Source organism: Crocodylus siamensis, chromosome 5, assembly GCF_052110815.1.
Source record: "Crocodylus siamensis isolate JL-2025a chromosome 5, ASM5211081v1, whole genome shotgun sequence".
NCBI lineage: Eukaryota > Metazoa > Chordata > Crocodylia > Crocodylidae > Crocodylus > Crocodylus siamensis.
This window is the reverse complement of record NC_143399.1, coordinates 62,716,841-62,861,019: the sequence shown is the minus strand read 5'-3', so window position 1 is coordinate 62,861,019 and position 144,179 is coordinate 62,716,841. Positions and strand designations below refer to the sequence as shown.

General features: G+C 42.0%; 1 long non-coding RNA gene across 1 annotated transcript; it reads left to right on the top strand.

The window, feature by feature from the left end:
- The first annotated feature begins 43,150 nt into the window (after positions 1 to 43,150).
- LOC149864162 (uncharacterized) lies at positions 43,151 to 139,236 on the top strand. Its single transcript, XR_016442764.1, has 5 exons — positions 43,151 to 43,164; positions 100,514 to 100,596; positions 129,085 to 129,121; positions 138,452 to 138,549; positions 138,647 to 139,236. It is a non-coding gene; the product is annotated as an uncharacterized LOC149864162 (long non-coding RNA).
- Positions 139,237 to 144,179: the final 4,943 nt, after the last annotated feature.

Genomic DNA, 144,179 nt, shown 5'->3' with positions numbered 1-144,179 from the left:
GAGAGAGAGAGAACAGTGATGCAAGCACACAGTGTGTGTGTGCTTATCTATGGGGTTAGTTCCACAAGCCTCCCCACTATAAATAGGCACTCACACCCGCCTTGCACTGTAGATCCCAAACCCCTCACCCAACAAACCCCATACCCACCCACACCCAACACATCCACTCACAACCACACACTCCCTCACCCCACACCTATCCATCCCCACTCACCCACACCCTCCCTCACATACCCACACACCCAAAATCCCACACACCCCCATGCCCCCCCCTCGTTTACAAGAGTAAGACTTAATTTTAAGCTATTGTGTGATCACCTCTATGTACACTACACAAACATATGTAAATCAGGACAAAAATATTTTTTGAAATCAAATTAATTTTCTAGATGTTTGATTTTTAGAATATAATATGGTATTTTTCTAGTTCTGAGATGGCAAAATCCCTTGCTAAAATGAGTACTTCTGGGGGCAAGGGGAGGGGCTTCTGGTGACAGAGGTTAGGGATTTGGGGGCAGGACTTCTGGTCCTAAGATGGCAACCAGGGAGTGGGGCACCTGTCAAGTAGCAGGGCTACCCGTGCGGCCCTAGACAGCTTGCCAAAACTCGGTAAATGGCCCGCCGCCTGAAATTATTTCCTGCCTCTGATTTAGACTGAGATAAGAAGATAGTATTGGAATGGATAAAGTAATATGAAGCAAAATTTAGGCTGAATGTTAGAAGAGATTTAATGACAGGCATTTTTAGTAGACAGTAGAAGAGATGCCCAGATTTATGCATGCTAGAAGGAAGCATCAGGCTTCAATCAGACCTAGACAGGCTACAAGGGTGGGCAGATGTGAATAGGATGGGATTCAACACAGACAAGTGCGAGTTGATGCACCTTGGGAGGAACAACCGGCACCATAACTACAGGTTAGGGAACTCCCCTCTTATCAGCACGGAGGCGGAAAAGGATCTTGGAGTCATAATTGACTCCAAGATGAACATGGGCCGGCAGTGTGGGGAGGCAGTCAGGAAGGCCAACCGCATCTTGTCATGCATCCACAGATGCATCTCAAGTAGGTCCAAAGAGGTGATCCTCCCCCTCTATGCAGCACTGGTCAGGCCTCAGCTGGAGTACTGAGTCCGGTTCTGGGCGCCGCACTTCAAGAGAGATGTGGACAGCATGGAGAGGGTCCAGAGGAGGGCCACTCGCATGATCAGGGGACAGCAGGGCAGGCCCTATGAGGAGAGGCTATGGGACCTGAACCTGTTCAGCCTCCACAAGAGAAGGCTGAGCAGGGATCTAGTGGCCTGTTATAAATTAGTCAGGGGGGGATCAGCAGGCATTGGGGGAATCACTATTCCCCCGTGCACTGCCAGGAGTGACCAGGAATAACAGTCACAAGCTGGCAGAGGGCAGGTTTAGGCTAGATAACAGGAAACGCTACTTCACGGTCAGGGTGGCTAGGATCTGGAACCAACTTCCAAGAGAAGTGGTGCTGGCTCCTACCCTGGGGGTTTTTAAGAGGAGGTTGGATGAACATCTTGCTGGGGTCGTTTGACCCCAGTATTATTTCCTGCCATGGCGGGGGGGGGGTGTTACCAGATTTGCCCACTACTTTGGGGTGTGCTCATTTATTAGGGCTAGGGTCTTGGTAATTCTGTCAATGTGCTGCTTGTGTTACTTGTGTTTCTATACGGAGCTGTATCTCTCCCTTCTGCAAGCCCTCACCCCCAATGGAGCTATCTTGCAGGACTCAGTTCAGTGGGGCTGGGTTCCTCCAGTCCCCAAATCAGTCATACACACAAACACACAGAGATTAATGTGACATGCCTGACCTGGCCGGGTTGATCAGCATGAACAGGCTGACACCCTCATATGCCAAGAATCAGTTCATCAGAGCAACAATAAACTACAGTCAGACAGAAGCACACAGTTAAACAGAATACCTCTGAATCTGGCTGGGTGTCCAGATGACACCCTCATGGGCCAGCATTCAGTTCATTAGGGCACATCTGAGCCAAACTGGGTCAATCAGCCTGTACAAGCGGATCCCCTTATGCGTTTGAACTCAGCATGTCCCAATCTTTTAGTCTCTTGATGAGCAGACCCCACAGTATTTCTGGGCTTTACAGGGATCTTTAGCTTAGGTAAGAGGGGCGTTGCTACAGAGCAAGTGGGGAAAGAGAAGTAAAGAAGGCAAAATATACCCAGTTACCACCAGTTTGACTATAAAAGTTATTTATTGCCAAGTAGATGAAATATATATTGACACCAGTAGTGATAGACATGCAAAGGAAAAACAAACACAAACAGTCACAGTATACCCTGGTTTGACTAAGTATTTGGGGAAACTTAGCTCAAGCTTAACTAATACAGTTCAAGTTCAGAAATCTATGCTTAGAGGGAGAGAAGAGAAAAGAGAGAGAGCGAGCTGGGATCTCACCAGTCCAAGGCACTCGGGTTGCAAAGCTGACAGGTCAAAGTTCTCAGCACGATCCTTGAAGGGAGATGATCTTCCTCCTGCAGCCTCTCCAGAAGAAAGTGAGTGGTGTCAGCACCCCCACTGCTGCTTCTTTTACAGATTTTTATACCCCCAATTCAGCTTCTTTCAAGCATTCTCAATAGTGTAAATCAAATTGTCTTTTCTATTGACAAGGGGTTATCTGGATGGAACATCTCAGGAACTTGATTGATACTCAGGAAACACCTACTCGGAGCCAGCTTGACATTCCTATGGATAGCAGATATACTTGATGGGATATCTCCTGGTGTCTTCAGAAACAATAGATTGCAGCATCAGGGTTTTTGGATTTTTACTTGAGCTTAGCATGACTTTTCCAGATCTTACTATAGCCTTTTAACAGACTTAAGGCAATTATTGGAGTGTTCATAACCTGTTGTGGAGAGGACTTTCACCAGTCGTCTCGGGAAGAGTATGACAGCAGTTGTGGTCCGGGCTCCAACAGGCTGGACGCTGTGATAAACCCTGTACCATTGTTCAAATGTTGCCCATACCCCCTCTGACTCGGTCTATTGCCTCAGCATTCCCTAACCCGGCAACCGAGTTGTAGCTAATTAAGTTTACATAGGCCTCCCATAGTGGGATGGGGGAATGTACGGCCCGAGATGCCTAGTAAACTTACTTTTGCTTAGAGGTGTGGGGGGGGGGAAAGTTGGGGGAAGGAAAAGTCCTTTGTAAATCCAGATTAGAACTGGTCTGATAAATGCTGAGCTGGGTGTGGGGGTTGATTAGCATTTGGAGCACAGATTCCCCATCATGCAGTGCTCCCCTGGTTTGCTGATCCCAGAATTCACTGCAGTCTCTGCTTCAGGTTTTCTGTTTTCCATCTCTCATGTAAATGAATGGTCATCTGTTCCCATCTCAGATGCAAATGAGACCTAGGGCAGTTGTTTCACTTTTGTCACCCTTATCTGGAGGGTTTTAGGTGCATCTCGCACTGCATCTTAATCAGCTTCTGTTTAGGTGGGGGGAGGGCATTCTTTGTGAGTCAGACAGTCTGTGTCCTGTGTCAGGGTTCCCCAAAAACATGGAGCTGACAGGTAACAGGGGTCAGACTAGATGATCTACTCAGGTCCCTTCTGACCCTAGAAACTATGAAACTATATGCTATCCAAAGCATAACCAAATAGAAGAAAAAGTGTGGATGTCAGGCTTGGCCATTTTAAGAGAAGTCAAAGCTACAGACTTTAGTCAAGTATGACTAAACAGTAAGCCAAGGGCCTGTATCCTAAATATTTTATATTAAAATTACATCCTAAAACATTAATAACTAAAGCTGATCAAGTTATTACAGCAAAATAACTATTAATACAATGTATTTTTGTGAACATGTTCAAATGATTATAGATGCAAAGGCAGCCTTGGGGATGGAAAGAGCAAAGCCACTTTGGTCAGTAAAAAACTGACCAAGGGCCAAAAGGCAAACCATAAAGAAGATAAGAAATCTTTCCATCTGCTATCTCAAAAATATACATTTCAATTGGTTAACAAGACTTTGATTAAAGATTACCAGCTAATTAACAGATTGGGATCAGACACCTAAAAATAAAGAGCTTTAGCTAAGGTGATCCCTTGACCCATTTCCAAGACCACTGAAATCTGGCTCCCTACAGTTCAAAAGTTCCAGGGAAACAAACAAATTTAAAGAAAACCAGTCAGAAATCAATTATTAGCATATCAAATCAACCATCTATAAATATTGGGTCAACAAATTGAGCCTTTCCTGAAGCATATCATTAAAAAAAACAACTCAGCAATAATCCCCAGAAAAACAGAGATGCCTGGCCAGCTGACCGGTTCTTCCTAAAGACAAGGTTACATAAGCACTGTCTTTATTAGCACTAATAAATCTTTATTAGTACTACTGCATATCCTAATAAAGCTTTTGAGTTTCGACTGGAATGATCTCATTGATCAGCTAATCTCACTCCTAACCACAAGTCCAAACAAAAGGTAACAAGGCAAAGTAGAAATGGTGGGAAAGCCGTTCCTGCCAGTATTTAAATTTTATATTGAAGAAAGAATTAAAAATACAAGTGGATAGCTAGAACTGTTTGGGTATTTTCCAATAAAACAAGTCTGTTGAAAAACACTTTGTGAAAATATATTCTTTCAGCAAGCTTCCACTGAAACACAGGCAGGCAGATTTCCATCAGAACCCTGATTGATATTCCTCCAGTTTTCCTGATAAGCTGCTGCCATTCCCAAAGGTTTAGGATCTATGGCTCTGAGGAATCCTCACATGCAAAACCTCAGAGTTGGGAACCTCAAAGATTCCAGGATCCACGAGGTAATTTGAAACCAAGCAACTATACAAGATCTCTCTATCCTTATTCTAATCCCCAAAGCCATCTTCTTTTCTTCCTCCTTATCTTCAGTTAGACATTACAAAGGTCTAAAATCATCCATCTAGGAAAACATGCCTAGAAACATTTTGTATTTTATTCCTGGCTGTCCACAACTGCGCTGTGAAATGCCACTGAAAAATCAGGGATTGGGCCTTGTCACAAGGTAATTTTGGGTATCTTTTGGAGCTCTTACACCTGGATTGTCCATACATTAGCACCTGAAACTAGGTTTTAAGTACTTGTTATGTTGCTCAAATTTATGCCATTCCAGGGCAGGATTTTCTCTGATACATGTTATCCAGCTTGCATTACACTGGGAGTATTGCCATATGGCAACATTGCTATGGCACCATGCTTTAGTACTTCCTTTTGGAAGTATGTCGCACTAGCAGCACACTATACCTAGGGAGTGCACCACTAGCTGGTGATCAAATGTAGACCTGCGTGATTGCTATGTCACCATAGTGTGCCTTACAGTAATGTAGCCTGTCACTAGGTTGCTGTAAGGAGATGTGTAAACATGTCCACTAAGATTTATCTTAGCATGGCTACACTTTAGTATAAACACCCCACCCATCCTCCCGACCCTGATGGCCTGGACTGGGCCACTCCCCACCCTCCCAAGCACCTCAGATCCATGCTTAGTGACCCTTCACTTATGTGTGGTAGCCCATGCTGTCTATCCTGGGGAGCATGCAAAAAAGGTTAACCTGCCTGAACAGCCACTGCTGCTGCTACCCTGTGAGCTATGCTCAGCCAACAGAAGAAAAGTAGTCTGGCAGCAGAACCCAGGAAGGCAGGTTAATCATTCCTAGCTTTATCCCCAGATCAGACAGTGGAGACAGCTACATAGAAGCAGGGGGAAACTCGGAGGGGCAGGGGGTCACTGGGGAAGCTCTGGGGTGGGGGGGCAGGGGGAAGTCCATAATGGGAAGAGGGGGGGATTCTTACCTTTCAGTCCTCCAGGCCCCTGCTGGCCTGAAGTGTGACTGCTCCAAACTTGAGCTAGCACAACCACGGATCAAAATTTGTGCAATTCAGAGTGTAAGGTGTAACAAGGCCTATAGCATCACTCAACATTTTATGAAGGTGAGCTTACTCTATTGCTAGTAATTATTTCTATGCCTCTGTTTTTCTGTTACTAGTCCATAGTTTCTTAACAAAAATAGAACTGCTTCATTCTCCAAGCAAACTGAATTTCTGCAATAGGAAATAGACCAAATAAGAAGGAGAGGGAGACTTCTTATCTGGGGCTAGGGAGAGACATTACACATACACCAGTTTAAGTGGTCCTAAACTGGTTTAAACCTGTAACAGAACAGATGTTCAGTGCACATAAACCAGTTTGAAAATGGCTGAAACCAGTTTGAGATAAACCTAGTTGAATATAGGATCAGACTTACCTGATTTGACTCAACCTGGTTTATACAATATCTGTCCCAGAACTTGTGACAGAAGGCCACCTCTGTTTCTCCCCAAAAACTGTGCTCTGTGACAATTTGGTTAGTATGGGCCCTATAGAGGGTACACATCTTACCCTATCTCTTTGGGTAACCGGAGCTGGATACATTCCTGAGGGAAAAGGGAAACCTGCTCCCTCTGCTTACGTGACTGGCATCACATACCTGCCTGAGGTCCTTAGGTTCCCTGGTGGGCTAGAGACTGCAAGTCTGCCAAGCAACCAGTGATGCATTTCAAATTGGTTGGCTGACAGCCAACAGGTGGTGGCCCCCATTAGACCAGGTAAATGAGGTCATAAAGGCTATATAAGTTAAAGACTTCTCAGGAGGAGGGGCAGCTACTATGATGAAAACTCAGCAAAAGAGAAGAGTTGGACCACCTGAAACTTGCTCTCTTTCTCAAAACTCATGATCAATGAACTGCCTGCCTCCAGAGGGAATCTCCGTCTGCCCCTGGATGTAGCTTGTGAGTAAGCTACCTGTGATCTAACTAGATATATAGCTTGCAGTAACTCAGATGAATGATCAAAGGCTACTCCAGCCACCCTGTTTGCTCTGTGAGATTTCTCTGATACTACTCAACTCTGTACCTATTTCAACCCTACTCCTTGTAACCAATAAAGTTCTCCTTTATACCTAGCATGGAAGACTTATTGGGAGTGGGTCTAGATTATGCCTTGGGGTCCCCTTGGTTCAGTTAAGGGAGAACACTGCTTGTACTTCTGACTGAGGGAAGCACCCCAAGTTCTTGAAGTGAGTCAAGTACCCTTGAAGGCTACTAGACCTGTGTTTCCCAAGGGACACCGTGCCAGAATCAAGCCTGCACCTGGGTGGTGGCAGCTCTATCCCCAGGCTAGCAGGTTTGCTCCAAGAAGGGGGTCGGCCACACGTGAGGCGCCCCCAGGGAGGCACTCGGAGCCTGGAAGGTGGTTGGGCACAGTGAGGTGAGTGGCTCAGTGCTGGAGCACCCCCTACTGGCCTGCCAGAGACCTATTGCTTGTTTAAGATAAATCAGACTCCCCCAGCATCCTGGCATGCTCTCTGAAGTAAGTGGGGCTGTCTGCTCCACAGCAGAGCTGGCCCCTCCCCTCTGCTCCCTGGCTTCAGCTCCAGAGATTGTGGCCTACCCATCGCCACTCCCTGCTAAGAAGGAATTCCCCCACTCCCCTCTGCCTTGCTGAGGAGGTGTCTATGTATTAGCTAGCAGGCCACATGCTGGCTACCATCCCTGCTGAATCAAGAGGTAGAATCAACAGGTAGCTGGTAATGTCCCTCTGTTATTTTCTTAATGGGGGCGGTAAACAATGAGTTTGGAGTGATAAACACTGCTATCAATTCCCTGATGAGCTAATCAGAGTGTTCTGCCAGGATCTGATCACCCTCATCTCAGTGCTGTGGAAGGAAGGTAGAGCTGCTCTAGCACCCCCCCAACTTCTAGCCTGAGCCATTGCAGGCATGTACACACATTTCTGGGATGTCTGACTACAAAATTGGTTTAGCCTAGCCAGGTTAGACTAACCTGCAAAGATTGAATCAATTCAGGCTCAGGCTTTTTGAATGTCTGTCCCTTGCCTTGGTGCTGTGGTTCCATGAATAGTCCTTTATTTTCCAGTTACACAAGTAGCCATTCACCATTTCTCAGAAGCACCTATGATATTTATAGGAGCCCACATCTTTTCTCTTTAGTGGGCTGTGCCTCAACATGCAAGGTCAGAATTAATGAAGTGGCAACCTGATTCAGTCTCAATACCTGATTTCATTCTTCCATTACAGTCCTTTCCTACTCAGGTCAATTGACTTTTTCTTAAGCTTTCATGTCAGCCTTTATGCAGGCTGGGTTTCTATGACCAAGGCTAGTTAAAAGAAAACAAAACAAAACAATGGACTCTGCACCATATCTCATCTCATCAATATAGTCCCAATCTAGGACTCATTATAAAGACCTTCATCTTCTGCTTCCTACCAAAACTGGAAACTACTTTGAACTTCTATTTTTTCAAACTAGGAATAAAAGGGAAAAGAATTTTCCACTTCTTTCCTGAACAAAAGCCAAAGGGAACTTTTACACATTCTCCAGGGTTGTTTGTGTGGTGGGGGGGGGAGGGGAAAGGGGTGGCACTTTAATTACAGCATCTCTGAGAGCTGCTCCAATTAAAATACCAAAGTATCTCAAGTATAAGCAACACTCCACCTAAAAATGGCAGCTGGGGTGCTTAAACTAAAGCTCATTTGACAAGATTGAGTTCAAGTGCCCCCGCTGCCATTTTTAAGCCTGGGGACACTGATACACAAGACATGGGAGGCTGCTGGAGATTCAGTTAATGGGGTCTGCTCTGATGCATTGCAATTCAGGTATAAGTGGCCAAAGGTACTTCTTTCTCAAGCTCACTTTCTTTCTGAGACCAGGTGGAAGTTCTTTTCCTTGACTGTCTCATCAGGTTCAGCTAATAGGACAAAACTGATATTAGCTTCTTCCCTGTCTCTTAGTCACCTCTCACTTCAGTGCTTTGAACACGCTCTGAAATGATCAAAATTTTATTTGCTCTGTTGGCTTTTAAACTTGGTACATTTTATTTTAACCCACATCAGCTAGTTATCCAGAGCAGTGGGTCTCAATGTTTTCTATATTCCACTTCTATAGACACAGTTGCATTGAAGAGTGGCCCTTACAGATGATTAGGAAGCTAAGTGTGTGAACTCTTCAAAATGTATTTACCAAATTGCATAACAGATTTCTGTTCATACCCTATTAATGTTCCATGGGTGACAGGCTGCCTTCAATTAAGGGGCATGTTGCTGTTTCAGGAGCAGAAATTCAGTTTAAGAACTCAACATTCAGAAAAAGTTCATCAGATAAAAAGCATCTCTCTCTCTTTTTAGTGCTGGTCAGACTCTTTGTGTTTTTGTTCTCAGGGGTTTCTTGTGAAATTCACAGCTTCTTTTTAGAGCCTTTCTCTCTCCATGCTCTGCATATAAATATCATAGTTTCAGAAGAAGTGTCCAACAGCAGCAAAAAGCAGTATAGAAAAAAGAAGGGAATAAAAGTAGTCTAGTGTCTCTAACAAGGATCCAAATTTCACATAAAACAAGACAGAGGTTTCTAATGGTGGCAATACATCACTGTTTCCCAACCAGTGTGCTGGGGCACAAAAGTGTGCCATCAGAAATAAACAGGTGTGCCATGAAATTTTGCTATGACAATGAGCTACAATAGGTATGAGGATGGGGAATGCCTTAACAGGTGTGCTGCGGAAAAGTTTTATTAATGTAAGCATGCCTTGAGCTGGAAAAGGTTGGGAAACACTGCAATAGATGTTGAATTCTTGGTTACAAGAATGCATAAACATAGGATACACATATAGGAAACATCTAAAATGGGTAATGTTAAGAACTATCTTAAATCAGTTAGACACTTTCATTACAGATCATATACCTTGGATACTAAAGATTACAATTAAGGTAGTATTGGAGCCGTGAATGATGTGTGCCCCTGGAGGCTGGGGCAGGGCACAGCAACTGCCTGCAGATGGTGGCTGAAGCATGGTGGTGGAGAGCAGGGAGCTCCAGCAGGCAGCTGTGGTGGTGTTGGCAGGGGGAGGAGGGCAGAGGTGGCAAGTACCAACCAGTGGTTGGCAACCAGTGGTGATCAACGACTGCCCACAGACATTGCTGGCAGTGTTGGTGGGGGGGGAAGGGGGGGAGGTGGTGAATGGTGACTACCAACAGGTGCCATCAGCAGCTTTAGCAACAATTCTTTCAGGGGGTACACTGCAAATTTCAGGGGTACATGTGCACCTGCATTCACCCCCTACACATCGCCAGTGGTTTGAGCAATGTTTTAGCCATGGTATGCAGAAAATATGCAAGAGGAAATGATTTTTGTTGGTGGTATCTTTTATTGGACCAACTGTATGGTTGGGATAGACTTAGACAAGCTTTCACATGGAAGACATTTTTCTTCAGGACCTGCATGTCTGGGTCAGGTCCTGAAGAAAAATGTAATGCATTTGATAGCTTGTCTAAGTCTAGCCCAGCCATGCAGTTGGTCTAATAAAAGATATTACCCATAAGAATCCTTGTCTCTCAAATATAAGCTATCATTTTTAGCTTCAGTGAATGGCTTTCATCCATATACCTAGGCTTAAGACTGGCCCTTTCCATATTTTAAAATAAAGTTTTACATGAAACTTAAATGGAACATACATCTTTTATGGCCACTCTGCCTAAGGAAATTAAGGAAATTAAGGAAAACCTTGATGGAGGAAGATGCTTCTCTCATACGAGTAACCTGTGTATGTCCCAAACCAACAGATTCCATGAGTACTAACCATGGGGTTGTACTCAAACATCCAGGAGGACCCTTGCAGTACACATAACTAGAACTAATTCCATGAACACATACTTGTTCCACTAACCCTATGCTCCAGACTCCTATAGTTATCAGTATCTTGTGCTGCTGAATAAAATAAGGAGCAGTTCCTTAATGGCTTCTGCCTTGTATTAAAAAAAGGTGCATCCAGATGAATGTGCACAACCACTTTGTGGTGCCTCAAAGGCTTCTGAGGCATCATAAAACTCATGCAATGCATGTCAAAAGGTTCTTCATGGTGCATATTTGCAATGTGGAAAAGAAATTAGATACGAAGAACTCTTGGCATCTAAAAAAAAATGCAACAACAAAAAAAGTGGTGTGGCACCTGGGGCTGCATCATGAACCACCCAAAACCAGCTGTTGGCCAGGCTCTGTGTGCCCGGATTACCAACACTGCAGCCCTGGGAGGCCCACAGGACCCCAGGTAAGGCTGCTGGGGTGAGCCCAGATGCTGGACCCAGCCTTCCCTACCCTACCTGGGGCAATTTGCTGTGCACCAGAGCTTGTGTGCAGGGGTGTTCCCCAGTGACAAGTAGCAGTGGCCCAAAACACATATGCATACTCACCTAGATGCTCCCAGAGAGGGAATTTCTGGTCTTTGTGAAGATTATCTTATACATGGAGGCATGTTTGCTTTTTTTATGATGATTTTTGTAACTGAGAATTAGACCCTCAGTTGGTCTCATCAAATTTAGTTGAACTATTCAAATTTACAGTAGCTAAGGGTTTGAGCAGGCTCTTTTCTTAAAGGGAATATGGAACAATTTTATTGCTGTAACTCAAAATATTACTCATCTGTACTTCTCCCCAACTAATATCAAGCAATACCATCTGGCAAGAGTCTTGATATTAAGCCATCTACTAAAAATAAATACCTGGACAGAGCAGACTGTCCAGAACTGTTCCTATCTTCTCTGAAGCCATTTAATTAAAAGTTGTAGATAAATGACAATAACAAAAAGAACCTTTCCACTTTAAAGGAGTGAGCATAACAGCAAACAATATAAATTGAGAGTGGAGTTCTGTCTGTTTGAAATGTAAGAAATGAGAGATTACAAAGTCAAATTGAAAAAAAAATCATTAATATTTTAGTTAGTGGAATTCATTTATGTATGCAAAAAGAATTTAAAAATCAAATGAGGATGCTCCATGAGTCATAATTTCCTGAATTTTCCAAGCTAGTTATGATAGATTACAGCAGATAGTATGAAAAGTAGGCAGCATTTAAAAGCCCTGCTTTGAAGGGTAAAAAACAAGAAGGGTTATTATTAATGGACATTTTAGTGTCAAAACATTATGCAAATCACACTATTTATTCTCTTTCCATCAGTGCCCATAAATGAGAGAAGCTTCAAATGAAATGTGTCATTAAACATTGAACAATTCACCATACACCAAATTACTTTGTGTAAAACAAGTGCATTTTCATGCAAAGATGGATGAAGAAATACCAGAGGTTTTCTAAGACTCTTTGTGTTTTTCTGTTTTTATATAAAATCAACCTTGTTCCAAAGCTGAAGAGTACAGTAAGCAAGGCAAAACAGCAAAGAGAAAGGGTTTGAAATTGATTGAGGCATAAAGGACACCAGGGTGCTCTTTTTGCTGAGAAAACAGTTTAAAGTTCTTGTATTAAAGAATAAATCCTGTATCAACAGTGATTGACTTAATATAAATGGATCAGATATATCTCCCTGAGGATTGGAACACAGTTCATATATATTCTCCATTATTTTTCATTTGTAATGCAGTAGCTTCTAAGGCCATAAGACCCAGGAAACCCCTCATTAGATTTGAGGCACCCCTCAGAAAATGCTAACTCTTCATTTTCACAAGTTATTTTGACTACAAAAAATAAAGTAAAAGAACAGATTTTTCTGTTGCAAAGAACTCAGAAAAACAATAACAGGTCAAAATGCAACGTTTAATACTATGAACACTATTTGACATTTATGTGTTTATCTTGTGAATCATGCTTGCACATATAACAGCGTTAACAATGCATGCCCCCCTGTGGCATACTTGAAAAGTATCTCAAGGCACCTCATGGTGCTGTGGCACACTAGTTGAGAATCACTGGTCACTATCAAATCAGGGCTTTAGTGAAAGAACAGGGCTCCACTGACTAGACACTATATAGACCATCAGTGCACAACATTTAGCCCTGTGGCTAGGGACAGACATTACACATAAACCAGTTTAAGTGATCAGAAACTAGTTTAAACCTGTAACGGAACATAAGTTCAAGTGCACATAAACCAATTTCAAGATGGCTGGAACTGGTTTAAGATAAACCTGGTTGAATGTAGTATCAGACTTAACTGATTTTGGTCAATCCAGGGTTAAACCAGAGTCCCCCAGCATCCCAGATGCTTGGCATCCCTTGGCTGGGCTCTCTGTTCCAGAGAACAGGATGGCCCTACCCCACCCTGCCCCACTCCTCCCTATGCAGAGCTCCCAGGAAGACTGCAGGCATAGCAGGGTCTGTCTGGCTTCTCCCTGCCCCACCCCCCACTCATTGCTCAAGCAGGGATTCCCCCTCCCCCCCATCTCCCTAAGCACAGACCTCGGCTACACAGACTCTAGCCAGCATGTGGTATGCTGGCTAATGCTGAGAGGTGTTTGTGCAAGTGTGTCTCCAAATTCACTGGGGCAGGACAAAGGCAGACAGGACAGTGTTTGCTTAGGGCTTTTTGGAGCTAATCAATAGGTCAGCTGGTAAGGTCCCTACTTTCCCTCCTTGGAAAAAGCTGTTTAAGAAGAACTTGAACTAGTGAGAGAGGCTTTCGTTTTCTTGATGGACTGCTAAATGCTGTGTTATCAGCCCCCTGCTGGCTCTATCACCTGTCAGGTTTGCAGACAGTATGAAGAAGCAGGGAGGGGGAGACTGAAAATATCAGTATCATCAACAGATGCATGCACTGCACACAAGTAGTCCTGCCTCACCCTCCCCTCTTTGCCTCAGAGTGCTATCTGGGAGCTGGGGTCTGGCAACATTCCCACTCCTTGAGCAGCAAGAGGGGAAAAGCCTGACACTGTATGGGTGGGGTGGGGGTTTAAACCCCTCCCTAATCAGAGGTCCTGCCAGGGCCTGGCCATGCCCCCCTCAGCTCAGCACTGGAAGGGAGGGAGGGCTGCTCTAGCACCCACCGGCTTCTAGCCTGAGCCATTGCAGGTACACGCCTACATTTCCTCATTCCATATTGAATATATGTGCATTTGCAAACTGGTTCAACCTAGGCAGTAGGGGTGTGTGAAGTGGACAGTATTCTATTTGGATTCAGATTCAGTGGACAGTGATTCAATTTGCTGATTTGGATCATTGTCCTGATTTGATTCAACTGAATCTGAATGTGAAGATTCAATTCTGATTCAGAGAATCAGCAATTCGGACATAGACACAGCTTTATGTGTTTTTTCTATGTACCTTGAGGTACTAGGTGCAGCTACTGAATGCTGAGATGGTGGGGCAGATGGAGCATCCCATAGGAGTACAGGTGGGGTCCCCCACATGCTCAGAAGCTTGGCAATCAGGTACAGAGGGACTCTGGGTGCTCCCCTCCCCAGACCCAGGAGGCACAAGTTGCTGAGCCGGGGGGTTGGGGAGTCTCCCACAGGCTCTGACAGACCCAGAAGTGGCCAGAAGTACTTCTAGTCCACTTCCAGGTCTGCCGCTGAGCCATGAGATGCTCCATCTGTTCCAGCATCTCTGTGTACCTTAACATACATAGAAAAAACATATAAACCTGTGATTCTATAGCTGAATCATTTAATCTCTCTGAAATGAATTGGAGGTTTCCAATTAGATTCAGAGAGATTAATGAATCTCCTGATTCTATTCCGATTCAGAGATTCAGCCGCTGAATCAGGCCAGAATCAGATCAGCAACTGATCTACTAGGCAGGTTAGATTTAATCAATTCAGGCTCAGGCTTTTTGAATGGCTGTCCCTAGGCTGTGGGTTCAAAGCATATCCAGTCTATGGGGCCAATATGGTATATATGGGGCCCTACATCCAGCTTTATGCATGCCAGATTAAGCCTACTGCCCCAGCTATGGCTGGGCCTGCTGCCACTGTCCCAGCCCCAACCCGAACCCCAAGCCCATGCAGGATTGAGTCCCAGGCACCTGTACACACCATATTAGCCCTGCTGCACCAGCCCCACACACACTGGGGAGTGGTGGTAGTATTCATTGCTACTGGTCCCCCATCACCAATTTTTTGGATCCTGAAGAGTCCTCCAGGCTGAATCACATGACTCCATTGGTCAAATCTGGCCCACAAGATAGGAGTTGAGAACCCCTGGTTCAAAAAGATGAGATACTCCCTTGATTAGACACTGGACTAGATGGTATACAGGCACACACAACAGATGCATGGTGCCACACCCAAATGCTAACAATCTATATGTAACAGGCTGCAGGCTGGCAGCCTGGAGCAATCAGCCTGCTGGTAACAGGCTGCCAACCTAAAGGGTTGCAGCTGGCTCAATCAGTCAGTGAATGAAGGGAAATTGACTAGCTGTCCTAGAAATAAAAAGAGACAGGAAGGGAGGTGGGCCTAGATGGGAGAATGTTTGCATGGAGAGGGAGGACTCCTCAAAAGAAGGTCAGAGGGTGAAAATGAATGTACTTTGGGAGTGTTTATTTTAGGATTGTTTTATATTTGGAACTCAGCCCTGTGGTGTAGATTAACCTTTGATACTTGTGTTGCTGGGAACATGCTACAAGTGTGTTCATTTTGATTGTTTTGCTTTTGTTTGAGCCCTGGGAAGCAGAAGAACCTAGGGCATTACAACTTGTCTTTCTGATCCCATAGGGAGACTGTTGTTGGGACCAGACTAAAGGGCTCAAGGACTGAGTTGAGCTCATTTACTTGGCATCCTGCTACAATACATATAAAAAGTCTTAGATGGATACAACAAAATAAATCATGAAGCACAAGGTAACAATAAGGTAATATTGGTCAGCATGGTAGATAGCAGTCACAGCATATCATTGGCATTTCTGTTATTCCTTCTAACTAAGGCTGGCTGGTGCTAAAATAGCCTACTGCTTACTGTTCCGTGTTGGCTGTGGCAAGGGGATAGAAATCTTCATAAGACTGCATCAGTTGTATTACAGGTATTATTCATGCTTCCCCTTCTTCCCCCCCCCCCCACACACACTGGGTACAGCCATCTTTAGGTGAAATAGAATAAAAGTGCACAAAAATGTGCACAACAAATTGGCCAAGATAAGTGGACAGTATTGAAGCTGAATGGGGGATGTAATATTTAGCACTTGCATACATCTTTATAGTTTCAATATGCATTATAATGGATGTTGACTGTTTTTTAGGCACAGAAAGCATTACCCAAATTGGGAACTTTCTGGGAGTGACATCATGTGTACAACATTGAATGTGATAGTACACTGTGGATTGTTATAGCCTGACCTGCTTCCTGCTTTAAGAATGGTATCCCACTGCTTGCTCCTTTGAAATGTATGAATTGGTTTGATTCAGTTTATGTTTTCAAGTTAAGTCCCTGCCCCTCCCCTTCTGAGCCTGAGATTGTCCTTCCTGGATTACCAAAAGTCTTCCTCCAGACTCTCAGGCCAGGTACAGATGTTACACTTGTGGTGTGAGAAGCACACAGAAACCTCTCTACAGCCATAACCAAACACAAATTCATGGTACATAGACTGTGATCTGTCATTTTTAAAGCATTTTAAGTTAATCCTGGATGGATGTGTCATCAGACTAAATTGCTTTTAGTTAGCGTACTTTACTGAACGTCTGTACCAGATCCCATTGGGAGTCAAGGTAGATTGCATTCCACCAGCATCCCAGCCTTCCCCCCACCTCCTGCCCCTGCTGGGCAGCCTGCTTGCTTCAGCTGGTGCTCATTTGCTTTGGCTGAGTATGGGCCCAGTCTCACCCCTAGGCTGTTGCACAGGAGACAGAAAAAGCTCTATCTCCTCCCTGTGTGGCCAGGGGAGGAATGAATGGGACCCCTTGTCCTGTGAGCTTTCTAATGTGGGGAAATGGCTCTCTTGCCATTTGGAATGAGCACAGACCCCTCTGCTCCCCCCAGGCCTCACCCAGAAGGCTGGGAGGAGCCCATGAAGCAGGGGTTATCTATTCTTTGCCCCCATCTCCAGTTCCCCATGCAGTAAGAAGTTGCATGCAGCTCCAACTTGCAGCCATCAGGAGGTTAGAGTGGGTGGTGGGAATGGAACTCACTTGCCACGTGACCCCCCCCACCCCAGCCTCAAGACTGCATAGGGGGAACCCCCATAGCAGAGTCTCTGGCACCATCCCCCCCCCTTTGTTTTCCCTAGGCAGCGAAAAAACAGGCAGCTCTGGGCTTCAGTTGCCAGAAGATGGGGGGGAGCACCCCTGCCATGCTTACCTGTCCCAGGCCCTCTGGGACCTGAGCCATCAAACTACAGGGCCCATATGGCAGGGGGTCTCTCTTTCCCTGCCCCCTCACCCTTCAGCCTCTGGCACTGACAGCAGCCAGCTTGGGGAGAGGGGTCATGCTGGGGTGACTGTGGGCTTAGCTGTGCTCAGCGTTCTCTGATAGCCTTCTAGGAGGCACGTGGGAGCGCCCCGCAGCCTGCTGGTCTCCGCCAGTGCAGGCAGGCTCCCACCGGCCCGCCAACACTAAACTGTGAATATGTGTTTCTGTTTGCTCACAATCTAATGTAGAGTGTTTTGCATGACAATATAGAGAGCATGATGCTTATAGCACTTCCACCTTAAGCTTTTTAAATATCTATACTTGGTAGCAATTGAAATCATCACATTCCAGCTGATGAAATTGAGAGCAGAAATTAGTTCTTTGCTTTCTGGCACATGTAAATAATTAAATATTGCTAATATAAGTGAACTCAAAAAACCTTGAGTAAGATCATTGTTGAGGGCAACAGGTTTTGAACCTCATTTCATCTAGGGACTGCATAGCTGTATCCTCTCCGTATAATGGATTGAAAGATATCTCCCCTCCTCTTTTTTTCCACAGGGCACTGAAGTTTATGGAGCCACTAACTGGAATGAATCCTCTTATCTGAACATTTAAAAAACTTTCTGAGGAAAAAGTGGAGAAGGAAGTTTAATGAGTATTTTGAAAGGAGATCTAGATTTACAATGGTGTAAATTAGTGTCCCCTCCTTTTAGTCTGTTCCTAAATTTATTTATATATTTGAACCATTCACCATTTTTAATATTTTGATTGTTTCATTTATGATAAATTATAAATATGCAATTTAAGACAAAAAGTTACTACTCTTTATTATAGACTAGCATCTAGCTTGTGATACTTTGATAGAGATCAAGTACAGTACTTTTTGAGAGACACCTGCATTACCTTTGGGTTCACCTGATGAAGGACTGTCACAGTTGCTTTCTAGATAAGAGAGGAAGAAAGGCTAATATCCATTTGCTCATCTCTGCTGATGTGATCTAAGTATTTTCATGCCTTTTTGATGTCTATTCCTCTATGGCTACCTTGAAAAGTTAGGATCACTGGAAGAAATTAATAATAAATTAAAAGAAATATTGAACCTTGTTAAAAACAAATAGCTTTACCCTACAGGGTAGTATAAGAGATTTTCATTTCTACTTTGAACATTTTGGGAGATAAAAAAAATATATCTATATATTGAATAAGACAGAATATAATAAAAGGGCTACAGAGCAGGTTCATGTGCTATCTTTCACTTATCACTTTTTCATACCTGGAATCCATCAGAGAAACTTTTCATCTGTGCAGTCAACTGCTGTTATAAATATCTGCAAGAAAGCTTAGGTCACTAGGAGGAATGTATATATTCCAGAGCTGAGCTGATTCTTTGGAAGGAAATCCTGCCTCTATCACTTTGTGCAGGTGTGGAGAACTGGGGTTATTTCACCGTAGAAATAGTTTGGGAGGGAAGTGTGGATTTAGAGAGTAACTGCAAGGTGTCTTCTCTGTTTGTGCATTTTAGGATGAAATTTACTCAAGCTGACAGAAGCTAATGCAAAACATTATTTACAACTCAACTTCAGAGGCTCCTAAGAGATTTTGTCCTCAACAGAGGGTACCCTAAGATTTCATTTGTTAGAGACAAATTGTGTAGGAATTTGCTCAGAGTTTTATATCATGTCAGCAGGGTTGCTGATCCTCTAGGTAGTGACATCATCTGGTAGTTTTTTTCCCTAGCCTGATAGTCTGTGTCCCCATGAGTGGTAATGTGTGCTTTGTGGTATCTCAAGGGCTTTTGAGACACCGGAAAACACACATGGCACTCATGAATAGGTTCTCTGTATTGCATATTTGCAGTGCAGGGGCAAAATTAGATACTGGGAACTGTCAGTATCAAAAAAGGGGTGAAAAAAAAAAAAGCAGGGCAGCATACATGACTGCAGCATGCACCACCCAAAACTGGAGCCTGGCTGACTACAGCCATGCTCTGGCAGCCAGCCAGGCTCTGTTTGTGTGAATCCCTGCTGCTGCAGCCACAGGAGGCTCCAGGACCCCAAGTAAGGCTGCTGGGGCTAGCCCATGCCTCTTCTACCCTATCCAGGCAATTTGCTGTACACCGGATCATGAACGCAGGGATATTCCTTGGAGACAGTAAGCAACAGCATAAATACATGCTGCTGCTATTTGTCCTCTGGGAAATGCATATAAATGGTCATGGGGACACATCCATAGTTAGTTTCCTTTTTTTTTCTCATCTCCCCCAGCTATCTCTTAAATGATCAGCACAGGTCATTCTCTGTCCATAGTCATTTCCAAACTGGAGACCCAAAGTAAGCATGTCTACACATGTACGTTTAATGCACATTAGCCGAATTTAAGGTGCACTGGCAGTACATGTCTATATGTGTGTGGCCTTAATGCACCTTAAAAATGGTAATTTCAGGCTATTTGACCTAAATTTGATACCTGCATAAAGGTATGCAGGTAGCATGTGCTAATGCAACTCAGCTATTCATGCCTAAATGTAATGCGCTTTAATGCTCAGTAGGGTGTCCACTTTAGACGTGTGCCTAAATTGCCTTAAGCAAGGGCTCATTAAGTTTAAGTGCATGTAAATACATATATAGACATGCCTACTGACTGTCAAGCTCTAAATGAAATAAGTAATAGGAATCACTTTCACAAGCTCACAACAATGGTATGTAAGTATTTAGGCCATGATGTTAAGCTTCCTGTATCCAGCTGAAACTGCAGGAAGTACAAGTAGGTATATTAGCACTAACAGAGGATAAACCTAGAAGGACCTGATTCCAGGGAAAAATACAAATGAGACCATGCATGGTCCTTGCACTAGGGTTGAAGTAAGACTTTTAAGTTACTTTGCATTCTAAGGAGATTTTACTGACATGGACTAGTCATGAGCTGATCTCTGTTCCATTTAGGAGCACTAACATAGACATTTCCCCTTATTTTCACTGTTTAACAGAAAAACCAGAAGATGGAATTTCTGTTGAATCAGTGGTAATCATCAAAGGTAATTTCTTTGGAGACTCAGGTTTCTACATTTAGATAAGCCCAAGAAAGAGAACAAAGGGGGTTAAGCCATTGGTTGTCTTAGAATGCGGAAGTGGGAATGCGGAAGTGAGGGGGAGGGAAAGAGGATGGCTCGGTGATGGAAGAAACTCAGAGATACCCTGGGGTGGAAGAGCTATTTGGAAAGTAGTAGGAGAGAGTTGAAACCATATGTGTCCTGATTTGTTCTTGGTCAGAGGTCTGGGCTGACATTTTATATGATGCTAGTTAGCTTAAGGATGCTTTTGCAAAAAAACCCTCCCAAGCTAACTTGGTTCTCAGGCTCATATCTCACTAAGAATCTATTATATATCTGTTCTTAAAAAGCACAAATTGTAATGATATAAAATATAAAAATAAAAGGGGTTCAAAACCAGTGAAAGCAAGAGAAAAGTAGGGCCCCATTCCTGTAACTTGCCAATTGAGTTTGCCCATATGAAGACGCCTGATAGTAGTTGCTAGGCAGTCCACTTTTATTTATATGTAGATGCATAGAAAATTTTAGGGTAATTCCAAAAAGGCTCTGCTGATAGATAAGTTAATAGATAAGGAAACATTTATCTTCTCAACGACTGCAAATCAAACAAAAAATGATGCCATTTGAAATCAAGATGTATGCAAATTAGATATGTACCAAGATTCCAGACAAGGTATTTTCTCTTAGGAGTGATCAAGGTTTCTCTCTCTCTCTCTTTCTTAAGTTGTATGATTTTAATTTTTTTTTTTCGAATATAGTATGTTGCAAGCTTTTGTAATCTCCATGTTACATTGCATTAGTTAGAATTTGCCTGTGTCAAAATATGAAATACTGTATTTGAATGTATTAAATTCTACATTGTTAAACTATACAAATGGCATGTAGTTACATATTTATCCCAATAGTGTAACTATAGCAAGCAATGAACTATATTATCTGTCATCTTCACAAAGAAACAAACAATGAACCACTATTGAAGTCATGTCCTTGTATTTATTGTACTTTCCATTGATACAATTTTCTGCATACATTTCCTCTTAACCTCTTCAGATGATGAATTGATCAGATTATAAAACTAGGTTACTTAGTCTTAAACAAGTAACTCATTAAATGGTTTTGTTTTATATTAAATTACTGTGACTGCAGCAAATTACTTCTCTTCAGTTAATGATGGAGCCAAACGCTCCACTTCTCTGTTGCTTTTTTTAATCTGTAAAGACATTTGTTTTATTGCTAAAAGCAGATTAATTTTATTGCGTTTTTTACAAAAAAAAATTATGAAGAAAGCTAATATTTTTGTTTACCACTAAATTGCTTTGACCAATAAAGTCTTTATGGGGCTAGTTTAACAAACTGTAAAAGCAAAATTGCTCAATATTTTCTATTATAGTGCTTGAGTAGAACATACAATCTGGAATGGTTTATTCTCCTCTGATATTAAAATATTTGTTGTTATTATTTTGCATGGACTCATCCATTAATTAGCTTCCACTATAATTGAAGTTTTGGAAGAGAGAATTCTAGGAAAATAGTAAGTGATACATTTCTTTATTGTGGTATTTTTGGTTAAAAACACCTGTTTCCCCAGTCTAAATTATTGAGAAGTAAAATGTTGATTTGAATCATATTACAAAACTGCTGAGATCCAAGAAACTTAAGGAACTTAAGATGTAAGAAACATATTATTTTGCAAAGTACCTGGAATTAATACCTAGAAAAAAGATGGGTATTACTCTTAGAGTTATGGGAATAATCAGCACTTATGATTGAGATTTTCAAAGGAACCTAAATAAATTAGTTCTTCAGCTCTAATTAACCTCCTTTTTAAAGGCTATTAAAGCTACACTGAAAATCTGAGCCTGTATTCATTCTTCTTTCAATATATGTAATTTGATTTTCATAGTTTGCATAGGGAGTCGTAACAATTCTACTGATCAATGCAAACAGGAGGCCAACAACCTTTAGAATAAAATATAAGAAAGTAACATCTGCAGGGAAGAGGTTTTGTCAGAGTCTACTTCAGCTCCGTTCACTTTGAACTCATCCCCTACTAAATCTCAACTACTGGAGCAAAGGATGTAGAGAGAGAGGACATATATCTAGGCTCCACAGCAACAGTGTAAAGGTAAAACATTAAGTTGAATAAAAAAAAACTGAAAACCAGTTTACTTTCTGGAATTCATTTGAAATATAGTGCAACTGTAAGTCTTTTAAATGCACAAGTAACTGAACTCTTGACTAACTCAAGTTTCCAAGTGGTAATTAAGTGGAATTATCCATTTAATGCTTCCAAGTGGAAGTTTCCAAGTGATAAAAGGAATTAAAACCACCCAGTCTGAAAGTGGGGGAAAAAAAAGATCTGTGTATTCTTCAGAAATCTTTTGACCCATCCAAGGCATCCTCAAAGTCTGCACAAAAAAACTTGATCCTATGCTGATGAAGGAGGGAACTGTTTTTAATTCCACCTTGCAGACTAAGGTAGAAATATAATCTCTCATCCAAGGTTAGTCAAGACAGTGACGGGGCAGAATTAGCTAGCTTCAGGAATTGTGGGATTGAAGAATATTTTAAAAAAATATGCATTGGTACCTGTGCTTACTGCTGCTAATCTGATAAATATCTGTACTGGTGAAGAACAAATACCTGTTATCTGAATTATTTTCATTCATCAAAGAGTGTTCTAGTTGCTAAGAAGCTAACACCCTATAACAGCAATATAATTTTACATCATAAAAAATCAGCAAACACAAAAATTATCCACCAAATTATCAATCCACCTTGGCCACATCCACACGAGTGTACATGTGCGTTTTTTGTGGCGCTGCAAAATGCTCCCCACACATGTGATTTGGTTCTCTACACTGTATATTTGAAGTTACTAGATATCAGGAAATCCCTGTGTGTCTGTGTGTCTGTGTGTCTCTATCTATATGTGCGCGTGTGTGTGTGTGTGTGTCTGTGTGTGTGTCTATATGTGCGCGTGTGTGTGTGTATCTCTGTGTGTGTGTCTGTGTAGGGGTGTGTATCTATATGTGCGCGTGTGTATATGTGTATCTATATGTGCGCGCGCGTGTGTGTGTGTGTGTGTGTGTGTGTGTGTGTGTATATGTATATATAAAAAAGACATTCGGGGGAAAAAGGGTGGTGCACATGGCAGCAGTGTGTGCTCCCTGAAGCCATGCTACAGCTGCTGGCCAGGCTCTGTGCACCTGGATCTTTGCCTCTGGAGCCCTTAGGACTCTAGTTAAGGTTGCTGGACCCAGCCTCCCTTACCCTACTTGGAGCATTTTCCCCCATGCTAACCACATGTGCAGAGGCATGAGCCAGGCAAAAAAGCAGCAGCATGAATTTGTGCTGCTCTTTTTTTCCCTCTGGCAACTGCAAGCTGCTACTTCTGGGAAAGCAGCTTTAGGTTCTATGTGAGCTGTAACATTCACTCTGAAATTAGGGACTATTGTGGCAATATGAGGGGAAAAAATAACAGTAAAAATGATAAGAATGAAAAAAGTTGACACTGGAACTTTTTTTTCCTGGTTTGTTTCCCATTAGTCCCAAAGAGTAATTTGGCATTTACTTATGATGGATTATGACATTGATTCACTTCCTTAATGTGATTGTTTAGCCCACTTGAAATTTCTCTTGTGTTAATGCTATGCAACTTTATTTTGTTTATTGCTTTTCACACAAACAGCATCTCAAAATGATTTAGAGAGTTAAATGCTCTTGCTGAATTAACTAGCAGAGGCAAGAGCCATTTAGAGGTACAGATAACAGAGAAAAATATGGTTTGGATGAGAACTGAATAAGAGTTACTATGATATAGAAATATGGGAAAATTTTCAGGAATCAGGACCTGAAAATCTTAAAGCTCTCACACCTAGAAGATGCTGTGAGTGAAGTAGGAAAGAAAGCTAAGGAAAAGGTTTAGAAGGGGGAAAGCTTTAGAACAAGTCTATGGGCAATATTATAAATAAGTAGAGTAGTGTTAATTATCAAAATATTGCTCAGGGGGATGTAATATAGGTAAAGATACTGCAGTCCTATAGTCTACCATATTCCTATAGTAAATCACAGGAATATCACCAACACAAAGACAGTAATTATAGCATAATAATTCAGTAATTGGTAGACTAAAATGACAACTCCAATGGTATCCTGAGAAAAGATGTGTGGATAATGGGAGGAAAAATGAAAGTCATTTGGCTGACTGAATCAGACCTTGGAACTTGTCTTCCTTGCAAAGAAGTGAGCCAACTGATACAGCTGAAAGGATGGAGTAAGTCAATGGCTTAAAAAGGGTATATAGTTGGTGAAAGTAAAAACCTAAAATATATTACTCTCAAATGAGAAGTCAAAAAAAAGCCTAGAGTTTTTGCATGCCTTAGCTCTTCTCAAGCCTCCAGAGAGGCAGGGGGATGGCAGGGTTCTTTTCCCCTTGCTATTCTCCCTGGAGAAGGGTGATGTATTATCATAACAAAACTGGGGAAGCTAAGTGGTTTTGATTGAATTTATCTTGGATTTTCTTTTCCCAGATCTGACTTCTTCAAAAACCTATTAACCAGAGCTGCAGGAAGCATTGTCTGAACCTTGTGTAAACCAAAACCCTTGGGTCACACTTAACCGCTATCAGAATAAGTCCTACAGTCGTATCATGGCACCGTCACTAAGTCCATTTATGATATGTCAATTTTACTATTCTTCCCAGTCATTTAATTTCCATTTAGTTTTACAATGACCCCTCCACGCACTCTTTCCTACCATTGTCTTACTTTGAAAACAAAACAAAGGGGAAAACATGTCTAATATGGAATTTCATAGACTTTTTTTTCTTTTTTTTGTAGAAGTTGAAATGCTGACATTTGGAACACTGCTATAAATGCTATTGAATATATGTCATTGATGTGAGAAGGAGAATGACTTACTCAGCTGTGAAAGACATTGCCAAGATGTCTCACCCGTATATGAATGCAGAAAGAGCAAGTGAAGCAAAATAACATGCACTATAAACTTAATGTATGAGGATGTGCTATTTTCACAATAAGATGAATGTGGTTAGCAAGGGGGAGATATAACATACCAAGAATACCAGAAAGATAAGAAACTTGTAGCAATGAGGAAAAATGGCTACCTTAGACATGTATCTTATTGTAACCCTCAAATTTAAATCACTAGTGATTGGAAGGATGTGTTTGAACAAAGCGTAGGGAAATAGAAAGGTCCTTTACCCCACTGTTAACAGAGGAGGAGTAACTCACTACCCTTCTTAGCTCATGCAACAAGAGATATAACCATCATGTCAATCAACTTTATTTAATTCATGGGCAGATTCCTATAGCAGGGGGAGGCCACATTAAAAGAAGTCCACTGTTGATCAGTCAGTTACAGAGGAAATAAATACAGAGAAAAGAAATGAATTTGAATAGTTTTGACGGTTCAAAGCTTGGATAGAAGACAGTATAAGATTTTCAGTGCCAATGACAGTGACATACATTCAAAATGTTTAAGTCTTGCTTGCTTCCTTTAATATTTTGTTTCTGAAGAAAATCCTAATACTTTAGTGAACTTAGTTATTTCCTACAGTTAAAGTTTATCACCCATGTGTAATGTTTAAATCACTACCTAAAGACCTGTGTGAAATGCCAGACCTGCATAATCTGGCATTTCACACAGGAAACAGCAGAGTGGTTGCCATGATGCAACTGCTTTGGTGTTGGTGTTTTTCCATTATTAATTGGGAGTTATGTATTGCTAATTATGAATAGCATATAATGTATTCTATAAACCTACTTCACAAGTCAGCTCTTTTCTGTAGTTCTTGTAATCCTAAATTTATTACAAGTGACCAGTGCAAATTTCTAGCAACATTTCAAAAAGTTTCCTCCTAGGTGTAGTCCTACAGTCCTTTTACATAAACCGGAGTCTCAAAGATCTGGCTTGTGGGCTGGATCTTGCCTGGACAGGCCTGTCATCTGGCTCCTGGTACTGCCCTTAGGTCTTGGAGTTGACTCACAGGCAGCATGAAGCTCATGCCTTCTCTAACCACTCCAGGACTGCCTGTCCATTTCATGCTAATTCCAGTAGAAATCCTGGAGTGGCTGGTGTGGGTGCTGTAGCACTGGGATAGCTCACATGAGCATCACTGTCCCAGTATGGTCCTAACACAGTTGGCACAGGCAGTGTGATACACACAGTGTCTGTTCTGGGTGCACTGGGATGCAAGATGGATCCAGCTTGGAATGGACGTGTGATGAATCGGGCACCATGTGTGGTGTAGTCCTGGAGTAACTGGAGCAGGACCCACATGAAGCATGGTCCTGGCCCAACCACTCTGGGACATGAGTGGCATACAATGCCCACTCTGCGACATGAACTGGATCTGGCATGCAGGGACAGTCTGTGAACCCGATGCAACCTATGGATTAGCCCCATACCCCTCACTCGGCCTGCGCGGCCAGATGATTTTGATACCCTTAACTTAATTACAGTATGGCAAATTATTTCCAGAAGCCTTTGTCCTTCCCTGACATTGCATCGCTCCACTTGGTCTCAGTTTCCAACTTCTTTAGTTTGAATACTTCTCCTTGGCCTGTGAGTGTATGGAGCTCAGGCTAGCGACCAGGATTAAGGACAACAAAAAGTCCTTCTTCAAATACATTGGGAGTAAGAAGAGGGCACCAGGTAATGTAGGGCCCCTGGTAGACTCAAATGGTAATCTTGTGGCTACGCCAGATGAGAGCCGAAATTTTTAACAAGTTCTTTGCCTCTGTTTTCTTGGACAGGGTCCAGGACAGCTCTCCCACCACAGGTAGGGGCAATCTTGGGGATAGCACTGCCAGGCCTCAGCTCTGCACAGATATAGTTAGGGATCTTCTGGAAGGGCTGGATGTTTTCAAATCTGTGGGCCCTGATGCCCTGCACCCACGGGTGTTGAGAGAGCTGGTGGGGGTCATTGCTGTGCCCTTGGCCCGGCTGTACAAGCGATCATGGTCCACGGGCCAGGTGATCAGAGATTGGAAACTAGATAATGTGGTCCCCATCTATAAGAAAGGAGGACCCAGGAAACTATAGGCCCATAAGCCTCACATCGGTCTCGGGGAAAATCGTTGAAAAAATTATCAAGGATCGCATCTGTGAGGTACCAGCAGGGGAGATCATGCTCAGGGGAAATCAACATGGGTTCATCAAAGGCATGTCCTGCCAGACCAACCTGATGGCTTTTTATGACCAGATAACTAAATCCCTGGATGATGGTGTTGCCGTGTATATAGTCTTTCTGTATTTAAGAAGACCTTTGACACTGTCTCTCACCCAATTCTCATTAATAAATTGAGCGACTGTGGCATTGATGTTGGATGGGTCAAAAATTGGCTGATTGGATGAGAGTGGTGGTGGATGGATCATACTTGACCTGGTGGGATGTGAATAGTGGGGTCCCCTAGAGCTTGGTCCTGGGACCTACTGTTCAACATCTTCATCAGCGACTTGGATGAGGGGGTGGAAAACACATTGTCCAAATTTGCTGATGACACCAAGATGTGGGGAGAAGTAGGCACGCTCGAAAGGAGAGAGGGACTGCAATTAGATTTAGACAGACTACAGAAGTGAGAGGATGTTAACAGGATGAGCAAAAAAAGCCCCAGTTGACAGCAAAAAAAGCCCCAGTTAGGCTCCGGAGCGGTGAGAGACAAGCGGGTGAAAGCCCGCCATACCCCCACTCCCCTGAAGCCCCCTAGACACCCTCCAGCAGCTGCGGAGCCCCCCGCTGACCCCCAGCACAGCCAGAGGCAAGCAGGGCCTGTGGTGGGAAGGAGTTAACCCCTCTCTGAGTGGGAGAAGGAGGCTGCATGGAGCTGGGCCCAGTCAAGCCCCACCCAGGACCCTACTTCGTCCAGCCCCCCAGGAAGCCACGCGACTGGAGCCACGCAAACAGGCTGTGGAAACAGGCACGCTTGTCTGCTAATGTGTGAGTTAGCATGGAGTTCGTGCAGGAGGGCCCGAGACCCTGACTATGATCTCCCCAGAGTAGACAGTCCCAGCTGTAGCCAGCCCACCAGAGGCATGGCACGGATGGGCATGCGCTTCACCCTGAGGGTCCCCTCAGGCTCTGCAGCCCTCCCCTTGGGCACCTCAGAGACCACCACCCGGATGGAGCCCATGGTTCCAGGCTCCACCCAGACGGAGCCTCTGGCTCTTGGGGGTGCAGGCTGCCTGTCCCTTTTTCAGGCTCTGGGGCCCAGGAGCACGGCCACCTCACCTTGTGGGGTCTGCTCCCTTTTGGGGTTTCTGACGCACCAGCTGGAGGAGCTCCAGGCCACATTCCAGAGGCTGTGTGCCATCAGGGACTGTAAGCAGGAGATTGACTCCTACTGCCAGGCCCTTCTCCCCCAGGAGCTGGAGGGTAGACCACCATCTCCCTCCAGGACAAAGGAGGACTCCAGCACCTCCCACTCTGTCCAGTCTGTCCAGTCAGGGGCATGGACCAAAGTGGTCAAGGGCCCTAAAGCCTGCCGTATCAAGGCCCCTGCTCTGCTGAAGCTTAGCAACAGGTACACACCTCTTGCTGCTCTAGTAGAGCCTCCTGAGTTGCCAGCTCCCACAGGCAACACAGGCTGAACTGCAACTGCCATCCCTGGTCTCCCCAAGACAAAACATAAGGTGTTTGTTGTGGGAGACTCGATCCTGAGGGAGACTGAGAGGGAAATCTGCTGCCCCGACCCCTTAGTCTGGGAAGCCTGCTGCTTCCTGAGGGCCCACATCCGGGACATTGCAGAGAAGATCCCAAAGCTCCTTCAGCCCACAGACCACTATCCTATGCTCCTTATTCATGTGGACACCAATGACACAGCTTGGAGCACTCCCAGCTGGGTCATGAGGTGCTACAGGGATTTGGGAGTGGGGCTAAAAGGTCTGGGGGCACAGGTGGTGTTCTCGTCGATCCTCCCAGTCTCAGGGTATGGGCTGAGGAGGGAGAGGAGGATCCATATAGTCAACTAAAGACCGTAGACTGTGGCACTGGCGTCATCAGGAAGGCTTTGGCTTCCATGACCACAGCCTGCTCTTTGGCGAGAGAGGCAGCAAGCTGCGGGGAAGAGATGGCCTCTAACTCTCTCCCCTGGGGAGGATGCTTTTCTCAGCCGACTGGCTGACCTTCTCCACCAGGCTTTAAACTAAGCTCATTGGGGGACTACCACCACTGCTGGCCCACTGAGCAACCCTTTCAAAGCCAGGAGGCCAAGGCACTTAAGGGATCTCACCCTTCCCCCAGCCCTGGTACAATCTGTGGGCAAGGCAAGAGCCCCTAAGGGCACACTTGCCTGCTTGTACACAAATGCCAGGAGCTTGGGGAATATGCAGGAGGAGCTGGTCCTCCTGCTTAATGCAAATAATTATGATGTCATAGGGATAATGGAGACCTGGTGGGACTCCACCCATGACTGGACCTCAGGTATAGATGGCTATACCCTGTACAGGAGAGATTGTGTAGATAAAAAGGACGGGGGTGTAGCTCTCTATGTTAAGGAAAGCTACATGTCCCTGCAAGCTGATATTGGCAACCAGGGTGGACTACTGGAGACCCTCTGGGTTAAAATCTGTGGGGAACACAGCACAGGGGACACAATGGTGGGAATCTACCACAGACCTCCCACTCAAAGTCCTGAGCTTGACCAGGAGTTTGCCCGGAAACTGGCTGAGGCTGCATGCTCCAGGACCATGGTTGTTATGGGTGACTTCAATTACCCAGACATCTCATGGGAGGATCACTCAGCCAAATCCAAGCAGTTGCAAAGCTTCCTCTTGTGAGTGGATGGCCTCTACCTGACTCAAGAAGTCTATGGGCCAACAAGAGGCAAAGCTCTGCTTGACCTGGCACCGGCTACAGGGGATGACCTAATCGGCAACCTAGTGTTCGATGGGAATTTGGGTGACAGCGACCATGAGCTGATCACCTTCAGCATCTGCCATAAAGCTGGCAAGTCAGTCAGCAACATGGAAGTTCTTGACTTCAGAAAAGCCAACTGTGACAAGCTCAGGAGGCTTGTCAGTGAGGCCCTAAGGGGCCATGACCCCAGGGAGATGGGAGTTCAAGGAGAGTGGTTGCTCCTTAAGGGAGCAATCCTCAGTGCACAAGCTAAGTCTATTCCATCTCAGAGGAAAGGCAGCAAGAAGGCACAGCAGCCACCCTGGTTCTCCAGGGACCTAGCAGACCTCCTAAGGCTAAAAAGAAAAGCCTGCAAAGGATAGAGGATGGGATTCACCTCCAACGAGGATTATTCTGCGCTGGTTCGGTCCTTCAGGAAGCAAACCAGGAAAGCCAAGGCTGCAACTGAACTCCAACTAGCTTTCAGCATCAAGGACAATAAAAAGTCCTTTTTCAGATATGTAGGGAACCGGAGGAAAAGCAAGGGCAACATTGGACCCCTGCTGAGCCAGATGGGGCAACTGACAACTGACACCCAGGAAAAAGCCAACCTATTAAATGGGTACTTTGCATCAGTCTTTCATCAGTCCCATGGGACGCCCATGCCCACTAGAGGTCAGAGTGGTCCAGGTGAGGGAGATCCCCTGCCCTCCATAAATGCTGACCTCGTGAAGGAACAACTTGAGAAGCTGGATACCTTCAAGTCAGCTGGCCCTGACAATCTGCACCCCAGGATACACAAGGAGCTGGCGAGCATCATAGCCCAGCCCCTGGCATGGATCTTTGAAAACTCCTGGTGCTCTGGTGTAGTACCCAAAGACTGGAAGAAGGCCAATGTGGTGCCGATCTTCAAGAAAGGGAGGAAAGTGGATCCGGTTAACTATAGGCCCATTAGCCTGACTTCTATCCTGGGGAAGATCTTAGAAAAGTTTATTAAAGAGGCCATCCTTAATGGACTGGCTGATGCCAACATCCTAAGTGATAGCCAGCCCGGGTTTTTTGTGGGTAGGTCTTGCTTGACCGATCTCATTTCCTTCTATGACCAGGTGACCTATCACCTGGACGAGGGAGAAGAAATTCATGTCATATATCTTAACTTCAAAAAAGCCTTTGATCTGGTATCCCATGATCACCTCTTGACCAAACTGGCCAATTGTGGCCTTGGTTCCACCATGATCCACTGGCTGGGAAATTGGCTCCGTGGTCGGACCCAGAGGGTAGTAATTGATGGCAGTCACTCATCATGGTGTCCTGTGACCAGTGGGGTTCCTCAAGGCTCTGTCCTGGGACCCATATTGTTCAACATCTTCATTAATGATGTGAACATCAGAGTCAGGAGTAGACTGGCCAAGTTTACCAATGACACCAAACTTTGGGACAAAGAATCCATGCCAGAAGACAGGTGGGTGATCCAGGCTGACTTTGGCAGGCTCAGCAAATTGGCAGATGAGAATCTGATGGTGTTTAACACTGAAAAATGCAAGGTCCTCCACCTTGGGAAGAAAAAACTGCAGCATATTTATAGGCTTAGCAGTGCTATGCTGGCTAGCACTATGGAAGAAAGAGACTTGGGGGTCATCATTGACCACAAGATGAACATGAGCCTTCAATGTGATGCTGCAGCTACTAAGCGACCAAAATGCTGGCTTGTATCCATAGATGCTTCTCAAGCAAATCCTGGGACATTATTCTCCCCTTGTACTCGGCCTTGGTGAGGCTGCAGCTGGAGTACTGCGTCCAGTTTTGGGCTCCACAACTCAAAAAGGATGTGGAGAAGCTTGAGAGAGTCCAGAGAAGAGCTACGCATATGATCAGAGGTCAGGAAAAGAGACCTTATGATGACAGACTGAGAGCCATGGGGTTCTTTAGCGTGGAAAAGTGCAGGCTCAGGGGTGATCTGATCACCACCAGTTTATCGGGGTGACCACCAGGATCTGGGGGAACATTTGTTTACCAGACCGCCCCAAGGGATGACGAGGTTGAATGGTCATAAACTACTGTGAGACCATTTCAGGCTAGACATAAGGAAGAATTTCTTTACTGTCCAAACCCCCAAGGTCTGGAACAGCCTGCCATCGGAAGTGGTTCAAGCACCTACATTGAACACCTTCAAGAGCAATTGGATGCTTATCTTTCTGGGATCCTATGACCCCAGCTGACTTCCTGCCCTTTTGTCGGGGGGCTGGACTCAATGATCTTCCGAGGTGCCTTCCAGCCCAAATGTCTATGAAATCTATGAAATCTATGAGGTTCAATGCCAATAAATGCAGGGTGCTGCACCTGAGGAGAAGGAATCCACAGCATACATACAAGCTGGGGAGCTCCCCCCTTGTGAGCACAGAGGCAGAAAGGGAACTTGGAGTCATTATTGACTCCAAGATGAACATGAGCTGCCCATGCCAGACCACAGCCAGCAAAGCCAACTGTACCTTGTCATGCATCCAAAAATGCATTTCAACCTGGTCTAGAGAGGTGATACTTCCCCTCTACGCAACATTGGTCAGGCCGCAATTGGAGTTCTGCATCCAGTTCTGGGCACTGCACTTTAAGAAGGATGTGGCCTGCCTTGAGCAGGTTCAGAGGAGGGTCACCCACTTGGTTGGAGGGCAACAGGGCAGGCCCTATGAGGAAAGGCTGAGGGACCTGAACCTGTTCAGCCTCAGCAAGTAGAGGCTGAGGGGGGATTTGGTGGCTGCCTACAAACTCGTTAGGGGAGATCAGCAGCAAATAGGAAGGGCCCTATTCCCCCCAGCAGCACCTGGGGTGATAAGAAACAATGGCTAGAAGCTGCTGGAGAATAGGTTCAGGTTAGAGATTAGGAGGCTCAATTTCACTGTAAAGGTGGCTAGGATATGGAACCAACTTCCTAGGGAAGTGGCCCTTGCTCCTACCTTGTGTAAATTCAAAAGAGGTTGGATGAACACCTGTCTGGGGTTGTGTGATCCCAGCATGTACTCCTACCAGCGGGGGGGGGGAGGGGGTCAGACTAGATGATCTGTTCAGGTCCCTTCTGACCCCAAACTACTATGAATCTATGAATCCCAAATTCTTACAAGTTATTTCTCACTCACCATCTGTGAAACCATGTTCTGAACACTAAGTTCAGTAAAGACAGTCAGGCATGAATGACAAGAAGTAAACAACAGCTTTTCTTATGAAGCAGTAGGCAAGCCTCCACAGCCCCCTTAACTTACTATACTATCTAACTGAGGTACCATTTCCTAATTCTCAAGTCTTCTAAATTAAGGAGTGTTTCTAAATTATAACTTTTTGTCAGTCTTCCAAGAAGTTCATTTGAATGCATAGTTGTGACAAGGATGACGTTTTGTTTATATTTACAATATTTAGATCACTACATTTATCCTCTGGTTCAATAGCAAATGTGGGCCTTAAATTGTTACAAGTTTTGACTACATGGGAGTGTCCCCATAAGCACATCCCCAGGAGCATGCATTTCCTATGGGAACAAATAGCAGCAGCACATATTTGTGGCACTGCTATTTGTCCCTGGGCATGCCCTGACATGTGCACTACAGTACATGGCAAAGAGACTTGGATGAAGTAAGGGAGGCTGGAGCTAACACCTGTGTTGGCACCAGAAGCCTTACCTGGGGTTCTGGGGCATCCCAGAGCAGCAGCAATGCTGACTGGCCAATCGAAGCCTGGCCAGCAGCCAGAGCATGGCATTTCCTGGCCAGGCTCCATTTTCTGGTGGCACACATTGTCATATCCACCAAGTCACTATTTTTACCAGCAGTATTTTTTTTTATACCAGGATCTCCAATGTACAACCCCCCCACAACCCTGATATGCTGCAAATTAGCAGCATGATGCACAGGTGCATGTGCACTCTGTACAGTTAGTGGTACCTCAAACAGCTTTGAGGTACCACAAACCATATGTGCACACTTGTGGGGACACACCCTATGATTGTTTTCAATTGTACACAAGGAGGCCTTCCTAGCTGACAGAATAAGATAGACTGTCATATTTAAGCACAGATAACTTTTTCAGAAATGTGGTAGGCAAGTTATACTATCTAAAAATGAACCCTATATGGCAATGTGGGCCATTCAATGAAAGGGTTTTATTTGTTTGTTTGTTTTTAAATGTTCAGCCAAACAAGCATGTAAGTTATATTGTCATCTGAAACAGGAATATGCCATCTGAAATGACAGCACTCGTGAATGAGGTGAGCAGCAGCAAGATAAGCAAGTGCGGGAGGGAAGAATAAATAGGATAAGCTTGCCCAATAAGTGTGCAGAAAAGAAATAGCCTTTTGGAAGTGAGATGGACTCACATGATGTTTTCTATCAGATGTACTAGGAAAATGGCATCCAAATCTGTTTAATGAAACAGTTTCTTCTCTTCTATTTCTTGGAAACTATCACTGCTTCTTTTGTGGGGGTTTCCATTTTGCTATTCACTAGCTGTTGTCTTTTTCAATAAAATCCTTTGTATTTCCTTGAGTCAATGAGCCGTAATGCTGGCAAACTGCCATTTCCTCCCCTTTCTTGAAATCACCAATTACAACATTTTAACACAACATCTTGGGAAGACAAAAAAGATACAGCTTCATTTTACAACATTAAAGCAAAACAATTTACAATAACACCATTTATAGAAGAAAATGAAAACACACTATAACTGACACACGTTTTTGCGTCTTTCCCCCTTATTTTCTGTATAGATAGACTTCTCTGATCTTGTTGTTTCATCAGATTCTACTGGAGTTACTGAGCCAAATTCATCTGAAGGTTGGGTAGAAACCTTTTCCCCTTAAACTGAATGTGCCGCTTCATCTAAAGATCTATCTTGACAGGGAAACTGAGGTAAATTAAGTATATGCCTAGCACCCGGTGATTTCAAATTCAGTTAGGTGTTAAGTATTTTTAAGAATCTGAACCCTGTGTTTTGCATTTTTTTAATACCATGTAGGATTATAAACAAAAATGTCAAATCAGCACATAAGAATTTTAATTATTCATAGATTTCATAGACATCAGGGCTGGAAGGGACATCGGGAGATCATCGAGTCCAGCCACTTGCCCAAAGGGCAGGAAGTCAGCTGGGGTCATAGGATCCCAGCAAGATAAGCATCCAATTTACTCTTGAAGGTGTTCAACGTAGGTGCTTGAACCACCTCCGCTGGCAGACTGTTCCAGACCTTGGGGGCTCGGACAGTAAAGAAATTCTTCCTTATGTCCAGCCTGAAACGGTTTTGCAGGAGTTTGTGACCGTTTGACCTCGTCATCCCTTGGGGCGCTCTGGTGAACAGATGTTCCCCCAGATCCTGGTGGTCACCCCGATAAACTTATAGGTGGCCACCAGATCACCCCTGAGCCTATGCTTTTCCAGGCTAAAGAGTCCCATGTCTCTCAGCCTATCATCGTAAGATCTGTTTTCTTGACCTCTGATCATGCGCGTGGCTCTCTTATTGACCAATTAAGACCGTCTCTTCTCTGGTCAAATTGTTAAACAGAACTGTGAGACAAACTTCTAAGCATCTGAGAAAATACCAAATAGTCTCAAACATCTGTGCTGCTGGAAAATGGATAATAACACCCTCTATGCTTTCCCACATTTCTTTGCCATTGATCACAGCCCCACTGAACAGTCCTGTTAGCCTTGTAGCTCAATATCTCAGGCTCAAAACAAAGGCACTTTATTTGACTGCAAGATGGAATTTAATAAGAACACGCTGTTCACATAAACCTTCTCACGGACTGTACATTTTGACTTTCTTCTGCTGATATTGATTGGAACTGACTGGTTAGCTTCATGTGAGCTTGAGCCTTTTGACAGTTGCAGGAAATAGCAAATACTATTTATGACTTTGACCTTCACAATAAAACCAGAATAAATCAGTCAATATTCTAGTGGTTATGCAACAAATACATTCTGAAATGTTTTTTAAATGTATTTATTTAATTTTGCATGGTATTATTTCTTTTTATTGCTGGGAAGTTTTAAATCATGAGACTCCATCATATCAGCTGAAAACCTACTCACAACTACTAACTTTTAAATTGAAAAGGGAGACAACTAATAATAACAACATATAGTTCACATTTGTAGTCTCGTGCCTCAAAGGAGACTGCATACCAAATACAAATCACAGATTCATTGGATTTAAAATGTGTGCATGTAAATGATTTGCAGTCTCCTTTGGGGCATAAGATTATATGTGTGTGTGTGTGTGTGTGTGTGTGTGCACGCGCATACCTGTGTTTGTCCTTGATAACTGATTCATATCCGAGATACTATAGGTTAATGGCATATTAACTTGTACTATTAGTAATTACCCTGAGAAAAGGGGTTATATAAAGGCAAGCAAAAAGAGAGATTATGCCTCATGTCTAATATCAGCTTGAAATATTATTCCACTATCTCAAAGCTATTAGAGCCCCAGGAATAGAATCATGTCCCTGAACACTATAGCATCCAGAATTAAAAGGCAAAATTTTAAAACGTTTTTTTTTCTTTAAATGAACATGAAGAAGCTTTCTAAGCTTCGAGGCCTGCTCAGCTAAACAACAAATAGAGAAGAAGAAAAGTCTTCTTTCGGGGATTTATTCTTCAAGTTAGATTACAGTGGAAATATACATTTTTTTCCCCTCCATTGTCCCTGATACGGGAGTCTTATTAAAATGCTTTTTGTAATCAGTAGCCTGCAACCTTTCTGCCACAAGAATAAACCTGATTTAAAGAACTGTGTCAATATTTGTAAGTTCTACTTCTTTGCAGTGTTAATTTATAAAGAGTTAGTGCCAAAGCTGATGGGCACTAAAATTGATTTGCTCTATATACATTTGTTGCTTCATTTGCTATTCTATTAAATGTATCAGTGATCTCTTTTTTATAAAACTGGAAAGAAAGACACCAGCTAAACACTCAGGAACAACCTCAATTGATCCAAGCAGTTTTTGCAAATCATAACAAAGGAGGTGTAGGGCAGGCAATGAAGAAACATTGTATTTTTAAGCTTCTGACATGGGTTTAACAGGGCAGTCTAGCCTTTGAAGAGGGAGCAGATAGCCCTGTTGTAGAAGCTCAGTTTCAGGTGGGAATATACCACTAGTATTTAAAAACTCAGAGGAGGGAACATAGAGCAGTGAGCTGGGTGAAGGAGAAATTTGTGGGCAGGAGAAAAGCTTGCTACCAAGAGGGTAAGTTAAAGGCGGCTTATTTATTTGTTTAGTGCAAGGACTGTGTTTGTATTTAAAGGACTGGCTAAAGGACTTCCCAAAGGGAAGCAAAGTTAGCCTGCAAGGAAGCAGGCACACTAACCTGTTTAAAGGGGGTTTTATACCAAACTTTGAGGAAAGCAATGAGTTAAAATTTTAAATTATGAAAGATATTATGATATCATATATTTGAAATTAAATGTGATTTAATTATATGGAGACTGTAAATGCAAAGTTTTGAGCACAGGCAGAAGCTTTCATTTTTGACAGCAATTAACTTGATGCAGTTCTTCCAATTTGGCCTGTAGCTCACATTAAGCTACAAAGTAAATTTGTCTAAACATGTTCTAAATGTATTTTGCATATTTTCTATTCTGAATTTTAAAAGGGGAAAAGTAGATTTCATTTTATGTTTTTCTTATGTTGAAACATTATTTCAAAGTGGCTCACAAAAAGCTTTTCTGTAGGCGATATTCTTTTTTAACCTTCAAAGCCAATAGCTTTCTCTGCCAGTTCTTGTAATTGTTAATGATCACATCTAATTTTAATGCATTAGGAATTAGATATGGCACCTGCCATGCATTCTAAATAGTACAGCCTAATTGAGTTTTAAAGAACCATTTAGTACAAATTGCAAATTAGAGTAATTTATACTACTACAGGAGAGTTTATATTTTGATGCAAAATGCTATTTTCCATGGGGTTTTTTTCTTAAACATTGAACTGGTGATGTTACTTTTCTCAAACAGTCCTATTATTAGGGGTGTGCGAAGTGGGCCCTATTCGAGTCATTGATTCAGATCACTGTCCCAATTCAACTCGGCTGAATCCAGATCTGAAGATTTGATGGAGATTCGGAGAATCAGCAATTTGGACATAGACACAGCTTTAAACGTTTTTTCTACATACCTTGGAGGTAACAGGCACAGCTTATGATTGCTGCAATGCTCCAGTGCATGGAGCTTCCCACAGGAGTGTGGAGAGGTGGGGGCCCTCCACATGTTTGGTGGCAAACCCAGAAGTCAACCAAAAGTACTTCCGGTCCACTTCTGGGTCTGCCAGAAAGCATGCTGAGGGGCTCCCCTGTCCCCCCCATCCGGTCAGTGATTGGCCATGCAGAAACCCTAGTTGCCCCACCCCGACCCAGGAGGCACCAGTCACTGAGCCGGGACGGCATGGTGGGGGAGGGAGCGTGCTCTCCAGTGGACTGGAAGTGCTTCTGGTCCACTTCCAGGTCTGATGCCAAGCACACTGGGGATCCCCCCTTGCTTTTGTGGGATGCTCCATGCGCCCCAGCATCACAGCACTCATGAGCCCCTGCTACCTAGTGGTAGCTATAAAAAACATTTAAAGCTGTTTCTATGTCCGAATTGATTCAGAGAGTTTCAGTTTGATTTGGAAAGATTAAAGGGTCCTCTTATTTAATATAAATTTGGAGATTCGGCCACCAAATTGGGATGAATCTCCGCCAAATTGAATCAGGGACCAGAACTTCGCGGAGCCCTATCTTTTACTCTAAATGAAACCAGTGTTTTCACACTTCACAGACCATACACACTCACCTGTGAGTCTCTAAAACAGAAGCTAAAGATTTTCCTCTCATTGTATTGAGCTTTGTAGTAAGATAATTACCCCCCTCTATTTTATCAGAAAGGTTGCTTTTTTATCCTACAAATCTTTTCTGTCTTCCTGTTAATTAAAGTTTGGATCTTTTAATATAGGAATATCTAAAGGAAGGATACAAATACTTTTGCTTTACTTATTTGTTCCTAGTCTAGAGGAGCCAATCTGGGAATATTTAAAGTTCCTGAATCTTCACCTAAAACCTTTAAATACATATACAAAAAATCACTGGTCATACAAATTCACAAAACCTATATTCATTCAAATTTATTTGAACCATAGCAGCTCAGCAAAAAATGCTATATAATTATTTCATACTAAAAGATTTACAGCTTATTCAGAAATAAACATCTAGTGTAACACTACTAAAGTGGTATTATAGGGATCTGGTTCTATTTGTGAAAATGTGGTGATAAGGAAAAAAAGACAAGTGAAAAAGCCCAGCAAGATATGATACAAAGATTTTACAATTAGTGCCTCATTACACAGTCCACTTATCACACTTTGTATTAGAATGTAGAAAGTATTACCATGCTCTATTAAAAGTTAGAATGCATTGTGAGCAGTCACACCGTGACGTTTACTATGTTCTCTAAATGCAACAGGTGACATGATGTAGGAGCCCAGGGGACAGGCTGAAGACTCCAGTGGGGTGCTCAGTGGGACTAACAATCTGCTGATTGTCAGTCCCAGACCTGGGACTTCACCAAAGCTAGTTCAGGACTGAGGTGCTGTGCCAGGGTGCGGCCAACAACCAGCTGGCTGTTAGTTGCAGCCTTGGTGTAACACTAGAACTGGTGATTGGTCTCAACCCCAGGACTGCACTATAGTTGGTTAAAGGCTCTGGTGAGCTGCATGCAGGATGTGGGACTGACAACTGGGAATGTGTGTTGGTATTATATTCATGGCATAATCAGATGATAAATGAACACGTATTACTTAGAATCTGGAGATGTTCCTCTTGTGAAAAATCCTAACTTTGCTAGGATACAATTTCATTTAGTACCATACAATCACATTTATTTTACTGCTTGAACACATGGATACTCCATTGGTAAGTGCAGTTAATATGCTAAGTATAACATCCTGTCACACACACGCACAAGTCTCTGCAATAACAGTATGTGTTTGTTAGATGCAGTCATTTACCTACGGTCAGTCAATTATCAGATTATTGGGAAGAGTAGGATTCTTTGACAACCCATTTGCAAAGACAGCAGAATATCAGAATGGGAAATAAATAGGCTTAGAGAACAGTGTGAAGAAATATTTGACCGCACAGCATTGTGAGGTGAGAACCACAGGAGCACTGAAAGTAATAATGTGGCTACAGACAAAATAAAAGTTATAGTATGATTGTAGTCAAACTAGTTTTAGGTCTTCAGTTGAGATAAAAGAAAGAGGAGAGATGGTAGATAAGCAGATAGATAGATAGACAGAACCCAGTGATGGAAAACAGAAATGTAATAGATTTGGCTCCTACTGGTAAAGTGTGTCATCTAATGCACAAGAACTTGCAGTTAGGAGGCTTGAACATTTCAAGGTTCTTTTAAAATTATTTGCAGATCAAGCTAACATGTTTTTTGTACTGAAAGTTGCTGTGCTTTAAGGTTCAGCCTTTTTTGTTTTCATTTATATCTTCCCTTTTGGACAGTGGCTGAATCACGAAGACCATATATTTACTTCTTTTGGGTCAGATGATTGAGCTTGCAGAGAGCAATTCTTTTTCTGCCAAGGTCAGAAGCAGTTGTTTTCTAGCTAGATAGCTCATCATTTTCTGACACTGACACTAGCCATTAATGCTTGTCTGTCTATACTCTGTCTACAACCAGAGTGTTTACTCAAAACAAGTCTTCAGATGGTAGTAAAACTTCCTTCACCAAAAGCAGATGCACCCTTCATGTTGTCTACCACAAATTTTCTGTAATCATGGGAAGAAAGTTCTTTTGCTCACCAAAGCTTCTCCCTTATGGTACACAGAAGAAATACTCCTTTACTTGGCTTAACAATGGAGAACGCTTTTTCAATAGTCTTTCCTAAGCCTTCCTTCTACTAAGAAGGTGTGGGAAGATTTAGAAGAGACAGAGAACATGTCTTTTCTATTTTAAAAAACCCCAAAATATACTGGCCTTCCTGCAGGGCTTGAACCACAATTTCTGCTATAGACCATCTATTATATAGAAGGAATACCCAAAGTAGCAGTTACAGAAATGTTCTCCAAATAATCAATATCACTCTACAAGGAAGGATGGGGGAAGGGAAAGGGTAGGGAGATTGCCCAAGCTTCTACAACAGTAAAGCCTGTACCATTATACTGATGAATGCTTCTGAATTTACAACTCAGAGCATTGGTCTCATGGGAATGTTCAAAATGATCATTCCTTTCTTTATTAATTGGGACTGACATTGCACTTCAGGGAAATTTCAGCATCTAATTTAGTGGAGATCAAATCTTTCAAGATGTGTGCACAGTTCTTTCAGACAGGAACTTGTATTTGGAATTTTACACATCATACATAAAAAAGCATCTATGGAGGTCTTCTAAGTGTCTATGTAACATATTAAAATTTTAAATACAGACCTAGACAAAAGAAAGAAAATCACCATATTCCCTATATCCCAGCTTCTTTCTCACAAATTTGAGTTCTTCGCAAAAAGCCCAGTAGTTTGCTCCAAAATTCAAGTCTGAAGTTGGCAAGAACACTGGCGTTGGGAGGAAGATAAATATAGTTTTGAAATACATTAATCCTATTATTGTGGAGTCTCACATAGATAAGATTCGTTCTGGGCTCTTGCACAGAAAAAAGCTTTAGTACAATTGTTGGGTGACTGTATCGTGGTTGTGAACAGGAGGTGGTCAGATTTGGAATAATAATGAAATTCAATAACATACATTTCCTGATTTCTCCATTACCTTAAGTCTCCTTTACTTTCCATTTACAGCTACTAAAGCAGCTTTAAAGGATAAGAAATAGTCCTCTGGGAACTCCTCCAACCTAACATAAACCCATTAAATGGGCTATGCCAGAGGGCAGATTATGGGCATATTGACACTGCCAAGGGTATTCTGTATTTCTCTATTGGGAAACAAAATGTAGTTGTAACCACAAAGCTGCTCTGACTCAAACCAGGAGCCAGACAAGCCCCACCACAGAGCAGGATAATAAAGATCTGGAGTACAAAGATGGTTTAAGACCAAATTAATTTTTTTCCACATCTATTCTTGGCACAGATACAAAAATAAATGTAATTAATACAAATGTATTTGTGCTTGTATGTTCTGAACAGCATTTTCAGATTTCATTCCATGTATTATGTGTACTTATTGGGGTGCTGGGTTTTTAAAAATATATATATTTAGTATGTTGCAAGCCTTTTTTTGTTTGTTTGCTGTGAATATCATATTCACACAAATCCAAGACAGCTTCAAATTATAGATGACCTCCCCCCTCCGATTAGAGTCTATACTTGACAAATTTAAAATGTGTTATTATTTTCCATTTATAGAAGCTAACTATTGGAGGGTCATCTTAAATTCCTACCCCTCACTATTGTGGTAGGGAAAGAAGTGGTGGGAGTGATGGGTCAGATCTCCTCCCTGGCTCCTCTGTCCTTTTCCTTCACTGCCTATACCCTATACTAGCTGGAGTGGGCTGGCACCAGAGCCAGATAAGCAGGTAGAGTGGGGAGGGGACAGCTTGGGGACAGTTTGGGGGTGGTAGGCTTTATCGTCTACCCCAGGTTCCACCAAGCTTCACAGGTAGGTCTCCCATTCCCATTCCCCCTCCCCTCTCATGGTCTCCTCCATCTCCTCCACACTCCTTCAGCCATGCACCCCCTTCCCCACTACAGGAACCACCTTGGCCTGGGAAAGTATTTTGGATAGCCTAAATGCTGTAGCTTGTGTGGGTAGGAAGAACACCTGGAACATATTGTAGTATGTTACAATATACTACAGATGTAAAAGGAAAGGGCACAGGGAGGAGTGCCAAGAAATATTGAGGTGTGTTATTTGCAGGAAAGAGGGACATTTACAGCAGTGATGCCTATGGTCATTCTCAAATAAAGCTAGATCTACAGAGGAGCAGCAGAGACAGGAAAGGGAAAGCAGGGAAGAAGCTGTTGAGTCAGAATGCATGACAGTGGAGGAAACACCACAGGGGGGAGGAGGTGGGGAGGAAGAGTGAAATTTCAGTAGCTCAAGTGGTGCAGCTGGCAACAGAGGAAGGAAGAAAAAGAAAGATAAGTGGAGTAAGTAACTTTGAGACAGAGGAGAGAGAAGGGGAAAGAGGAGAGAACAATACAGGAAGGAGGAGGAGTGAGGATAGAGCAGGAGAAAGAAGAAGAGAGCCAAACTGAGAAAAAAGAAAAACTGTATGCAATGAAGCTTACAAGAAAGAAAGTAGATGAAAGAGAGGGGGGGAGACAGATTGATGAAAAGCTCGTCAGAGCAAATGTGGTCTGTGTCTAATGGGGGGCGGGGGGAAGCAGAACAGTGTAGGGGAGAAGAAAGGGAAACCTTTGTTAAATGTTAAAGCGATAAAACAACTGGCAAAGACTATGGGAATGCCCAGAGGGGGAGGATTAGATCCGATGGTGTCAAGCAGCATCACTGAAGACTCTTACAGCATTAGAAATGTGAAATTGAAATGGACAAGCATGACTGTGTATTGCATCTAAAAATGTCAGACGTGTGTTATCAAGGAAACGGTGGAATAAGATTATGCCAATATTGAGTGGGATAAAAGTGGACATAATATATTTGCAGAAGTGTGGATTCCCATGGGAGAGGGATTACAAACATTTTGTAGAGATGGGTATAGGGGACCATCATGATGAGCGAGATCAGTGAAAACAAAAGTCATGATTTTCTCAAAGGCAGGTAAATGGAAATGTGGCAACTGCAAGTGATTGTGGAAGGGAGACTGCAACAGGTGATGGTGGAGTGTGAAAATAGTGTCAGAGATTTTTGATGTATATGTGCTGCCTGAAAGAGACAGAAGGATTGCCCCGTTTAAGAAATCAGAGATGTATGTAGGTGGAGGTAGGCAACAAATTCTGGTGGGGGATTTCAATTGAATTATTGAGTGGGGGGAGATAGGAGATGGGATGGAGGGGAGTGAGAGCTAGATAGCTCATCAAAAGTACTGAATAACAAACTAAAAGAAGGAGATTTAAAAGATTTATGGGGTAATGAGAAGGTGATTATGAGGATGAAACTCATGAATGGGAGACAGGTGTGTAGGACTGATTTCATAGGCATGTCAAATGGGCTAGGGATTGGAAAGAAGGAGATCTTAGATGTAGGCTTCTATGATTGCTAGATGCTGAGAATGGAAATGAATTTAGAAAAAAGTGAAGGTGTGGGAAAGGGATGTGGAAGTTAAATGTTCAGTTACTACAAGATGAGAAGACATGTCAAGAAATGTGGATGGAGGACTCTGAAGAGAGAAAACAAAAATGTCTGGGAGTCGTGCAGTATGCTAAAGAGAAGAACAACAGATTTTTTTCAGAAATGTTGGTCATAGAGAAGTGAAGAAGAGGGTGGAAGATCTTGAAGAACTGCAGGCAAGGAAGCAGGAATTATTAAAGGAGGTGGTGGGCATGAATGACATGGCTCAGAGCACTCCCAGCCAGGTCATGAAACACAACAGGGATTTGGGAGTGGGGCTAAAGGGGTTGGGGTGCAAGTGGTGTTTTCTTCGATCCTCCCAGTCTCGGGCTACAGACTGAGGAGGGAGAGGAGGATCAAGGTAGTAAACCAAAGACTGGACTGCTGGTGTCATCAGGAAGCCTTTGGCTTCCATGACCACAGTCTGCTCTTTGGTGAGAGAGGCAGTGAATTGCTGGGAAGGGATGGCTTCCACCTCTTTTCACTGGGGAGACTGGTTGACCTGCTCCACCAGGCTTTAAATTAAGCCTGTTGAGGGATGGGGGGAGTGCTGCCACTGCTGGCCCACTGAGCAACACTTGCAAAGCCAGCAAGCAAAGGCACGTAAGGGATTTCACCCCAGCCCAGCCCTGAAACAAGCTGTAGGCAAGGCAAGGGCCCCTAAAGTGAGACTTTCCTGCCTGTACACAAATGCCAGGAGCTTGTTGAATAAACAGGAGGAATGTATTCTTCTGCTGAACACAATTAATTACGATGTCATAGGGATAACAGAGACCTGGTGGGACTACCCATGATTGGACCACAGGTATGGATGGCTGTAACCTGTACAGGAGAGATCGAGTAGACAAAAGGGGTAGGGGTGTAGCTCTCTATGTCAAGGAAAGCTATGCATCCCTGGAAGCCAACATTGGTGCCCAGACTGAAGACCTTCTGGGTTAAAATCCATAGGGAACATGGCAGAGAGGACACAATGGTGGGAGTCTATTACAGACCTCCTACCCAGGATCAAGAGCTTGACCAGGAGTTTGCCAGGGAATTGACTGAAGCTGCATGCTCCCAGTGCATGGTTGTAGCAAAACCCCCAGTTTTTATTTTAATTTTTTTTTTTGCATTCACTCCCCTTCCCCAACCATTTCAGACTTTTTCTCTCCCTCTCTATTCCCTATAGAAAAGTATAAGTAAGCTAAGATGTACGGTAAGCTTTAAACATTTTAATTTTGGTAGCAAGGTTTTGGTTTTGGATATCCACTGTTTTATATTGTATTATTATTAAGTTTGTATTGATTTTTCCTGTTGTACATTGTATTATTATCACTACTGTATTGCTTTTTATTGTTTCACATGGATATTGTAAGGTTTAGGCCTGTGTTTGTAAGTGAACCAAAGTCATTTCAAGTTTCCATTTTATATGTCAAGTCTCCATCTTGTGTCCTTTGCCCCGGCATCCCCTGTGTGTTGCAACTGTATGAGTCACATATCTCTCCCACGTAAATTGGTTCCCCAATGAATAAGTGAGATTGGAAATGACTGAAATACAATGGTAGCAGGCCTCTTCTGAATGGCTTGTAATGACTGGTCCATCACCTTACATTGATTCATCCAAGAACCACGGACCTCACCCAGCAACAGAGAAAAGAACCCAGAATTTGAAAGACAAAAGACACTGCAGAACTGGCAACTCTCACCATTACAGACACTCAAAACTGTACATCCCTGCATGGAGAACACATGCTCAGTATGCCAGGGGCTGACTCTTGCCTAGGTATGCCTCATGTCACACAAGGTCTGCCCCTATAAAAAGGGACAGTGAAGACAGACCCAGTGGGATGCCCTCTCCATCTGGACCACACCATGCCATACCACCTATCCATCCAGAGACCCTGCCAGCGACCCCCCTCTGGACAGTATCTACTGGACAAGGACCCCTTTCCAGTGTGGATAGGTAGATATTACCATTGTGTGTCTGTGTGTGTGGGTGTGGGTGCAAGGGAACCAATAAGACATTGTGTCATCATCTCCCCTGTTCAATAAAACCACTATTTGCAACCCCAAGTTGGGTCATGTTTTACTAAATCCCTGTCCCTTCCTTATCTTAAATTCCAGCTTCATTTGCTCTCCCTCCCTCTCTCTCTCAACTGTAGTCCCCACCGTTTCTGCTAGTTTCCCAGTCTCCCCCCAATTCCATTTCCCCTTTTCTGCCACCTCTCAGCCTCCCCTGCTCTTACTGCCTTTTCCCTGTGACTTTCTACTACCTTTCTCTGCTTTCCTCCTGCCCTGCTGCCTGCTGCTTTTCCTGTGATTTTCTGCAGTTTTCAGGCTTTCACAACACCTTCTGTAGTCATCCCCACCTCCTCCCTCACAGCTTCCCACCTCCTTGTGGCTCTCCTGCAGTTTTCTCCAGCTTCCAGCAACTACTGCCACTCCCTGCAACTTCTCTAGCTGCCCCAGAGCCATCCTCTGGCTCCCCACACCCAGATCTCCTCTTTAACACCCACATTTTCCCTTAGTCCCACTTTTCCCCCTCCCCATCTACCTTTTCAGCTCCTCCGTAGCTCTGGCTACAGTTCCAGACTCTGTGCCAGCATGCTTCCCTGTTCTGTAGGCTTTGGGCATTGTCTTTTAATCAATTAAGATCAATTAACCTAAACTTACCCCTGAGCCTCAGTTTTTCAGCCCAGGCCCCTGTTGTCTACTGGTTCTAATCCCAGTCCTGGTAACTTTAACTCTCTACACTTCTACTTTCTTTCCTTAACCTTTTCCCAGGTATCCCAAGTACACCAAGCACATACATACATAAACTTCACAATACCCAACTTAGGATCTCACCTGTATGTGTAGGTGGGTGGTATGTGTGTAAATTAGTGAAAACACATATATATACATATATAGATATCATTGTGTGTGGTATATAAATTAGTAATCCACATATGTGTATTGGATGTGCAGGTCTTGGTAACTGGTAACTGATTCTGTATAAATTTGGTGTGTGTAGCGTGTATGGGCTTAAACTGGTAATAGGTATGCATGTGCCTAAGCTGGTTTGGATGTGTATATGCCTGAGCTGGTAGTGTGAGTGTGTATGCCTAGTAGGGGTGTATGCACCTAGTGAGTATGTGTGTTCATTGATTTTTATGTGTGCTTGTGCAATAGTACACCACACCCTCCTGTCTAACAGTGTAATATTGAGATCCTGAGTGTTGGCCTGACCCCACAGGGCAACATTGTCATGGGAGACTTCAACTACCCAGACATCTTGTGGGAAGAGTGCTCAGCCAAATCTGAACAGTCACAAAGCTTTCTTTTATGTGTGGATAAGCTCTATCTGATGCAAGAAGTCGACAGGCCAAAGATCGGTAAAGTGCTGCTCAAACTTGTACTGGCAATGGTGGATGACCTAATCAGTAACCTAGTGATCAAAGGGAAGCTGGGTGAAAGTGACCACAAGCTGATCACTTTCACTATCCGCCATAAAGCTGGCAAGTCAGCCAGCAATACAGAAGTCCTCAACTTTAGGAAAGCTGACTTTGACAAGCTCAGGAGGCTTGTCTGTGAGGCCTTAAGGGACCATGACCCAAAGGGGAGGGGAGTTCAGGAAGAGTGGTTGCTCCTCAAGGGAGCAATCCTGCATGCACAAACAAAGCTATTCTATCTCAGAAGAAAGGCAGCAAAAGGGCACAGCAGCCCCATTCACTTTCCAGGGAACTAACAGACCTCCTGCATCTGAAAAGAAAGACCTACACAGGATGGAGGACTGGATCAACCTCCAAGGAGGAATATTCTGCACTGATCCAGACCCTCAGGGAGTGAACTAGAAAAGCCAAGGCTGCGATGGCACTCCACCTGGCTGCAAGTATCAAGGACAATAAAAACTCCTTTTTTAGATATGTGGGGAGCGAGAGGAAAATCAAGAGCAACACTGAACCCCTGCTAAACCAGAGGGGACAACTGACGACTGATGCCCATGAAAAAGCCAACTTGCTAAATGGGTATTTTGCATCAGTTTTTCACCAGTCTCAAGGAGCGCCCCTGCCCATTACAGGATGGGAATGCCTGGGTGAGGGTGATTCCTTACCATCCATCAATGCTGACCTAATGAAGGAACAACTTGAGAGGCTGGATACCTTCAAGTCAGCTGGCCCTGAGTGTTTATACACCAGAGTACTCAAGGGGCTGGCAAGCATCATAGCTCAGCCCCTGGCATGGTTCTTCGAGAACTCCTGGTGCTCTGGTGGAGTGCCCAAAGATTGGAAGAAGGCCAATGTGGTGCCAAACTTCAAGAAAGGGAGAAAAGTGGATCCAGCAAACTACAGACCCATCAGCCTGACCTCTATCCTGGGGAAGGTCTTAGAAAAGATTATCAAAGAATCCTTCCTTAACCAACTGACTGATGCAGCATTCTGAGGGATAGCCAGCTTGGGTTTGTTGCAGGTAGGTCTTAGTTACACAGTTGGTAGAGTCAGAAGGGACCTGAGCAGATAATCCAGTCTGACGCCCTGCCATAGCAGGAAAGTGTACTGGGGTCAAATGACCCCGGCCAGGTGTTCATCCAGCCTCCTTTTAAAGACCCCCAGGGTAGGAGCCAGCACCACTTCTCTTGGAAGTTGGTTCCAGATCCTAGCCACCCTGACAGTGAAGTAGCACCTCCTGGTATCTAGCCTGAATCTATCCTCTGCCAGCTTGTGACCATTATTTCTTGTCACTCCTGGCAGTGCTCGGGGGAACAGGAACTCTCCCGATGCCTGTTAGTCCTCCCTCACAAGTTTGTAAATGGCCACTAGATCCCCACTCAGCCTTCTCTTGTGGAGGCTGAACAGGTTCAGGTCCCTTAGCCTCTCCCTGTAGAGGCTGCCCTGCTGACCCTTGATCATGCCAGTGGCCCTCCTCTGGACCCTCTACATGTTGTCCACATCCCTCCTGAAGTGCGGCACCCAGAACTGGATACAGTACTCCAACTGTGGCCTGACCAGTGTTGCATAGAGTGGGAGGATCACCTCCTTGGATGTGCTTGAGATGCATCTGTGGATGCATGACACGGTATGGTTGGTCTTCCTGACTGCATCCCCATGCTGTTGGCCATGTTTATTTTGGCATCAATGATGATTCCAAGATCCTTTTCTGCCTCTGCACTGATGAGAAGGGAGTTCCCCAGCCTGTAGGTATGCTGCTGGTTCTTCCTCCCCAGGAAGTGCATCACCTTGCACTTTTCAGTGTTGAAACCTCTCCTGTTCTCATACGCCCACCCCTGTAACCTGTCCAGGTCTGATTGTAGCCTATGCCTCCCTTCTAGCATGCCCATTTCTCCCCACATCTTAGTGTCATCTGCAAATTTGAACAGGGTGCTTTTTACCCCCTCGTCCAAGTTGCTGATGATGTTGAACAGTGCAAGCCTGAGTACTGAGCCCTGTGGAACCCCACTGCCCACATCCCTCCAGGTTGAATAAGTTTGAAGATGATCAGTAAAGCAGGAAGTCAAGCAAAGCATTCCACATACAAACAGAGATAAGACAAAGATGCCCCCATTCCCCTAATTTTTTGTGTGTGTGATGGAGTCATCAGCACAAAGAATTTGTGATGATAATCCAATAAGTGGTGTGATGATACCAGGAAGAAGAGAGGCTAAATGTACATTATAAATGGATGATGTGAACACAGTGGCTCAGGACAATGTATCAATCAAGAGGGTATTGAAGCATACTGAGGACTATGGTGAGGTGTCAAGGGTGAAATTAATGAAAAGTAAGTTGATGAGTGTGGGGAACTGGAAGAATTTACAGAAATTCAATCTGCAGGTGGTAGGGGGTGTAATCAAGATCCCAGGAAATCTTAATGGAAGCTGAAGGGAAAGGAACAAAGGTGTGGGAGAAGTTAAAGATAAGAGTGAGACAGATGTTGGGATTGTGGAATGGTACAAAGTTATCTTTCAAGGATAAAATGGTTGTGGTGAAAACAGTATTTTTGCCAATCATCCTTTATGTGGGAGTGGTGGCATCATGGCAACAGATAAAGAGGATACAGAGGCAGATTTGTGTTTTTTGTGGGGGGGAGTAAAAGGGAAAGGTAGCCAGGACAGAGGTATACAAAGCCAGTGAATTAGGAATTTGGAGAATGCCAGATTTGGAAAGCTTTGTGTACACATACTTTAGAAGTATGATCTATAAAGAGAGAACAGATGGGGGCGGGGGGGGGGGCGGAGACTACATGTTTCTGCTGTTACCTGGCAGGAAGAAGTTTAAGATGGGGCATGTATGGGAGAAAACGGAAAAAAAGCCAAGGGCATGGCAGCTACCGGCCTACTATGAAAAGATGGAGAGCTTTGTAAGGGTAAATCAACTTGAGGTAGTAGAATTAGAGCATTTAGAAGACCATACTAAGGTGATTAATATGATAAGAAAGATAAGATAACAATAGTTGGGGATCTGACCAAAAGACAGGTGGCAAATGTGTGGAAAGAAGTGACAGATAATAAATTGAAAGAAGAACATACAGATATCCTATGGATGATGATATGGAATATTATTTCTATATTTCCTCTACTTCCCAATATGTGAGAGGCGTTCAACATAAATGGGGCTTGGTAAAATTGTGGTATTCCCAAGACAGGAATGTGGGGCTGAAGAATCTGTACTGAATGTATTTTGGGACTGCCCTTTTGTGCAAAAAGTATGGGAGGAAGTGTCTCATTTTTTGAGGACAATTGATATGAATTGTGACTTAACATATGAAAAGGTATTGTATGGGTTAATGTCCAAAGGACTAGAGACACAGAGACTGAGAACCATACTTCTTTGTGAGACAGGAGCGATATGGAAGGTGAGAAACTTACTTTTGGTCAAGGTACTGGTGTTCACCAGAAGATAATGCTTGGAGTTGGCAATTTATAAATTAAAATACTATGTGGATGAAGATGTGGACCAGGTGGGAAAGGAAAAGGCAGAGAAGAGATGGAGAAAAGAGGAATGGCAGTGTTTATTTCAAAAGAACAAAGGGATGAAGTGGAAGTTGTTGCTTTCTCTGGGTTTTGGGGTGATTCATGAGAGGTTAGTGTTAATGGTGAAAGATGTAAAAAAAATAAGGGCTTGTTATAGGGGACGTTTTTAAGTTTTGTTTTAATACAGTTTCTTTTATTTGTTTTGTAATAATAATAAAAAGGTTCCCATCAGCATTTTTGGCACAAGGGGAGGGTGTCAGGGCTTGCTCCGGTCTCTCTGGGTACCAGTCTGGTAATGAAGTACCTCCAGGACCAGCGCTCATTCCCTCCTGGGGGAGCAACTGCCCCTTATTTTTTTAAGGACCACAAATGAGAAAAAAGTTCCCATCAGTATGTTTGCCCAATATCAGCCATGTATTTTATAGTCATGTTTGGTGTGGGCTGCATTGAATCAGCTTCATAGATTGTTTCCATGACTAAGTACATGCTGGTTTTGGCAGCAGTTTAACGATAGACAATGAGGTTTCCTTGTATGTGCATGTAAGATGAGATTTTCCCCCATGATAATTGGGGGAGGCGGGACCTCATCTTATATTTGAGTAAATACAGTAATGTTAGATTTGTTTGCCATTTTTAGGATGATCTAAGACATGAGAATCTTTGCATGCTTATTCATTTAGATCATTCTAAGCTCAGTCAGGATGATCTAAATGTAATGCTTGTACTCACTCTAGCTTGTACTCACCCTATATGTACTGTTTAGCTAAGGTTTTCTAGAATAGCATCTAACATTATTTTTGTATCTTAGTTATTTGGCAGCATCATTAATTCTGATGGTAAAATGCCATACATTCCACAACATACTCTTCAAACCTTTGCCTGGTTAGAAAATAAACTAATTTAGCAATTGAGTTTGGGTTTGGGGGTTTTTGTTCCCCCCTCCCAATCCCAGGCTTTTGCTAATCTTTATCATTGGTTCCCAGGTCTAGCTGGAACCAGGAAGAAGAGTAATAAAAAAAAACTGATGATGAAACCTTTTTGGCTGACATTTCCAACTCTACTTTGCAAGCTCAAAAGATAAAAATAAATCTGCTTAGCCTCTGAACACTTAGAGGCTTCTGAACAATTTAGTCAAAACCATGAACATTTGTGAGGGCCTTCAACAATGAAATTACGGTGCTTATTATTAAAACAAACCAGATATTGTTTTATTAAAGAAAATATGTTAAAATGGGAAAAAAAATGTTTTCTTTTTTAAAATTAAATTTTAACAGAGACAACGGAATTTTCACCAAAAATGCAAAATAGACAGCATATTGGAAATCTTTAAGAGGATCATGTTGCCTCTCAATAGGTAAATTTACCAGCCAAGTTGCAGTGCCCTCAAAGATAGTATATAGCTGTAGGCAGACTACCTTGTAAACTCAGAGCAGAATAACCACATCCATGCAGTGCTTGGGGGAGGCTAATTGTCATGGCTGATCAAGTATACCAATTATGTTTTTCCTGAGATAGTTAGCCTATCTGAACAATTGTGTGGACATAGCTACATTGTTTTTCATTCAGGAGGTAGCCTGTCCACAGCAGGAGTGAGAGAACATGAATTTACTGTCTAGACACTACTTCAGTTGACCAGCTTTTTGAAAATTTAACTAAAACTTGAAAAATGTTTGCTAATCACTTCTATGCTGCAAAAATTAAGGTATGAGATACGGAATGTATATAGCTTCAGCCGGCAAAGTTCAGGATGGGCTGTACTTCTAAAAATTAGACTTGAATCCTCGGTGCCACTTACAATGGGCCCAGTTCTATTTTTGCAACAGTGTAAAACAAAATAGTCTACTAAAATTAATGGAATACACTAGTAAAAAAACACTAGTAAAAAAGCTGCATGAGCAAATCAGACCCAGCCTCAAACAAAGTGCCGTACAGCTTTCTAACCCTGTAAGAAGATAAAGCCAAAGAGTCTGAAAGAACACAATAACACTTCCTTGTAGTCAGGCAGGCAAGTTCAGTTTTCTAAACCTTTCTTTTGAATGGTATTGTATATATGCTAGTATTAGGTGAACAGTGGGGAACTTGTTTTTTAAATGAATTATGAAATCAAATGCTGTATACAGTAAACCGCTTGCAGTTGATTGCAAACTCATTCACTTTCTCTGTCAAAAACCATCTGTAAAGTCAAACATCAGTATGTATTTATGGTCTTGCAGACCATATCCCCAAAGTTTTTTTAGGAATTGCACCTGTTTGTAAAAGTTCGCACAAACAGTTAAGGAAGACAAATCATACTAGGTGATTTAGGTGACCAATCTCACAGTTTAAATGGTGGTTTCTAAGCACTTAAAGGGAAATAGCTAAGAGGTGCTGGCAAATAGTTTTCAACTGTCTCTGCAAAGCTCTCCTTGAATAATGGCAAATGTTAATGTTTTGAAAAACTAGAAACAGAAGGAAGAATCAAAGTTAGCAAGTATATTGTTCACAGCAAACAGTCTGAGCAGCTTGTGTGTGGATGATATTGCTTGTGACTTCACTATTTCCTGGGGGCCAATTAAAGAGTAGCAATGTTGCAATGTGGTTTTTGTTTACCATTACATTTTATAATACAAATGGTTGATGAAATTAATTCATTGTGAATGAAAATCCCAATATGAACTGAGCAATTTAGTGTTATAAAACCAAAGCCACAGTCCATTCACACAACCCTAATGATTTTTGGCTTGCTGAGAGAGAGCATTTTCTTCCAGCTGTTCAACCACTGTTATTTTGCATTCCAAAATGCCTAGTACTTAGGCTGAAACTGGTGATTGAATCCAGGTGCAGATCGTTAAAGCTTAATGTATAGTTTTCTCTGTGCCTGTCTTCCCCATTTTTCAGCACCTAAAGATTCTACAAACTGTTCTCCTGATCTTTTTTGTGTCTTTTCCTCCTCCTCCTTCTCAGATGGGGGAATGGGAAGAGATGGTAGCAGTGGTGTGCACAACCATAGAGAAGTGCACGTTTTTGTCTGATTTCAGTGGGCTGAAAAAATAAGAGAGATAGGTCCTCTTTAATATTGGCAACCTTCCCACCTATAATACAAAGATGCAATACTCATTCCATATGTAAAAGGATATGTTTTTTATTGATGGCATCTCTTAAGACAGACAGCCACTAAAAATGCAGGCAGCTGCATCGTAAGTGAGATCTGTGCATTGCTAAGCAACATATTGTAATAAAGGAAAATACGGTGTGTTATATCAAGGATTATCAAATGACTGAGTCCCATAAATTATAATTAACAGAGTATTAAGGCTTTATAAAGCTGTAATGACATAAACTTCCTATTCATAAATTACATCAAACGAAGCAGTTGTGTGTTTCAAAATCCTTCATGCACATGCTAACGGTGAGTTTTCATGCTTCTTGGGTGAAACATGAGGCTCCTTGTGTTTTTGAGGCATGTTTAAAATAAGGGTTATTAAAAAAAGAGATCTTTGTTTGTGTTTTATGGAAGCAATTTAACTGCACCTAAGTAAGCATCATAGCTTATATAGGAAGTTGCTCAAGAAAACTACTTATTTGAAAATATTCAGTAATAATGTTCAGCAGTGTATCTGTACTAGAAAAACTATTGAAATTAGGTAAGGAAAAATGGTGCCTATACATGTGTTCCAGGGTTGTGGGAGCAGGGGAAGCATTTTAATTTAGAGCAGTCGCATTTGACCAGATTTAGTTAAAGCACCCTTGCCACCATTTTGAAACTTGGGACACTGAATACATGAGATGCTTAGCACACTGGAGTGTTCCAATTTAGAATGCTCCAGCAGACTTAATTAATCGTTCTAATTAGGATGCATTGGAACACATGGAAAAGAACTGAAAAATGCAGGCCTCATCCACGTGGGATATTAGCTAGGGTGTGAAGTGATGTACAGCACCTACAGCACAGTGACCACCACATATTAAGTTCTTGTGTTGTCACTCTTAGAGTACATGCAGATGCTACACTTAAATCAACCTAACTAGGGTTAGGTTGATCCAAGTGCTGATCTGTACAGATGTTCAGGGAACTTAGATTGGACAAAAATGGCTGGTAACTTAGTTCACCTGAGGATATGCACTAAATTACATTGGATACAGGTTAGCCTGATGTACTTATACATGTCTATATATCTGTACACATTCAAAATGCAACCCCAGAGCTGGGAAAGCCCAGCTATTTGCCCTAGCCTCATAGCTGTGCTTTTCCTAACCCACTGCCTCCACCTTAACTGGGCTCCCAATCCCTCTCCTCCTGTCACACAACTCCCTCACCACATCCCATAGACCTCCCAGGGGCTGAATGTATCCTGCCCTCATTCTGGCTCTTCAGTGTACTTCTTTTTTCTGTCTTTCCTGCCACACCTTGAAGTAATATTTTTAGCATATAAGGAGCTATACTGCTAGTTACCTTGCAGCCACTACTGCAGACAGGAGCTCTCTTATACATGTACAGCAGGGGCTAACTAATGTCTCTACCTCCGGACTGAGCTTTTCCCCCCCCTGGAGCTCCTCCCTTTTCCTGTCACATGACCCTCTTAGCTACATTACTGAACCCAGGTGTCCCCATTTGGCTTAAGGAGCTTCCTGTTCCTCTCCACTGCACCTTGTACATCTGAGCTGCTTAGTAGTTGGCCTAAGTTCACACCAATGCCTTCTGCTGCAATCCCCTCTTAAAGTAACAGGGGCTTTGTCCCCCAGTCATAGACCCCCTACATCCACTTACCACCCTGTAGATGTGCTATTCCCCCCACCAGCTATCTTGGCAGCCTATCCCCCACCCTAGCTCACTTAGTTTGCATTCCCAGTATGGCTCCTGGCACCAGCAAACGTGTGCACAAGTGGGACTCAATCTTTGACCATGTGGCTTAAAGCCATGTGATTGCAGATTGAGTCCCAGAAATGTCTTCATGTACCCTTACTGTGTCTTACATACAGTTCTATAGAGTACAGATCACTCTCAGACTAAATTGCTAGCCATTATGGCTCCCAAATCACATCCTGCATCATGAAGAAATGTTTATTACATGCTAAAAGTCTCTGAAGGGATATTAATGAGGAGTAACTAGCATACTGTAAATTAACACCCTAATTTTCTGTGTACTCATTCCCACTTGGACACCAGCCTTCTTTTTGGAAATAATTCCAAAGATTATACAAAAAAAAATAAAGATAGAGACCAAGCAAGAGCTCTCATAAGATTTGCTATGAATTCAGGCTTCAGGGGATAGTTTACTCTTGGAAAAATTAAACTAAAATTAGGTTTAAGGGATAAGAATCTTTTTTATTGTATCTAATTCTGTTCATCCACCCCACTTTTACATGCAATTCAAACAACCTTTAAGGATAATTAAGATGTAAGTACAATATCATGTGCTCTGCTCATACATACAAAGTCAGTCAATGAAAGAAAAACTTTATTACTTCAGTGGAGCTATGCCAAAGGAATGAGGCTAAGGCTCTGATTTAGTTAGTCAATATAACAATATGCTGTCATAGCATTTCTTAAAGATCCTAACATGCTTGCTTTTTTCTTACTTTACTGAGAACATCCAATTTGAGATCAGAATTTCCATATATTGATAATATTTAGGATGAATGATTCAGTCTGCACTATTCATTGATTAGACACAGGATTAAAGGTCTTTAATTAAAAAGTAAGTTTTGTCACTGATCTGAAGATAATAGATTGTGCTACTCAACTGGGAGACAAAGATTTGCAAGCCTGTTAGATTACTGATGATTTAATTTGCAGATAGAATAGTTTTTTGCAAAGCACCAACATCTTTATACAGCAACTGAACTTGGACAGCACATGTACCGTACAGCCACACAGAATCTGTCCTGGCTTTCCTCACTTTTTGTAAAACATCTTTGAAACAAGACCAACTTCTCTTTATATTGTTGCATGAACTGAACTAATTTAGCTGCTGTTAACAGAGTGTAATAGTAGTGAAATGTAACCATGTTAGTCTTGTCCTGTAAGCAACCTGAAACTCCATTTTGTATCATTCTGCTTGACAGAAGTGAATGAACTTTGCATAGCCTGTATGTATGAGTGTGTGTAAAAAGGTAAATGGTCAGAGAATGGCATAGAGATGGGAAAAGAAGACTTAACTGTTTATATAAGCAACAAGGTGCCACATGTAAAGTTACCAGTCAGTAAACTAATTAATGAATGGCTGAAGAATACCTTTTAGGCCTAGGGCACAAAGAAGATAATGCGGAGAAGGAATGCACCCATCCTGCCAGATGGACAGCAAGAACACTCCAAGGCTGAGATAAACTGAAGACAAAAGAATAACCACAAAAACAGAAACTGGGTATGGAAAAACCCCAAAGCCCTGAAACAAAGCAAGCCAATCTCCATAAAAGAACACTTTGCAAATGCCAAGTTGGGTGAGTCTCTTTCTCTACTGCTGTTTCATTGGAGCCCAGATGCATCTATTCACCCCATTCTAGCTGTTATCTTCAAATCTGCTATCTTCAAATTATCATCATCTGCTCAATAAGCCCAGGTTGGCCACCCTTGAGCAACTATTGCTGATAACTATATCTGGTGTATGTGTGGATGAAATAGTTGTTTTGTGTTTGTGTATGCTTGTGTGTAATGATGTTTATGATGATTTGTGTGTGTTTGTATGAATGGTGTGTCCAAACCTCTATGTCTAACTCATGTAATCAATAAATGCGGCACCTTGCCTTATCCCCTTTTATAATAAAATCTCACTCATGATTTGAGCAATTGGCAATTTGAGTAACATTTTTGGTGGAAAATGTGTGTGGGGTGAATAAGGTTCTATGTTGCAGTTATTGATCAGTCGTATCTTATCTGTATAGTAAGTTTTGTCTGTGTATATGTTTGTCTATCTGAAGGTGTGCACATTACAGTCTTTTATGGATGGTTACCCAGTGGTAGAAGTGCCAGGTATAGTGGTTTTGGGTTAGATCAACCACATTAGAAAAATAGAGGAATGCCTGGAAATAGGCATTTTGTTGTCACTTGGAGAATTTGAAGCCCACCTGTGGGAATCTGGATATTTAGACAATTTGTTTGACTTGGAAAGCCCACTTGTGGGTTGTGGATACTTAAAAGCCCACCTGTGGGTTATGGATTGCCGGAGTAGTCCAGACCACTTATAGAGAGGGGTCTATTCTTTGGTTTGAGTTTTGTTTTCGGATTTGTTTATCTTAGAAATTGGAATTTTTGGCACTTTTTTATGGACTAGTATACTAGATTTTGAATAATAACGAACGGTAACTAACTTTAAGCAGTAAGAAAAATGCATGAGATGGAAGTTAAGATGTTCAAAAGAAAGACAGTAAAGAATGAGGCAGATGTCAAAGATGTCAAAGATCCCCTGCCTACATATCTGCAAGATATGAGTCTTTTAAAACAAGTGTTGCAGCAATTTGGACATAGCCCATGGACCAAGCAGGCAGTAACAGGTGTACCACTGCAGATTTAAAAGACAAATTTAAGAACTATATGCAGATATATAATATACCACCACACTCCATGAAAAAGGAGGCTGCAGCAATGTGGCTTTAATGGGAAGCTATTAAAAATCTGTTCTTCCATCTACCTAACTGTTAAGAGGCATTTTAAAGGGCTTAGTTGAAATTTGTAGTAAGGTAAAGTTGTATAGTAATCGTGACTAGGGTTGTAAGTTTTGTGCAGGAGAGGTGGCTTGTTACTGCTGACCAGAAAACTTTGTTTCTCTGGGTCAGGCCAAGTAGTAGACAGAAGTACATGCTGTGGTCTGCTTGGGGTTAAGTAAGAACCTCCTGTTGTGTTTGGAGTAGGAAGCTAGGAGAGAGCAGAGAAAGTCACCTCTCTGCTGGAAAGGCTGTGTAAATGACAGGGTCCTTGGGAAGCATTACAGTCTTTTATGGATGGTTACAAGAACAAATGTATGTTCTCTGTGAAGTTTGTAAGGTATAAGCTACAAGTGCAAGTTATGGCAAGGTAAAGTTATGTAGGCAGTGGAGCTTCAAAGAGATCAAAGATGGTTAGAGAAATGTGAGACAGATACTTTGGGATCCTGTGTGCCAAAATAAAAACAGAGGCAGCTGGTGGCACAGAAAGAGACAAGGACATCTGCTTAGGCAGTGGCAGAGAATTTGTAATTGGAAGTGAGGGGAAACTTGGTTCTCTCCTGCCTCCCACCTCTCCAGGAAGAGTGAAGGACCTAGAAGAGATAGAGGTTGTTACAGGAGCATAATACCTTGTTTTGGGAAACATCAGGGTACAGCTGTGTAAACAGAAATCAGTGCCCAGAATTACTTTGAGTTACTCTGGACAGGGAAAGAGCAGTGAACTAATCACAGGCATGTTTTGTTTGTTCTCTGCAGAGGCATAGTTTGAAGGTTCCTTTTTAACATAGGAAAAAGTTTTTCTGCAGGAATTGTGTGCCATGTGCAATTTGTCACCTGTGGTCTTTTGGAGGGAGCTAAAATGGAGCTTACTGGACTCTGTGTGTGAGGAAGAGAGACAGATATCATTTTTGGTTTGTAGAAGGCAAGGCCAGCACAAAGTGTGAAGCTGTAAGAGAGAGAGAGAGAAATCAAGATTTGCAGGATGCATTGGTTTACAGAGAGCAAAGCAAGAAGGGGTCACCGATGAGAATGGATTGTGAAGCCTGTAGCCTAAAAAGGGTTATGGTTAAGATCTGTTAATGAAAGGAAAACTGAAAGTTAGGTAAGACCTAAAAAAAGGAAGTGCTGGGATTCAAGAGAGTTGCTAAAGAGAGAGATCTGCTGGAGAATGTATTGCCATCAGAGTTGAAAGAGCTAGATCCAGAAACCTGCTGAAAAGTGAGAGATCTGTGAAGGTGTCTGAAAACAGACTCACAGATCACAGAAAGGAATTTAGAGTGGGTGTTAAAGAGCAGGGCCCAGCCAAAGTTTCTGAGAGCATGGAAAGCCAGGTAGGTGTCTGAAAGATGAGTGAGGCAGTCAATGAGGGGTTAGATCAGGAAAGAATAAAACTGAATGAGTCCAGAGGCGCTGAGGGGAGCTGAGAAAGAGAGAGATCTGAGAGGGGTCTTCAGGGCCCTAAAAGACCAAATGATCTAGCAGTCTAGAGAAGGGGCACAGAGAATAGAGCACTGTTAAGCTGCCAGAGCTGGGAGCCTGCAATCTCAACTGGCCCAAGAAGGAGCCAGGAAGCTCAAAAGTGAGAAAGTGTGCCCATGAGAATTAAAAAAGACCATAGTAAGAGAGCAAAAATTTTAGTCATGGGTATGACTTAAAACTGCCACCATCCTGGGTGTGGTTAGTGTGGTAGAGCTACCCGTAGCGGGGCAGTCTCTGCAAAATGCCACATAATAATCACCCTGGGGAATGGGCAGGGGCGAATATAGGGCGCCTTTAAACCCTAGCTTCCACCGCCTTGTAGGTTACCCTTAATTGGGAAAAGGCTAGGGGGAATATACCCAGACAAAAAAACCTTTAGTAAAGGCCAAGAAAAAGAATAGAGGAAAGTAGAAAAACAGGCTGGGAGGCAGTTGTTATTGAGAGAGATAGATGTGGAAAGTGTTTAGAAAGAAAGGGAGGAAAAAATAAGAGATTAACTAAGTTTAAATGCTAGAGCAAGTAAGAGGAAAGAGTAAGAATGTAATTTTAAAAATAACTGCTTTAAAGCAGGGAAGAAGGTACAGTTGGTTTAAAAAAAGAAGTTAGGACCTGGTCTCAGAGTGCCTGAGGTCATGCTGTGTTCTGTTTGGGTTAAGTACAACAACCTATATCGTCATATTGTGAAAGTGATTCACAATAAACTTATGTGGTTCAGGTGCTTCCACAGAGAAGGAAGAATTAAAAAAAAAAGACCTTTTCCAAGCCCAAAGGTAAAGAGGAACATTCAAAATGGGACCTCTTATTCTTAGTAGGGACCCGGGGAACAAGAATCAGGGAGTAGTTAATGGTCATTGCTCCAGTCCAAGCAGTAGTTGGATGAAGTAAAAGCACTGGGTGCCAACTTCTTTGGTTGGAGTAAGGAACTGAGGGGCAAAGATCAGTGCCAACAGCTGTTGAAGATAAATACCAGCACCATCTCAAAATTCTGAAGTAAAGGATAGTCAAATATGCTATGTGGCATGTTCAACTCATGAGAAGCAGCAGCTACAGTCAATTTCTGTACCACTATAGACTGCAATAGAACTATGCCACTTAGCCCGAACTGGGACAGAATTCATTAAAATGAGAAAAAAATATTGAGGGCAAAAATAAACCAAATAACATCTGCGTGCAAAGCAAATACATTTTAGGAGAATTATAGGGTGCCTATACATGTGCCCAATGTCAGCAGACTCAATCAAGTCTGCTGGAACATGATAATTAGCACACTCCAGCACATATTCAGCATTTCCATGTTTCAAAATGGCGGTGGGGACACTTTAACTAAAGCACAGGACACTGACTACACAAGACGCTATGAGCGCTTTAGTTTGAGTGGCTTTTTTGAGCTGCTGTAATTAAAGTGTGCCCTCCCACCCCTCAGCCCAGAGCACATGTGAAGATGCCCATAAAGTCTAATTTGAATGCCATGGTTATAAAGAATTTGAAGATTGAGAAACATTTGTATTAAGATTATTTACTAAGAGAATCTGGAGTTTGTAAAATGTTACGGTTGTTCAGCTGATCTTCAAAGGAGTTTTGGATTTTACATCATACAATTTAAAGAAATGGTTGCATAAAGTATACATATCAGGATCTAGATTTCAAGAATTTTTCATTTCCGTGTTCCTTTGCAATTACAGGGCTGTGAAATTGATGTCTGTGAAATATAGTTCATATCACTATTTCTGCTGTGATCTGAATAAAAGTAAATGGATATTGGGCAGAGGAAATTAAAGGAGTCTTAGATGGACAGCTTCGCACAGAAATCTGCTTGAAAGTTAGGCTGCAGTAAAAATGTGTTTTATTAAAAAGTTAAAAATCAAATCAAGCAGCTTTAATGATACAATATGAAGCAAAAAAACGTATTGATAATACTCTAAGGAACAGATCCTCAAAAGCAGAGTTTAACTGCAATTTATGTATGTAAATCTAATATTAAATATTGAAACTGCCACTTAATCCTGTAGGCCTGGAAAATCCATAGGCAACAAATTTTTTGATAGTAAAAATTTCTTGGATGCCTCAAGTTATGATTCTGGGCAAGCTAGCTCAAGTCAGGGTTAAGCAAGTTAGCACCGATTTTCTGTGTTCCTGTGCTTTTCTTCTTTAAAGGGCCTGAGATGGTAAGCATAACTAACACACACCTATACCTATAACATTGGATTATTCCACACAAACACATTAATGCTTTCCATGCATTGTATAAGAACCTTGGGTGCCTTATTCAAGGGAGTTAATTCCACCCCAGGAACCAAGCACCTTAAAATTAGGCAGTATCTCACTGACCCTTTTCTGGATCTGGTCCAAAGTAATGTGACTGTATGGGACAGTGTGAAATGTGGGACACTGACCCTCCCCCCAACTACGTTGCTGCTGCTGGCAGAAGTGGGGGATGGGTGGCATGATGCAGCTCTGGTATTACTGTTCTGGCAGCTAAGGAGTCAATTGCCCGTTCTTTACTCACAGATGTTAACAATCATCTCCCCTTTTTAATGGTCATTCCACTAATCAAGCTAACTTATTTTAGGGTAATTTTGCTGTTTGCTAGAGGTTCTTATTTCACAGCTTATGCTACCTCACCTTCCCACCCCATGCCCTGTGCCCAGGACACTCATTGTAATTTTCACCAGCCAGCCAGAAATGGCTTCCAAAATCCTAAACTGTCCCAACTAAACTGGGATATATGGTAACCCTAGTCCTAATTGTTTAAACGATACATTAGACTTCAAGAACTGGTGTGATACTAGCAGAATGGTTCAAGAAAGAGAAATCAATTTCTGATTAGATATTTTCAGTGAGGTTCTTACAGGAAAATCCAGAAATGGGATATTGTGAAAGATTTACATCAAATTTATGTAGACTTTGTCAAAGTTAATAATAGTATTAGAAGAGAGTCATTGTCAGGGACCTTAGCAGGCAGCCAAGCCTGAGGTAATTGCCCAGGCAGTCACATCTGCCTTGGGGTCTCTGGCTGACAAGCTCTGCCCCAGCTAGTTAACTGGCTGGCTTCCTGATCGGCTGCTGGGAGCTCAGTCTCTCTATTTAGTCCCAGCTGTGGTATCAGACTCCAGGCCAGGCAATAGTTTTGACTCTGGTCTGCTTTGGCATGCTTCCTGGTTCCCACAGTCTCTGGCTTCCTTGGTTTCTGACCCTAGTTTTAGCTTTGTTCCTGGACTCTGGCTTTGGATTTCCCTGTGGATCTATTTCCTGATCTTGCTTGGCTCTGCTCTCAGACTTTGACCTGTGGATTATTCTTTGGACTTGGTAACTCAGAATCTGGTTTACAGACTCTGGTCTTGGTCTGTATTGTGGACTCAGCTCCTGGTTTTCCTTCTGGATCTTGTAATTTGGCTCCTGAACTCTGACCCACCCTGCCTTTCATAGTTTTATAGTTGTTAGGGGCTGGAAGGGACCATACAGATCATAGGGTCCAGCCCCGCTGCACTTGGGGAGAAAAGACCACTGGGATCAGATGACCCCAGCAAGGTGGGCATCAAGATGCTTTTTGAAAATTTCGTAGATACTAGGGTTGGAAGGGACCTCGGAAGATCATTGAGTCCAGACCCCTGCCCAAAGGGCAGGAAGTCAGCTGGGGTCATAGGATCCTAGCAAAATAAGCATCCAAAAGTGTCTTGAAGGTGTTCAATGTAAGTGCTTGAACCACCTCCGATGGCAGGCTATTCCAGACCTTGGGGGTTCGGACAGTAAAGAAATTCTTCCTTATGTCCAGCCAGGGTGGACAATCCAGCCAAGATTGCCAGGGTGGGTGACTATACCACCTCTCACGGAAGCCTGTTCCAAACCCTGAGCACTTGACTTGTAAAGAAGTTTTTTCTTATTGCCTGAAGCAATCCTCAATGAGCTTGTGTCCATTATTTCTTCTCGAGCTTGTGTCCATTATTTCTTCTCCTCCCTGGCGGGGCCTTGGTGAACAGGCTCTGCCAGGCCTGAAAAACTTATAGGCTGTCACCACATCCCCTCTGTGTCTTCTCTTCTCCAGGCTGAACAGTCCCAAGTCTTTCAGCCTCTCCTCATATGACCTGGTTTCTAGGCCTATAGTCATGCACATTGTCCTCCTTTGGACACACTTGAGCTTTGCCACATGCTTTCTGAAGTGCAGCACCCAGACCTGGATACAGTACTCCATTTGTGGTTTCACCAAGGGCGAAAAATGCAGGAGGATAATATCCTTAGCCTTGCTCAAAAAATATACAAAGGAAGAAGGCACTGAGCCTTAAGCACTGTATTAGGTCCCTAACAAGGGTTCATCAGTAGCTCCAAGATGCCTTTTGCAAAGGGCTTGTCTGGGATTTAAACCCAGACCATCTCACACCCAAATTGAGAATCATACCCCCAAGGCCAACAAGCCCCACATACAGCTCTTTGAATTTGGAGAAATACTTGACTCTAGTGGAAGTACAGTTTTTCTTGGAAGCTTAAGCATCCTTTCAGTAGAATTTGGCTTCACCCCCAGTGAAGTCTTCCTTGCTGCAATGAACTACCTCTGGGCTTCTCCAGCTGCAGGCTCATAGTTTCATAGTTTCTAGTGTTGGAAGGGACCTGAGTAGATCATCAAATCCAACCCCCTGCCATGGCAGGAAAGAGTAGTGGGGTCAAATAATCTCAGCAAGGTGTTCATCTAGCTACCTCTTAAAGACCCCCAGGGTAGGAGCCAGCACCACTTCCCTTGGAAGCTGGTTCCAGATCCTAGCCGCCCTGACTGTGAAGTAGTGCCTCCTGATATCTAACCTAAATCTACCCTCTGCCAGCTTGTGACCGTTATTCCTGGTCACTCCTGGTAGTGCTGGGGGGAACAGGGGCTTCCCCAGTGCCTGCTGGTCCCCTCTGACTAGTTTGTAACATGCCACTAGATCCCCCCTCAGCCTTCTCTTCTGGAGGCTGAACAGGTTCAGGTCCCATAGCCTCTCCTCATAGGGCCTGCCCTGCTGCCCCCGATCATGCAAGTGGCCTCCTCTGGACCCTCTCCATGCTGTCGACATCCCTCTTGAAGTGCGGCACCCACAACTGGATGCAGTACTCCAGCTGTGGCCTGACCAGTGCTGCATAGAGGGGGAGGATCACCTCCTTGGACCCGCTCAAGATGTATCTGTGGATGCATGACAAGGTACAGTTGGCCTTCCTGACTGCATCCCCACACTGCTGGCCCATGTTCATCTGGGCATCAATGATGATTCCAAGATCCTTTTCTGCCTCTGTACTGACAAGAAGGGAGTTCCCCAGCCTGTAGGTATGGTGCCAGTTGTTCCTCCCCAGGTGCATCACTTTGCACTTGTCTGTATTGAATCCCATCCTATTCTCATCCACCCACCCCTTTAACTTGTCTAGGTCCGATTGCAGCCTATTGCTCCCTTCTATCATGCCCACATCCCCCCACATCTTAGTGTCATCAGCAAATTTGAACAGGGTGTTTTTTACCCCCTCGTCCAAATCACTGATAATGATGTTGAACAGTGCAGGCCCGAGGACCGAGCCCCGCGGAACCCCACTGCCCACGTCCTTCCAGGTTGAGAAGGACGCATCCACTACCACCCTCTGGGTGCGGCCCTTCAGTTGGCAACCCATTTGACTGTGTGGTTGTCGACACCACAGTCCCCCAGTTTCTTAATGAGAATGGGGTGAGAGACCCCATAAAAAGCCTTCTGAAAGTCCAGGAAAACTATGTCCACTGCTACCCCTGCATCTAAGGATTTGGTGACCTGGTCATAGAAGGCCACCAGGTTGGTCTGACAGGACCTGCTGCTAATGAACCCGTGTTGGTTGCCCCTAAGCATAATTTCCCTGCTGGCCCCTTGTGGCTCCCCTGGTACTGTAGGCTATGCTGTGCTGCCCTGCCCTGTGAGGCAGAGGCAGGAGGTGGAACTTGGAGATTGGAGGAGGAGCCTGGAGCTCCCAGTTGCTGCTGCAGCTGGAGTGATAGAAGGAGCAGGAGTCAGGTGGTGCCGTGGGGGGGGGGGGGCACAAATTAACCCTTTTCTGGCTACCTGTGACCCGTGAGCCACCAGCAGAACAACCCTCATACAATGATGTGATACAATACAATGAATTTCTTTGGACTGACTGATGGATCAAAGGCAAGATGCTGTTGCCTACAAAAGTTTATACCTCTCTGAACTAGTTGGTCTCTAAGATGCTACCCTAACTTGCCTTCTGCCTGACTTTAGGCTAACCCAGCTAACTGTTTCTCTACCTGTATGTAAAAAGTGTGTGTGTTGGTATGGGAGACTGCCAGATCTTGTAAATGATCAGGTCTCATTGAGCTAAAATATCCACCCTTGGAAGTTTGTAAGACCCAGCTAGACAAAGCCTCAGCTGGAATGATCTAGTTGGGGACAGTCCTGCTTTGAGCAGGGGTTTGGACTGGTTGTGGTCCCTTCCAACCCTCATTTTCTATGATTCTATGATCTGCTGAAGCCAGTGGATGAAAAGGTTGTTGCAGTGTTTTCAGAGCAGAAGTATTACTGCAAGGTATTCTTATTATTACAGTGTTTGAAGTCTGATGGAACAGGTGGTGTTGGTGGAAAACCCAGGAGTGTGGGAAGGTGATGCAGAACTTGGCTGGCCTCCAGATAAGCACCTGCTAAAAGAACAGCAGTTAAGGTAGATAAAGTAGCCAGGATCTCTGTATATAACAGGGGCTGGGAGCTCAGAATGCCTGGGTTTTCTTTCTGCCTTTCCCATTGTGTTGCTGCATGGCATTGACAGACCTTTTAAGTCATGAGTACTTCAAGTTTTCCAGCTGTGAAGGGGTGATGACAAGACCACTTTCCTTCTATCCAAAAAAAATTCAGCCAACCTGGATGGCACCTTCTTTTGACATGCAACCTCAAGCTCTGCATGGCTAAAATGAAACATTTCATCCACTACACCCTCAATATCTCCTTCCTGCATCTGCTGGGACAGCACTGTTTTACTGAGAGCCTGTCACTCAGGCCTGCCACCTGGGTATCACTCATGTTCCAGATTTCTTGCTGGATCCCTATATTCAAGCTTGGTCTTGCAGATTTTCTCCACATAACATCTCTGAGACATGGCCTTTTTTGTTCAGCCCTGGAATTACATTACTTGTTCAGGCTCTTGTCATCTCATGTGTCCAATATTGCAATATCCTTTTCTCTGGTCTTGACCAACACAAGGGGCTTAACTATTAGGCCAGACTGCATATGATCCAGTTCATCACTGTCACCCCAGTCAATCTTGGTGGGGTGTGGAATTCCCATAAAAATGGTATGCCTTATGAAGATGTGTATTAAAGAATCAAGGAGCTGTGTGAGAATTGAGGGAATGTTATCAGAGCTGATAGAAATCAGTAAATAGTAGGGTTGAACAAAGGGATGCAGTCACCCATGCTTTTCAACTTGATGCTTGAGAAAGTTGTAGGAGTCATTGAAGCAGGAAAAGGTCTTCAGCTGAATGGACTGCAGCAGGTATTGGCAAATGCTGCCTGGGAGAAGAGGTGGAAACTGTACAAAAATACAGAAATCATAGTCAAGTACCAAAGAAAGAAGGTGGGCTTGCTATTAATTTCAGCAAGACTAAATACATGATAACATTCAGAAATAAATTATAAAGATTATAGGAAGATAAGGAATGACAATGTGAAAATGATAGGGAGATTCAAATATTTAGGAAAAATAATCAATGAGGACAAGCAAATAAATTAAAAAATCAAGGCAAAAATTTTGAGTGCTAATATACACTTGCTGAGCCTAGATAAAGTAATGACATCATGGAAAATCTCAGAAAAAAAACTTAAAATCCACCCTTATATAATTGTTTAACTTGTCCTTTTATACAGATGTGAATCCTGGACACTGACAAAGGCAATTGGAAAAAGGCTGCAAATGTTTGAAAACAAAGTGCTAAGGAAACTATTTGGTGTAGTATATGAAAATAAAGTATGAAGGCGTAAGAGCTTGTGAATCTTTACAAAAGACTTGATGCAGGATGAGAGCACAGGGAATGAAATGGGCATGGCAACAGTGAAAATAGATTAGAGAAGACATATGGAGCAAATTTTTAGAGCCAGGCCAGGACTGGAATGGGAAGAAAAAAGGGACCATGTAACTCTGAGCTGTGGCCTAGGGGCTCAAACTGGTCCAAATTCCTACAGCAAGAGCTCTGCAGGAAGTTGTATACAGGGAGATAAGTTATGTGTTTTGTTTCTGTTTGAGTCTGTTTAACTGTGAGGTTTGGGATGGCTTAAATGGGAGGAGGACATCATGAAGGAGTGCTCTAGAGAGGTGCTATCACAGTGGGTGGCAGTGAGGCACCCTGTATTTTGGGAAATGTGGCTCAAGGGCCCAGCATAGTGAGGCAGGGCTGGGGATCCAGTGCAGAGAGAGCGTGTCAAAGGTCAGAGATACACTCAGGCATCTGGAGCTATGGGTTTGGGTCCTGGTATGTGAAGCTTGGGCTGTGGCCTAGGGCACTGAGACAGAGACTAGTATCTAGAGAAGTGCCTAAAGGAGTAAGTGCCCTGAAGAGTGGCTGTTGGGACAGGGAAGGGTAAGCACCTGGAGATCTGTATAGAGGGCAAAGTCCCATAGACCCAAGGCAGTGAAGGGTGAAGACTACAGGCTCAGTGTAGTGAGTATAGACTGCAGCCCAGGAGAGGGAGAGTCCTGTTTAGGTTAAGCCATGAGGGTTTTGGGCAGACTGGCAACCTAGGGAAGTTTTACACGTGCCGGAGGATGTTGCGCCTGGTGCTTTAATTAGCAAGTTGTGCTAATTTAAAACACCCATGCTGACCCATGGATCAGCATCCCTGTACTGAAAAAAATGGTGATGGGGCAGTTTGAACTAGAGCTCACTGAACATGTTTTTTTTAAAGTACCCTGTCACTATCTTTTCATTGCAGAGATGCTGATACACATAACACAGAAAGCTGCTGAAGTACATGAATTTCCATGATCTATGGATTTCAAGCGCATCAGAGGGGGTCTTTGCACATGTATAGGAGCCCATAAGGCCTAACTCTGGATCTCTGATGGGCAACTTCCTTTGTATATTAAGTTTTACATCAAAGTGTTTCAAGTGAGAGTGTGAGGCTATATTGGGGGAGCTAGAGTAAGAGAATAGGTGTAGTAGGGGCATCAGAGGCACCACAGTCACCACTGTAGGTGGACCCTGTTACATTAAAAGTGCCATATGGCCATCTAATATAGTAGGTATTGTCCATCTATGTGGACATATTGCTAATTCTAGTTACTCAGTTACTAGAGTAACTAGGTACTTCTAGTTACTCAGCTGGGGCATGTCTACACATTGCCATACTTTAGTACTTCCCTTCTGGAAGTACTAAAGGATGGCACAGTATGAACAGTTACTGTGTGCACTGCACACAGGTAGAGTTCACCGCTACATCACTGTAGCAGTGTGCTGTACCTGGGGAGTGTGCCACTATGGTGACGTAGTTGGTGATCACGTTTAGTGTCTGTTTGTTTGTTTGTTTTCCAGCTCTTTTATGTCTTTGGAAAGAGTAACTTGAATCCTATCCCACCTTGCCGTCATAAACTTGTGGCTGGCTATGATGTTTCTTTAATCCGTGTTCTTTCTTTCTGTCTTGAGAGGATGACATCTTTCAACTGCAATCCATTCTTTTTCCATAATGAATTATTGTAACTAGTATCTTAACAAAGAACACAGTTTTGAGTCAAATGCCCTTTTTTCATGCAGCATCCAAGATCTATTTGGCCAGTTGCTAAGATGTCTCACACTGAAGTGGCAAACTGGCCAGTAGGACAGAAAAAGCATCCAAAACCTACAGAAGAAAATAATGCTACTGCTATATTTCACCCCATTTTGTTTCAGCAATTTTAAGCTTAGCCTCTGCTTCTTTGTATTTCATGGAAGCAAATTTATAGGTTTGGTTGGCCCAAGTTCTTTGTCTTTCCTTTTAACTGCATCCTGTTGAAGATGGTTACTGAGGAAAATGTTTTGAAGCAAAAATAACTTTTCATTTTACTTTGTATGTGTACATACAAATATTGCATGCAGCACTGCATAATTTTTTCTGTGGATTGATAGGTATATAAATAACAGTGTTCCCTGGAAGAAGTGACAGAAGGATGAGCTATGACAAAGTTAACCTTCCATTCAGAATGCGTTTATATTTCATTAACATTTACTAGCCAAAGTAAAATACATCTGTATCTAGCCTTTCCTAGATTTGAATGATTGGCATATAACATATGGAACCTAGGGATCAAATTTGGGGTTGATAAGTATTGTGGACTACAATCCACAAGCAATACTAACAGATTCTTAAGGGCTGCATCAACACAAGATGCTGATTGAGCAATAGCTTGTTACTACTGTGCAGTAGTGTTGTATGGCAGGAAGCATACTGCACAGTCAGCATCACCTATAAGTCATTTGGCCATGGTACTGAGCAGTAACTCCAGTTACTGAGCAGTTATTTAGTACTTGTATAAACAAGTACTTATACAAGTACTAAATGAGTGTGCAGTAATGACTGCACAATCAGAGTCATGTGCAGATGTGGTCAAGGAGTCCAAAACTAACCTAATAATTTAAATGCCAAAGGGTCAGGAGAGCAGTAAAAGAAGCAGTATCCATTTAAGTGCCCCTCCTACAAACTTCATTCATTGTACACCTTCCTGTCCCCTGCCACACAAGTTATGGCAACACAGACTCTTTCATACTCACTTAAGCACTTTTATGACCACTTAATGACACATACTTTGTATCACTCATCATTTTGAAAATGACCTATTAACTATCATTCATTAAAAAAAATGAAAGTAAGCTATTTTTTTCTTGGGTCTTAAAAAAGGGCAAGAAATAAAAGGCAACAATATCAAGACCTTTATCTCATCACTTCAAGCCTTATAAATGCAAGCATAATGACTGAAAATGTGAGGGATCACCCTTTTCTGAGACCGGTGTTTTTGATTTTGATGCTGACATTTAGTTCTTTAAAATACAGTGCAGTGGAGTAATAGATCTGCTAAGATGGCAAGCCTCACGGTTATAATCTTTCAAATGCTGTTATTGCATCGACACAAATACTACAAATTATCCAAACACATATGAAGCATTATGAAAATGAACTACTTATGGGATAAGGTGTCTCTGCCCCCCACATTTTATTTAATGACTCTCCCCCTTCATTACTGGGCTAATCTTGTATTTTTCAAAGTTCTTATTAAATTCAGTGCCTGACTTAAGCAAAGGCTACAGGCTATTTGTTACCCATTATATGAATACTTTGTTTTATGTAATGTACTATGTTCAAACATTTCTTAAAAATACCAGTTGGCCATAACATAATGCATGCCAAAAAAGAAAAGGAAGTACAGCATAGGTAGTGTAACCCAATATATACAATAAGACACCACCCCTGTTTAATCTTTCCAATAACTCTCTAATTTAATTCACTAATCTTTTTTGTAGACCTGTGCAAAGTGGCTACTATTTACTTCAGATTTGGATTCGGATGATTCGGAGGATGGTGATTCGATTCGGTGATTTGAATCACTGTCCCAAATTCGGCCGAATCTGATTCAGAGATTCAGCCACCACCAAACTGGACAGGCCCCATCCACTGAATGCTCTCCTGGCCCCGTCAATGGCAGTCCTGCCCGGCCTCAGATTCCCAGCTTTTTTAAATAAAAAGCCTGGGACTCACCAGCTGCTGCCAGGTATGTGTGTGGGGGGGGAACCCTGCTGCCCCCCACTGTCCCATGCTGTATGGTGGGGCTCTGTCATGAGCCCCCATCCACTCTCTCAGCCCCAGCTCCACACTCTTTAGAAAAAAAAAAAGTCCCACTCACTTGCTGCTGCTGGCGGGGGGCAATCCCCTCTGCGCTCCGCTGCCCTGTGCTTCATGGGGGGCTCTGCCATGAGACTCCCACCCCTGCCCCCTCCCATGGCTGTTCCACCCACCCCCAGCTCCCAGCTCTTAAAAAAAAAAGGCCCCGAAATCACTGGCTCTTGCCAGGTGAGGTGGCAATCCCTGCTGCCCCCCCACTGCCCTGCACTGCATAGGGGGCTCTTCCATGAGCCCCCAGAAGCCCTGACAGATTCTGCAGCAGCTGGTAAGTGGGGGCTTTTTTTTTTTTTTTTTAAAGAATCGGGAGCTGGTCTGGGTGGGGCAACCATGGGGGGCACTGGAAGACCAGGCAGGGGTCCCCCGCCCCCTACTTACCAGCACAGAGTCTGGGTCCAGCTCCCTGCAGCGGTGAGTGGGGACTATCACAATCTCTGAAGCTCTCTGAATCTTTTCTGAATCAATTTGGAGACCTTTGAATCGATTTGGACCTTTTTTATTGGGCTCCTGATTTGATTTAGATTCAGAAATTTGGCCACTGAATCAGGCCAAATCTCCTCCGAATCGAATCAGCACCTGAAGCTTCACACAGCCCTACTTTTTTTGCTGTTCTTTAGATCTCATCTGCTTCTTCTGTATTCTTTTGGGGGGAAATTTGATTAAGTGTTCTAGACAGTAGTTAAATTGAGTGTGCTCAGATAACACAATCAAAGGGTAAATAATCTCTTACTCACATATGAGCTTTCAAAAAGTCCAGTGATAGTAAGGTGAGTGATTGCTTACTCCCATCTGATGCATTACAATTTTATAACAGTCTGTCCTCATTGCTCAACTGCTGCTTTGAAGGGTAGCAGTGTCAGTCTTCTCCATTTAATGTCTGTCACTTGGTCCAGTTCTTATGGAAAGCTTTTTCATATTTTGGCAATTGTTTGTGAGTTTGGAAGGGAAAGCAGGATGCAGGATAGTATGATGGTATACCACACGCTAAGGCATAGGATCAGAGTGGAAGTGAAGGGTCTCAACAAACTCCATAAGACTTGGCCTGATTTAGGCCTTCTGTGTTACAGTTCTGGGACACTTAAAATGAATAATCTGGCACATGTGACAAGGAACAGCCCCCCTTATGATAAATTTCTAGAAAAGTAGATACACTTATCATTAGGGAATACAGAACAACAGACAACTCACTGGAGAGTTCTAAAAAGTTGTGTTTTAGAAAATGACATCAATAGGATTTCAAATCTTTTAAAAATTCCATAAGGGATGTAATTCTCATTACCATTCATGTAACACAGGCAACTAATAAGTGGCACCATGAGGCATGACTTAGTATTAGCATAATTTTCTTCTTGATGCCACCATTATGGTTTTCTTATGTTGACAAATGACTGCTGCCCATTCCCACACCTGCTACCTTTTTTCATTAGAGAAATGAGTTTATACTTCTGTATTAAAAAAAAAAAACTTTATTTTTCTGCTTTCTTTATTCATTTGTGCCATAAAGTAGTTATAGATAGCTGAATTACTCCAATTGCTATTTGCTGACAATTATGCACATTTTCATAAAGGCAAAGTTTGTGAAAAATGAAATTTAGTTTTCTTTAGCAACTAATCTATATAATTTAAGGCATAAAGAACACAGCACTGTAATACCCTCAAATCTGAAATGTATACTAGGACTTTTACCCATTAAAAGAATTCACGTGACAATTTTATCTTTAAGAACCTTGCCTCATACTATGGTTGGAGCTATCAGAGACTTAATTTTTGAGGATAGGTGACTTGGTCATGAGAGTGAACAACACAACAAACTATGCTTCAATGCAGCAAATATAAAGTCCATGGGCTGATGCAATCTGAGCCACAATCCTCAATTATTAGGTACCTGAAACCTTTTAAGCACTTGGCTGATTTTTCAGATGTACTGGAAGACCCCAAACATCACATTAAAGTTAATTCAGCCAGAATTAGAGGTCTGCAAAGCCTTGGATTCCCAATTACTCAGCTTCCCAAACTGTGCTAAGTTAGTGGCACAAGCACAAAACGTCTTCTGAAATAGTGTTTTCTCTCTAGTTATAATCCACAGGCATGTCATGGGAGAACAAGACCTGATCCCATATGTTTTTTGGAAATCTCCCACTTCAATATAATGGAGTTTAGTAGGTCTTCAGGGTTGGAGCTTCATTTAATGAAGAAGGTGCCATTTCGCTCACATTGAGGACTTCCTGCCTTTTCTCACTCCAGGACACCTCCTTCTGTTCTAGTGCTTTCCTCTGTCCACAGGAGTGCATGGGGCAGGACTCAAGAGTCTTTGTGGATTACTTGTACCATGATAACCTTCACCCCTTGTGGTACCATCTCACAACTGTCCAATTAGGTCAAGCCATTTCATTTTCCTTTCTTACTTTATCTTTCCAGGATCTTATAAACATAGGATTTTAAACACAGTTCCAAAATAAATAAATTTCTTCACCTGTCTTCATCATGAGGTTCACAGTGCTCCACAGCAAAACTAGATCAAAGTTCCCTCACCTGGTTTTTAAACTGAATCAGTCAAAGATCCTTCTGTCATGGTGGTCAATTATGACTGGACCCAAGTTGCCTCTGTCTTCTGTTTACATATAGATACAAATGCCTTTGGGATGAATCTGGATGCAGATGTTCTCTCTAATTTACCAGCTGCATGGGTTTTCCAAATAAAGCAATTCCTCCTCCTGACTTCCTTCATACAAAGGAAGAATGCTTTCCCTCTCTTGTATGGGGTATGCACATTGTCACCAAATCTCAGTCCAGTCACATCACTTTAATGTTCTGGTGCATATAAACCTAGCTGAATAGTGAAAAGGAAGGTTTAATCAAAAATTATTTTATGTGGAAAAATGAACAAGAGAGGGAGAGGAGAAAATTATAAATTAAAACAAATAAAGAATTGTGTTTCATTTTAAATGGTACTTGCTAGCTTGGGTTTTTTTAAAGAGAAATTTCTATGCATAGCAAACGGAAGTGCAATAGTAATACAATTCATTTTGTATTAATTTTGATGGGTGTAGAAAAACAGAAACACTCTGAAAAGTTTACAAACTCTCCTCTTTTTTGGCTTTTCTTAAAATGAAAGGAGACTAAAATATTTTTTTTCCCCATAAGTTTCCCATAAAAAACTAAAAATTCCTAAATGGAAACTTACTTTTAAAATGTTTAAAGGAAGGAAGAGAATTAGTTTAGTTCAGAATTAGTTTAGGACAACATGTATCCTTTTTTTTTTGCTCACTAATTCCATTGAGCCAAATTAAACCTTTGTAGCTCCTATTTAAGTGGGGAAGAACATGCAGAAATGATCGACTGGTATTTTCAAAGGAATAATCATGTTTTACTTAGTCAATACTGGCGGAATTATAATTAGAACAAAATTTGGGTTTAGCTTTTTCCAAGGTCTAAAACAAAATGTGTTAGCTATATTTACTTTCAAAACTTTCAGAATGCCACAGTTGCAATATTGCAAAGACTGTTCATCTCAGCAAAGTAAAGTAAAAGTAGCAACTGCTTTTGTTTTTTATTTTTTTATACTTATTTTTGTAAATGAGTTAATGTTTGGCAGGGGTGTCAAACATACATGAGCTGAACACAGTTCATGGAGGTGGGTCATCTGGCTCACTGTCTTTTTCTGGGGCTTCTCACTGAGGCTGTACCCCAGTTCCTGCCTGTGCTCTGCTTGCAATTGCAGGGCACCACCATGGGGGTGGGGGGAGAAGAAAAGGTGCTGGAATGTAGGAACAGGGGCAGGATTTCTGTTCATGAAGGGTTGCATCCCTGTAGCCTCAGTTCCCTTGTTATATTTGGTTTGCTGCAAGGAGAGGTGTATTAACCCCTTGACTGCTGCTACCCATGCCAACATCTCCCTCTGCACCAGCAGCTAGTCCCAATATCAGGATGAGGACCAGGGTGAAAAAACCTTACAGTTATACTTCAGGCTCACTCTGATTTTAGTTTGACATGCCTGATTTATAGAATAAGTATTTTTGGAAAAAAATATACTGGAATATGTATGTAATGTATTGCAATTTATTAACCTTTATCTCCAAGGCTAAATGAATCTAAATAAGAAAGAGGATTTTAGAAATCCAAGTTTCACAGATATTGCAGTTGAAAGGCAAACAACATTCAAATAGATGACATTCTTTTCAAGAAATTATGCTGGAAAATTCATAAGAATTATGAAATAAAGCAAGCTGGGGAGAAAAAAAGTCAAAGAGTTTCCCTCTTATCCCTTAGATCAATAGGTTAATCAAAAGAATCTTAAATTAAGATGACATTGGAATGCCCTATAGTAATGAACTACTTTAAGATCTATACTATCTTAGCCAAAGACAAGATAAGTCCAGATCAGGCATTAGATGTAGCATATAACATTGATTATTTTTGCTGAGAGATAATGGATTCAGGTTAAATACATAGAAATCTGTAGGTAATTAGGAAGTAAACTATGACTTTGCTGTAGAACTGTTAAACCTCAAACTAATGAACATACAAAAGTGTCCTGATAGCCTTAAAATTATTTCAGAATAATATCTTTGGGCTAATTTCATAGAGCAATAATTGAGGCACATACTTGCCCAACTGCTTTATCCCCATGAAGGAACTTCTTTGTTATATCAAATAGAATTGGGAAATAGGGACATACTTTGGCTTTGATTTTGCAATTGGTAGTGCATGAGTACTCTCCTATAGAGTTCCCTGAATCAGTGATGCTCTGTGTAGCCCCAGTAGCTAAACAGCATACTAATATTGCAGGATCAGAACCAAAGAGTGTTTTGAGGATTCTGTTAGCGTAATGGAAATATTAGAAAATATGCCTTAATGACTTAGGATATGTATTTTCTGCCTCCACAGAAATTCAGATATTACTACCAAGGAACAATCTCTACAACTCACTTGCTCCTTCTCTGTATGCGTTGCAAACTGAGAAAAGCTATGGGGTGGTTACCATTAGAGCAGTGCTGAGAGCACCCACTACCTCTGTCAAGAGCTTCCCAAGATTGAGATCCTGAGACTATCCCAAAGCATGCAGCAAAATGTGAGTACACACAGGGTGCATCTACATGAGATGCTTTACTGTGAAGTAGAGTAATTTAATACATGCACACCATTTACTGCACAGTAAATTAGTCTACTGCATAGCTGGCTACTCCCTGTCAATGCAGGTAGTAGATTTACCATGCAGCAGCTACTGTGCAGTAGTACAGGTATAGACAGTTGACAGGCAGCAAATTGCTCCCTGTCAGCCCAAGCAGCAGGGGGCGGGAAAACTGTCCCCTGTCCCAGGCAGCTGCCTGCCTCCCAACTCCCTCTCGATCTACTGATTGGGGCACAGGGCTGGGATGCAGATGCTCGGAGCCCAGGCTTCACCCCAGTGTCTTCTGCTAGCCCGGGGCGGGCACATGGAGGAGTCTGGATAGCTGCTGTAGGGGGACAGAGCAGGGCAGCAGTATCACTGCACTGAACTGCTCCCATTAGGAGCAAATTTGCTTCTGTGGGCACACATGTAGACACGCTCCCGGGGAAAGTTTACTGCACCTTATTGTACTGTCCTGTAAGCTTAAAGTGCATTAATAGTGCATGTAGATGTGCCCACAGAGTTGCACACCTAGAAAGGGAATACATGGGCTTGGTTTTTGGCAGTGATCTCAGGATCACTGTGGAGGCAATACACTAATTCCTTCCCACCCCCACCCCTTCCTAATGTCATGCTATTTTGTCTTACTGATCTAAAGCAGTCATGGTGAGAAATGATGAAAGCTTAGATAAACATTCCAGTGGTGCAAACATTTTGATGATGTTTATAGGGAGAAAAGACAAAAAAGGTCTGATTTAAGGATGCAGATAAAAAAAAGATAGAATGTTGTCTGAGGAATGGTCCTAGAAAGACACTTCTATTGTCCTTAGAGTTGTCCTGCCTGCAAAACACACCTGAAGAAGGCAGGGATGGTGCCACAGCTTGCTTTTTTCAATAACTGCATAGAGACCACTTTTAAATACATTAATATATATCACAGTTTGCTACATCAATGTGATAAAGTTGTAAGGGCTAAGTTATGGATGCCATTTCATTTAAATAAAAAGTAATTCCTAAAAAAAAAAATCTATCCTTTGAAATATTATAGAGCAGTCCAATTATCAGAAAATTATTGGGCTGTAAGAAATCTGAATTGCCTCCAACATGCAACTGATGTATAAAATGCAATATTATTGCAACCCAAAATATGGCATCAATGAAGGAATTTAAAACTACAGGGAATAATTAGCATTTATCCTCTTCTAAGTTCATTTTCTTCTCTATTGATTTCTCTTTAAAGTATATAACCAAACATGTAGTAAAGATATAGTATAATGAACTAATCAAGGAGTATTATTTAATGTTACAGAATCTGGAATTTGCAAAATGGTTCTCATGACTTTATGGTTGTAACAAATGTGTCGAGAATACAATATGTGACTATCTTTTATTTGTTTAAGAAATGGGGAGAGTGGATATTTGTTGAACCACTCTGACATTTTTGTAATTTGCATAAAATAACTTTGTAATATTGAAATCTAGATGTCTTGAGCTGAGGCATCACATTGATAGGTACTGTACAATTTATTGTACTACCAAAAAGACAAAAATATACTTCCTGTGTTTAGGAGCACAGGCTGGGATAGCAAGATGGGTTGAATGACATTGAAAATACTTTACTACTAGTAGTTTAAATGATATAGAAATGATAGAAATTTCTTAGTACTTAGCCTTCCAAAAATATTCCATCTTATAGATTTAGGCTGGGATTTTCAGTGGATCCGAAGTGAAAGAGTTGTGCTGCTTTGTGTACCAGAGGTAGTGCACATAAAGTATCTTAGTGCCAATAATATTTTGGAGGTGGAAGGTACTTGACCAATCCATTCCCTATATCTGCCCTACCCCAGCTATAAAGTGTCTGTGGCACACTGGTGTGGTACAGCCCACTAAGTCAGACCCACTGTCCCAAATAATGTCTTAAAAATCAAAGTCACAGAAACTGGTGGCACTAAACATTGGGGAGAGAGTTTTACAGAGCGATCTAGATCACTTGCTCTCACTTGAACAACTTTCTTTTAAACATAGCAACATGCAGGGACATATATGTAAGAACAATGGATGTCAGTCATCTTTACCATTTCAATGACTTTATTTTTAAAGTCATTGATTCTTGGAGAGCCTTGGAAAATCAAACTAGATTACTTCTGACCTTAGAAATCTGGGTATGCTATAGATGCTACCATTTTTTTAGCAAAACTTTTCATGGGAAAGTTACTATTTTTCTTGGACTCTCTTCTATAGTCCATCTTACTAACAGCCACAAATGTATTTCTGGCCTTGCTGAACAGTGCACAAGTATAGTGGCATACTACATCACAAGTGAGGCGGGGAGGGGAGGCCCATAGCTTCAGTAATGCATTTGATGGATCCTAAAGCAGTAGGAGAAAAATACTCTTCTCTTTTTTTATCCAAGGTAAGATATATATTGAGCCAGTCATGGAGTCCAGTTGGTCAGTGATGTTACCTCTGCTTTCTAAACCCAGCAGTAGGGATTTCAGTTCTGTTTCTGTGAGAAAAAAGAAACCAGTTAGGATGTTTCCTATGCTTTAGTAATCTTAACTATACTCTGACAACATGAAGAGGCACATTCAGACAAGAGTTCCACATTAGAAATACAAGAGCTTTAAACTCTGATTTTTTTTGTGTTTTTTTAAACAGCTGTCTCATTGCAAACAAAATGTCAGACAACTATATGAGAATATTCAGTAGAACAGGGTGATGGGAAAACATCAGCAGGTAAATTACCTTTTAATGAAAGCACCCTTCAATAGAAATTAGAAGTGGACATAGATTATGACCTTTTACAACAGCAGTGAATATACATTATGTCTGAGAGTACAAAATGTTTGAAATGCATAACTATTTTTTAGTTTATTAAAAATTATCAAAGGCTTAGCATTAGTAAACAAGAGCAGCCTTACTCATTCCCCCTTCTCCTTGTCCATCCAAAGCACATGCTAGCATTTCTTGCTAAAATTATAAAAGTCCATAATCATTATGCATCTTTTGATGAATCCATCATGGACACGGAACTATCATCAGCATCGCATGCAACATTAATGACATTTTTTTCCAACTCTTTATTCCAAAATGCCACTGTCATCACAACACTAATTTTATTCAATCACATCCATCTACATTCTAATGAAAATCCATCACAATTTATACACTATCACACAATTTATACACTATCAACACTTTTGGTGTGTAACCCTAGCCACATATGTTCTCTCATCAAATTACTTTAACTGCACTGGACAGTAGAAAAAAACACAAAAATCAAAACAGTGGGGTACCATAAAGATTTGAGCTATGGGATAGCATTAATGTTATGCATATTTATATCGACAATAAGTTACACAGTAAGTTAAAAAAAACCCTGAAAGATGGAAAATTCAGACAGTGGTTACAATTTACAGTTGTATAATTTCACCATGTTTCTTGCTGAAGTCCACAATCCAATTGGGAGGAAAATAATATTCACATTTAACAAAAATATTTTTTTTACCATAAGGAAATTTCCTTCTCTGGTCCACTATTTAGTTAACTCCATTGAAAAATTACTCTAACATTGGGATTTACTTATACCACAGTACAGAACACCTGTGTTATAATTACAACGTATAAACTACTGAAAATATTAATTTTGGTTTGAGGTGTGAAGTTATGGAGGCATTTAAAGTCAAGAGCTATAATTTCAAATACATGTTGTCGTGCTACAATTCACGAGGGTGAAAAAGCACCACAGTGTTCTCTTACTCCCTTTCTCTGCAATTTTTTTCTGTCTTCTCTTTCACATTAATTTTTCTCCCCTACACTAGATACAGTTAAGATAGTGAGCACTAGCTCATCAGCCATGACTGACTATCCTAAAAGCGTGTGTATGCTTTTTAATAGAAATTCCCATTTGTCCTACTGTGCCTCCTCTGCTATTGAAAAGGTGAGGAATGAAGATTATGAATGAGCAACTTGATAGAACACATTAAAAGGAAAAGAATGAAGATAAATGAAATATTCTTATCCATTCTTGAATGTCTTACTTTACAGTGAACTTCTTTGCAATTCTTTTACACAAATTTTACAAATTAAATATGAGGAATTTTAAAAAGTTCAAAGTTTGGGGTCAGTTCAGGTAAATAGTCATGAGGTTAGAAGGATACTGAGAACCCACCTGAACTATCCAAATCGTCTTGAGTTCAGTCTACAAAAAAAAGTAAATAAAAAGGATGGAAGGAAATTAATGTTCATAGCACATTTTCATGAGATTCCTTGTAACCTTTGCCTCCAGTTCTCAGGAGGAGACACCACTCAAACAACCTTTTTCTAGTACTCTGGGATATCTGTCATGATAATTTGAAAATATACAAGAAATGCTACCCTAGAAATAATATATTTCAGAATCGTTTAAAAAATGAATGAAGACTGTGGGAATGTTCAGATTTGTTTCCTTGTTTGTGTTCATTCCTGTTTACAGCACTCATTGGGCCATCTTCAAATACTCCTGCCTCCCCTCCACCCTGGTTTTCATTTTTGGAGAGAAACAAAACAGCTTTGTATATCTTTTTGTTCCTAAGTAGTCAATATTTTTCTTAAAGTGTAAATGTTAAGAAAAATTCTCCTTAAAGGAGGACCCACAGAATCCTTCTTTTTGGCTGCAACCCTGATTAAAGCTGTATAGGCAAATATAATAAAAATGCTCATGCAATAAATAAAACCAATTGCAATTGCTTGCTTTCCCCCACTTGTTTTCTTATTATTATTCCCATATAGAAAGGTGAGTTGCTAATAGCACTTAATAGTGTTTTACAGTTGAGCTGCTGGTTTTCCATCTTCTTTGCATAAAATTGTAATCAGTTTGATTCCTGTGGAGTCTATCTAGGGAGCTCCAGGCATTTTTTTTCACATCGCAGTCTAAATTTCTCTTGTTCCTCTGATAAAAGATGCAAAGATAGGAAATCAGTCCTGCCAATTCCATTACTTCTTGTGTTCTTGCAAAGAAGCCAAAAATCTTACTAACTTGCCTATGGAGACTAAATTTATATCCTTGGGCAAAGATAAACAGAAAGAAAAGTGTTTGAGATTCATTATGGAACAGTAGGAAGTGATGTGGCTTTGTAGACAAGGCAGCTTCCATCAAATTAAAAGGATAAGCAGAGTCTTTTCCAAGCAAGCAAGAATTTCATGGATGTGAACCCAAGTGCACAACAGCTGTATTCCACAATAATGTTTCATAGTAAAAAAGGAAACTAAAAAAAGCAAGGGGAACATGTCTTTGGATGTCTAATGCTGTTAATAATAAATTATTGATTTATCTTTCTCTATTATTTGCAGAATTCATTTCTTGAATTACACCTGTAACATTCTTATTCATATGCTATATTATTAACCAGAAATGCATGTTATACTTATAACATCTGAGAAGTTAAAAGGTTATGCTCTGGTGAGTGACTCTCTATAAGGAGCTATTTCTTGAGTATATCCACTTATCATGGGTGACAGGGATCTCAAACTCTTTTACAAGAGAGATTTTTCTTGGTTTTTACCAGGATACTAAGAGGGAGCCAATCAGATTGTAAATCAGTCACATCCGTAAATCCCCCTGGAAAAAAAAATTATTCTGTATGGGGGGTCAGTTCATGTAATCCAATGATAATGGAATTGTTCACATGCAAGTCAGAAGAGAGTTTGGCCTGCAGAATTCTCAATATTCATAGTGAAACATTCGAATATTATAAAAGCCTTAGTATGTCTGTCTTTCTGTCTGTAATGCTTTATTTGCACTCTGATTGGTTGTCTTGGCCACCGCTCCTGGCTGCCACATGCAATCTACTCTCCCTCCCCAACCCTGTTCCTGGAAGGCAGCAGCAGCATGGGTTTGAATTGCAGGGGGGGCGGGGGGGGGGGCACATAGGACCACACTGAAAAGAGCAGGGAGAACCAGATCTGAAGCAATGGCAGGAAGCGGGTCTGGACCCAAAGCAGTGCCAGGGAGAAGGGGGAAGGAGCCCAGGCCCAAAACAGTGGGTGGGGAAAGGAGGGAGCTGGCCTACACCTGAGGCAGTGGAGGGGAAGGGGGAGAACCGGACCCCGACCCAAGGCAGCCGGGGGGTGTGGAGGGACGATGCAGGCCTCTGTCCCCACCAGTCCCTGTCCCGTCCCCCCGTCATGCTTGATGGGCAATTTGCTAGTGATAAATAAAGAATCTACCTAAGTTTTCAGATCCTGGGATCAGTTTGCAGGACTGGCAGTTTGAAGGGACAACTTTTTTACTAGCAAAATGAGCCCTTTTTGTTTTAGTAGAGTGTGACTGAATGCAAGAATCTCTTGCATTCAAAAGTATGCTTAACTTTATTCCAACCATGCAGCTGATACAATAACACATTCTTACTGTTATTTTTTGGGGAGTGTTGGGAGTAACAGATTGTTACCCCCAACACTCCCCCAAAAAAATCCTTGACGTTCTGGAAATCATTAAGAAATCATATAAAATCCAAAGGAAGGTAATTTACTAAGTTATTTTCCAAAGCAAAGATATATAGTGGCTGTATCTACGTGAGATGCTGACTATGTTATTGCTTAGTTATTTAGTACTTGCATACACAACTACTAAATGACTGTGCAGTAACCAAAGTTACTGCGCAGTAACGTCCCTGAGCAGCATTTTGGTGATGCTGACTGTGCAGTAGCTGGTTACTACTGCACAATAGCTGGTTACTGCTGCAGAGTAGCATCACGTCACACTTCATGCCACCTGATGCTACTGCACAGTAGTAATGAGCTACTGTGTTGAAGTAAAGAGCTACTGTACACTCAGCATCTCATGTAGACATGGCCACTAGGTTGCAACTCCCCATGACTTAATACAACCGTAGAAAGCACAATTTCCCCTAAAAAGTTGGGAGGGGAGGGCTAATGGTGGGAAGGAAGACAAATATCCCAGTTTAGGACCTTGCAATCCCAAACCAACAAAGGTCTAAATACAAAATAAAATTAGGCATGTGAATAAATGTTAACAAAATATCTGACAACACAGCATTTGAAAACTGATGTCAGTATCTGTCATCACAAATGTTACTAAGCATTCAGAGATATCAGAAATTTAGGAATAAAAAAATGGGGAGGGGAGAGTAAGCTTTTTTTCCAAATTATTTTCATGTGTGAAATAGGAGATACAAGAAAAAGATATTTAATAAAAAATACTTTATAATCCATAGGAGACTTCAAGTACTTTTGTAGGGGTTTATTATTTTATGTTTCCCCTCTAGATGAGAAATTAATGAGAACTGTAATATTAGCTTTTAGATCAAACTCACATTGCATTGCTTCAAGTTCTTGAAGCCTGCTGTGATAAATTGAGTTTATTTAATAAGAAAAGTTCTAGGCATTACTCTTCTACATCAAACATGAATATTAAATTTGCACTTTCATTGTACTGGGTGTTACACATTCTATAAAGTGTTCTTTGGTAAAGGAATTAATTGAGAAAATACCTCATTTTGTGGGTGACTGGTATGATCATTTGAGGTCATTTAATAGGAAAATTTACCCACACCAAATGAACCATAATGATACAGAAAAAGAATATTTTGTTATGGAAAATGTGGTGCAATACATCTTTTTTTTTCCACTCCCCATTTACTTTTTCCTCAAAGCTGAAATATTTAGGGAACGACTGCCCCGAGAGCTTGTAACCTAATATTTCACTTCTAACCTGGACCCAATAATATCAATAGTGTAGAGCAGACCTGTCCACCTTCAGAACAGCCAGAGGCTGTGTATCTCATGGGCCCCTGGATCTCATGACATAGTAGGCTTCACATTGTGCTGACAGGGATACCCTCCTCTGGTGAGCTATGCCACTGGTTCAGTATCATAACTAAGGGTGGACAAGCATGGCACCTGCTCTAGATATTAAGTTAAGGGAGCCAAAATCACCCCTGTTCCATTCCCTGGCAGCATACTTATGCCAGAAACTTCAAAACAGGCCTTGGCTATTGCTGCCGCTACTGCTGCTTTAAGAGTAGTAATTAGGGTGGGCAGAGCACATGATGGTAGCAACAGTAGTTCAGCCAGGAAATGTTCAGGAGTTCCCAGCAGGGGTCAGACTTCTGCCCCCTCCCCAGGCCCTTGGTCTCAGAACCTACACCCCCATCCTCACAAGTCACATGTCTTCCTCCACTCCTCTTAAAATCTGTGCATGCCCCCCTTCCCCACTTTCCTGAAGGGCTTGTCCCAGGCACCTATGCTGCTTGTTATGCCATTGTGTTGGCAAACTCTCCCTCACCAAAATGAAAGCTCCCTGGACCTCATTGCTAGGCCATACTACCCCACCCATAGAGGTGGGAGCAGGAAATAGAATCTGGATGAAGGAAGGTGACTCTGGGGGCCTGGATGGCAGCAGCAAGAGGAGTAAAGGGGAATGGCATCACAAGTGGAGAGCCTTGCTATAGACCTAAGACATGAGCATCAGACGTCTTTCTTGTCACCGCTGGATGAGTTTGATTACCTGTCTTTTTTCTAGAAGAAAGTTGTTTAATAATATGAAAAGAATAATTTTGATCAGGGCCCAGCCCTGTGCACTCAAAGGTATTATGGGGATGGAAAAGAAAAAGGCATGTTGAGTGTGGAGCCTCGAGCATGAATTTCACTAGGTTAATAGGCTTTCCTAGATTCACTTCCCACGAGAAATATCAAGGAAGGTATAACTGAAAGGGAACTAACAAGGGCATGTAGTCCAAACTCCTGCTCAAGAAATAATTGTTCATGACACCATCCTAGCCACATGTTTGTCCAAACTGCTCTTGGAAATTTCCAGGGATGGAAGTTTTTCTATGTATCCCACTCCAAAGCATGACCACCCTCATAAATCAGAAAATTCTTTCTAAACTCCAACCTAAATTTCCTTGGCTTCAGGTTGAGTCTATTGCTTGTAGTTGTGTCCCTCTGGCCAGAGGAAATCCTATCTCCATCTTCTCAATAATTGCTCTTTAGGTACTTGAAAACTGTTATCAAAGCCTCCATCATTCTTCTCTTCTCCAGACTAAATAACTGTCTTCCTAGCACACTAGTCATTTTTATTGCTCTCTGCTAGACTCTTTCACTTCGAGTGGATTGAGTTCATTCAGAAAGAAGGATGACATTTTCTTTATATGAAATTACAATATGTATTTACCAAAACATTGACTGAAGGAGAACTGCGGAACGAATCAAGTTCATCATGAGAAGTAAGCTAATATATACGCTTGTGAAATCATAAATATCCTTAGAAATGTATAGATTTTAACTTATTAAACAAATATTTTCTTGAAACTTAAAAAAGCTGCAGGTGCTGTTTTCCTTGATCCACCCAGTTTTGGGCTATGGGCTGAGGAGGGAGAGGAGGATCGAAGCAATGAACCAAAGACTGCAGTGCTGATGTCATCAGGAAGGCTTTGGCTTCCATGACCACAGTCCGTTCTTTGGTGAGAGAGGCAGTGAGCTGCTGGGAAGGGACAGCCTCCACCTCTCCCCACTGGGGAGGAAGCTCTTCTCAGCCACACTGATTCATAGATTCTTAGATTCATAGACATTCAGGCTGGAAGGGACTCTGCAGGATCACCAAGTTCAGCCCCCTACCCCAGGGGCAGGAAGTCAGCAGGGATCATATGATCCCAGCAAGATAAGCATCCAAATGTGTCTTGAAGGTGTTCAAAATGGGTGCTTGACCCACCCCCAGTGGCAGTCTATTTCAAACCTTGGGGGCTCTGACAGTAAAGAAGTTCTTCCTTATGTCCAGCCTGAATCAGTTGCAGTGGAATTTGTAAATGTTCAATTTTGCCATCTCTTGGGGCACTCTGGTAAACAGACATTCCCCGAGGTCCTGGTGAACACCCCTGATAAACTTATAGGTGGCCACCAAATCACCCTTGAGCCTGTGCTTTTCCAGGCTGAAGAGTCCCATAGGTCTCAGCCTCTCTTCATAAGGTCTGTTTTCCTGACCTCTGATCATGCACATAGCTCTCCTCTTCACTCTCTCAAGCTTCTAGACACTCTTCTTGAATTGTTAAGTCCAAAACGGGATGCAAGCATTTTGCTTGGTTTACTAGCCGCTGCATCACATTGAAGGCTCATGTTCATCTTGTGGTCAACCATGACCCCCAAGTCCCTTTCATCTGTAGTGCTAACCACAGTAGCACTGCCAAGCCTATAAGCATACTGAAGGTTTTTCTTCCCAAGGTGGAGAACCTTACATTTGTTGGTGTTAAATACCATCATTGTCGGCTGGTCAGACTGGATGACCTGCTCCACCAGGCTTTAAACTAAGCCCTCCAGGGAATTAGGGGACTACCACCACTGCTGGCCTGCTGAGCAACCCTTGAAAAGCCAGCAGGCCAAGGCACTTAAGGAAGCCCACCCCTGCCCCAGCCCTGGAAATAGATGTAGGTAAGGCAAGGGCCCCCAAGGGGGCACTTGCATGCCTGTGCACAAATGTCAGGAACTTGGGGAATAAACAGGAGGAACTTACCATCCTGCTTAACACAAATAATTATGATGTCATAGGGATAACAAAGACCTGGTGGGACTCCATCCATGACTGGGCCACAGGTATAGATGGCTATACTCTGTACAAGAGTGGATAAAAGGGGCAGAGGTGTAGCTCTCTGTATCAAGGAGAGTTACGTGTCCCTGCAAGCTGACATTGGCACCCAGGGTGGATGACTGGAGACCCTCTGGGTTAAAATCCGGGGGGAACAAAGCACAGGGGACACAATGGTGGGAGTCTACTACAGACCTCCCACCCAGAATCAAGAGCTTGACCAGGAGTTCACCAGGCAATTGGCTGAAACCACATGCTCCTTGTGCATGGTTGTCACGGGAGACTTTAACTACCCAGCCATCTCATGGGAAGAGCGCTCAGCCAAATCTGAATGGTCTCAAAGCTTCCTCACATGCATGGATGAGCTCTATCCAAAGGGAAGGGGATTTCAGGAAGAGTGGTTGCTCCTCAAGGGAGCAATCCTGGATGCACAAGCTAAGTCTATTCTGTCTTAGAGGAAAGGCAGCAAAAGGGCACAGCACCCCCCTTAGCTCTGAAGGGAACTAGCAGTCCTCCTACATCTAAAAAGAAAGATCTACAAATGATGGAGGATGGGATCCACCTCCAAAGAGGAATACTCTGCACTGGTGTGGACCTGCAGGGAATAAATCAGGAAAGCCAAGGCTGTGACAGAACTCCAACTAGCTACAAGTATCAAGGACGATAAAAAGTTCTATTTTAGATATATGGGGAGCCGGAGGAAAAGCAAGGGTAACATTTGGACCCCTGCTAAACTAGATGGGACAGCTAACAACTGATGCCCAGAAAAAAGCCAAGTTGCTAAATGGGTACTTTGTGCCAGTCTTTCACCAGTCCCATGGGATGCCCCTGCCCATTATGGGACAGGGAGGTCCAGATGAGGGAGATTCCTTACCCTCCATCAATGCTGACCTCATGAAGGCACACCTTGAGAGGCTAGACACCTTCAAGTCAGCCGGCCCTCACAGTCTACACCCCAGATACTAAAGGAGCTAGCTAGCATCATAGCTCAACCCATGCCCAAAGATTGGAAGAAGGCCAATGTGGTACCTATCTTCAAGAAAGGGAGAAAAGTGGATCCAGCAAATTACAGGCCCATCAGCCTGACATCTATCCCGGGGAAGATCAAAGAGGCCATAGTCAGTGGACTGGCTGATGGCAACATCCTGAAGGATAGCCAACATGGGTTTGTTGCGGGTAGGTCTTTCTTGACCAATTTTATTTCCTTTTATGTCCAGTTGACTGATCACCTGGACAAGGGAGAGGAGATTGATGACATATAACCTGACTTTAAAAAAGCCTTCGATCTGGTATCCCATGATCACCTCTTGGCAAAACTGGCCAACTGCAGCCTCAGGTCTGCCATGATCTGCTAGCTGGATAATTGGTTCCAAGATCAGACCCAGAGGGTGGTGGTTGATGGAAGTCAATTGGCATGGTGCGCTGTGACCAGTGGGGTCCCTCAGGGTTCTGTCCTTGGATATATATTATTCAACATCTTCATTAATGATGTGGACATTGGAGTCAGAAGCGGACTGGCCAAGTTCCCTGATGACACCAAAGTTTGGGGTAAACCGTCCACACCTGAGGACAGGAGGGTGATCTAGGCTGACCTTGACAGGCTCATAATCACCTCTTAGCAAAAGTGGCTAACTGTGGCCTTGGCCACACTACGATCTGCTGGCTGGTGAATTGGCTCTATGATAGGACCCAGAGGGTGGTGATTGATGGAAGTCAATCATTGTGGTGCTTTGTGACAAGTGGGGTCCCCCAAAGCTCTGTCCTTGGGCCAATACTATTTAATATCTTCATTAATGATCTGGACATTAGTATCAGAAACAGAACATGCTTATAGGCTTGGCAGTGCTATGCTGGCTTGGACTACAAACGAAAGGGACTTGGGGGTCATGATTGACCACAAGATGAACATGAGCCATCAATGTGATGCTGTAGCTAGTAAAGCAAGCAAAACACTGACTTCTCAGGCAAGTCCCAGAATGTCATTCTCCCATTGTACTTGGCCTTGGTGAGGCCGCAGCTGGAGTACTGCATCCAGTTTTGGGCTTCGCAATTCAAGAAGGATGTGGAGAAGCTTGAGAGAGTCCAGAGAAGAGCCACGTGCATGAACAGAGGTTAGGCAAACAGACCATATGACAGGCTGAGAGCCATGGGGCTCTTCAGCCTGGAAAAGCACAGGCTCAGGGGTGATCTGATGGCTTCCTATAAGTTTATAAGGATCACCAGGATCTGGGGGAACATTTGTTCACCAGAGCACCCCATGTGATGACAAGGTTTAACAATCATAAACTCCTCCAAGACCGTTTCAGGCTGGACATAAGGAAGAACTTCTTTACTGTCTGAGTCCACAAGGTCTGCAATAGCCTGCCATTGGAGGTGGTTCAAGCACCTACTTTGAATGCCTTCAAGAGAAATTTGGATGTTTATCTTGCTGGGATCCTATGACCTTTGCTGACTTCCTGGCCCCAGAGCAGGGGGCTGGACTTGATGATCTTCTGAGGTCCCTTCCACCCCTAATGTCTATGGAATCTATGAAATTTCATCCAAAAGCATCCAAAACTACCATCTTAAGTTGATGGTTTAGGGGTCATATTTTGGTGACAGTGGAATTCTCCACATGTTCACTAATGTGCCATTGCTATTGTGCATTTAGCACCTCTAATATGAGGTACTACATAAATGCACAGCATTTGGCACTAATGTGCAGCAGCAACAGCATACAGTCCTTTTCTGTCACTAAATGTGCAGTAGATTAATTCTGTCTTTTGCTGTATTGCACTAATGCACAGTAGAATTAACCTTATTTGTGTGTATGTGTATGAATGTGTATTAATCTGTTTGCCTTCAGAATGCAACAGAGACATTACAAACATCCAAATACTTACAGTTTTCTAAGACTTTTTGACATTCATTTTCACAGGAGTGTATTAATTTTGGGTTTCCATTTTGAACATGGTTACCTTAAAAGGGGAGGAGGGGTACTTAAAATGAGTGGACACCTTGGACATATTGGCTAGGGACAGACATTCAAAAAGTCTGAGCCTGAATTGATACAATCTTTGCAGGTTAGTCTAACCTGTCTAGATTGAATCAGTTTGCAATTGCATAGACATTCCCTCCTGACTGAAGAAATGCAGGCACATGCAGTGGCTCAGGCTAGAAGTGGGAAGGTAGGGGCACTAAAGCAACCCTCCTTTCCCTTCTGTGGTGCATAGCCAGACCCCAGCAGGACCTCTGATTAGGGAGGGGTTTATATCCCCACACCGCCTGCACAGTTCCAGGCTTTTCCCCATTTGCTGTTCAAGGGGTAGAAGTGTTGCCAGACCCCATCCCCTGGCTAGCACTCTGAGGCAAAGTGGGGAGAGGGGTATGCAGTGCATGCTTCTGTTGATGATACTGAGCTTTCCAATCTCCCTCTGCACTCTGCCTGCTTCTTCACAGTGCCTGCAAACCTCACAGGCGAGGGAGCCACCAGGGAGCTGATAACATAGCGTTTATCTGCCCATCGGTAAAACAAGAGCCTCTCTCATTAGTTCATGCTCTTCTTAAAACAGCTTTTTCAAGGAAGGAATGGAGAGACATTACAAGCTGGCCTATTGATTAGCTCCAAAAAGCTCTGAGTGGACACTGTTCTGTCTGTCTATCCTAGTGAAATTTGGAGACATACACAGGCAGACACCTTTCAGCATTAACTAGGACATACCTAGGGTACATGGGTCTGGGGTCCATGCTGTGGGAGATGGGAAAGTGGGAGGGGGAGATCTCTGCTTCAGCAGCGAGCAGCAAAGGATGAGGGTTGTGGGTGGCAGGAGGAAGCCAGGCAGACCCTGCTGTGCCTGCAGTCTCCACCAGAGCTCTGGCTAGGGAGCAGAAAGGTGGGCCAGCCCTGTTCTCTGTAGCGGGTAGCATAGCCCAGCCCAGGGCTGCAAAGCATCTGGGATGCTGGGGGACTCTGCTTTAACTTAAAACAGGAAGGGGTCTGGAACAGACATTGCATAAACCAGTTTGACCCACATCAGTTAAGTTTGATTCTACATTCAACCTGGTTTATCTTAAACCAGTTTCCACCATTTGAAAATGATTTATGTGCACTGAACTTACAATTTTTTATTTTTATTTTTTTTTACAGGTTTAAAGCAGTTTCTGATCACTTAAACCAGTTTACATGTAATGTCTGAACCTAGCCACTGAGATTTGGGCCTTATTGGAAGATCCATTACTCTTAGGGTGTTTTTTTTTTTTAAATCAAGGAGAGTTGTAGGTTACTTCTGGAGAGAGTAGCTGTTAGATTCTCTTATACGAGATGTAAGGAGACCTCATGTCCTTCTGCTATGAATACACCTGCAATGTATTTTGCATGCAGGGAAAAACTCATTTATGAACAAACCAGGTGCAGCATAGCAAGAATTTTTAGAACATGTAGCCCAACTGCTTTTCATTTCCATATAAATTAAACATGTTTCCTTTGGTTTTTATTTGGATCTTTACAATTTATTGTGTTTGCAAATAGATATTCATTTCCCTGCTCAATCTAGTCTAGATTATTGCCATGCATTCTACAGGATTATACCCTTAGATACCACTGAAACTGTATCTGGAACAGAATGCAGTTGCCCACCTGCTAGTTAGTAGTGACGAACATCAGAAACTACACTAGTTCTGTATCCATATCAGCTGCAGTCTTGCAACTGGCAAGAGCTAGGCAGAAACTGTGGAGAGCTGCCACTGAAGCAATTTTCTAATTATATTGACTAATTTGCTCTAAGTATGTTCTTGCCACTCTGAGCAAGTAATCTTAAAATGATGATACTGTTTTTCCCTTATTGTGTTGTAACCCAACCTACTGCCAGTTTTCTTCCTCCTTTACCTCAAGGTAGGTCCTTAAATATATTAATGTTAATGTGCTAGCAAGGATTATGAAATAACTTTCTATGTGTATGGTTCCAGAAGCTTCTGGTTTTATGTACATTTTTAGATCAAACAGTTGATGAGTATTAATAGATTTGGAGATTCAAAAAATTGTCTGCAAACAAACTTTGGCAACTCATCACTCAGTACTTGACAAAGCTCCATTGCTCCTTGCAAATAATAGTATTCAGGAAATAGAAAGAAAAGCTTGAAAGTTTTCAAGAATTTAGCAGGATTGATTTAATTATTTCATCTAAGTGCCATTATATTTACTGGCTTTGATCAGTAATGTGGATCAAGGACAGAATAAATTATTCCTCAGAGGGTAACTCATCATTTAACTGTCATTTATGTGCAAGCATTGAAACTCAATTCATGTCAACACATACAAGACTAAAACGCACAAAAAAATCTAAAAAAAATTAGATTGAAGATCTTTGTTACAGAACATATGGTGTGTACTAAAAGTTTTCTGAGAGTCCTCTTTTGCTGCCATTGAAATTGGGAGCACTGGTGCAACTGGAACACTTATAAAACTGTACTTTCACCCTCTTGAAACGTGCTATCAGTTAATGTCTACTAGGTCCATTTTCTATTTACAATAAAAAAAATTATGCATATGACATACATTAAAAATGTATTGTATGCATAAAGAATACACCATTGCTTCTCAAAGCAGGAAAATAACAGAAATGGAGAGGGATACACAAATATCAAAGATTACAGCAAGCTTTAAGGATATTACTATAAATATATTACTTTTAGACTCAATCCAGATAGCTGCCATAAAACAAGTCACAGAAGTACCACACCTCAAAGTAAAAGTGTCTTCTGAATTATACTTGCCCAAGAAGTAGGATGAATCAAATTTAACATGAGTCTTAACCACAGTGTTTTGGTATCTCAGTTCAGATCAGAAATTACCTGAATCTGATTTTAGGCTTTCTTTACACATCAGTTTCATTCACTTGTGACTAGCAATCAATAAAAATAGACTGATGGAAAGAACCCTAGCTGTATAGAAGGAAAGTGGTGATTTTCATTGGTGGCATTTTGAATCTGAATCAAGGTACACCAGTACAAATTACAGCTTTCCTTGTCTTCCTTTGGGAATGTCAGCAGTTTAGCTCCAGTGCTCCCTGATTGATGGTTAAATCAGGACTAAACACAGGTATAGAGAAGGTCTCTGTTACATTCATTTGCACCCCTCTAATTCCATTGGCTTTGGAATTAATTCCGATTTACACTGGTATAAATGAGGTCAGAATCAGAGCCAAGAAACACCTTGAACAGGAAGCTGGAATACCCACATAATTACTTTTCAGGGTAGAATTGCATTTTACATCCTATTTATTTTTTAGTATTCTTTACATTGTACTACTTATTTCCCTTGATTTAGCTATGTAATTACCTTTCAGTAATGGCAACAGCAGATGTGTTTTCTACTTTCTTCTGAGGCAGTGCTCATTTTGGCAGTTACAGTAATTGCATGTTACTGAGACCCAGAACACTAGCCAGGGAAAAAAGGGAAAGGAAAAGTACAACAATATTTCAGCTCATAAACCAGTTTCCTTATAAACTTTCCTTTTGACAAAACAAAATTGTGAGGGAAAGAACAAAAGGTATTTGAAAATAAAGACCCTTTTTCACTTAAAAATAATTAAAAAGGGGAAGAATAAAATGAAATGCTCTTCATAATCATAACTTCTAAAAAGGTTCAGGTTTTGTATGTGTTTTGGGGGGGGCAGAGGAGGGGGGCCTTTTCTTATTGTTGTTGTATATGTGTGTGTGTGGGGGGGGTTAAATGGCATCTAATTTCCATAGTAATTTACTTGATAATCCTACTGAAAATGTCATTCATAGTACATCCATAGCTCTGTCCCTACGAACAAGAAAAAGAAGTCAACAGGATATGAAAAGTCCTTTCGTTAAGTGTAGAGTTCAAACTAAAAGTCAAAAGTAAATAAATAAAGATACCTGCATGTGTTTTAAAACTGTAAATTGAAAATGAATCAAAACTGAAGTGCAATATGTGTCCATGAACAAAGAGACACTCAGAAACTAGATAGCTTAGGTAACTAAATAGGAGTCTAGCTGCACCCTGTAGACCTCAGTGGGTGTGCCTACACATTCATTAATGCACAGTGCCTACTAAGCATTAAATTTATAATCAAGTACTAAATAAATGCTCGGTAGGGTGCCATATGGCACATTAGCATGACCACACACATTGCATGATGCTTAATATGAAATAGACTACTGCACATTAGTTTATTAACACAATTTTTGCTGTGTGTGCTAATGCACAGTAGAATTAGTCTGCTGTGTATTAATCATCATGAGTGGATGCGCCCAGTGTAGGCTAATTTATTCTGCAGAGAAAACAAAATTACTTACATAAATAAGACTTGCAGAATTATGGCCCCAAAATTAAGAGGAGAATTAGGGTCTAATTCAGAATTGGATTCAAAGACTTCTTTAGGTCATGCAGGGCATGTCTACATGTGCATTGCTGTACTTTAGTTAATGAACATTAAATCTAGTATCACCATTGTGAGTTACTAGAAAAATGCACATTAATCTGTTTTACTGCACATTAGCTAAAGAGCAAATGGTGCTTATACACAAGTGCCAACACTGCTCTAACGCGTTGCAATTCCAGCATGGCAATTGCCACACTCCAGCAGCCTCCTGCTTCTTGTATATCAGTGTCTTCACGCTTAAAAATGGTGGTAGGGCACTTGGACTAAATCTTGTTGAATGAGCTTTCATTCAAGAGCCCCTGCCACAATTTTTAAGTGCAGGGATAAGGATGCAGGAGACATGGCACTTTAATTACAGCAGCTCTCAGAACCACCCTAAATAAAGCGTCACCCCCCCACCTCCAGAATATGTGTAAAAGTGGCCATGGTTTTTAAGTGATGCTTTAATGTGCATTAAAATAGGCTAATGTGCATTAATGCACATGCATAGATGCACCCAGTGAGTACCCAAACCACGAGATGATAAAGTGGTATTTTCTCTTGCTTCATCTCTCCAGCCCAGTAAATCTTTTTTTTTTCTTTCTATGAAATGAAGTAAGTGAACAAGTATGTCCATTTTAAATGGTGTAATGCCTGGCTATCAAGGGATCAGTGGTATAACTATGTCATGACCATTGGGACAGTTGTTCTGGCTGCCAACTTTTGAGGGGGATGCAGAAAAAAACCCAGCTGCCACCATAGGCGTACAATCATTCCATTGGCACCAGAAGGAGCAACCAGAAATCACAACTGTCCTTTTGTTTGCTAGCTGCCCTGGGTGCCTGGCCACACCATTACACCTCTTCCAGGAGTCTTGCTGAATCTTCTTAGGCAGGAGAAAGAATTGTATGTCAGGGTTGCATGCACTAAGTGAGGGCTAAGTTATCACGTAAAGAAGGGGAAGCAGAATAAATTAAACCACAGGAGGTTCTGTGCTTTTGCATCTGATTCTGGTACCAGTGACAGCCTATGAGCAAGTGTTCAAATGACCTGAATCAGGTTAGGCAGCTTATTTTGAGCCATCTAAACCTGAATCAGGTTCTGTGTTTGCATGGACAGCTGGAGGTCAATGAGCTTCAGAGGCTGAGAGTATTAGGGGGTGGTTGGCACATCTGGGGAGGCTCATGGATCTGTGAGGAGAGCTGCCAAGTTGGAGGAAGAGTACTCATGGGGGATAAAAACAGCTGTGGTGAGTGGGTCAGCTTTCCCAGCCTTGGGGCTGCACTGTGAACATGCAGACATTCATTAGGTGAGGATAACCTGTTTTAGATAGAGCTAACCCAGACTGATCTCAAGTTAGTTCACCTCTGAATTTAATTTACTTTACATGGGGTGCACCATGTTTGGCTGCATGATTTAAGCCCTATGAATGGTTGCAAGCTCAGTTAGGGAGATCTAAATATAATGCCTGTACATACCCAAAATCTCTACACTATAGAGTGAATTTCATCTGATAGTAGTCAAAAGTGTGAGATTAATTATTGCTTTGGAGCATGCTATATTTTTTCTCAGATTTTAATACTTCCTTGAAATACCAATTATTCTTCCTGCCTATATATTTACTACTTAACTGGTCCTTGATTTTAATGAAACCATACTTGTAAGTAAAGGTGTGTAACCTTGGTGGTGACCCAATAGTTGCCACTCCTGCCCGATATCAGGGATGGTGTGGTGAGAGTGGGGCAGGGCTTCCGGCTAGCACCAACTTACTTTCCAGCTAGCCCCTGCTCCCCACAGAGCAGCCCATGGTCCCAAGAAGGTCTAACACTTAACTAATTTAACTATTTACACTTTATTTACAAAACAAGAATAATAGGAAAGGTTATTTACAAGTGAACTTAAATGGCATAACCAGAATCACAAAACAAACCAGAATTCATTAGTCAACCCTTGATGCAAGAACCACAGGTAGTGGCAACTTTTAGCCACTGCTGAGGTGCTACCACAAGGAAGCAAGGTGGTCACTCCCTGCAGCTCCAACAGGCTTCCCAATAAGCGACAGACTGCAACAGGTTAAGCTCTTCTGGTCTGCAGCAATCAAATTGTATCAAACCCCAACCCCACAAAGAGGCTGAAGGGTGAACCTCTGTGGCAATGAAAAAGGCAAGCAACAAGTAACAGAGTAGGCTCCTGCAGCAATTAGCATGACCAAAACACAAAGCTTAGGGCTCCATCCAATGACCATCAGCTGCAGAATAAGAGACAGGACTGAGTCCCCTCTGGGGTAGTCAGTAGCAGAGGGTCAGCAGCACAGGCAGCTCCCAGGGGTCATTGCTCCAACCCCCTGCTCCAGATGATGGGTTGGGCACCCCACATGCCAATCCTGGTCCAAATGCTGGCCTGGACCCTGAGCTCTCAGGGACCCTCATCCTGGCGCTTTGCTGCTCCTCAGGATCCCAGTGCCTTGCCTGCTGCTGTCCCACTTCCCCAGGAAAGGCGAGGGGTTTCCTCAACTCACCAGCCCAGCTCCCTGCTCCGGATAAGGATGGCGCCTGCACTCCTAGCTGCTACCTCTTCTCTTCAGTGGGGTGGGGGGCCAACTGCCACCCCTAGCCTCCGGGACGTCCGGCACATCCAGCACACTGTGATGGGGCCTTCGGGCACCAGCTCTCTGGCCCAAACCCTGGCTGCAGCTCCCTCTCTGCTGCAGGGCTGGAGGCATGGCTGATTGCTGCTGCCTTCTTCTCCCAGGGCCTTCGAGGCTCTTCAGAGGGGTCTGTCTGCTCCCTCTGCTGCGTCACCTCACCCCAGCTCTTCTTAGACCTCCTGCGTCATTCCCCGGAGTCACTGTCACCAGCCCCCACACTGGTTCAGCTGTTGCTTTTATCCCCTCCGGCAGTCCCTCCCTGGCTTGCAAACTGGCCAACGAGCGCTCAGGGTGGTGGGCCCCCAACCCCGGCCATCCCCCTTACATTCAAATCAGGGGATTGAAAACACCTTCTTTCAATTGACTTCTCCTTCTCCACAGGGCAGGGCTCTCCTGCTCCACCCTTGTGGTTGCTCAGAGTTCACTGGCACTGTTTCTAGCCCAGGGTAAGTATCTCAAGCCAATCTAGTGAGTCCACATTGGCCATCTGTTACAGGTGTATATGTGTTTCAGTGTTTGCAGCACTGGTGTCTATAAGGATAGCTAACTCCAGACCCCCACAAACATAAATATTAATAATTAAAAATAATCATGACATATTTTCAAATGTTCCTTAAAAGCAAATATAGTTTTGTTAATTTGAAAACCATTTCAGCACTGGGGGAGAGTTAATTAGGGAGGTACCTGGACAGCTGCTCTAATGAAAACACCTCACCATTACATGCATTAAGCCCCCATGTTTTTAAAAAAGGATGTGGGAGGCTTTATCTAAACCTTATTCAATGAGGTTTGATAAAGCACCATGTGGCCATTTTGAAATGCATGGAGTTTATACACATGATAGAGAAGCCATGCTATAGCATTCTAATTAGAACATAGAGCGAATTCAGTTAATTGAGTCTGTTCTGATATGTTATAATTTGGACATGAAACTGCATGTATATAGGCAACAATACCCCTAAGAAAAAATATACTGACCCATCTCTCAAAGGTATAATAGCACATGCTGTATGCTCTATATTTCTCTACATTTAAAACAAATATCATTTTTAATGGAAAACAGATTGAAGGCCAGGACCTCATCTGAGGGACTTCATGGAGGACTACTTACTTTGATCCTCGCCTATTCCATTATCAAAAAATGTGCACAGAATCTGACATCATGGAATTAGTAGGATGTGTTATTTTCCCTTGGTGTGTTCCACACTCTAAACAATGAGTGATCAGGCAAAGCAGTTGTGGCCTGATTTCCAATCATAAATTCAGAAATGTATCTTATAAAGATTATGAAATCTGCCACTTTTATAGTGCAGAATATATTTCACATATATTTAAATTCTGACTGTATAACAGATCAACAAATTAAAAAAGGATTTCAATTATATTAAAAGAGCTTCAGAGTTTGTGCATGGTGTTGAACTAACAGCACTGGAAAATACAGTCTTCTACTCAGAGCTGGCCTCAGGGAAAATAGCACCCTGGGCAAACTTGTATTTTGGCACTTGTATTTTGGCACCCTCCCACCGGCACCCTTGCCAAGTCACCAGTGCTGTGTGTTTGGGGTGTGTGCAGGGGATTGGGGTGTGGGTGTGTGTACAGGGAGGGGTGGGGTGTGTGTGGGGGGTGTGCATGCATGAGGAACACACATGCCTCAGCAGCTGGGGGTGGTAGGGGATCCCATGGGCTACTGTGGGGGCAGCGTGTGTCCACTCACCTGAGATGCTGGCCTAGTGCGAGACAGCAGGACCAGGAAGAAGTGGAAACTCAGTAGTGTGGCAGGAAGGGCAGGTGAGCAGGCAGCAGGCAGGGCTACCCACATAGGAAGCCCAGCCCCAGTGGTATGCTGCTGCCACTCAGAGCTACCCTAAAGCTTGGCATTGGTGGTGGTGGCTGGGGGATGCTGCAGCTCAGTCTCCAGCCCCAGCAGGTCAGTGTTGGTAAAGCCCTTTGCACATAAGCTGGAGTCACCTAGCTGCACTCCTTTCTTGCTAGGCACCATGGCCTTGCCTTTGTTTTGGCCTTGGGCACCCTCTCCCCAGCCTGTCACCCTGCCTGGCAACTGCTGCCACCACCAGTGAAACTCTTCTGGGTGGTGAGCTCCTGACTGCTGCTGCTGCCTCTGCCACCCTCACTGTTCCTGGCCCCTGCCTGATCCTGGCTGCCTCAGATGTGGGAGGAGGGGGAAAGCAGCAGGCCCCAGGACAGTCCTGGGCACTTGGGGCACTCCAGATCATAAGTGGATCCTGGTGAGAGCTGCTTCATGTACAAGCAGGCTGGTGGTGGCAGGAGGTGGGGTTTAGGTCTGGGTGCAGCTGCAGAAGGCTGAGCTGAATGAGTGCTGGCAGCAACCACTTCTTGCTGCTGCTGCCCAGGGTGTTTTATGCTGCTGCCCCAGATAGCTGACTCCAAGCAGCTCCATGTGTGGCTGGAGGAGGGGTAGGCCACACTGCTCAACCCCCAGGATTAGCTGCTATCAGATTGCCGCAATGGCTTCATCTGGCACAAGCAGCAAGTAGGGTAGGACAGGGTGTGTGGGCACATGTGTGTGTGTGTGGTGGTTCCCTGACCACAGTGCTTTGGGTGGTTGCTCATGCTATGTACTACTAAGTCTGGTTCTGTTTCTGCAGAACCACAGAACTGATGTTATGTCAGCCATGAATGACCTTCTCTGTACCGGCACACCAAGCTCCATCATTACAGAGGTGTAAAGGTAGTTCATTCTTTTTTTTTCCCCCACCCTTTTGTTGTCCTGTGGGGCCAGGCCAAATCTCAGGATCTCAAAATTGTGCTGTTAGATGGGAGGGTGTGACACAATTGCACATCCACACACACACAAAAATCAATTAGGTGCATGCACACACTTTAGGCACGTATACGCACACTGCCAACTCAGGCACATGCACATCCAAAATTAGTGCACACCTATCACCAAATCAAGCACATACACACTATACATACCAAAAATTAAGCATAAATCAGTTGTCAATACTTGCACACCCAATACACATACACAAACACGCACTTTCATGGCTTTGTGTTAACCCTAGTGGGTGTTTGGGGAAACTTGGTGCTTGAGGTTACTGAAGGTCAAGTGGCCCCAGGGTTACTTGGGGTCACCTGGTGCTGGCGTGGAAGCAAGGGAAAAAGCCCTGTGGTAAGGAGGAGACAGCCAGGAAACAGAGAAGCAGAAAGTTGGGAGATTGGGTCAGGAAACAGGGAGACAGAAAGCTGGCAGATTGGAAACAGATAAGTGGTGGCGAGGAGGACACAGCCAGGAAACAGAGAGGCAGAAAGCTGGAAGACAGCTGGGAAATCAAGGAGGAGGGTCAGGAGGTCAATAAGATAAAAACCCAACTCAGGGTTTCAAAATAACAGGTTTATTAAACAGACAACACACTACACGGCCCCATGAAGTTATTGGTTCCTACACACACACACACAATGGTAGCAGGAGAGAAAAAGTCTTGGTAGAAGGATTGAAATCAAGGTGTGTAGGGACAGAGTCCAGGTCCTTTGCTTGTGGAAGGAAGGTGGGTGATAGCTACCTATCCTGGGCTGGGAGTTGATCCTCGATGGCCAGTCAGGGTCTTCTCCAGCAAGGTGTTGTCCAGAGGGGGTCACCGGCAGGGTCTCTAGGTAGATAGGTGGTGTGGCTTAGTGCTGGTCCAGAAGGTGAGGGTATCCCACTGGGTCTATCTTCACTACCCCTTTTTATAGGGGCAGACCTTCTATGACCCTAGTGGCAGGGGCAAGCCCAGGCAAGGGTCAGCCCTGGTGTACTGAGTATGTGCACTCTAGGCAAGGACGTGCAGTTCCAGGTGTCTGTGTTGAAATAGTGGGTTGGCTGATTTCTGTAGGGTCTTTGTCTTTCAAATTCCTTGGTGAGTCATGGAAGGGAATGGTCTGGTCATTGAGCTGGTGGTCTAGTCGTTTTGTTAATTATTCAGTAGAGGCCTGCTACCATTGTATCTCAAGCACCCTCATTCATCCCCATTCATTCAGGAACCTATGTACATGAGACTGGCTAGACATGAGTCATAGGTTACACCCAGGCAGAGGAGGACACAAGATGGAGGTTTGACATACAAAATAGAAACTTGACATACCTTGACATTACTTATGCTAATTTACACATGTAGGCCTAAATCATGTAGTGTCAATAGAAAAAACAGTAAAAATCAGTAAAACAGTATAAACATAATAATTATACAATATAAAACATTGGATCAAAGAAGAAGAGAGAAAAAAAAATTGCTACAAAAATGCTAATGCTTATCCTATGTCTTAACTTACTAATACTTATCTATAGGGAATACAGGGGGAGAGAAAAAATCAGAAATAGTTGGGGAAGGGAGGAAATGCATTTCAAAATTTAAAAAAAAAGAAAAACTAGGGGTTTTGCTACACTTTCTTGGTCACTGTACTGAGATAGCCAATAGGTTACTAAGCATTTGTGGTAATGAATACAGAGTGCAGACATATCTCCATTAAGAACTGAGGCCATAAATTAGCATGTATCCAAAGTTTCATGTGTTCAAAGAGTGGCTCAACCAATAACTAATACATATTTATGTCATTTTTGTGAAGTTGGACTGAGGCTTGCTTGTTATCATCTCACTCTGCAGATTGAGAAAATAAGGTATACTGATCTTCTCAAGCCAAAATCCTAAGTATTGTGCTTACTCCTTTGGACCATGGCATTTTTTTCAGTCAAGAAGAATCCAAACTAATTGACTGTCTAAAAATATCACATTCCTATTGTGCCAGCTACTAAAAGTAACATTCTTTACATACACAAAAAATCATTTTCTACAGAGATGTATGTTTCCTTAAAAAAACATAGTGCTTCCGTATACTTACGTATTTTTAATTCATTTTTACTAAACTAAGTGTTTGCACTTTTGGGGGGGTTTTTTATTTCCAAATATGTTAATAGAGATAAGTGCAGAATGTTCTCAACCTGATGATTTCAGTTTTTGCTTTTCTTAAATGTTAAGGAAGAATTATAGTATCAGCTGCATCAATCAGTTTTAATCCTTCTCATCTCATGGGAGCAATCCAGAGATGCAGATAAGGAGCTAGTGCAGGAAAGAGTCTGTTCCACATGGAGTATACACATATTTATTAAAAATAAATAAATCTCTGTTTAAAAATCTCAGAGACTTTTGTAAATGCCATCCTGGACTTAATCAACCTGAAAAGTGTTTGGGAGTCTAAAAGAGATAGAAAATCATTGTAAATTCTCCCTATTTGCGCATTGCAAGCAAAGAGGTACATGGAACATTTAGAAGAAAGCTATTTGAATGCTCAAACAGATTAGTGGTGTGGTTATTAATGAGGAAAGGGACATTTATAGAGATTAATTATTAGGGAACATTGCATTTTTATGAATACCTTACTTCTAAAAATTGTATAAAAGAAACACAAGGCTAACTCTTATGAACAGGGTTCTAGATATGTCCAGCTAACTCCTAGGAGCCATTAGTCCTTGCTCCAGACCTAGACCATATCATCACTGACCCAAATAACATGGATTATAACAGCTAAGGTTCATTCACCACACCTCTACTGTCACATATGCTATTTTCAGCTTTCAGTTCCCCTATTTTGTTTATATTGGACATATGGGACAATCCTTACATGAAAAAATGAAAGGACACTGATGCGTTATCAAATTGAAAAAACACACAGAAACTGGTGGCATTTCTGGATGTTCCTTTTTGGCGTCCAAGGGAGTGCTAGGGTGCATGTTTCCTATGGGACAAATAGCAGCAGCACATATTTGAGCCACTGCACGTGCACTCCAGTGCACAGCAAGGAGACCCGGACAGGCTAGGGGAGGCTGGGGTCCTGGGGGCCTCCCAAGGTGGTGGCAGCACTGAGCCAGACCTGGCCAATATGGCTCTGGCTGGCCAGGCTCCAGTTTCACTGTTGCCACATGTTCTGTGGCGCTTTTTTAAGCAGTGGTTGTTTTTGACACTAGGATCTCTGGGATCAACTGACTTTGAGGTGCTGCAAGCCGCATGTGTGCACTCATGGGGACATGCCCAGACAGGGTGTCCTTAAATAATGGAACTTTAAAGCTGACTCGAATGGAAAATTGGGGAACAAGAAATAGTCCACAGACCAGATAGTGGGTTAAGAACAGTTTAAACGGAGACTACAGATTCTTATCCCTTTACCTGGATTAGCTCCTGTGACCCCTTTTGTGCTATGGGATGATTTCCCTTTCCCAGCACTGCCCTCCATCCCCATTTTACCTTTCCTTCCTCCCTTCCCTCTCTTTTGTATTCAAATCCCTTTTTGAGAAAGTACTCTGTGCGTGCCTGTTCACATTTCGGGTTTACAAAAGCTTATCCATCCCTAAATTCGATAGTCTATAGGGTGCATTTCTACCCTGTGTTCTGCCTGACTTCAAACTAACACTGCTAACTACCTCTCTCTAATGCAGAAAAGGACAAGAAACAATAGTAATAAAGCTCTAAGGGAAACAATTTTAATGTTTGGTAAGGTTAAAAAAAGAATTTGAACCTTTTTAGTTGTTAGAAGATTATTTTCCAAGGAAATAGTCTATGCTGTTATCACCGCTTCCAGAATGTAAAACTCCACTTAGATTCAAGAGAAATTAACATTTAGAAATGCATTTCTCTATATCTACATCAGGATGAGGGGGACAGGGGAAAACAAAGATTTTTAAATACAAAAAGGTTTTCAGCTCAAAGATAACGACATAGGATTTTTAGGCACCTTCACAAATACTTGTATTTGCAACCTTTTAATCAGCTCCTCAAAATCAAACAGAACCAAACAAAACCAGAAGGATTGAGGGAAGAGTTTCTATTACGAATGCAGTCCATGATAATGCAGTCTTTAGTACAAATATAATAGTTATTTATTTCCAGACTTTAATTCAAGGCTCAATATGATGTTTTATCTGTTCAAATGGAGGAAGACTCCAGCCACTCTACTTCTTGTTTGGTTGTCTCCCATTTCACCTAAGATGGGTGGAATATGGATTTTCTCTTAGGAGAGTTAAGATCAGCCATGTTTTCTTCATTCATAAAAGAACAGCATAAACTCTGGTTTATGATCATTTCCCTGATCACCATTCACCTAATCCAAACCTAATACACCACTTAACTTTTTTTTAGATTAGAAGAACCATTTGTAAGACATACAAGTGGAGTGTTCACATTCAGAATGATCAGATTACCCACCCCTTTTCCCCATATGTGTACATTTTGATGCAGTTCCACAACATGCAGGAAGAGACTCCTACATAATTTTGACAGCTCCACAGATAATTTCCAAGTCTCAGACCCAATCTTTATTTCTCTGTTTCAGTGCTAAATAAATAACATACTTTTGGTTCTCAATCTTATGCAAGGCATGTTCACCCTTAGTGCATCTTTGAAAGACACAGTTCAATCATCCACTATTTTGTTTCCATTAGCCAGTAGCTGGACAGAATTTAAGGTCTGGTTCAAAGCCCACTGTAGTCCGACAAATACATATAGCATTATGTTTTGAAACGAGGTTGTAGATCACAAGAAAGATGCCAGATTTCTTGTCCAAGTGTTTTTCTTTACCCCAACTTTTGGTTCGGACTCTGAATATTAGGTTTATAGAGTGCTTTTAGGGTTATCCAGAGAAAGTAACCCAGACTCAGTGCTGGTGGCAGAGGGTAGGACACCTATTGAGGCTCTCTGGGATACCAGGGCTGTAATAACTCTGGTCCAGCCAAGTGATGAACCCTGAAAAGTTGGTTCACAACCTATTTGTAGGAGTCCAAGGACTGCTTAGTCCCATGATGAAGATGGCTGTTAAAAATATATATATCTTAAATGGGACACCAAGGAAGAGTTCAGAGGCTGGAATGATTGGGTTGGGGGAGGGTCCACTGGATAATTTTAGGATCTGATTTGAGGAAAATTCCTGGTGATTTAGTCCTTACCAGTAGCCAAAAAGAAAAAGGAGTTGGTGGCAATGATTCCTATGCTAGACAGTGACAGTCTTCTGTTTAGACTCCCTGCCCTAGCAACTGAATTAAAAACAGAACTCGTGAATGACTTTGCTCTTTAACTGTGAGAAGCAGCTTGCCACAGCAATGCTAACCCACTCTGGGAAGTTTTACTGAGAAAAAAGGTTCCTGTACCAGAAATGAGTCTCACTGGTGGAGTTTGGAATGTCAGGATCAGGATGCAAACTGGCCTGTAACTTTTGAAGCAACTTGCAGGTAGTGGCAAACCTATGGGGAAACATGGACTTTATGAGGGAAGAATGGAAGTGGAAAATCCCTTCAGAGGCAGAATTAACATTGAAATATATACTACTGTATAGAAAAGACACTCAATTTTGTATTTGAGCTGAAAACTGCTCCGCAGGGAGAAAGACTGTGCAAATGTATAGGTGATGTTTTGTCAGGAAATGGAAGACTTGACCCTCTCTCTGTCACTGGTCATACTTTTAAAGGAAGGACAGATAAATTTTATTGTAATTTTTCTGTTTCAACCGTGTTCGTGTTGCAATAGTGGTGTGTGCCGTAGTTTCCCCAACTAGCTACATATGGGAAAAAGTTTAATAGGGTCAGTACCGTTAGAAAACAAAGCTCCAGCAATGAAAGCTCTTGAATAATCTATGTTGATACTTCAGGTGGCACAGTGGAAGCAGTGGCAGGAGTGGGACATGCTCCTCATGCAGGCCTGAGGTGGGTGCCACGGCTGCCCTTGCCTGCAGGTCCACACTGAAACCAGTGCTGGGGGTGCTGAGCTGCTGCCCTCTGGGTGTGCGGCATGAACTGAGCTCACTCCGCCATGGCTCAGTCTGGCTACAAGCAGCAAATGGTTCCTGGCAGCCACAGCCTGCTGCATTGTGCACTCCTGACCTGGCCAGGCCACTGATTTCATCCACGCTGAAGCAGAGGCCCCTGGGCCTGGGCCCAGATGGCCCATGTGTTAATCAGCCTATGACTAGAAACCATACCTGGGCTGGATTCAGGGGTCTCTCAGGGAGACCAAAGAAAGCCAGGGAGGTCATTTGCAATCCCCCACCTCTTATCTCCCATCCGTACCCAGGGGTCTCCATCACAGATCTCACTGTATTAGGTACAATACGCAAGCAAGGTAAACGAAACTCAATACTTCCAAGAACATGCAAGTGGACTAGACACAGCAAATAAAAAATGGAAGAGGAATGTGCATGGAGAAGTAAAGTGACTAGCCACACAGGACCCTTCTTTCAAAGGAATCTACAGTTTTATAGACAATGTTTAATTGCTTGAATAGTCATGATAATTCTAGAAGTGGTGAATCTGGAGACTAAGAATTTGGGGAAGGTCAATCACGACTTATACCATCATCTGCATAAAATAAAGGTCAATTTTCACCAACCTGTCTTGTCCTGGGCCAGTTCCTTTAATCTGCTCAGGTTTTCAGCTTACAAAGATTTCATAGATTTCATAGACATTAGGGCTGGAAGGGACCTCAGAAGGTCATCGTGTCCAGCTCCCTGCCCAAAGGGCAGGAAGTCAGCTGGGGTCATAGGATCCCAGCAAGATAAGCATCCAATTTACTCTTGAAGGTGTTCAATGTAAGTGCTTGAACCACCTCTGATGGCAGGCTGTTCCAGACCTTGGGGGCTTGGACAGTAAAGAAATTCTTCCTTATGTTCAGCCTGAAACGGTCTTGCAGTAGTTTATAACCGTTTGACCTTGTCATCCTTTGGGGCGCTCTGGTGAACAAACGTTCCCCCAGAAACTGGTGGTCACCCCTGATAAACTTATAGGTGGCCATCAGATCACCCCTGAGCCTACGCTTTTCCAGGCTAAAGAGCCCTATGGCTCTCAGCCTGTCTTCATAAGGTCTGTTTTCCTGACATCTGATCATGCGTGTGGCTCTTCTCTGTACTCTCTCAAGCTTCTTCACATCCTTTTTGAATTGTGGAGCCCAAAACTGGACACAGTACTCCAGCTGTGGCCTCACCAAGGCCGAGTACATGGGGAGAATGATGTCCCGGGATTTGCTTGAGAAGCATCTATGGATGCAAGCCAGTGTTTTGATCGCTATAGAGAAAGCCTCAGACCTTTTTGTGCTATAGAGACACCTTGAGAAATGGGAGGGGGGCAGTGTGAGATGCTAAATAATTAGAGAAGGAAAGAAATTTAAAAAAAAATAGAGGGGTGCATCAGTCCCAAAGAACCTAAAATCAGGAACAAAAATAATAATATTAGCATGGAGAAAAAATCCAAAAAGAGATCAGAGCAATGTGGAAGCATAGGAAAAAAAAACATAATACTGAACGCCCCCCGTGTATAAAAATCTAAGGAAGTGTTATAGAAAGGAAGGAGAGAAGATATAAAAAAGAAACAATTCAGGTGAGAAACATGCATGAAATTCTGAAAATTGAAAATTATCAAATCACTGAAAGAGAAGGAAATATAACATTCAACCAATGAGAAGGAAAACTAAAGACAAGGTAAACTGGCAAAGGCAGTAGTAACAAAGAACAATGTTAGATTAATTTAACAAGGGGGTGTGGAGGGAATGTTAGTCGGGATGTATATACATCACTCCCAGGTTTGTTTTGAAAATCTATTCTAACTTCAGAACTACATGTTCTTTAAATGGTACTGAACATTTTTCTGTGCAGTTAGCTTTATCAGTATGTTCAATGTACTTCAACAGCTTTATCCAAAAAGGCTGCAGCAGCTGTTCAGTTTTCTGAAGCAAGAAATGGTAATAAAGCATTCATTTTGAAATTAAAAAAAAAACAACAAAAAACACTGGACCCTCTAAGTTCTGTGCATAGAGGTTGAATGAATACAGTCTGTTCATCTTTATCTCTAGAGATGGAGGTTATCCATTTCATTTTGAAACAGGTCTTTGATGCAGCTACTGAACAGAACTCCTGGAACTTTCCTTTTCCAGTACATCCCATATTGCTGTATGGATGTGTGTGGATTTGTGAGAGGGAGTATACCCAATACAGCTCTTAGTGCTGCCATTGTACAGTGATAGGTACTTCAGAAATATCCAGCACAGAAACAAGAGGGAAAGAGCTTAAAAATAACAAATTTTCTCTAAAAGAATCATACCAATGCCAGAAATGCAATACCACTCAATAAGTATCTGTGCTTGACAACACTACTTAAGGGAAGCAGTTGCATCCCCCAAAGCTGCTGAATCTCCAACAATCTTGTGAACAAATCACTAGCCCATTTACATCCTTTTCCATTAAGTGGAACTATTAGCGCATGTCTGCACCAACCATATGATCATAGAGATTTGAAGAGAGGTGGATCATGTAAAGCTAGGGACTGCCTAATTTCAAGTCTATTATATATATTATATATAAAATATATATATAAGATTTTTTTCAAACATGTTTTTTCTCCTACTGATTGAAAACAGCAGCTGTTATTTTTCATGCACTTGCCAGGGAAAGAAAGAAAAATCACTTCAGGGCTGTGAACAAACCTGGCAAAATTCAGTTGGAGAATTACAAGATTTTCACAGTTCTAAGTGGTTCAAAATGACTGAAAATGGAAACATTCATGCAACCTTAACTGTAGGCACCATACCATGTTCTGTCTACCGTAAAAATTTATAACAAAACTTACTTTCACTGTCTTAGTCTTAAAGTAAATTTGTGAAATTCTCTTCATACTCTACTTCATTCAAAATGCTGTTCTTACTTCTATGGAAGAAAGATAAGGTTTTTATTTCATAGATTTCATAGACATTAGGGCTGGAAGGGACCTTGGAAGATCATCAAGTCCAGCTCCCCGCCCAAAGGGCAGGAAGTCAGCTGGGGTCACAGGATCCCAGCAAGACAAGCATCCAATTTGCTCTTGAAGGTGTTCAATGTAGGTGCTTGAACCACCTCCGATGGCAGGCTGTTCCAGACCTTGGGGGCTCGGACAGTAAAGAAATTCTTCCTTTTGTCCAGCCTGAAACGGTTTCACAGTAGTTTATGACCATTCAAGCTCGTCATCCCTTGGGGCGCTCTAGTGAACAAATGTTCCCCCAGATACTGGTGGTCACCCCGATAAACTTATAGGTGGCCATCAGATCACCCCTGAGCCTGCGCTTTTCCAGGCTAAAGAGCCCCATGGCTCTCAGCCTGTCGTCGTAAGGTCTGTTTTCCTGACCTCTGATCATGTGTGTGGCTCTTCTCTGGACTCTCTCAAGCTTCTCCACATCCTTTTTAAATTGTGGAGCCCAAAACTGGACGCAGTACTCCAGCTGCGGCCTCACCAAGGCTGAGTACAAGGAGAGAATGATGTCCCAGGATTTGCTTGAGAAGCATCTATGGATGCAAGCCAGCATTTTAGTTGCTTTACTAAATATTTTAAATATATTGTATAGGCTTGTGACGATTGATAGAGTTAGTTTCTGTATGGAACGAGCTCTACAGTTCCATATACAGTTAGGACCATATAGAACTGGGTTCTATATGAAACTGGGTAAATTTTATTGCAAATAGTAATGAGGCTAAAAGCAAAAAGCACTGACTAAAACAAAAAAAGGATGGGGAAACTAAAGTTCATAAACTGAGGTCCAATAGGGTACATAGATTTTCCTGAGAAACATATGGGGAAAATGATTTGAAGTTCTTAAGGACATAGTTTGACCTTTGAGTTTAAATAACGCCAAAACAAAATACTCTTTTTTGGGGTAAAATGAAACATTCCATTTCTCCCAAATGAAACAAAGCAAATTTGAGGTTGACCACCAACATTTTTTTGTTTTGTCTTTGTTTTGGCAAGAATAATATAATTTTGTTTCCAGTAAGACAGCAAACCAAAAAAAGTAATAAAATAAGCAATGATAGCTCAGCATAAGATGAATCACAAATCTAATAATCAATTGCTTTCATTAGTACAAATACTTTAATTTTATTTTAAAATGAAAAAAATGACATGCTTTGAACAGCAGTTATTCAGTTAAATCAACAGAACCTTTATTCCTCTTAGAGCCATTCTGGCATATAAATATGCATATTGAATAACACAGATATCAGTCAAACAGCTCCACTTTTATACTGCATAATGCATCAAAACTACACAAATCACAGTGAACAGGAGTATTTCATATTGAGCCCTTATTCTTCAAAAGTCAGTTAAATTGGTAACATGCGCCTTTAAAATCATTTATAATTAGATTGAAAGGAATGACCTAAAAATCGTTGGGAATAAATGAAACATTTTAAGTATTGGGGAGGCAGCTTTGATCTGTTCCATTGCTGACCTAATGATTTGAGTTAGATTACCATCCTCTGGGATCCCAAACTGCTTTGTGGCCCTCCTACCCATCTCTTGAACATCTCAAAATGTTGGTGGTCAATCTCAAATTTGCTTTGTTTCATTTGGGAGAAACAGAATGTTTCATTTTACCCCAAATGAATACACTAGCACTTGCCCTGCACTTAGCTGCTACAGAAAAACACCAAGCAGGCCTTAAACCCAGGGTCTCAGCACTGAACAGACAAAGCTCCTTTCCCCAGCCTCACCTCCAGCCACCAGCCAGCCACAGGCCCTTGCATGAGCCCCTGGACCTGGGCACCTGAGTCCCTGGGCCATGTGCTAGCAGCCCCAACATCCCATCATGAAGTACTGTACAACATACATGCAGACCCCAACACAATCCAGGATAACCCCTGTGTTAAGGCCCAGATCCACAGACCCTAACTCTGGTATGTTCACACCACATCTCAGAGACCATAGACAGGCATATTGCCACCTGGACCCCAACATAGACACTTCCCCACTCCCAAGCAGGAGCCAGTGCAGGTGGCTTACCTCTTGTGGGTCAGGTTGGCAGGAGGCAAAACATCAGCACTAAGCCTGCACAGACAAGACCCTGTGATGTCCAAGTCTTGGCCATTGTTAACAGGTACCCAGGCATGTGCACCTGCCATGCTTCAAGGACTTTTTGGCCCACATGTTCCTGGAGTACTAGGGCTGGGGACAGTGTGTAGAGCACTGAGGACCAAGCAGGCAGATACCCTTAGAAACTTAAGAAGCAGGTAAGGCATAACAAGCTCTCTTAAGTGTTGCAGGTAGAGGACATTGGAAATTTCTACGCTGGGGAATAAGGCATTGCCAGAATCATGGGGGTATCTGCTGAAAGCCCCTGGAAAGCTTGAGGTCATAGGGTGGTCTGGCTAATGGAGCCCCAGTTATTCTTGAGCATGGCCCACACCAGCTGGAGTGATAGGGTTAGTCACAGGCCAGGTCCCACACCTATGTGCATCTACCGCTACTTCCATCCTTCCTCCTTCCTGCAGCCAGACCCTCACCCACTGCATACACCAGAACCCAACAGTTACTATTGTGGACCATAGAAGAAACTGTCCTGTGCTCCTCCAGTACCCAACCCTGGTCGCACAACTGGAGCCACAGGGAGATGAAGGAACTGGTCACCATCTGGGGTGAGTGGGAGGCCCAAGACCAGCTCTGCAAAGGGCACTGCAACAGGAATATGGTCAAGCATATTGCCTAACAAATGCAAGTGCAAGTCCATGACAGGGACTGAGTGTAGTGCTGGTCCAAGATGAAATGAATGAAGATCCAATACAAGTATATGCCTGATGCCAATAAACAATCCAGGAGTAGGAGGCACAGTGTGCCCTTCGAAGAAGAGCCGTCCCACTTCCTCACCACTGACAGGGCCACTGCCACCCTGCACATGTACTGCACCACATGTTGCTTCCACACAGCAATGGTGCCTGCCCAGAAGCCTCCCCACCAGACTCCAGGCCAGGACTTTTGACCGATTGGCTGGGACCAGCATGCAGAATCTGGGAGGGTCCAGACCAAACAAGGATGTATGGTCAGCCTACCTTTTGGAGTTGTGTTTTCTATTCATCAACACAATAGAAACAAAATGGCAGTTTCATGGCTTCATTAACACAAGTTTGGGCATATAGCACAATACAGTATAGATTTTGTGACTTGAAAATGGCATCGGGCTTGTCCTCTTTTTATTTTAGTTATAAGGGCTAATTTAATCTTTGTGCATATTGCATTGTTAACACAGGATTGACTGACTGAGCCATGTTTCATTACACTTTAATTGGTTATTTGTGATGTAATTCTATTCATTACCACCTATTGAGCAATAGTTTGTGGCCCACAGCCAAGCTCAGAGGTAACGGAGACACAGGTGGTAGGGAGTCATCCATTCTAACAATGGCTAGGAGATGACATGGATGTCAGGTTTTTACTCCACTGCTGAGGTTTTTTTTTCCTGAAATCTTTGTAAAAAAAATAATTAAGAATACTTTTAACCCTGGCTGACTTTGTATATCATTTGATTAATGATCACCCAACTGTTATGTATGGTTCTTGGTCTGAAGTGAAAAGATGCACAATCACTGCAATATTTGAAATGCTATCAGATTTTCTTTTTTTAGTACAGAGGAGTAATTAGAGTAATTACAACTAGTATGAAAATTTAATTTCAAACAAGCACGTTGTCTTTACTGATGGTCTGAGAGGGTGAAATTTCATTACTGAGAGCCAAACAGAGGGCAGCATTTACTACTGTTCAGTTTTTCTTTTAAAATCTTGATTTTGCAGTTTCTTCACATGTGGGATCCCTATTGATTTCAATACAAGTTTTATTCACAAAGCAGCTTCAGAACAGACCCTGAAGGAATATGCTAGATTCCAATTTAGATATTTGCAATTTTTCCCCCACTGACATTGCCTTGATGCTGCATGGAAAAAAAGAAGAAGAAAAAAAGAAAAAAAAGAGAGAAACCTTGGAGGGGATCCCTGTCATGAACATGATGTCCATTGCATTCATACACTTACCTTGAAAAGCTGCCCTGCAACTAATAGTATTGTGCATCAGCCCATTCAAACAATATTGATTTCAGGAGTAGCATCATATTATTTAAAATTATCTACCAATTATGATTCCTTTGGAGAAGCACAAGTGAACCAAACATATGTGCTGTTGGGCACTTCAAAGACCAAGATATGGAGCCTATTTTAAATATGATGTATTCAGGAAATTTAGTTACATATAAAAATACATGGCATAAAGGATGGAATATATAATTGTATTTTACAATTCTAAAAGAATTAAGAGAGTAAAATAAAACATGCATACTATAATATATTACTATACGAAGTGTATTAATATTGGCTTTATACAGCATTTAAAACACATAGTACAATCATGTTTTTATATATATCATAAATATTTTATCACCTGCAAATTGTTCTTAAGTTAGTAGTAAGATGGAACAAAACTCCTACATGTTTATGCCTGCTCTTGTTTCATTAATGAGAATAGTGCAATAAGCTTCTACTTTTCCTCCAAGAAATTTTCTTTCTTTCACTGAGTGGGGAAGGAGGGGGAGGCAAATGATGCACAATCCTTCAAGGATCCCTGTGTAAATGGCATGCTAAAATATTCAGACATTAAGAAATTAATCCACATCTAAGCATATTTGTAGAGAAAAATACTTAGCCATGTCAGTCAGAAGCCAGGCAGGAAGTGGCACCTTGGAGCTCAGAGAGGCATGAGCTTTTGTAAGTGACAACCTATTTGGTCAGTTACTATGGGCATGTTCAGACAAATGTGCACCTGTGTTTCCCAGGGAACAGATAGCAGTGCCACATAGTTGTGCTGCTGCTATTTGTCCTCAGAGGATGCATATACATATGTGCCTGGCACATGGCAAGTTGCCCCGGGTTGGGTAGTGGTGGATGGGGACAGCACCTAGGCTAGTCCCAACAGCCTTACCTGGGATCCTGGGGAGCCTCCCAAGGCTCCAGCAGTGGCAATCTGGCACACAGAGCCTAGACAGCAGCTGGAGTATGGCTCCAGCTAGCCAGGCTCTGGTTTTGGGATGTGCACGCTGTCACCACATGCACCACCCCACTTCTTTCAGGTGTGTGTTTTGTGACACCAGGATCTCCCAGTGTCATAACCTCCCCCACAACACACATACTGCAAATTAGCAGTGCAGCAAATGCCTGCACGTGTAGCCCATACAGTTTCCAATGCTGCAAATGGGTCTGCGGAGCTGCAAACCGCACATGCATGCTCATCTGGGCATGCCCTATGAACACAATTGGAGGTTGTTTTGATAGATACCAAGCGCATTACTGAAGCCACTAAAGGTTGTAAATATTTATCTGTTATAATAAGTTGGCTACTTTGTTTGAAAGCCAGATTTGAAAAGTCTGGTGTGAATTTTTAATGGATAATTCTACAAAAATACTTCCTACTAGAAAATAGGATATTTTCTTTTTTCTTTTTTTGGTTGTTGTTGGGTTTTGTGTTTGTTTTTCTTTTTTGCTTGTTTTAATTTCTTTATTCAAACAACCAGAATTTTCAGTGTCATAGTACCCTCAAAACAACATTCATTTTGATAAATAATATTGCTCAGATAATATTTCCGTTAAATAAAAGTTATTTCTGTTAAGTGTTATCTATTTCTAGAATATTATTAATTCTTGAACTGTAAGAATGTATGCAGGAAAACTAATTAAATCACTATGCAGGAAAAAGTTTGAACACAAAAGAAAAAGCATTTAAGTCTTAGGATTCATTAATGTTTTCTGAGTTTTTGGAGGGAAAAAAGATTACTTTCATATTAAAATGTTTTTAATGAAATTTTTGTTTAAACGTGTTTTTCCTTTCTGTTGTCAGAAACATTTATGTTATCTGTAGATGCTGGCTTCAAAAACTATGATTTGTCCTGGATCTATCTGTCTTCCTTTTCATTTTATATTTGTCACTTCAGTTTTCCTTCTCTGACTTCATAAAATTTTTATCTTTAGTAAATTTTTAAAAAAATGTGATATTGTTCCAATCAAGGTAATCACAGGGTACTTAAAACGACTGATAGTGTAGTTAAAAATTAACTGAAAACCCTGCATACATAGATGTGAAGCATGTGAGGTCCCCACTGCAGAAAATAAACACTGATAGAAATAACATATTGTTTTAACAAATAAATAATGTATGGTATTTCCCTATGGAACGGGTGTTTCTGCCCTTCACTTAATTATATGCATTTGGATAGCACTGGGCATGCTACATGAGGTGCTGACTGCACAGTATCCAAATACTACTGTGCAGTAGCATATTGCAGTACTAACAGTAATAATATGCTACTGTGCAGAATTGTTAGGCTACTGCACAGTAGCATCACTTTAAAGGTATTTGCCAGAGCTACTGCACAGTAACTCTGGTTACTGTGCATTTATTTAACACTAAATAATTGTGCAGTAATGAGTGCACAGTAGCACCTTGTGTAGATGTGTCCATGAATACATAACAGTGGGTGCATCTACACATGCAAATAACACAGGATCAGTTGACTCTACTGCCTCTCCTAGAAGCAGCCACCTCCTGCTCCCTGCAGCCCTGTAAAAGGATCCTGCAGCAGCCAGAGAGAGCTCTAGGCTCCCCTGGGTGCTTGCCCAGCTAGGAGGAAGCACAGGGTCGGGAACCAGCTGTTTCCTGGCAGGGCCTGGAATATTGCTCCCTACCCCTGGGAGCTGTCTGCTGCTTGGGCAGGCTTCACCACAAAAGCATGGGCAGGAACAATGTCCTCCTGCCCCAGCAGCAGGGAGCTCCCAGCGCCTTTTCCATGATTGCAGGGCCGAGGCTGGGAGCATCTTATCTCTCAGTGCCAGCTCCATAGTCACAGGGCCTGTGCTAAGAGATCCTTTTCTCCCAGCACCAGCTCTGTGGCTGCGGGTCCCAGGCTGCAAGTTCACTCAGCCCAGACCCTGTGATGCAAATTGGGGGCTGGGAGCTGGGCCCCATAGCTGCAGAGCTAGGTCTCGGAGATAAGAACCTCCCAGCACCATCCCCACAACCACAGACCCAGCACTAGGAGATAAGACTCTCCTAGCCCCCATACCTCAATCGCAATGGCACACCAAGTACTAGGAGATAAGAGCCTGCCCCAGTAGCAGACAGCTCCTGGGGGAAGGGACCAATCTCCCACTTTCTCCTGTCCGGCTGACCAGGACCACATTTGCTCCTGGTTGACCATCTACATGTGTGCTACTGTGCAGTAAGTAATTGAGAATAAATTTGCTACTTGTATTTACAGGTAGTAAAAGTATTCATGATTAGAGCCAATTACTAAGCAGCAAGCACCTGCACGTGTAAATGGTGATGCTTATTGTGCAATAATGAGCTCTACTCTCAAGTAAAGCATCTTATGTGCCCACACCAGCAAGTATTGTCGAGGCTTCTTTTAATTTTTGTTTGATTTACTGTTGTTTCCATCCAAGGTGAACTATTTAAAAACTAAATATCTCACTAGGTGCATCTATGTGAGACGCTATGGCACAGTAGCATTGAGTTACTACACCGTAGCTTGGTTCTATGGTGCAGTAGCATTGCCAGGCACTAACGATGCAGCAATGATACTGTGCAGTAGTAATGAGGTACTGCACAGTAGCACTGGGAAAAAAATATGCGGTGACAGTACTGCGCAGTAACACTAGTTACTGAGCAGTTGTTTAGTACTTGCTTATGCAAGTACTAAATGACTGTTCAGTAACAAGCGCACAGCCCATCACTCATGTAGGCATGGCCAGTGTAATACCGCCCTCCTGACCTTATGAGAAGGGGGACAATAATCCACTTGAGTAATGATAAAGAAAAGGACTCATGTCAAATTCTACCATATAAACTGGCTTCATCATCAGAATTCTGTAATAAAATAGTGCTCTCTAGAAAACCAAAGCAGAGTTATGTGGAAGCCTCTCCCCTCTACACACATGACATGCCTTTGCTTGCATCTAAAAGACTACCCACATCTATAGATGGGTACGTAAACAGAGCCGGACTGATTTTCAGATACAATTAGGATCTCAACGTCCCATTGACTTAAGTAACCAGAAAACAGGCCTGTTTGGGCACCTAATCATAGCATTAGATTCTGCTGTAATTTCACTGTTTTAAATTTTTGGCCCCACCTTTTAATGCCATGAACTAAGTTTTAAAGATTATTTTGGGCTGTGGAATTATATATAGTATCAAAACATAAAACAAAAGCAAACAAAAAAAACCTTTAAAATTTAAAATTTTTGTTTTTAAAAGTGCAAACTCTTTTACAGTCATTCTGTAGTAGGCTAAGTTGATGTGGTTTCTTTATTAAATTAAATGTTCCTGTTAAAAATATTTGGAATGCTTATTGGAGCCACATGAGTCCATACATAAAAAAGTGACTGAATTATTATTAAAGAGATCAGCATCCTATTAGTATTCACTAGACATATGCATGTTAAGAGACTTTTTGAAAAGAGCTTATATTCCAAATTGAAAAAAAAGGACAATAGGAAATAAGAAAGGTGAGGTAATTTGCACCAAGTATAAATAGCAGTCCAGTGTCCTATCCACTGGACCTTGACATACAATTACAAATGTAACTCCGGTATCTGATCCAATACCAGTGAACTCAGTGGTTCATTAACTTCAAAACAGTACTGAACCAAGACTACTGCATGATTCATATGAACTTATTCTGTTTTTATTGTGTTGAATTTCCTGCCTATTATGTGTTCATAGACTTTTATTTGCGTTTGTCTTGGAGGCCAATGATTTGTATCATACTGCATACTGTCATAACCCTGATTGTATGGAGAACAGATTAACAATAAACTTTCAAAATATTTTAATAAAGAATTATTCATGCTAAAATTGATTAACATTCATGCTGAAATTTGTTCCAGATTTATTCAAATTATAGCTACAAGATGGTCATCACTATCTGCAGGAAACATGAGTGCCACAAATAGTATAACAATTCCACAGGCAAAACAAGATAAGGAAATGTAGCATATGTGAGAGTAATTAGCTCAAACAGTCCCTTAACTAAACAAAATCCTTTATTTCTTAGGGCCCACTTACCCCTTAGGAACCAGTATAAACTCCTTTCAGAACTCAGACTTTAACATGGTCCACACAGGGTTCACTCACAGTCCTTGAAGGATTAATTCACATACTACAAGAAGGTGCCTTTGGCTGTCTGCTGCTTTCGTCTCCCACTGCAATTCTCCTTCTCTTCTTTGGGGTGAGTTCCTTATTGTAGTACTGCTGCCTCCAACTTTACGACCCTGGGTCTCTTCCCAGACCCACAGGGCACATCCAGGATGTTTGATTCCCTGGGGACAGGTAGTAGCAGCATGCCTTGCACTGCCACTGCTTATCCCTGGGGAATGCCCATGCTTTGGCACATGGCAAGTTGCCTCAGGTGGGGTAGAGGTTGTGTTGAATACTGTGCTGGCCCCAGAAGACTTAGCTGGGGCTCTGGGAGCCTCCTGGGGCTGCAGCCTTGGCGGTTTTGCTTTGTGGAGCCTGGCCAGCAGCCGCAGCATGGCTCCGCTTTTCAACAGCACGCACAGGCTGAGTGCGCATCGCACCATTTTTTTCTGAATTTTTTTTTACCCCTGGATATTCAGGGCTTAAAAAAAAACCAGGGACAAAAATCTTGGCGAAGCGCACACTCAGGCAGCACATCCTTGCAGTGCGGAGAATGCCAGACCGTGCGGTGTGTGGTGCTGCGAACATGTTTGCAGTGCCACATACCACACAACTGCATTTGTCTGGAGGTGCCCAAAGAGTCTCTGTCCTGATATTGCATCCACTAGTCAACCAACTCCCTTCCTTTTACTACTTTGTTATCTTACTGAATTCCAGTTCTCCCAGCTCTTCTATCTCAGCCTCTCTGACTCATTTCTCTGGGAGCCTTTTTACTTCCTTTGGCCAGACCCTTATCTTTTACAGCTGGCTCAGTCCTCTGAGCAGGCCTGTCATTAACCTCACTGCCTGCAGCTGGCTGTAGTTCTGGCAAGCCTGCAGATTCCTCCAGCCTGGTGTCTCATGTCTGGTGCAAGCTTTTGCCAGCCAGCTCACTAGACAGAATGCGCATACAAGTCCAATATTAGTAATCTATCATATCATAGCAGCAATGATAGGATACTTTTGTGACACATAACATCTGTGCAAAATATGTCCTCCTCCTCCCTTCATTTTCTTATTAGTTTTGAAAACAATGTTTTTCTTCATATTTTTACACAGTTACTGCTGAGCTCTTCAGATACAAATGATGGTTTTTTTTTCTGACAGATGGACCAGAGCCTTGCCTTTTTAAGAATATAAGCTGTTGACTAAGGCAACCAAGATGTTGTTCATCATATTTACCATCTCAAAAAAGTTACTGCAATTTTTGATTTACTAACATGTAACCAGATCCTGCTTCCATTTAAGTCAGTGGAAATTGGGAGCTGTCTTCAAGCAGAATCTGATTCACATTGGAACCAATTTCTCATGGGGAAAAAGAAAAGAAAAGCAACTTACCGGATTGATAAGTAAAAAATTCTAATATGTAGAAAGTTGCTGTATATTAAAATTAAACTTTGATGCTTTGCTGAATTGGGACCTAAAGGTCACTCTCTGTCCCTTATCTACATGGTTGTTCCAAACCATTTGCAGCATATGCTGTATGTAGTTTGGGATAATAGTGTATTAGGAGCATCTGAATAATTTTTGAGAACAGCCATCAGCCTTAATTATGAAATGCCTTACCTATATGTCTATCTTATCACTTGAACATTGTTTAGTTTTCTATTTCCCTTTTTATACAATTTCAAAAATACAAAACCAATTATGTCTGTCACAATAATAAATTATGTATATAAATCTGGAATGAATTCATGAAAACTAATATGGTCTGTTGTGATAAAGTATACTAGATATGGGGCTTTATGCTTATGTTTTTTGTTAACTAAACAACTCAGCAATTTAGTATTTTTGTCTGTCATTGAAAATGGGCTGTTATGGCAAACTGAAAAATATGCAAGTAAAAATACTGGTGGACATAATGCAAATTGGGTAAATTTGTCCTGAAAACTTTGCTAATCATCTACCACTGTTCCAGCATTTTAAAGTCCAAAAAGATTCCATATATTGATCTTGATTAAAAACTTGATAGCACTGCAAAGACTTTTTAGGAGTGGAAAAAATATATTCTTAGAGGTATATGTGGAACTAGCACTGATATAAGCACTTCCTTCCACAGAACTCTATTAGGAAATAAACAAGGTGAAAGCAGCTATTTTTTTGGTGGGGGGAAATATATATATGACATGTTTCATATTATTTTTATATATATATATATATATAATAAAATGAATTATACATATATAATTAATATTAAACATTATACACATCAATGAATACATTTGATTTGGATATTTTTAATATATATAAATATATAAATATACACACACATTTTTTGTTTAACCAATATATATATATAAATAAAAGCCCCAGTGAAAAGTGATCTATTTTTTCCAGGGGCAGGGGGGAAAAGGGGTGGGAAGAGAAAAAACTAAAGAAAGAACAAAAGAAAGAACGAAAGAAAGAAAGAAGCTTTCCCCAAAATTTTAGTTTCCAAAACTATGTCAATGATTACATTTCATTTTGGTAATTTTTTTTTAAACTAGTTTTAACATAAACAGAAATGTTTATCAATAAACATTCATTTTCTAGCTTTTATTAAAAAATAGAAAAAGAGGAGCAGATGACTTGTTCTACACAGAGAAGGATGAGGGAGAGACTGCTAGAGACAAGATGCATATGGAAGACTTACTATTCTTCAAATACCTTCTGCCCTGCTCCTTCTCAGGGTCCTACTGAAAGAGGAAACACAATGAAAAAGTGTTCAAAAGATGAAAGTATGGAAACTGTTCCCTTCCTCTTACTCCTTGAAACCACTGGACTTAAGGTCCGAGCATCTTAGGAAAAATTAAGCCAAGGAAAAAACCAAGCAAACCCAAAAGAATCACTTGACCATAACTAACTGGATTGAAGGGCCAAAAACCTCATTTTGGGGAGATACCTGCACCCTGCCCCCAATATTTGACACCAACAGTCAAGTTCCCTAGCCACCCAAAGGTAGCAATTAAAGAAACACAGCCAACCCACATGAGTATCAGGAAAAGACTTCCAGGGCACATTACACAGTTCATCCTAACTAGCTACCACTATACTATTCTGAAGCTACCCAAATCCAGCTACAATGAAGTTCAACCCACAACGTGTTTTTCCCTCTACCAGATCACTTCTCCCACCTTACTCATTCTGAAGGTATAATTAACTTGCTTTTTGAAATAGGTACAATAGTTCATTCTGTATTTCAGTTTACATGGGTTTAGCATTCTGGAATATTTTCTGTTCTCAACTAGAAGTTGATTTCTAGGATTCTCAGCAGCTACACAGTTTGTAACTTCATACTGATCTCAGGTGCCTTATTTTTTTGTTATGGCTCAATTTAAGAAAATAAGTCAAAGTTACTAATAAGATGTATTTAGGCTGATTCCTGATTCATTTTTATCCCAGCATAAAAGTATACGGCTGAATAGACCCCAGAAAACAGGTTTTTAAATGAAAACATTAACACAAAATGTAAGGTTAGCATCATTAGAGATAGTTGCTTTCCTCCCACTTATTGCTTCCCACAGTTTTAATTAGCATTCTATGCTTTTTGAATTTCCTTATTGATGAACTAAAATATGACAATAACATGTGTAGTTGATGTCATTTTCTTTTTATGTCACGACTGAAGGGGAAAAAAAACCCAAGAACAAAATAATAAAGCTACCATGTTACAAAATTATTTTGCAGTTCTTTGAGTTAATCAAATTCAATTCATTTTTCACAAAAAAACTCATAAATTAGCAATACATATTAGTGGTAACATTATCATTTGATAATCTGTAACCATTAATACCTCTTTATACTAATTATTTTTGTATTTAAATTGTGGCAGCACAGTTTAATATAAAGACCTCAGCAGAAATTGCCTATCATTTCTACTAAGTGTACAGTTAACATAGGGGCAACATTAATGTTCTGCAGATTTAATTTAAAAGCTTTATTATATGCAAATACCTCCCTGCAGAACTAAACACATGGTTATGACTGAGGAGCCAAATTGTGCAATCTTTCTTGATTATACACAAAGGCAAAGCTCCCATTCATTTCAGTGGGAATTATGCCCAAGTCAGGGTGCAGAATCTGAAATGTGAGGGCCAAAACACAATTCTGGCATTATTTCAAAGGTTCAGAGTGATTTCATTCTTCATTTGTGCAAAAAATAGATCTTATGTGTTTCTGTGTAACATTTCAGTTTTGATGGAGGGTCTGGAAAAAAGAACATATTTTAGGGGACAGGAATAGATGTGTCAGCTTCTCTATGGTAACTATCCATATAGGAATGGCTCTTCCTCTGATATAAGTGAAAGCTTCCCCTACAGTGAAGGAAGAACAGGCACACATATTAGGGATGTATGAAACTTTGGTTGCTGATTTGATTCGGAGGAGATTTGGCCCAATTCAGCAGCCAAATTTCCAAATCCAAATTGAATCAGGAAACCAATAAAAAGGTCTGAATTGATCTGAAGCCTCCAAATCAATTTGGAAAAAGATTTGGAGGAGATCTGGAGATTCGGTGATTTGGGTAGTCCCCGCTTGCCACACTGCAGGGAGCTGGACTTGGACTCCATGCTGGTAAGTAGGGGGCAGGAGAGTGGAGGCTGGAGGAGTGGGGAGGGGACCATGGGGGGGACTCCCACCAGGCCCCATCCCCTGCCTGTTCTCCCAGCCACCCTGAGTAGCCCCTGACCCCCGCCCACTCTTCCAGCTCTGTCAATGGTTGCCCCACCTGGCCCCAGTGTCCCAGGACTTTAAAAAAAACAAACAACAAACCTACACTCATTGGCTGCTGCACCATCTGTCAGGGCCAATGGGGGCTCATAGCAGAGCCCCCACACACAGCAAAGGGCAGTGGGGGGCAGCAGGGATGGCCCCCCACCTGGCAGAAGCTGGTGAGTGCGGGGCTTTTGGGGGGGGCACTGGGCAAGGCAGCCATTGATGGGGCTGGGAGAGTGGGGCAGGGGAGGGCCCTGTTTAATTTGGAGAGTTGGCTGATTTGGTAGTGGCCGAATCTCTGAATCAGATTGGGCAGAATCAATTTGGGACAATGATTCAAATCACTGAATCGAATCACTGTCCCCTGAATCAGCCAAATCCAAAGTGAATACTAGCTGCCTTGCACAGGCCTAATATGTATGACTTTTCTGTAAGGCACCAGATGGCAGTAACAAAGTTTGACTTAGGGTTTTTACATAAATTGGCTTCAGGGACACAATCCCCTGTAATCTGATTTTACACACCAAAGGTAGTATAAAAGTGAGTATCTAGGAGAGGTTGAGACACAAGTATAGTAGTGGCAGAGTCATATCTGGACTATTCCAATCCGCTTGCAGAGAGGCAGGTTTAAGTATAACTAAACCATTACTTCCAAATGTTTGTCTAACCCAGGGGTAGGCAAACCCTGGCATGCATGCTAGAGCATGGCATGTGGAGGCATCTTGCTTGGAATGCACACTCAGGGCTGATGGTGGGAGAGCCACAAGAAGCCTAATCCTTGTTTTGGCAGTGGAGTCCCAGCCCCTTTCTTGCTGTCTACCTTGAAGTGTGCGTGCACCCCATACTGGCAACGATCTGGGCCAGGGCTCTGTGGACCTCAGTGAAGCTGCTTGCAGTCTCCCTGCCACCTGCTGTGAGCAGCCAAGGCTCCGTGGCAAGCAGCAGGGGCCTGCCCAGAGCCTGGACCAGCTGTGGCAGGCAGCCAGGAGGCTTCAAGGAGCTGCACCAGGGCTCTGCTGGCAGTGGGTATACACATGCCTCGGAACAGAGGGCAGGAAAGGGGTCAGGGCTGCACTGCCACAACACGGATCAGGCCCCATGCAGCTCTCCTGCTGCCCACCTCTGATATGCCAACTTCTTACAAGTTGAGACTGCAGGTGTTTTCAGCACTCTGCCCCAAAACATTGCTGACCCCTGGTCTAACCTTTCCTTAAATATTGCTAATGAAGAAATTCTACAACAGAGGCCTAAGGAAGAATATTGTGGTTACATCTACAAATGCTATTAAGGTAACACAATAAACTGCAGAGCAGTTTGTGTCACTGTTAACATCATTTACATTTATAAACCCAAGACTGCAGCAATTAGAGCCAGGGCAGAGAAGCCCTTAGCTAACAGGGGGCCTTGGGGGTCACCCCCCAGCTCTGGGTGGCAGTGTCAGGTGACAGAGGGGCTGGCAGAAGGTGAGGGTTTGGCCCCTAGCTGCCTGGGCTGACCAGGTGCAATTTGCATATGGTGGTCACCATCCACATGAGCATTTAATCACTGTTAATTACTCCACGGTGAGATAGTGCTGTCCCCCACAGCACTATCTTATGTTTCAGTTAATTAATTTACTGCATCCTAACACTGGTGCACATGTGGATGGTTATACTTTACTGCAGAGCTACCTAGTCAACTCTGCAATAAAACACGTGTAGATGCACCCTATGATACCTGAAAGTTTACCTATATCTGTACCAAATGTACAGTTGGTACAACACAAAGATAACACCCTCAAGAATTCTTGACTCTTATAACAGCTCTATGCAGTTTATTTCACTGTTTTGTTACCCTAACAGAGAAGAAAGTTTTCTGTAATATTCATTTTGGAACTTCTTCGCTGCAAATTAAGGTGATTTCTTCTTTTCCTTCCTCCAAGTGGACTTAGATAATAATTTATTGCTCTCCTGTAAAGCACTTTTTACATACAATTGTCCTGACTTCTTTAGTTTTTTTTCCTTCTTAGAAGAGAGAAATCAAATCTTTCAATTTGTCTCAGAGCTTTTTTTTCCGTTTCTTATCTTTTTTGTTTTCTTTTTTCTTTTTTTTGGTGTCTCTCCAGATACTTTAAATATTCCTTCAGCTTGCAGCCTAAGGACACAATACTCCATATGCACAGAGCAGAATTATTTACCATGCCTTATACATAACACTTCTGTTAATACATAGCAGGATGAGAGTTGCCTTTTCTGAAGCAGCATAGCACAGTAGATCATAAATATACCTGGGTCAACAATAATCCATAGATCTTTTTCTACCATACTTCTGCTTTGCCAGCTGTTCCTCATTTAGTATATGAAGATTTGATTTCTCCTTTCCTAGTACAGCACACTGCACTTGTCTTTATTGAATTTCCCTTGTTGATTGCAAAAACATTATCCAATTTGTCAAGATGATTTTGAATTCTGATCCTGTTCTCCAGTGTGCTTACAGCCCTTCCACTTTGGTATTATCTGCAAATTTTATAAGCACATTCTCTCTTTCATTATCCAAGTTGTTAATGAAAAACTGACTATAATCCAGCCAGGAATAAAACTGTGTTGGAAAGGAAATTTAGGCTAACGGGTCTATAGTTATCTGGGTTCTGTGTCCCTTCCCCCCCTCTTTGAAAAAGTACAAAGTATTACTATACTATGCAACCTACAAAAACTTTCCTCACTTTTCTTGGGGTAAAGATAAAAAGCATTGGTTCAGAGATTATTTTGGTAAATCCCCAAGGCTAGGGACAGACATTATACATAAACTGGTTCAAGTGATCAGAAACTGGTTTAAATCTGTAACAGAACAGATGCTCAGTGCATATAAACCAATTTGAAAATTACTGAAAGCAGTCGGAGGTAAACGTGGTTGAATGTAGTATCAGACTTACCTGATTTGGCTCAAACTCATTTATGCAATGTCTGTCCCAGAACCTTGGATGAATTTAATCATGCCTTGCCACCTTGATCTCTAATCTATCCTATCTAAATGCGCATTAGCTTGTTCTTCCTTTATTCTGAGTTGTATTCCTATATCCTTATTAAATTAATTGTGTTAGATACTTGGTAACAAATAAATACTTTTGTAACAAAAATTATTTTTATCAATGGAGATAAATTCTAGTGGGGACTCTGAGGACCGGGCAGGAAGTAAAGAGAGGTTGCTCCTCCACTTGACTCCTAGTGGCTGGGGACTAGGGCTGTGCGAAGCTTCGGTCACTGATTCGATTCAAAGGAGATTTAGCCCAAATACTGCCCACTTCACACACCCCTACTGAGGACTGAGAAGAAGAGCAGCCCAGCAAACATCCTCCCTTAGACCAGTGACTCCAGTTTGGGGAACAGGTGGGGAGCAGCAGCTGCTGCTCCTCCTCTCCTCCTAGCCTATAGGAGTGGCAGGAGAAGCTGCCCTCCAAACCTTCTCCAGACTGGGGTTACTTCAGTCTGGAGAAGGCATGGGAGTCTTTCCTTGCCATTTGACCCTTCCTAGCACTGGAAGGAGATGAACAGCAAATGTTCCCCATGCCCTCTCCAGAATGGGGTGACCTAGTCTTGGGAAAGTGTGGGGATTGTTTCCCCAAGAAGAGTCAAGTGGTGGGAAAATTCTCCAGAGAGAAATTTCTACTGAGTTAGGGGTTATTTTTTTTCTGTCAAAACTGCCGTTTTTGTTCTAGGTGAAACTGTGTGAATGCCCGTATGCTCATAGTTTATACTGGGAGAGCTGTGATTATCCTGGTACAAATACATGGCCTGAACCAAGGAAGGTAGTCAGTCAGTCTTCCCTGCATTATCTGGTATTTTCTCTCTTTTTCTGTTTCTCTGTCTCCCCCTTACTTCTAATGTAGTTACATTAATAAAGAAACTTTTCATTAAAGAGAGCACCTCAGGGCAGAAAAAATCAAGAACATAATCCTGGATGCTCCACAAACCTCCAGAACCGGGTGGTTTAGTTTGCTAAGAAGCCGAGTTAATGAACCCAGCCACAGCACCACAGACATGTAGCTATGCTACTTCCAGTTCAAAACAAAACAGAATAGCCATGTTCATACAGGCTACATGATGCCCTTGAACCAGAAGCAGTCCTACTTTTAAACTGGAAGCATAAGTATATTTATGAAGTACCAGGAAATATTGCACTATATTAAACCAGCTTATCAGCTGAAATAGAACAACTCTGCATGGCCTCAAAAAGTTTAGGCAGAATCACTTGATTGAACTTAGTTTTTCATATTTGGTGAACACCAGAACTCAGCCCTGAAAGTTGAGACAGTTGGCACTTTTGTCATTTTCTTCTTTCTTTTTTTTCCTGTTATTAGATTAGTGACTGTAGTAAACTGGATGAATCTACGTGTGTAATTAGTGCATATGAATAAACTCCACAGTTTATTGCTTCCGAATTTGTTGCTCCTGAGTGTGCTGTTTGAATGTTCTCCCAGGACTAGAAACGTGAGAGACTGGTGCCTCCTGAATCTGGGGGGGCACCCACAGAAGCCACCGACACCAACAGTGTCGGGGGGGCACCAGCCCTACCAACAGCATCAGTGTTGGCTCTGGCCAGGCTCAATGTGCTATGGAGGGGCTGGCTGAGGAATAAAGGTGCTCCAGTGTGGGCCAGTATTGTGCCCCAGCCAACTGGGGCAGCATCTACACATGTGCTGTTGTGCATGAAAAAAACCCAGTATTTACAAATACTATCCTGCTGCTGAGTTTATTAATTTCCTGTGCCCTAGTAGGGACACACATGTAGACACTGAGATATTTACTGTTGAGTTAATTAGTTGGCTCTGCAGTAAACATTTCATGTAGATGTGCCCACTGTCTGCTACATGTTCATTTATCTCATAGTCCTAACTTACTGAGCTTATGCTAACTGCATACAAGATGGTTTGTTTCAAATTTGACCTAGGGAAAAGGGACAACTTACACTACTATTCAGGCCAAGATTCTTAAAGGTATTTAGGTCTAAAACTGCCACTGAAATCTATGAGAGTTAAGCAACTTATGGCTTTTTGAAGATGGGCTTCAATGTCTATAGTAATAATATACATGTACCACTGAGAACAATATTAATAGGGAGATGCCTCACGTATCAACATAGTAGTCTCCTGGAGTCATGAGCATACTCCAGAAAAATATTAATTCAATAACATTATTCACAAAGTGCAGTGTAAGATACTGTAAAGAGTTATCAGTTAGAAAAAAAAACTTAAAAGTTTGCTTTAAAAAGTAAAAAGCAAGCATCAAATATTTATTGAATCTCTAATTGGTATTCAATTCTAGTTTTTCCTGAGTAACACAGGAGCAAGGAAAATGGAAAACAAATTATGAGGACTGGCAATACTTGAAATATAGATGTCACTTAACTCACCAAACTCATTATGTTCTTTTTCTGAGGCTATAAACAGCTTAGATGGCACTGCATGAAAAATAGTTCCTCTGTGAGGTCATTTCTGTGTATTAACATATTTTTATATTTGCCAGGGAATAATTCTGAGTCCAATACGTACAAAAGACAATGGTATGTATCTGTGATTTTTTACAACTGAGTAACTTAATTATATTATTCCACATAATTGTTAGTTCTATTTGATAATCATAGAGATTTCTATGTATTAAAGTTTTCTTATTTCATTAATCCAGTGCCTAATCTAGACTTTATCTTTCAATGGCATGTCTTTCTCTTTCCCTGGAGAATCAAAAAAAAAAAAAAAGGAATCAGAGAATAGATGCAAGTTAAATTTGTTACTCTGTACTCCAAATTAGAGAATTATTTATACTGGTGCCTGGCATAGAAACCCCTTGGCACTCAGTCTGTACCCTTCGCCATCAGAGACTATACTCAAAAATTCAAAAGTGACTGGAAAGTTTTGGTGTTCAATATTTTAAGTATTCAAACTGAGGCCATTTAAGTGTTTTTCAAGATTAAAAACCACCTACTCATGGAAAAACATCTTTCTTCAAAGTTGAGTGTCCAAAATGTTTGGCAACTTAAAAGCACTAATCTAAGAAGAGGTATCTATTTAAAAGTCTGGCAAATTCCTGGAAGACTCATTCAAAACACTAGTATGCTTCAGTTATACCCAGGACACATGTATAAGTATACTTAATGCACACAAATAAATCTATTGCTGCAGATTTTTTTTGCTCCCAGGTACACTATTTAAACATGTACCCAGAAACAACTACAGAGTATATTGCTGTGGTGTTTATTCATGCACAGTACGCTGAGCCCAGTTGGAGCAGCAATGGCTGGCAGCAGCCAGGGACTACTCTGACCAAGCTCAATGTACTGTGGAGGGGTGTGCCAGGGCACAAGGGTGCTTCTACGTGGAGGTAGCTGATAGGCAGTCCCCACACTGAAGCACCCTTGTGTCCTAGGTACCCAGGCAGTATCTACACGTGCTGCTGCATACAAAAAAAAAAAAAAAATCTCCAGAGAAAGCTAGTACTTGTATTTACAAGTATTAGCTTCCTCGAGAGTTTAATAATTTTGTGTGCCCTAATAGGGACACAGGTACAGACAGAGGCATTTACTGAAGAGCTAATTAGGAAGCTCCATAGTAAATGTCTCATGTAGACACACCTCCAGTGCACAAAAAAGGATGAATGAACACAGTTATTTCTGGTAGTTCAGAAAGTTAGACGCTTATCCCCCAAAAAACAGACAGTGCAGCAACCGAGAAGAATGGGTTAGAAATGTTAGAACAGACATTTTATGAACAAAATGAACTGGGCTGTATATACATAAAGTTCTTCATCAGGTTAAATTGGAAATAATATATACAATCTAGCTCCACTAATCAGTGTAGAAATATGATAAAAATACAAATGATTTTGAGAACAAAAACAGTTAACCAAACATTTTAAAACTGCATAAAAGTTTCATTTTTTAATGAGATCTTTTTCATGATTTACTTATCCCACTGACTTGCTATCAAATTTAATAAAAATTGAGATCCAGATCTAAGACATGCTTTGAATTGAGGATTACTTAACTGTAGATCCAGCTCCAAAATTTTCCAACATTTAGGGATGTTTGGATCTGGTAGTTTTGTTTCAATCCTATCACTACACCTGCATGAATCATGCTTAAAGATGTGTGCAATGTATTATAAATTAGTAGGACCTCATGCTTTAACATGCTCCCACATATTTTTATTCCCATACCTACTCTTACTGAAGTCAACAGATACATGAGTGTGAGCTAATGTTTGCAGTCTGGAGTCATTAGTTATTGTCTGGGATGAAAAATCTTAGTGGAAACTATCGCCCTACAGGTTATAAAGATGACCAAAAAATGTGATATGTGTCCCAAGGCTTCAGACTGAGGGTGCCCATTTGGGCAGAATGGTTAATACTGTAGAAAATGTTAATTCAAAGATATTTTTACTGCAGAATCTCATCTCAGACAGGTTGATTGTATCAGGCAAAGTGTATGTTGTATAATAGAATTGTCTTCTTCCATGCAGAAAGTATATAAATGAAACAGGAATCCATGAAAGTACAAGTTAAAACTAATATTAAAGAGATGTATTAGTGGCAATTATATTTTTATATGTCTGTAAGTGGCAGTAAAATACCATAGGGCTCTAAAAATTCCCTACTTTAATTACATTTTTAAAATGAGATATCATTGTTCTTATCATTCTATCATTAGTCACTTTGTGACCTTTCCATGTAATAAAAGGTTAGCTCACACAATTTGCAAACAAAGTCTGCTTACAGCTGATGTAAAAAAAAAATCACCTTGGGTAGGCAGGAAACCTCCTTTTTCACCATTTATCTTCTAAATCCAACCTGCGGTCTAAATAGTGCCTAGAAGCCAGCATCTAAATTAATGAATTGTTCTGAACTGACAAAGCAAGCTGCTTTCCTAACAACTGGAATTACACAAACTCTCTCTGGATAGTTCCTGAATTAATTTTCTTTAATTCTGCAGTCATTTGAGTCTCTGAGTTACCAGCTAGATATGCGAATAAAAAAGTATATGCCATGATGGCCAGAGGATGGAATTTCCTGAAGTGCTTACAAATCAGCAAACAGTGGAGATAAATAGAAATCACATTGTTTTTAAACACCAACTGGAAATTCTTAATGATAATTTCAGTGGCCACAAGTTATATATAAGCAAGAGTTTTGCTATGTGCATTGTAGCCAAAGTACACTTTCAATGAATTATAAGTACAGTTTTGTCAATAAACCTCTATCATATAGATATATTTTAAACATAAGAACTTTAGTTACATGCCTTCCATTAAAATTACACTAAAACACTGCATAATATTTTATTTGTGTTCACAACACAGTAAGAGATGGCCTGTTCAGAAACAGCAGCTATTTGGAGTAGACTGTAAAACAGATTTCATGCATTGTTCTAATTTTTAATATCCTTTGGATGTGATCTGCATGGGTTTACTTGAATCATCACTGTCCATGAACCAAAGGAAAAAAAAATAGGGTGATATTTTTGTCTGAAAGTCCATTCATAGAAACAATTTAAATGAAATTTGGATTTGCTCCAAAATAAAATCATTTTTTTCCTTCTACTTTAGTTAACATTTATAAAGCTTTTCCTTCTGCTTATCCACCCCACCTACTAACTTTCCATAGTTCCTGGGGAAGATATAAATGAAAACAACACATCAGGGAGTACATTAAATCCAAAAGCCACAGAGTTTCTCATATCTCTCGCTTTCTCAAATACCTCTTACGCCAGTCCTCTGAAGTTCCTCCACTTCCGCTTTTCAAGATATTAAATTCACCACTGTCTTCCTCCTCTGCAATTGAACTCTACTAATTAGTTTCCATTTACACCCATTTAATGTTATGTATTGTGACTATTTCTATTGATTCCTCTAAAGTCATGTGAAGTCAGTAGGACTTCTCATAACGGATAACATAGGTATATTTGTATAGAATTTGGGTTTGAATACAAAGGGAAAAGACTTTAATTACTCTAATGATGATCTCAGGAAAAACTTTCTTGATGGTAGAACAGTAAAACAGTGGAATAGACTGACCAGTGAAGTTGTAGAACTTCCTTCATTAGTGGTTTTCAAAAGGATGCATTTGACTGAGTTGATGGGGAAGAAGATGCCAAATAAGCATTTGACTGACTGAGATGCTGAGGAAGAAGATGACAACCTTCTAGCAGTCTTCCCTGTTATATGCTAAAGCAGAGCCAATGTCTTTAACTCAATGAACAAATGCCTGTAAAGGGCTCCTAATCAGGATGACAATGCCTAATACCTTTTTCTAGGCCAAACATCGCAATGTGGGACCACCACATGTGTGCCACTTAGGTTAGGGACAGAAGTTACATGTAAACTCATTTAAGTGTTTAAAAACTGGTTTAAACCTAAAACACAACATAAGTTCAGTGCACATAAACCAGCTTCAAAATGGCTGAAACTGGTTTAAGATAAACCTAGTTGAATATAGTATCAGACTTAACTGATCTGGGTCAAGCTGGTTTATGAAACCTCTGGCCCATATCCCTTCCTGCTTCAAGTTAAATCATAGTCCCTCAGCATCGCAGCATACTTTCTAGCCCTTGGCTGGGCTGGACTGTCTGCACTAGAGAACGGGGTTTCCTAGCTGGAGCAGTGAGGGCAGGCTGATAAGGAACTGGGGAGTGGGGGGAGGGAGAGGGAGAGAAGCCCAGCTAGAGATGCCACATAGTCAACATGGGAGGACTGCTCCCCAGGCAAACCCTGGATGAGGTCCTGCAAAACCCAGAAATCTCAGGGGCAGCAGGAAAAGAAAGTGAACACACACCCAGAGATCCATGCTCTAGCACCCCCCTAGCTTCTGGCCTGAGCCACTACAGGATAGAAGCCACATTTCCCAAATCCAAAGTAAATGGCTGTTCACTTCTGTTTCCATTTACTATGTGCATCTTAGCCTAACCTGCAACGGCTAAATCTATTCAACCTTGGGCTTTTTAACTATCTGTACCTAGCCTTCAAGGTGGAGAGCCTCAAGGCCCAAGTGTGATTCCTTGGGAAGAATCTTCAAACTCCTTAAGACTGAGATGATAGTGCTTCAAGAAACCCATAAAACTAGCACTTAAAGAGCCTTAAAAATGAAGATCCCGGGATTTCTTCTAGTCACAAACCACCATTATCCCCAACATGGACTAGCAAGGTATGTGAAATCCGGTCTTAAAGATGTCATCACAACAAATCCAGAAAACAGTACATCTAGGGCTACTACTGTTAAAATGTGGGATTTATCCATGATAAATATAAACCTCTAAATACCACATGAATTCCAAGCATGCTGCCTACCGTTAACGATCCAGCAGTTTTTGCCATCAATTTTCACATCCACCACACAGCTTGGGGCTACACAGATGACAAAAAATGTGAACAGTTCATTGACTGGGCAATGATAGAAAACCTGTTCCTTCTGTTTGATGCTAAAGATCAAAGCACCTTTCACTCCTCATGATGGAGAAAGGATTCAAACCCTGATCAATGTTTTATTAAACACGATAGCTTGGGTGAACCTTTGTGCACTCCAGGAATGGGATTAAGTGATTTCCCGAACAGCCAACATAGGCCGGTCCTGGTACACATAGGGGTTCAAATTCCAGCAATAATAGCCTTTCCCATGCCATGACATAACATTGGAAAGGCTAATTGGGAAGATTTTACTGAGGATATCAAGCGCACTATTTCTTAGATTCCACCGAAACAAGAAAATTTTGAGCGCTTCACGAAGCTTGTGCTCAAAGTGGCCCAATCACACATGCCCAGGGGCTAGCAGGTAGAATATATGCCATGTTGGAGTGAACACAGTGAATTTCTGTTCCAGGAATTCTTGGTTTAAGGAAACCTGGAATGTGGCAAAGCTCTCTTACACACTCAAACCATAAATCTTGGAGCCTCCTGGGACATCTAGGAGTGGCAGTACTAACAAATAAGACCATCAATATAGCCATAAATGCCATTGCCTCAAAATTGCTGTTGGATGGAAAGCCCCTTGGGATTGCCAAACTAGATAGCAAGTAAGGGCTCAGCTCCATCAATCAATGATAGAATGTGTACCAAAAACAGCCCTGTCAACTCCTTTCACTGAAGAAGAGGTCATCAAAGCCCTAAGAGACACCAGATCAGGGAAGGTTGCAGGATTCGATGGGATCTACCCTAACATGTTGGCCAAAAAGGATGCTGTTGGTTGCCTAGACTCTTCTCCAACATAATGGCCACAAGCAAAATTCCCAAGATATGGCAGCAAGTGAAGGTCATTGCTATTCCAAACCATAGAAAATCAACCATGGATCCAAAAAAATGTCCACACTATATCCCTGCTTTGCACAACATATACATGTCTAAAAAAAGTGCTGCTGGATCACATGTCCCATTTTTGAGAAGGTTATACCAGTTGAACAAGCTGGCTTTCACTCTGGATGCAGCACTTATGGCCAAGTGCTGGCACTCACTACACATATTGAAGCTGGATACCAGTGCAAAGAGATCACAGGAGGTGCTTTCAGCAATTTAACAGCAGCCTATGATACTGTATGGTAAGATGGCCCCCTGCTGAAAGTTGTAACTGTTTTATTTTTTTTTCTTCTGTATAACTGCCGCACGGCACTCTCACATTTATGTAACCTTGAAGTCTTGACTGTTAATCAAAATGAGTGCTTTGTACTTTTCTCCACTGGCATTAAGCTACACATGCGCATTCTGTAAATTTCATTTCTTATCTAGAAGTGTCATTTCTGCAGAAACGAAACTTATGTAGAAAGTCTGCCTAGCAATTACTGTGTAAAAGAAACTATCCTATCCCTGTATGCTTAGCTTATATCATAGTGTCACAGAGGCAGTCCAACCAACATCTGTAAAGAGGCAAAGAAGCAGGAAACAGCAGAGACGACAACTAGAGAATTCTGTAGGCCTGATCACCCTGCAGACCAGTTCTCAGCCTCCCCGCCTGGGCGTATCCCAGCGAAAACCAAGGCCTTGAAAACCCGACAATCGACAATGACTCACCGTGTTACAGTTTTGTATTCAACATCCCATTTATGAGCTGTTGACCAGTTCTGGGACTTAAGGAGCAGGCAGCCGCACCTAGCATTGGACTGGTTCCAGTGTTGGAATGCAAGGGCTGGCTCTGGAACCCCGTGAACCAACAGACCCCCTTTGTATCCAGCATACTGTAACTGAAGAACCATCGGAGACTCCGCTTCTCAACTGCCTCTCATCGTAGCTTAGACAGCATATCTACGCTCTCTATACTTATATTTACTGCAACTTTGTTCCAGCCGGCCTCCCCTCTTATTCATAAAAGGGTGAGGCCAGGTGAGTGAATAAAACCTTTTGTTTGACCTTATATCTGCTCTGTAATAACTTCTACTACTAACATCCCATCTCAATGAGCCGTTGACCAGTTCTGAGACTTAAGGAGCTGGCAGCCGCACCTAGCATTGGACTGGTTCAAGTGTTGGAACACAAGGGCTAGCTCCGGAACCTTGTGAACCAATGGACATCCTATAGACTTATTACATAGAAATTAACAATGTACTCTAAGTCATCTACTTGTGCCAGCTCGGCGAACCTCGAGGGCGGCTATAAAGCAACCTCCAATCCCGCCCCACAAGCTGCGCGTTCGCCCGCTCCGCAAAGCCCGCGGCTCCCCAAGCGGTGCCGGAATCGCTAGCCCAGCATTCCACCACAAAAGTGTCAAGGGTCATCAGACCTTCCAACTCCTATCAGCACTCCTATCTAACTGGTGATATGTCCATTTAGGAAACACTATCAGTAGAACCCATCTACTAAAGAACGGTGTCCCACAAAGATCAGTGCTTGCACTTTTTAATTTATACGTAAGTGATCTACCTGTCACCACCAGCTGGAAATTCAGCTATGTCAATGATTGGGTACTTGCTACTCAAAGAAGGACCCAGGCTGAAGTCCAGACAAATCTTTGAAAAGACCTCAAGTTACTTGTAGACTGTTCTGTGTGTTGGAGACTTCACCCAAATCTGAGGAAAACTATCATCGCAGCATTTCATTTAAACAACACCTATGCCAATCAGAACTTCACCATCACCCAAAAATGCCTTGGCAGAACTTTCAATTGTAGCCTTACCTGTTGTAAACATCTACACAATGTTGCTAAAAAAATGAAAGCATGAGTTAACCTTGTGAATAAACTGGCTGGAACAACATGGGGAGCTAATGCAACCACAGTTCAAATGGTTAGTCTAGCACTTGTTTTCACTGCAGAAGAGTATTTCTCCCCAGTCTGGAACAAAAGCATGAATAAACAGATTGTTGATACACAGTTAAATGCAGCTATGTGGATTATATCAGGAACGCTACAATGTATACCATTGCCATGGCTTCCAGGCTGCGTGAGCATTGCTCTCTGACATCTCCTCCTCAATGACACATGCATGAGGGAATACCATAAGGCCATCGGTAACCAAAACCTCCCAATCAACAAGGACATCACCACACCACCACCAGATAGGCTCAAATCTAGAAGACCTTTCTGGAAATACACCAAAAAGATAACAAGATATGATGATAACAAGAGCATCGAAGAATAATGGAGGGAAGGTTGGGTAAATACCAACCTGCTGCAGAAATATATCATCAGCGACCTTACAATCCCCTAGGATTTGACCTATCAAAAAACATTTTGTCCTTCCTGACCCTCATCTAGACACTTAATGGAAAATGTGAACACCCACTTCATAAATGGAAAATCAGAGAGTCTGGTTTGCTATTGTGGGGCAATTTTTCAGACAGTACAACATATTGTGAACAATTGTCCAATTAGGTCATTCATTGGCGATCTAAAATCAGTCCATGCTGCTACCCCTGAAGCAGTCGAATGGTTATCAAATTTAGATAGTAATATACAAATTTTGTAATCCTAAAATGTCATATGAAACACAGAGAGATAGAGGGACTGAGATTACTTATGAATAGCATTTGATTTTTTAAAAAATTTTACTTAAGAGCCATTTCTGATATGGAAAATAAAAGAAATTCCACGTTTTAGAATTTGGTGGTGGCCTTTTAGAAAAGTATTTAAGAAAGTAACAATTTTGAAATAAAAAGATTTTTTGTGCAATTATTGGGACTTACATAGCAGTGGGGAACACTGATGGTGGCATTGACAAATGCACCCATTTATGACTATGAAGAGAAGTGATTTTGTTCAATTAATGATCATTGTACACAAAATGCTTTTATTTTGAAATAGCCATTACTTTCTGAAATGCCCTTAAATTTTAGCTTGTTTAGCATCTGTTATCAAAAAGACAACTGTAGGTTTCCTTTTCTGTAAGACTAATGAGAAAAAGCAGTCAAAGAAGGTCATAAACTTAGGCAACCCCAAGAACACATAACTTAGCTATAAGGAATATTTTATCTTGCCCTGGAAATAAATTGCAAAATATTTGGGCAAGTTTATTTTGAGCAATAAAATGTATACCATATTAAATAAATATATTTATAAATCATTCAGATGCTTTATTTAATGACTGTGGTATCAGGAGAAGATAATTATATTTCATGGAGTTGTTCTATTAATTTATTTACTTACAATATGCTGAGCTGCTACTTTTATCCAATGCAAAAAACCCCAAAACCAAACAAACAAATGCTGTTGGGCAAGGAATGAGGAGTTCATATCCAATGTAAATGGGTTTCCCTTTTTCAGTCACTCCTGTCATCTTTCAATTATGAAGTGCGGTCTATGAATGTGCAAGAAATTAATAATAATAAAAACAATTGACGGTCAAATTTACTCATTTCATAAAATATCCTTTAGAGTTATTGTACACATCATACACTGCACACTACAAGCTATCTCTCTATCTTTTCAGGTTATCTCCTATGGCTATTTGGCAATGACTTCTGCTTCTCCTTTGAAAAGGGAGCTAAAGCCACCCCTGTCCTACTGGTCTTCTCCACAAGTCATAAAGTAAGTGATACTCATACTTTTGTGCGTAAGGCTAGAGGGATGAAAGGAACTGAACTGTGAGTAACTGCAATATAATGGCTCTTGTTCTTTTTTTTAGGCCCTGCACAGAGGCATATATGGCCAAAGGACTCTTGGCTTCCAAAGGCCTCAAAAAGTTAATTTCTTTTCTTCATTTTATTTAACATGTACATGAAATCTTTGGAAGATCTGATAAAATTACTGAAATGTCAGCAAAACATGAAGGAGACTGTAAATCTCTATAAACATCCTTACAACAACTATATTTCTTAGGCCCTTTCTACACATGCAGGTAAAAGAGCCATGGGATCTAATGGCTAATCAGCATCATCACACCTCCTGCCACGCCACAAGTGCATGGCAGGAGGCATGATTGTGGGATGGTGCATTAAATCCCATTGTGCCTAACTGCTGGTGTAGGGGGAGTCCAATCCTCTTGACATGACTCCCAGCCAGAGAAACTATGCAGAGCTAGAGCTGAGAGTCTTGCAGCTGAGGGGACTCTCAGCCCTGGCTCCATTTGTGACACAGCCAGGAACAAAAGTCCCATCAGCTGTGAGACTCTGTTCCAGCAGTCATGGGGCACTATTGTGATCTCCTAGCCCATGGGGTATGTGGAGAACCCTGTGTCTGGGAGATCACAATGGCTGAGAGACTGCAGAAGGTTCAATCTCCTAGCCACTGCATAGAGCAAACAAAGATCTCAATGGCTATGATCTCCCAGCCTTGGGGGCTCACTGTGTTTCCCAGTGGCTGGAAGATCTCAGCAGCAGAGGTCTCTCAGCTTCAGACTGCCTTTATGTGCTAATAAAGCTGGATAGAAACCAACTATAAAGTTATTATGATTTTGCAAGCAATAACTTTATATCTGGCTGCAGTTTTTTAAGGCTCTGTAGTTAATGTGCATGTGTAGCCAGTCTAAATTTATTGGGCAATTAACAAGGTAATTCCATAATAGATATAGCTGTAGAGGGAGCCTTATAAACATGATCTGCCTGCTTCTTCAATGCCTTATTAAAATCAACATTTAATAAAGTATATGACTAGTAAAGCATGATAATGAATGACAGGCAGATATGGACAAAAAACAAACTTACTTTAGAGAGAGGATGGAAGCATTAAGAAAAAAAATATACCCCTAGCTATTAAATATACAGATGGTGCATTTACTGTTGCTTAGTTTTGGATCATGAATCAAGCATAAAAATCATAATATCCTCAATGGCTTGCATTTTTTTCAGCTGATGTTTATACTAAGAACAAAGAAATCCAGATCATCACATTAAACTATTCTGAGTAATGTTCCCTCTCCCTTTTTAGTGTGTATTTATTTCTGGCCATTTCTATATATATGGCAGGTTTGCTGATAGGTATCTATGCAGAATATAACAAGAAAACTGCTGATTTTCACTGTGTAGTATTTTAAACTGCAAATGCTTTGCAAGATATAGCTGGATGGTGGATAGTTATAGATCTTACAAGTAGCAGCAGAGATGCCTGGGAATGAAACATCAATGTTGAGACAGGGCTTTGTACAGCTTATAATGGATGTCAAGGAAAAGCATTTGGCCAAAGCTTTTAAAGGGTTGGATTCAAAGTTTATAAGATATCTTAATAACATATATTTGAGAGAATTTACAGCAGTTAAATATTCAGTCCTGGATTGTGAGAGACAGCTGTTTTCAGAAAATGGAGATGGATTTACCTCTGCTAAGGTCAGCTTAAAAAAGAACCTTCCATGCAGCTAAAGAGAGATTAGATTCACATCTCAAACATAATCCTCTGAAACAGCCCAGAGATAAGAGCCCTGGACTGGATGCTTAGTTGTATATAGCACCCTCCACAGTGGAGACTGCTTTTCTGCTTTCTTTATTAATCCTTTCTAGTACAATATACAGCTTCAATTGTGCATTTATTGTAATGTGCCATCTGTTAGGCACCTTCTATAAACATTCCATCTGATTATGTTGACACATGAATGCTGCATCCAGCACAGGTTTTCAGACTTCTTTTAAAACAGTATTTTCTATATAAAGAGTAAATTTAGTGATGATGAGTATAGTCATTTGAATACATAAATAATCTTGTGGAAGTACTGTAAGACCTTCCAATTTGGGTAGGAGTTTAGCAAGCAAGGCTAGGTAGGGATACTGTTTAAAGAAACTTTTATTTTATATTCTACTCCATTTGCTTGTATATGATGTTCTTTCTCTTACTGTAAGCAGCCCTGAGCCATTTTTGGAATGGAGACATATAAAATCTAATAAATAAAATAAAGTCTTACATTTCTCCAAATGGCATATAGAGGGTTTATCTTAGTCTCACTTCCTGCTTGGAAGCTATTGAATTCAACACAAATGAGAAGACTCATTTCAAAGTTAAATGTACACTATCTCAAGTTTCCTCTATGGGCGCTTGTACACATGAGGAGGGTTTACTTCCCCTACACTGAAACGGGCTTTTAATTTTGTGTATTTTTAATTGTGACCCGTCATTTCAATTCAGGGGCTTCCATTACAGTAATAAAACTATGACATCCTGACTTCAGCTCACCCTCCCCGCCCTGCCCCCTGGATGGGCTCCACCAGGAAAAAACAAAAAACAAATACCCACGAGTAGCTCAATCCTCTTTTTTTCCTTTTGGTGCAGCCAGCCTGCCTCTTATACAGCCGGGGGGCAAGCTGCCAGTGGCCCCTAAGCTATGGGGGGGGGATGGTCCTTCCCTCCCAAGGTGTCACCCGCATGCTAGCAGCCTGCCCAGGTGGCCCCTGGGGGTGCCACTGCTATGGAGGGAAGGACTGGAACCCAGTGGCAATTTGCGCAGGCAGACTCTCCTGAGAAAAAAAGCAGTGAGGGGCCTAATCCTTTTTATTTTTTTGCCCCCCAGAGCTTTTCCACATCTCCCATGACTGGGGTGCGAGCTACCAGCAGGCTGAGTGGCCCCATAGCTGTGGGGAGTCCCCACCAGACATGTACATGCCCAGGGCCATATGGGCATGGTGGTAGCTGTGCAGGTGCTGCCCCAGCTCAGGGGCAGCTCCCACCAGATTCAACTCTTCCTGAAGCCCATGTGTGGAGCAAGGCCTGGTGGGCTTCCAGCGTGCAGACTCAGGGAAGAGTTGGATCTGGCAGGTGCTGCTTGTGAGTTGGGACAGTACCCATGCTAGCACCCTGCCCGGTTAGCCCCAGGGGCCACCACTGCCACACTGGGAAGGACCAGGCAGCTCATCCCACAGCCACATGAGAACTAGGCAGACTCCACCAGAAAAAAAAAAAAAAGCTATCCCCTTGCTGCCTTTTTTCCCCCCTCAGCCTGCCCATGTGAGCTGCTGCCAGGTCATGCAATCCCTGAGCTGTTGGGGGAAGTGGGGGTGTTTTCCTCTGCAGTGGAAATGCCTTCTGGGGCTTCCCAGGCAGCCTGCTAGTGAGTGGGTGCTACCTCATCTCACAGGCAGAAACAGCCAGATCCAGCAGGCTTCCAGCACCCTGTGTACCATCCCAGCCACCTTCCCACTGCCTGGGACTGTCTGGGAATGGGCTGGCTAGATACCCTGGGGCAGTGCAGGAAGGCAGCAGGAGGGCAGCTGGGTGTGCTGGTGGCCAGAGAAGGCAGTGGGGATGGTGCATAGTGTGTTGGAAGCCCACCATGCCAGAACTTCTCCAAGCATGCCCGGGCTTCCAGCACCCTGTGCACTGTCCCCACCACCTCCTCCAGCCACCAGACATGTAGATATGCATAGGTTTTTTTATTTACAGTGGGACAATTTGTCTTGATCAAACTAAAATACATTAGAGGTGGTCTAAGTTGCCATGCTGAAATACATCTTTACACGAAAAAAAAATCAAGCATATGCATATGGTGATGCCATGACATTAGACAAATGACTATTTCTTGTCACTTTTTGTCATGTGTACATGGCCCCACCATCACATATACAAGCACCCTATCTGTTCAGCTTTCTATGTCTCTATAGCATTTACAGGGTGGTATGTACTGGATGTTCCATTTTCTGTTTGAGACCACTTGTGGTGATGCAACATATCCTATAATTAACAAATCCCTTCCTGAAGAGAGGTTTTTTCCCCATGCTGCAATAAGCTTCACAGTAGGAAACAGTACCTGGAAACCACATAAACTGTACCTAAGGAGTCTGGTGAATTTTACATAGATCATGAGATGCCATGTTGGGAGAATCACGCGTTGACATTAATTACAGTACCTGTCTGCAAATTATTGTCCATGAAAGTAATAAAGTACCTTTCTCTTTCTCCCTTGTTTCATTTATTTTTTGGTTACTGAACACAGTAAGCAGAGTGAGCAGAGCAGCAGTTCCCAATTTAGAGAGGATGCCACAGTGGCAGCCCACGGGGAGCCACGTGGCAGCAGCAACAGCTTCAGTGCAGGAGGTCTAAGCCACAGTAAAAGCAGCCAAGGTAAAGAGTGATCTGAGCATCCTTCTCCCTGCCCCACTCTCCAATATTCTGCCCAGGGCACCATGCCTCTGACTATACAAATAATAGAGCTTATAGCCTATAACAAAGAGATTTGCCTTAAAATTAAACAAAACTCCACTGAAGTAGAAGTAGCACAGGCAAGTTTATCTTCAGTAGATGTGATTGCATGATATACTTTCAATTTTTTTTTGATGTAGCAAATTCATGCTGCCATTTTAAAAGGGCTTTCTAATTACTTCAAACACAGTTGATTTATTTATGAAAAAATTTTAATCCTAACATTTATACAACTATTAGCATGGATATCTGCAACTGGAAATTGAAAGCTGAACTTCATTATCTTTTATTTGTTACTCAGTGAAATATCCAACTGGCCACCCAGCAGTGATACCACATGACTTAAGTGACCAGTCTTCCACCATAAATAATGAATAGTTTAAGGGAATAACTAATGGATACCCATATGCTGACATGCCTTTGTACAAACCATTCAGCAAATGTTAATGAATAATAAATACGTTTATAGCAATCATCAGCAATTTGCAAACAGTTCATAAAATGAAGAAAAAAAAAGATCTAAGTTTGTGGAATAATTTATTTCACTATGAATAATTCAATCAGTATTATCTATCAAGGCCATTAGTTCCACCATTACTTTTATAAGGGGAGCTTTACCTTGATTTCCCGCAGTAATTTGAATGAACAAGAATAATCCAATCCATTCCCCACAGTTGCATGAAACTTGTATCAATGAATCCCTATGGTCACAACATACTGAAGGCTATACACAGTGCTTATTTGTTCAATTTTTCAGGAACCTCTCTGACAACCTCCCAGATATTGCCTAGGGCACCTTCTACCCCACTTCTTTGATCCTCTCCAAATCCATTGAGAAATCTCTTTGCAAACAGTGACAGTTACTTACGAGGATGACATGCCCTTTCTATGGCCGTCAGGGTTATATCACTCTGTGGATGGCACTGATAGCTCTGTAAGTGTCTACTGAACTTTTTAAATAGATAGTTTCCTCTCTTAGTACTTTAAACTCAGTAGGACAAATTCACGTCTGGTGAAAGTACACTGGGGATGGATCTTTCCAACCAGATTTAAAACTAAAGAGCTCTTTCATATTCTCACTCCTCACTCAAATTGTTCAT